We start from the raw sequence: 128,190 nt of genomic DNA, 5'->3' as shown, positions 1-128,190 counted from the left end.
GATGTGATACTGGGCATTGGAAATCAGTTTATTTGACTGATAACCTAGAGCACAGCAGTGGGTTTTGCAACCTCGTCTGCTTGCTCGTTACCGGTGATGTCAACGTGTGCCTTCACCTACACAAATTAGTACCAGTTACACGTGGAATATAAAGTTTGGTTAATACCTTTAACCATAGACTCTTAGATATTACGCTAGTGTAGCGCCATGAGGATCGACCGACTATCAGAGAGAATAACGACAGAAATATGGGTCATACTAGAGGTTTTGATCCAATTTATGGTCGTACTGATGACGATCAGTTTGCTTATGAAAACGGTAATCGTACGATATAACTCATGTTTGATAAGTTACTTACGAGTATTTTCTCATTTATTGATATATAAAATTGTTGTAATTGCTTTGTGTGTCATGGAATGGAAACATTCAGGATAAATAACATTCACATTTATTGCTTTCTGTTTACTTCTAGAAATTTCTAATTAAATATCTGTAAATTAATCTTCGTTCCTAACACCTAATAATGAAGATAGACATTTTTAATTAAAATATTTCCAAATGACATGAATAAAATTTTCATACAAAATAAAATTAATATAAATATACGTAAACTTGTACTTCACTTTAATATCCTGTATAAATTTTACATGTCATTCTTTTAGGAAATTATTTAGTAAATTTCTAATCGGTTTAATAATGGTGATATCTTTCTGCTATCTCTAATCAGGGAAAAGGGCATGTAGAAGGAATTGAATATGAATGTCTGATTTTTGCACCATATGTCAAAATTTAAACCCTTTTCCTTAATAATATACTAGTCATAGAGTTTCTGTTCTCTTAGTTCCGACAGTTTTGGATTACAGGGGTTCATGACCAGCAAAACATCCGGTTTTTCTAATGTATCAAGTAAATGATTTTTTCCAGTAAACAGAATTATTGTTATCTAATTTCTTACATCCTAGTTAGAGGGTTAAGCAATTCATTGTTTGTTTTTCCGTTGATTAAAGTTAAATTAGGGTTTTCACACATTAGAATAATTCCTTATCTGGTAAATTTGTTTCTATTAGACTTTTGCATGTTATCTGCAGATTTAATTAGTATTTACAGTACTAATTATTGTACTCCAACTCCGAAAATATCTTCATTCAGAATATTCACGTGCAAACTTGACTCGTGTACCATATCTTTACTATTTCGTAAACAATGTGCGAATGTGAAACTCTAGATTATTATTATCTCAATAGTACTGTAGAGTTTTAACAAGCTGTATCATAGATACTAACTACAAATTTATCATACCAATTACAAGCATTCCATAAAATTTTTATCTATAAATATAGATAAAAATTCTGTGGAATGCTTTACTACCTATCTATTATTTTCAGTTTAGAGAAATATTTTGTTAGTAAAAAGTACCACCATATGTCTGATAGCACTTATACATGTACCGCTTTCGGTTTGGATCTCGTTCAATATAAAAATTTGTATTTAAGATTATGCATATGTATTTGTATTTATATCTGGTAATTGTCTCTATATTTATATCTATATATTTACAAAAATATATGTATATGTAAATTAATTTATATATGTATGGTTATAGGCTTTCTGAGCTTAGATTTGTATTACTTAGATGGCTGTGTGTTATACATCCAGAGACTTTTATAAATAATATTTAAATTGGCCACTTAGTAATGGTTTTCATTTAAGAATTGTGCACTGTAGGTATATGCTGCAAAACATATTGGCTACTAAATGCATTAGTTGCAGACTGTTTCTCAGCCCCAACCATAATTTCCTTAATGGCAAGCAAATCGCCCACCACTTAGCTGAGAATAGCTATTAGCGGATATAAATACAGTCGTATTTTATCCCCTATTAGAGATCAATATAAGTCGAACCACTTTCATATACAATAATACTCATAACTTCTTGACTATTTTCATCTTACCGTTGACGTTGTAAATATTTGTCGAGTAAATAAAATAGATGGTGATAACACTTCGCTCGTGCTACAAACATTTGATAACATTTTGCTTTCGAAATCGTCGCGGCATTGTGTTTTACGACCGTTAAAATGTACATTACTTTTATATAGAGACTGCCCAGATAAATTTTGTCTATTGAAAAAAAAAAAAGATATAAATGTTGTATTGGAATAATCAGCAGAATGGACAAAATATGCTCTCAATTCGAACATAGGGGTTAAATAAAACAGTAATAACTTAGGTGTTCCTATGGGACATTCATCCAATAAAATAAATATGAACTGGTTCCGGAAGTGTCAGAAGTGCGTAGGAATTAAGTAGGCGAGTGAGCGCAGTTGAGGGTGCGCAGTAACATTTTGTGGACCTATAAAGGGATGGGCATAGGTGCTCGCCCCATTCACAAGTTCCCAGACGCCAACACTACAGCTCCCGTGAAGAAATCGCACCAAACTTTGAGTTTCGATCTTGAGTTAGTGAAGTGTATTTGAACTTTTTACGTGATACCCAATCATCATGAGAGCTTTTCTCTATATAGTTCTGGTCGTGATATCATGCGATGGCATTAGTAGCTTACTTTTGCCGGTAAGTATGAAAATTAATGTTTGAAAAATTTATAATTATATTTATTTTTGTAAGAAAATCATTTCGTACATTTGGGAATAATTAAATTTTTTAACGTATTTAAAAAAGATACACTAAATAAATTGCAATTATTGCATTTCGATTTATTGCTATGTTTATTAATTAATTTCTATTTTAAGTAGCAAGATTTATTTAGTAACAAAACATATAACTTAGATTATACATATAATTATAGATGATATAATATGTCGAATAATACGTGTGTGAGTTGTATATTTACATTACTCAGATCTTTGTTTAATTGTGCCAAAAGGATAATTTGGTATATTTAGATAAAGTAAATATATTAAATTTAGACTGTATCTACGTTTACATAAAGTTATAAAACAACTACTTCAACAACTTGTAGATTCTAAATAAATTGATAATTTGAATGACATTTAGATGGATAGACTTATAGGATTACTTCTTAAATTTAATTCTATATTCATTATGAAATAACTTATTAAATCTAAAATATAATCTGGTAAATTCATATAATCTGGCCACATATCCCGGAAAGGCTTAATTCAACATAAGCAAAAAAATTAATTAGAAGTATCTATAGTTCATTAACATGTCATATATATATAACATGGTAAAATATATTTTATCACTACATAGTATAAAAGAAATTCGCTTCCTGTCTGTCTGTCCCTATGTATGCTTAGATCTTTAAAATTACGCAACGGATTTTGATGCGATTTTTTATTAGACAGAGTGTTTCAATAGGAAGGTTTACATGTATAATATACGCATAATGTTGTAGAGAAACACTGATAATTTTAGAGGTTTCTAATGTGATGTAATGTGCACCCGTGCAGCCGGGGCGGGTCGCTAGTAAAAATATTACCTGTAAATAATAATATTTCAATTATTAATAACAGGGTAGATATTCCTAAGGACTAGAGGGTTATGCCTCCCTGATCAATAAATAATTGTATTATCATATAAAAAATCAAACAGGGCCAAAGTACAATTTCTTAATCGCAGAAACACGGTAAATCAAAAATATTTATGTGGGTGACTTTATACAATTTATCCTATATATATAACATTAAGGTTGTATAACATAAAAGGCATTTGTTACCCACATTTCAGCGAGCATATTTTATGGGATACTCGTAGAGTCATGATTATAATTTTTCTTTGATATTATGACACAGTATCGCTTATTAACATCCACCCGAAATTTTATATCTTTCTGATCTAAAAATGATGATTATGATACGCGGTTATGCAACAGATCATGAATTTACCATAGGGTAAAAGCACACTGTCTATAAATAAAAAAAAAAGACTTCAACTTTTCTTATAGGTACATAAGTAGGTAACTTATAGTATTTTTTTCTTATAAACAGTAATGGAATAATTCTTATTCTTATTCGGTGGGGATTAAAATGATTAAGATGAAGCCAGGTAAACTCAACAACGTAGCGAATTCCCTAGGAATATTTCTTAGGGAACGTCACGTTGTTCACCCGCCTCGATAGTTTCCAACGGAAACTATGTTCATGTATATTACATAAATTACTAACTGAAAACTAAATGAAATGCAAAATTAATAGTACATATTACAAATTAATACACATTGCATTATATATAAAACATAATTGTAAATGACTGACATTGCAATGCAGTAAATTACATAATAGTTAATAGATACTGAGAACGTTAACAAAAATTAAGAATATGGGTGATTTCTAGAGCAATAACCTTAATTGAGAGTGACTAAGGCAAACAAGATAAAACACAAAATTTCATTTCTTGAAAATATAATAGGCAATTCCAAAGTAAATTTGATTCTTTGATGTCAAAATTTGTGATAAACCTTACGTAATTGGTTTTAATCTTTGATTAAAGTATGTAAATTAAGTAATCGATCTTATATGGATATTTTATCTCTTTTTAAGTGTGTATTATTTTATATGGCTGAACGGATTTGGAAAAAAATTTTTTTCAGATATTGTAAGTTATCATAATATGCTCTATATTATACCCGATGCCTACGTGGAAGAAAGAGTTGGCCCATTCTATGTCGTGTGGTGTGGCCGGCATAAAATAGACCACCCCCTCTTTTCCCGTGGGTGTTATAAGAGGCAACTAGGAAACTTTATGGTTAAAGAATGGGTAGCAGCGTCCCTCTTAAAATATCGCTAAAACGTTAAATATGGTGGCTAACTTGCCTGCCAAGTATGGCATCTACTGGTAAACGTTCAGCAGTGGACAGTTAATGGCTGATATAATGATGATGATGATCCTATATTATGTTACAAATTTAGCTAACTTTCTTTATTTTGACTACCTTTTTTGTATATGTTACAGAATATTTCCGTAAAATTTGTACAGATTTCGATGATTTTTTTTGCAATCGATTGCAGAGTTTTACGCCCATTTACTGGATCAGAGTCTTAAATTATTGCATTTGGATTCGACCTGTTTACGAAATTTGCTGTCAATTTACTTTTTAAATTTTAGAATATTTTTTTTTTATTCTCTATGTATGACAGTTTCGATGTTTTAGATACCGTTATTTTAACTATTCTAATGAATTCAGATAATCCTTATAGATGATTTATAAAAATCAGAATTTTTATATGTATGACCATTATTTTTGTTCATCATCATCAAATCATGGCTTATTTCGATATTTTCCTTCATTAGATATTATTTTAATGTTTTACACGATAACTACTCGTTGCAAGAATATTCCTTTAAGAGCCCGTAGGTGTATTTGATAATTAATCCTTAACTTTTGTTATACACTTCAATACGATAAATTTTTCCGAACTGCCATGAACTATGTAAAATAATCTGTAGGTAAATACATAATTTTGTATATAAGTAATGTTTTAATCTGACTGATGGAAACGGGGGAGATTTTTTCGCAATCATATTTCATAAGTTCAGTATTTATTACTTAGGTACAATATATATAAAGTAAACAAAATTTCATATTTATAAAGTTAGTGAGATTATTATTAATTTACTTACACAATAAAAACATTTTATTTTTAATATTGTCAATGAATTAATAAAAATTAGCTTAGAAGAGTAGAATAACTCGTATAGCGTATTTCTCTTTGTCACGTTATCACGAGAAAATTACTGAATAAAAGTTTATTGACACTTTTATAAGTAGGTACGTAATCTAACTTAAATAATCTTGAATATTTTATCAAAGCTGCTCGAACGAATCGTAAGATACAGATTGATTCTTCTATTTTATAAAGTCGCACGAACTGGAAAGTAAAGGTCTTTGTTAATTTCTTTTGGACTTTGTTTGTTGTTTTACCCTAAACTTCCTTATACATTAATAAAGTAAGTAGGATATAAAAAGAGATTTACTGAAAACATCAATAGAATGAATGAAAAAACATACCCAACGCTGGTAAAACCGCAGAAAACAGTCAGTTGCATTCAAAATACTCAGACATGCATTACTATTACTACTATGGTGTCGAAAAAAGAACATACACACATGTTGTCAACACTTATTTCACTGAGTAAAACTCGAAATAAATTCTTATACCAAGCAACCTGGGCAATTAGTAGGATAATATTAGGTAGTAATATGACCGAGACCCGTGTCTAGTAGTGAGTTCTTACTGAATGGAAAACGTGTCAATTTGAAAAGTTGATTATTGTAAAAAAGAAATTATTTTACACAAAATAGTGAAGAACTTTTAACAGATACTACCTACCTACTTTGTTAATGCCTCGCACGTTTTACAGTATCTACGATAGTCTATAAATGTTGTTAGAGCCGTAATTTAATTGTCGTAATGTCTACGGATACTTAAATCAATGAGAGTTTCTTTTTATAGTTCTGACATTTTTTTTATAATTGAGTTGAACAATGAAGTAGTAGACAAACACCCTGATGACTACGAATATAAACTACGTGATATATTGCTGTTTTTAAATGCATATGAAATAAATACAATAAATACACTAGATGCAATAATTCTAATTTTAATGACTTAAAATTAAATCTTCGTGTTTTTTTTTTTTATAATTATTAAGAAGTGTAGAACCGAAGCCAAAAGAAAGAAAAAAAATAGAAATATAGATTATAATAATCATACTAACATGAGGTTGGATTGATTAAATTGATATATGCATACCTACCTAAGCTCTGAGTCAACGGATGACTAAGCAGATTTTCAATTAATGAAATACATACACAATTATGATGATAAATGTTAATTAATAAAGATATTGTAACAATATTATCTATGTTTATACAAACTTTCTTTGGTATAGGCAGAGACAATCGAGTGCCAAAGATCTTCTTAGACAAAGTGCTTCATTCGCTTTCAAAATTTGTCTCATGCATATACACCAAAGGGCCTACCATGAAATATTTTTCGAAATTTTGGGGTCAAATCAAAGCAAAAATTTGATATTAAAATTACATAAGTTAAATGTTAAAATATCGTTCCTTTGGGCTTTTATGGCAGGATTTAGGACTAATGAAATGTTAAGCATTATTGACTTATCCAATTTCCATTTTTGGCGAATTAATTCCTCCTTCAAAAAGACATATCTGAACATTAGAGATTCTCTAGATCTTTCTAGTTACAGTGACAGAATGTTTGCTTGGAGGGTGACATTATTCAAAATTTGTGACCTGTCTAGGAATTGTAAAAAGAGATTTCTCTTTAATATCTTCAGGACAGTTTGCCCGAGTCGTGGTAAATTGTAATTGCAGCCCTAAAAGTTTTTTTTTTTAATTGTAATATACCGTTTGGTTTTCAGTGGATAGAAGTCTTAGATATACTTTTTTTCCTTAGCGGGTAGAAACATTTTAGTAATTTCACAAAGGTAAATAAAAGTTTTCCTAATACCTACCTACATCGATATCAACGTAATTACGTTTTTTTTTTAATTGGATAAATTTTATTTATTGATTTAAAAATAAAATAAGCAAGCTGAAGTGACAGTGGTCTTGTCACATAGCTCGAAGGACCGACAACTGATGGGAAAGAAAGTCTTTCGAGTGGTGATCCCATACTGGTAAACTCAGTGTAGGATGATCCTCATTAGATGGAGTGATGACCTCAAATACATTGTAGGGAGTCAGTAGATACAGGTGGCTTAGGACCGTTCCTTATCGCAGTCTATTGGGGACGCCTATGTCCAGCAGTGGGTGGATCATTGCTGAAATGATGATGCTGGCTTAAAAATAAAAGTGGAACTCTATCCACTCTTATTTTAGCACCACAAAAGAGGATAGTAAGAGTACTGCCTTCTTTCACGGTGCTTTCTTTATTATTCGTATATATAAACAGAGTATAATATACATTTATCTCAAAACAAGATGACAACAAATAAAGTTACCACTGAGGTAATCTGATAATGGACTTCAAAAGTGGCCATACGCATATGACAATAAAAAAATAATGCCTCCCTTACGAGGTTCGCCTCTTTTACTTTGAAGGGGAATTGTTACTTAGAACAGTCTTCGTGTACGATTCGTCTTTTATAGAAGCTTTTATAATATTTACGTATTATTTTACTGAGTATAATAAAATGTTATTCTTCATAAAAAATATGATGGTTGAGTTAGCTTGTGTTTCTAATGCATAGAATTAATATTAATGTTGTATTACCTAAAGTCTATATACTTGTATAGGTTTTAAGGTAGAAGTATAAATAATATGCTACTCGAATTTCGTATAAAGACTGGAAGGCAAGCATATATTCATATACCGTGTAATTCTTATTTAGGTACTCATAGTAAGCAGTATTACCATGTCTCAAGAAAACTTTTGGGCTGTTTTGCTTAAAACCATTGATCATAACGTCTATGAAAGAATAAAAGACCATTATTCAAGTATTTTTAAGTAGAACGCAACTGTTTTTAGAATTTTTCTAACGCCAAAACAGGCATAGTAATGGTCAAGCAATAAGGGATGAAATGTTAAAAAGATACAAGAAATACTTGGTGTTTCATTTACTTGAGTAGGTTATAGAACGAAGTAACTAACAGGCTAAAACTACTTTATGAAATCATAATTTCTACTTTGCCGACAACTGAAAGGTTTATGTGAATATATATGACGTGTGTCAGTGACAAATGTGCGTCATATTCTGGTGTTGACGGTCATAATTAATTTAATGTGATTGCATAAAATTTATTAGAACGTTAAGTATACACGAGAAATACATATTGTAGATATTGTATTATGATATTTATGTATCATCGACATTTAATATATAAGCAATCATCCTTATACTTTTTTTTTATTAAATTAGCATGCATAAATACATTATATATTTAAACGTATAATAAAATCCTTACATTTTCATTTAAGTTTATTTTAACTAATTAGTATAGTTTAAAATTGTTTTAAGAATAACTGTAAGATACTATAATATATAGCGTAATCATAAGTCAGATTACTTGGCATAACGCTCTTAACTTATTTGTTGATTTAGATTCATACTTCAAGTCGTCGAGCTTATCAAACCTGACACTCTATATCATATTGAAAATAAATTAAAGTCTAAATTTAGAGCGTGCCTTAGGGGAACATAATATTCCATATTTATATCTTCTTACGTTTTATATAGCTATATAATAATTTGATGTTTCAAAATCTATAGAAATAAACAAATCGACATGTATAAGATAAATTATATTTGCTGATTTTCAAATAGATTTGGATAATATTTTCTACAAAAAAAAAGTTATTTAGTAAGATTTCGGATTACACATACCCTTTATAAATAATTTATGTAATCTGCCTCAAATCACTTACAAACTAATGCGATGTAAAATACGTAGTATCTGTATTCATTGAAATTTAAAATACAATCGATTTCCCTTGTTTGACATTTTAATAAGTAAAGATAAATATATTCTGTGTCGAAAATATAATATAGATAGGTAGAATAGGTACTAATAATAGAAAATAAGTAATGTCTATATTGGATACTATGTTTTATCACTATATAGCTTGGAAGTTAAAATGACAATGACGATATTTGGATTATCGTTTAGTTGAATCTATTTTTTTCAATTATCATTATTTCTTTAATTATAAACAATTTACATACTTAAAATTAACGTTGTTTTTAATTTAGTTATGCTTAAATGGTAGAACGGATGTAATAATAAGTGTAGATAATTTCCTAGACTCTAATAGAGATATTTGGACAAATCCGCGAGATTAAAACTATTAAAGAACTATTAAAAGAATATTTATTTGTAACTTCTACAATTTAATTATCTAAATACTTGTAAAACAGGTAAAAAATGATTCAAAATCGATAAACTAGTGAAAATATCGCGCAACAAACAAAAAACAGAATCGATTTGAGTTCATCCATTCATCGAATAAAAAATAAAGAATTAATTTGATATATACTAACAAAAAGCCAGTTACATTACAACACAGTATAGAAAATCTTTTTTTAGACTACCGAAAAAATAATTTGTTGCCTTTTAAAATAGGTAAAATTCAATTTCCATCATACGGACCACTTACTTCAAACGATTAACAAGATAAATTCTCGTTTGTCCGTCCAGACCATCGCTTAAATTACATAAAGTATTTTCTATAAAAGAAAGAAGAGAGTCAATTTTGATGAACAAGGGCAAGAGTGTCCATCCAGTATTATGTTTCTTGAAGTGTAAAAATATTGGTATTCTTATATTATCGGAGTAGTTCAAGCTTAAAATAGTTTTGGGTTTAGTATTAATTTTTTGTATAAAGAATCTTGATCAGCTCATTTGAAAAGTAGAAATTATAGGTACAATTTGATACTTTAAAGTTACATGTATCTTGTGAACAAAAATTTAAGCTTAATATTTGATAATTTTACCAATTAAATAATCTAATAATGCCGTCCTTCAAATTTTGTCCTTATTCTGCAATTCGTGGTGATTAATCAAGCATTTGTTTTTAGTAATATAAACATTTTTTTAATGGGTGATGATGGAATAGTAACTCCATCTGCGCTTTCGGTATACGCTGGCGGGGCACCAGTGAGTGATGATAGGTGAGAATGAAAAGACAGGTCAGTTAGCCTATCGTATTGAATACACTTACCAGAGGGAGACTTTGTACAAAAGTCGATTGCTTGGGTACCTCTGTCCCATTCGTGTTTCAACCGTGAAGCAGTTGTGTTTGCATGGCTGTGTTTCGGTTTGAAGGGTGGGATATGGCGTGAATTTACTGGGTACAGAGGAATAACACCTGAGTCCTCAGGAATGGCAACGCATGGGGGGTATCATGGGCGAAACAGTATACTCTGTTATGTCCATGGTACTGCTCATGTCTATAGGCGACGGTTACCACTTTCCATCAGGTGGGCCGTCAGCTTGTTTGCCATTCTAAGTTATATAAAAAAAAAAAAAAAAAAAAAAAAAAAAAAAAAAAAAAAAAAAAAAAAAAAAAAAAATTGGAATTCAGCACGATGGTTTCCAAGGAGGACCACGTGGAGGTCGACCTGTTTGCTAGCAATGGGGTCCTTACTCCCCATTATTAATAATCCTTCCCACCCGTAATATATACATTAGAAGATTGTTCATACTCGTATTTACTCAGTAGATATATAAGTACCTACTTTAAAATTAATGTTCTGTCAACATTATCATCATCATATCAGCCATAAAAAGTCCACTGTTGAACATACGCTCCCTCTTAGGAGGTTTTACGAGTAGTTGCCAAGCTTGACAGGCAGATTGGCAACTATAGTCAGTCCTCAGTGATGTTTTAATAGGGACACTGCTGCCCATCTTTCGACCATTAAATTTCCTTATCGGCATCTTACGACACCCACGAGAAAGAAACGGGTGGCCCATTTTATGCCAGGACTACATGCCTATATCATATAGTTTATAAACCCCTCTTATTTAATTTATTTTATTAAAACTAGATACAAGCTTGCAACAGGAAAGATCTGCATAAATAAAGTATTAAGTATTATTAAGTATGGTAATACCCACTTCAATTAAATAAAAAGGTATATGAAGGAAATATCTACTTTACGTTAAATTTAAAGGGAAAGAGACCGGATAATCGTTCTACCTACGCAATACTCATGAAAAATTATGTCACTACGTAACTTGCTTCTAGTATCTACTATATTTTTTTACATAGAAGCAAAAGATTGTGTGGGATTCTATGAGCATTTACATAACGAAAACAATATTACACTTTTAATCTGGTGATGCGGTTTTATTCAACCATTATAACCTCAATCGATAGACTGATTACACTCGCGTCCTACGAACGAGAAAAAGAAATTAATTATCAAGCATACAGGAACGGCAGTAACAAAATTGAAATAACAGCATAAATAATTACAATTGTGCTATGTGCATGAAGTATATGGATTTATTTTAAACCATTTATTTATTTTGATTGATTTATTTAGAGTATACTCTGTTATGTCTATGGTATTGTGTTGTTATAGGCAACGGTTACCATTTTCCATCAGGTAGATCGTCGGGTTGTGTCGCTTAAAAAAAATAATCTGTGTGGATTTTATATTACTGTTTATAATCTTAAAGGACGTAATTATAATATTACGAGTAAAAAATAATCACTAATTTTAAGTCTTCAAAATGCAGGAAGTTCTAAATTTGTTTGTTTATTTTTTTTTGTTTTGAAATCAAATATTTTGATCGGATTTTTTATTTTTGTAATCGCTAGAGTAATTCTCATATTGGTCATACATTATCTTTTTAATAACTAAATCTGTTGTGCTGAATTGTTTATTTTAATTTCATTGCAAACTAAAATTTACTCGTGAATTCATGACACTGCATTCTAAATAAAAATATTTTTAATGTCAATGAAAAATGTCGTCGTTTGTTTATAGCGTTTATAAAGAATAGGTAAACCAAAGTCCATACATTAATTCCCTTTTGTTTTAATTAAATGAACTCATGATACCCAAAAGCGTGACGATTTAACAATAACGGTTGTCAAGTAAATTATGATGTGGTTTACTTACTATTGTCTTCAAGCTTCAAAGGATATTACACACAGAATCACGTTATTAGACTACCGTTATTTGCAGTTAACAGCAAACTCTGTGAGCATAAACCTGTTTAAATGCCTCGCATTCGAAAATGATTACAAGATATAGTATTCGTTAGTACTTGCTATGTTAATAGGGTAGATTTTTATATCTTATACCTTACTACCCACTTAATGGTAAAACTTTAAGCTTTTCTTGTTTAGTCCCTTTGCCTTTCAATCTATTAGAGAGGAAAAACAAAGAACCTAACGCATAGTTTCTATTTTTGTTGTCTTTTTTATAACATAAAAGAAAAGAATACAAAAACAAACGAACAGTGACATAGATATTATACACCTCATGACTTGCCATTCGTTAGGACTGTGGTGTTGTCGCAGTATCTTGTCTTTTCACTGCAAAATAAAAAACATATTTAATGTAAAAGGTAAACCTTTCAAAGTGAAACGTAACCAAGACAGATCTCTGGCAATTGTTAACCGATTTGATATGTTTTTTTTTAATAAAATAGTTAGTGCTTATGTTAATCCCGCAGGTATTATCCTTAATATATATGTTGATTCCGTGCTAATGTCAGTTAGTTGTTTTGAAAAAAATTTTAATTATTCAATTGATATGTATTTTATTTATGTCTGTCTTGAATATAATTCTGTTTACCTTCCTACTTCTAAATAACATTTTTCCACTGTACCTTCATTTGTTTGGAGTTCACGTACTAAAAGAGAGGATTTGGGTGTAGGTACATTTAAAGTTACTCAGTAGACTACGTTTATCTTGAATTATGGGATATTAGTTTGTCGGGTGCATTCATAAAATTAGAACCCACACAAAGAGATCATAGTGTAAGAGACTCCTTTTAGACGTAAAGCCAATTTGACCCCATTTTCTTATATTTTTAGGTTAGGGTAGGTGAAAATCTTAGATTATAGTGAAAATGTATCAGGAACGAAAATATCTTTAATCATGAGATTTAAGATTGATAGAATTTTTAATTTATACATAATTATTGAACATAATAAATGCAGGTGCCTCAAAACTATTCCGTTTAGTGTATTGATTTACTATAGTAATAATTTATTAATATTAATATTTACTTAACCGAAAGTCTTTTATCTACAGGGCAAAGAACATGACCGCTTAAGGAACCCTGCGCCTCAGCTCTCTTGGTTTTCGAGATATAGACGCCTATCTCGTCCATCTCACCGCGTTATAGATCCTAATGAAGGTAGGTATGTGTTTTGCTTAATACAGCTGATAGAAAAATCACTTGGATTTTTGGATAGAACTCGATAATAATTTTCGTTGATATTTCCTAAACTAACTTTTCTTCCTAGCCTTTTGTGTTTACTTAGGACACGTCGTATCAAATATAGGCAATATTAATAACAATTCGTAACCGTTCGTAATACACATAATATATAGGTTCTTAATTATTCTATATCCAGTCGTTCAGTAATATTTGGACAGAAGCGACGGAAAATCAATAGTTTTGCTACTCAAAGAAATCAAACCCTTGAAACTTATGACCGTGGGTTTAAGATTTTATGTTCTATTCTATACAGATGTTAATGTTCTTATTAGTTTCTAATGAATGGATTTATTTTCAGACTGTTTTCTAGTAACGTCAGAGGAGGGTGAACTGTTTTACAAATCGCCGTCCGATGAGCCAAATGTTTGCGGAATATACATGATAGCTGAACCTGATACCAGGATCCAGGTCACTTTCAACTACCTGGATGTACCCTGTGACAATGGTGGACTTGTGGCAGTAAGTTATTAATTTACTCTATTTTTCATTTCTATAGTTTATAAATTCAGTGCTTAGTTAGTTTAGTGTGTTACTCACTACTTATATTTAAAAAAATGTATAGGTTTATTTCTACATTATCAACAGTAGGTATATTACATTATTATTATTAATGGATAATATTACAAATTCTTATAGGTTTTACTAACTCATTAGTGGAAATAAGTTCTTTTCAATCAGTTCTTAGAATCGTTTTTTGCAGAAATGTAACTGGATCGTTTCATTTTCCGGAAACCCGAATATGATTTAGCTCTACACATTAATCACACAAGCATGATCTTCCAAATACGAGTATATATATAAACTTTCACACATATATTTGCTTGAAAACTACATTTTTTAATTGTCATAATATATTTTTTGTCAGATATTAGTTCTGTGGTTGCCTATCTCAAATTATTACAGAACGTAACTGAACTTTATTAATTCCTATGTTTATCAAATTATATTTGAAATCTTTTTTTAGTAGTAATAAAAAATAGTCCTAAAATTCCGGTAACCACATAAACGGTATTGCATACTCTAAGTATAAGAATCGTCAATCTCGTAGTTTACTCACTTTTAAATGTTCTTGTTTCATAGATGTACGCCAGTTGTCAATAGTTATTTTAGACTTCTTCGTCAAGCAGTACGAGTATATATACGATTTATCTTATTACGATAGATCTCGATATTTTCAGGAAGGTTTCTCCTTCTATTTTTGTATTGTAAGTGAGTATACATGTTTAGTAATAATCCTTTTATCTTAAATTTTTTCTATATTTCAAACTCACAGTAACATGTCCTTTCTCACTTTTACACCGACACTTGCCAAGCAAATTGCTTTCGCACTATGTATTACCTTCGTATCTGTTTACTAGGCGGATTGTTCGTAAGTCTAGTAACCCAACTCTTTTGCATTATGCAAAAGAGTTAGGTTGTGACTGTGTAACAGTTTTATTTTTGTTTATCTAATAATATTATTATCAGATAGACAAAAAGATCTATCTAATAATAATATCATAGGTAACATCTAACTTTATATACTTCTTTAAAACTATTTCTATTGTAGTTATTACTTTTTTTGTCAATAATGCCAAAAAGTAATTTTTATACGTTATACAAACCATTCTCTTTTATAGTTTCTGTTATTCATAGGAGCTATCTAAATAAGGATTATTATTCGACAGATTTATTTTAATATAACTTTGTTGAATTTTATGCTTTACTTGTATATTACGGTAAAGCCTGTCTTTTATAACTACGAGATCTTATATGTACATAATAATCTCTTTAGGATTATCATATACTGTGCCGCGCGACGTCAACTGTAAATTTGTAATAAGGAATCGACATGTTAAGGGGTTATGTTACCTATATCTTGTAATATATTTCAGATAAAACATACCTACGATAGTTTCTAAATATAAAAAAATTTGTATAGAGACAAATAAATTTTTAAATGTATATGTCTCTATAGGACTTATTGTGTATTTGTAGTTCTAAGTAATTATGCTTTATTGTACTTCGTACCTATTTACCTGTAGATTCTGCAGTTCGCTATTAAATTGGCAATTTATACAATGTTATTCATGTATAAATTATTGTAGCAGTGCTATGTCATAACCAGACAATTAACCTTTCTATTTGTCGATCGCAACTAATTAATGTGTTTTTCCTGCTTTTATTTCTCGCGTATATGTACATATACAATAATAAAATTTAGATATAGATGATGTGTGTACTGCAGTAGGATACACATATATATATAGTGTAATAAAAACAAAAGAAGTGAAAACCATAATTTTTTGATTTGTCTGTTTTATCTATCTGTAATTTGTTCCCGAATCACGCAAAGACTACTGCGTCAAATTGAATGTAGTTTTCATAGTTGTATTTCTGAAAGTCGAACTTAAAATCTAATGTTACCTACATAGATTTTATCTTGATTCGCCATCTAATATCCACTCATACGATGTCACAAGTAAAAGCTAGTTCAGTATATATTCACAAGCACGAACATTTTGTTCTATTAAAGGAGACGAAACAACAACTTAATGAGGTAACATGTTCATACATTTTTACTAATTTGTTGTGTCATGTCTGATAAAACTGGAAGAAGAAATAAGTTTAAGATGTTTATTTTTCTCTGGGTTTTATACAGGTACTTTAAGGTTAAACCCTGCACTAGATTAAAAAAAATAACGATTTAAAGTGCTTGTAAACAAGTCTATTTTATTAACAATGATTAGAATTTGAATTTATTAAAAAAATGTATTATTTGCCGAATGGAAAAATTGAAGAAAAATTACGAAAAAGATACACCTAGTGTGCGAATGAGTGAAGATGCCGGTAGTGGCCGCTTTAGATGTTTTAAAAGTGAACCAAGTGAGTTTGTATTAATTGATGAATATAGATACGGTGAAAGATCACAGAATTTGACGTTCCATTATTTTTACCTAATGGGAGATGGTCGTGATGTATGTATATGTGAATACTTATATACTAAGATATATGTTAATAAAATGAAACTAAAAATTCTAGTATCTTTATTAATTCATATAAACTTGTTTTATAACAGTATAGCATAATAAGAAATTATTTACTTATTGCAATCCTATATTAACTGTACATGAAGAGAGTATGGTATTTATATAATTATTAAGAGTATGCATCATTAAAATAAGCATTTTTCCATAACGTTTCTTGCGCCAAAATAATTCCAGTCTTCTTTCTTTTTTTCTCTAACAAAGATTTTCTAGAAGAAATCGCTTTAGTGATAATACTTCATTTTGTACTTTATAATTGTATTTTTTCTGGTATAATAAAAAAATAATAATTAAATAACAATAATAATATTACGGTACTCTGCGCTTCATACAGATTGTGTCTGTTAATCCATTAAGAACATTATGTGTCTAGACATGAAGACAGAATAATCTATTTCATTGCATTTAGTTAATACCAGTAGTACATTTTTCAATTTATTTTAAACTGGGTTAATTATTAAGTATTAGCTTATATCTGCGACAATTTTCGCGTTATCCGGATATATCGATTAAATAAAAAAATAGTAACCAATGTTCCTAGTGTAGTAATTTTATCGATGGTATATAGTACAAATAAGTACATTTAAGAAGTTAAGAGATAATAATTTAACTCATATTCATATTTATAATAAATACCCTACTCATTTATTTTAAATGCCGCGGGGTCCCGGCATAGAATAGGCCACCTCTTCCTTTCCCGTGGTTGTCGTAAGGGGTGACTAATGGAATTTAATAGTCGAGGAATGGGCAGTAGCGTCCCTGTTAAAGCATTACCAAAAGCAAAACTATGGTTGCCAATCCTCTTGCCAAGCATGGTTACTGATAAAATCTCCCTAATAATAAACCGCTATACAAATGGTCCTGTTCCTTATGGCGGCGGACAAATGATGGCTGATATGATGATGATTTATTTTAATAATTTGAACTGGCAATATGTTACATTTATAGGTATTACACAAATGTAAGTGGCCGATATTACGTTACTGCTAATCCAATTGTTTTGCAATATACCTAGATACCAATTAGTTGTTGATGATCGGACAAATTTATCTAGCCAGTTAGAATCCTAATTTATAATATAGTGACAGATAATTACGTTATTAATAAAGTTATTACTTACTACTAAACATTTACTCGACTTGGAAATACCCAAGATTTCCGAGTCGAAAGATTAAGTACTGCACCTTCTGAAGACTAAGTTCTCCTCAGAAAGAATACCTCATCTCTAAAGTGAGATATTGTATAAGAAAATTATTTATACTAAAACGTTTCTTTATTTAAACTTATGATTCATAATTATTGCTTTGATAATTATGCGTATATCGTATTTTACCTATTATAAGAATATGTCATAGTCAACATACTTATTTATGTTGTTAATTTTTATTTTATGTAAAGAAGTAGCCATCTATGTAGAAATAACTGTTTCCCAAAATGTTACTCTGAAAAACGGACAACGACGTTTTCTATTAAACTAAAAGCCAAATTACTAAAAAGGGGCGACCGCAGGTCAGTCTATTACGAAATAAATTTCCTCGTTTTTCTCAAAGTTACGTAAAAAATAGGGAAAAAATAATTTGACATTCGATTTTATTCAATCGCCTTTCAATTGATGGTGGGTAAATAAAGGAAAAATATGAATTAGTATTAGTATTAGCGCTTGAAGATGAGAATTAGTTCTTGGTAAATAAAATTCGATATCCCTGCCTTTATTTTATATTGAACGAAGCGATAATAAAAATTATGTATGCTGTACCAAAGCTATCACTTAACAAATTTGAATATTTGACATCTAACTGGTGAACGGTCGACGTCTATGGTTTTCTAATGTTACAGGTGCAGGTTTCTATTATAATTTTAACTATGCATGTGCTTGAACAATTAAAATGATAATTAGTTATTTCCATTCATAACATTTCACAGATCCTTAATTATTATTATAATACCTCAATTAAAAATTATTTTTAATTATAAAAATTAAAGATTTGTTATAATACTTATAACAATATACGTGTACTATAATATAAACATCTTTGAATAATTTTAAAACTCTCTAAGATTTGGAATAAAAAAATAAGTAATTAATTGTTTATTTCATTTTTGGTAATATATTTATATATTGCCAGTGTAAATGTTTTTCATTTCGTGCATATCAATAATAATCAATGTGAAAAATATCATTTTTTCATGTAAATATGCCCAACAATTAACAAACACAAAATTTACTTTATAGTTATATCATTAAATAAAATATTAAGGATAAAAATATTGTTTGACTTAAATAAAGTTGGTTAATTAAATTTTACAAGATAATGTTCATGTCCAACCAGCGTAGTTAGGTAAGTGCTTATGTACCGAAATGAATTAAAAGCTCTTTGGAAACTTCAGAACAGATACTTCGAATTATTAATAATATAGTACATATTATTTAATTAGTAATACGCTATGTATTGTTGTTATCAATGAAGTAATATGTACATTATTAAATTTAGTGGCGACTTCGTTCACGCGATCTGGATATATTAAATGATTAAAAACCTACACCCTTCTTCAATCAAAATACCATTTACAGGATCGTTTTTTTACTAATTTTCTTGAGAATTCCTTGAGCTGTTAATATACTAAAAACACACTTTCACATTTATATTATTAGTAAAGGTTATTATTATTAGTATTTTTTTTTTATACTAATTATAAATTTACGAATGTTACAATTGTGTGTAAAGTAGACTGTTATTAATATTAGAAAGGAGATTTTATTGTCGAAATATGTAACGTCATATATAATATTATTGTCAGTTGAGTGGAATAGATGCTCTGCAATAGAAACAGAAATAATTAAATAAGGTTTTGAGTATTGCAGGGTGAGGACAGTGAATAGGATTATTATTACACTAGTTTGGGCATGTTGACAAGATGAATAGTAACTGATTATGTAAATAGATTTATGGGAAAAAAGTAGGGCGAGGACAAATTAATCGCGGTCCTTGTCGTTACCGAGTAAATTGGCAATATTCGTAAAGGAATTTAATTTATGGCTGCACGAGACTAGACAGCATGCATACAACTTTTATATACCATGACTTTAAAGCTATGGTTGTATTAGTGTTTAATTATAGAAACAAAAAACATATTTAGTTGAAAGAAGAAAAGAGCGAATTTAGGAAATTACTAAAATTTAATTACTAATATAAAAAACAGTGTTAGTGACATTACTATTTGTCTTATATGATATCTTAGGATCTATTTAAGGTATAAAATCGCAACAAAAACTATAATGATATACGTGAATTTACTGGGTACAGAGGAAAAACACCTGTGTCCTCAGGAATAGCAACGCATGGGGGTATCATGGGCGAAACAGTATATTCTCTGTTATGTCCATGGTACTGCTCATGTCTATAGGCGACGGTTACCACTTTCCATCAGGTGGGCTGTCAGCTTGTTTGCTATTCTAAGTTGTATAAAAAAAAAAAAACACGTTTTTTTTTTATATATATATATACCCAATATGTTTGTGAATGGTATAAAATATACTATATACAATTGTTGTCTGTAACATGTCGATAGATGCAATAAAGTTGTTCGTATTGTATATCCAATAGGTAATAGGTAACAATGTTTAATGTCAACTTCGTATTAAAAACTAAGTAACTTTTTTGTAATAAAACGTACATAAAAATTATAATTTTACTTAGGTAATATCTAGATTATATGTTTGTTTAAGTCTAGATTAATATTGTACGATATTATATACGAGTTGCTAAACCATACATCATCATTATCATTTTCATCATCATATCAATAATTGTCTATCCACTGCTGAACATTGCCAGTAGTTATCACGCTTGGCAGATGGCTTGGCAGCCGCAGTTGCAGTGTCTCTTACTGATATTTTAAAAGGTACTCTGCTGCCCATCCCTCGATCATTGGGTTTCCTTAGTCACCTCTTACGACACCTTCAGGAAAGGAAGGGATGGCCCATTCTGTGCCGGGACCATGGACTGTCTGTAGTTTCTATTGTGTATAAATGTTTGTTTAATGGGCAATGGCCCGTTATTGTCCCTATCATTGTTTTAAAATTCTCCACTTTTTTTTAATGAATGATAATGGAATGGTAACCCCGCCTGCACTATCGGTATATACTGGCGGGGCACCAGTGAGGGATGATAGGTAAGACTGAAAAGTCAGGTTAGTTAGCCCATTGTGATGAATTCAACGATAAATTAGTTACGATGGTTTCCAGGGGGAGCCGCGTGGAGGTCGACCTGATAGAGTATATTGAAAGCAACGGGATCTAACCTCCCCATTACTAAAAATCCCTTTCTCCTTACTATATTATTAATAATCGCTTAGAGTTAACATATACAGTTGATGTTTAAAAAAGCGAGCGCTTAAATATTTATCATAAGTTAAACCTGTGGTTAAAACTAAACGACGGCGATAAAAGATAGGTAATAAATACAAATAATATGTAACATTAAATAGATAGATGTAAATAATGGTTACAACTACATAAATAAATATGAATGGATATAAACTCAATAAATATATGTATAAAAATAAATAATATAAAAGTTGATATGAATAAAATAAGAGTAAACATATTACTGCATATAAAGGGGATTATGTTAAAAAATGAAAACTTACTAACATGTTGCATCAATCCCCAAATAATGAGGCCAATACAACGTGACTACTAATGGGCTTTTATATTTACATTTATCAGCTTTTAACTGCCAGTAGTTGCCATGCTTGGCAAGCCGATAAGAAACCGCAGTGAGGCTTTAGAGATATTTTAAAAGGGACGCTGCTGCCCACCCTTTACCTTCTTAGTCGCCTCTTACGACACCCACGGGAAAGGAATGGGTTACCTGTTCTATATATACATTATAATCTAAGATTTACATGCTTAACCACGATACGTAGCTGTCCTCGATATCGTCGCAGTTTAAAATTGTCTCTATATAATTATATGTATTTTATCTCCATTTGCTCTCCTACTACATCATGCATGACGGTACTCCTGCAATATTCTTATACGCGATGTGCTATGATAAATTATAAAAGCACGTAGAGTCTATAATAATATTGACATAGTACAAAATATAATTGTATTATAATATCAGTTATAGTAAACGTGTACTGTCTGCTTGTTTGATTAAAAATGGTAATCCCCGACATTTCATACAAAACGGCAGATTTATTGCAGTCACTAACTACTATATAATATACCGATGACTTTCATAGACATACAAGTACGTATTAAATGGGGGGACGGGGATTATTAGTAGTGAGATCCAACAGACCCATTACTAGCAATATACCCTAACAGGTCGAGCTCCACGCGGTTCCTCCTGGAAACCATCGTGGTTATTTTTTTATGAATTCATCACGATGTGCTAACTGACCTGCCTTTTCATTCTCACCAATGATCCCTCACTGGTGCCCCGCCAGCGTATCCCGATAGTGCAGGTGGGGTGACCATTCCATTTTCATCCATTAAAAAAAAAGTACGTATTAAATGTGTTATATTCTTTTTTTAAACATTCATATTTGAATCACGTAGAGCGTTAAAGCGAACTCGCGACAAGGGCAGTGAGTAGTAGTAGCATAGTCATGCATCAAACACGGGTAGCGTGGACTGTCTAAGTAGTATTTTTTTTTACAGTGGGTGGACGGATGGGAACTAAATGGCCAAGTGTGGCCGGCGGACTCTTGGGACGACGACAGAGTCGTAGAATCGTGTGACAGACGACCTCAGCGAAAACTGGTGTCGCGACAAAATGCAGCTCTCATACAGTATCGAGTACCGGCTCAAGGGAAGGGTTTTGCAATTACTGTACGGCACCTGCGAAACCCTAGACGTAAGGATACGACACAGAAATTAACATAATAAATTTTGTGTTACAATTACTACCTCTTTGTTTTCAATTTTGTTGTTGCTTGGTAATTGAGAGATTTTAACCATAATAGATTATTATGTCTGTTCTTTGAATGGTAATGTAATTACAATGTGTGTATTTAATCTACGAAAATGTTGTATCAGGCCTAGATAGTCAAATTATTTGATTCAAACCATAAGAATTTATTTTGTTCTATTGAAGTCGTTTGATACTTGGTTAAAGTCTCGTTAAGTTTGACTAAATAAATAACAAGTTTGTTGAAAATTAAGAATATTATAGCTGGTATAATAATAATTTCCCACAATATATAATATATCATTGTAAGAGTCTGCACTTATTCTAGATTAGATATAACCTTTATTTAAGCTATTAAAATAAGTCGTATGACAATCTTTTTTTTTTTTTTTTTTTTTATGCAACTTAGAATGACAAACAAGCTGACGGCCCACCTGATGGAAAGTGGTAACCGTCGCCTATAGACATGAGCAGTACCATGGACATAGCAGACTATACTGTTTCACCCATGATACCCCCATGGGTTGCCATTCCTGAGGACTCAGGTGTTATTCCTCTGTACCCTGTAAATTCACGCCATATCCCACCCTTCAAACCGAAACACAGTCATGCAAACACAACTGCTTCACGGTTGAAACACGAATGGGACAGAGGTACCCAAGCAATCGACTTTTGTACAAAGTCTCCCTCTGGTATATAATCTGAAATATACTTTATATATATAAATGTATTTGGTGATCTATAAATTCTTTTGTTGCTTTCAGCATGCAACGTTATGTTGTTCGGCGCTGAGGGAGTGTACACACTGCGTAACCACGGCGAAACAGGCAACTGTTCAGTTATTGCGGTGTCGCCTACCACAGTAAGAATTTTGGATCTCAATGTGGGACAAGCGCTAAAGAGAGGTAGTCTACTTGATATTGAGACTGGAACTATACACCACGTAAGTATGCATATTAAGCTTTGCTAATTGAAATATAATTATGTTGTATGACGTTGTAACTACGTATTCTATAGTTATGTTTCATATCTGAAGCTAGTGATGCAGAATACAGTCCATTACATAAATTAGAAATGAATATTAAACAATGAAATATAACCGCGTAGAGAAATTTTATATAAAGACTGAGCTAAAATGAAATTCTATTTGTACCTGAAACTCGATCACAATGAAGAGAAACAATAAATACAACCTCGGTTTTGTTTGTATAGTGTACAAAGCGAGGTTTGCCTGATTATGTGGAAATTGGCGGAGCCAGCGGTTTGGACCACACCAAAATGGAGGTGCTCGACAGTGTTTGCGGACTCGACTCTAATGAAGGTATAGTACCTACAAGCAGACAAGGATTTTTATATTAACTTTTATATACAAATACAAGAACACTGCAATTAATTATAGTTTTTAGATATATTATACTCAACTTTTGTTAAAAAAAAAGCAACAGCTGAGTTTCGTGCCCGTTTTTCTCAGCTAAAATTATATTCCGAACTAAGCGTTAGATTCATAACAAAATGACTGTTCAAAGATACTGATAATAAAGTTTACTTAAATAACAATTTAATTTTATTATTATTGTAGTAGATTCACTTTATCCATGAAATTGTTTTGAGAAGAGAAAACTGTTATTTTAGAATTATATTCTATCAGAGATAGATTCTTAAGGGGCTGTCTCCCCTTAAGAAATAATGAAAAATAATACACGTCTTTTAGTATTATATCGAGAAAGAAATTTACTACACAAATAAAATCGCGGTTCACGTACCTTTCAAATTATCAAGTTTTATTTCAACTCATTGCTGAAACACGTGTTGTTTAATTTTATAGAACTATTATTAGGAACCTGAATTTGTTCATTTAAATACAATAAATTACATTTTTTTTTTAACTTTCGGCTACATTTTATTCATACTATAAGAAATTGATTAAATAAGCGGCATTTAAATAAAAAAATATTATGCCATACACTGTTGTCTTCGAGGGTATATAAATGCATTCGAATAACTCGTAGGTAAATGAAAAGATCCGGCTTATACTATTAATTTATTTACACAATAAACAAGAATCTAGCGTTGTTTCTCGTTAGTTAAGCAAACAACCTTACTCAAAGTGAAACTAGCTAAATATTAATAATATTGACTTAACATGGTATACCAGGGGAATTCTCTGAAAGAATATAAAAGTTAACTAGCTATACTAAAGCATTAGTTGCAATTTTATGAGTAGAAATAAAAAGCTTTCAAATAAGTGATTAAAATAGTTTATTTTACTGTCTAGTAGAAAAAACAATAATGTATTTTTTAAAAAACCATGTAAAGATTAAATATCTTATTGTTTGTACATTTATAATGATAGTTAAGAAGAATAAGAATAATATCAAGAATATTAATAATATCAAGAAGATAGAACTTCATTATATTGATTTTATAATATTATTTAAAATATTGTCACTGCTTTTATTATAAAATGATTGGGTGGATTTAAGAATGAATTAAATAATCTTTTAAATGATGCATTTTGATACGGTTCCAGTATAATTTTAATTTTTTTTTAAATTATTTGGGAGTAATTAAACTTTTGTAAAATAGATAATTGATAACTGTAACTAGTCTAGCCATAAATACTGTTACATAAAAGTTTTTATTTTTTTTTTAACTTTTTAATTATTTTGAATTTGGAACACGTTTTATTATTTTAAAAACTTCTTTCGATTTCTCGCCATTACACATATTTTTTCATGTTCATTATCAAATTAAAATACGGCATTCCGTAAAGTTAAAGAATTGAATATTAAAGAGAGAAGGATTGCAGTGATTACTTTGCACAAAGCTATCGGTCATATTCCAGACACTTCAAAAGTTTGGTATCAGCCGGATGTTCGTATATCGTACTATCAACAGATACAACAACACTTCCTCTGTCGAAGATCAAAAAAATCAGGACGGCCGCGTGCTGTTAGAACTACAAAGACTGTTAATGCTATTAAAGCCAGAATTCGTCGAAACCCCATTAGGAAGCAAAAAACCTTATTGCGAGAAATGAAGATTCTCGCTAGGACTCTGTTGCGTTGCGTATTATAAAACAAGACCTAAAGCTCGGTGCTTATCGTCGATATTTAGGACATGCCCTAAATTAATCTTTACAATTAAAGAGAGTGGATCGATCAAAACGCGTTCTGTCACGATATGCAAGTGAAAGCACAGAAATATCCTCTTTACCGATGAAAAAATTTTCACTATTGAAAAACACTAGAAAAAGCAAAATGATAAAATATACGATCTCAATTCTAAAGAAGCTGCTTAAATGGTTGGAAAGGTACAACGTAGTCATCATCCTGCGTTAATGATTGTTTGGTGGAGCGTGTCTTATCAAGGAGTCATGAAACTACATTTTTGTGAAAAAGGAGTGAAAACTTCAGTCAAAATGTATCAAGATAAAGTCTTGGATCGTGTTATGAAACCTCTCAGCAATACACTATTTAAAAATATACCTTGAACTTTCTAGCAGGACTCTGCACCTGGTCACAAGGCACGAACTACCCAAACCTGGCTTAAAACCAACGTTTCGGACTTTATAAGAGCTAAAGACTGGCCCTCATCTAGCCCAGACCCCAACCCTTTAGACTTCAAATTATGGTTAGTTTTAGAGGACATGACCTGCTCTAAACGACACAGCGACATTTAATCTCTTAAAAAATCATTGAAGCAAGCAGTTTTCGCCACTTTCTTTGGAAACAGTGCGTAAACCCAAAGATTTATGGCATTCAGACAGATTAATGTATAAAAGCCAAAGGTGGCCATTTCGAATAGAATATATTTTTATTTTTTGTTAAAACTTTAATTAATATGTGGGTATAAATTTTAATAAAAAAATGCATTTTCATTTGTAACAGAACTTATGGCTGGACTAGGTATAATGAGTATCAATACCGAACCTACGTGAGTAGCTAGTGGTAAGTAAAGTTTTATCCCAATTGACATTTCAATTAAATTACATTAGATCGATTATCGTTGGACTATCTAATGATGATAATTAAAAATACTGACTGATACCTACCGACATTACTGTACTCCGATCTACTCGAGACTGTGGTTAGTGCAACCTAATCGATACGTCGAGCGAGTTAAGTACTTAATTACCGTTAAATAATTCGTGTATTAAAGTTCGCATGAACCACATTTATAATTTTAATTAGACGAGAAAAATAAAAAGCAAGTGTCTTTATTATATATACAAACGACCGGTTTCGAAATATTCTTAGACGTATTTATAAAATAGTAAGTAGAGATAATGTGTCTAAAGAACAAAATAGCGGAACTAAGTGGAAATATTTTAAATAATGACATATTATTTTATAGAACGTATTGATTAATTTCTTATAGTTGCATAAATGATACATACAGACTAGTTTTTTTTTATTGGATGATAATGGAATGGTATGGAATGGTCGCTTGCGCTAATGGTATACGCTGGCGGAGCACTAGTGAAGGATGATACGTGAGAATGAAAAAGCATGGCAGTTAGCCCATTATGATGAATACATCTGGAATTCAGCACGATGGTTTCCAGGGGGAACCACGAGGAGGTCGACCTGACAGGGTATATTGGTAGCCATGAGACTGGTAGTAGTTAGGTACCTATGTAATTAAAATAATGTCAAAAAATGTGTAACTAAACGATCACCAATACCGTTTTATTTTATAATAGAATAATCTGCAATTAAACTGTTTACTTTGAAATTAATCTTATATTTTCAAAGAGTTTATACCTATTTTCTTTGGATGAAAATTTGTCCTTCAGAGTTACTGTAAATTTGTTTTAAAAGTAACATCTGAGAGTCTTTTAACGGAAAACATTTTAACAAAATATCAAACAAACCATTGATGGAACAATCTCAGAGCAGTTAAAGTTATTATCCCCATTTCCAAGTAATATCATAACGATTAACTCCGTAGTATAGCGACAGTGCACACCTCTTTCTGCAATCAATATTTCGTATTTCTGTAGAATTACGTTAAGTACAATAGCTTTAAATTGCTCGTTTTATATGTTAATTAAGGATGTAATTAATCCATATATCAAATGTCACCTCACCAGTCCAAAACACAAGCTACGGCCCACCTGATGGAAAATGGTAAATGTCGCCTATAAAACATGAATATCATAGAATATACTATTTTGCCCATGTTATGTCCCATGCGTTGCTATTCCTGAGCACTCTAGTATTATCACGGTGTAGTCCTGGTATAGAATAGGCCACTCTTTCCTTTCCCGTGGGTGCCGTAAGAGTCGACAAACGTGGCAACTACTGGTCCTCCCCCTCCCCCATGGGGTAGGTATATGTTCAGCAGTGGACAGTTAAAGGCTGATATGATGATGATGATAGTATTACGGTTTAGTACCTTCTAATGTCACTGTCATATCTCTACCTTCAAACCATAACACAGTCATGTAAGCACTGTTGCTTTATGGCAGTGGTGCCGACGAGTACAGATGAGTTTTGTACAAAGACTTCTGATATACTTACTATATAATTTATACCACTATACCCACCGAAGGCGTGCTTCATTATTAAAAGAATAAGTTGAAATAAAGAAGAATATTAAGTCACATCCTCTTTCATGAGAGGAGGACTCATGTCCAACAGTGGGATGTCTAATAAATTGTTAATATATAATTTGTAATACTTCTAGGCCGTCGCCCCGCATTCATCGCATGCGAAGATACAGTTGTGAGATTGATTTCCAATGGTAAATTCTACAATTCCGTCACCTTGGCTTTTTCACCGCTACCTCTTGAGGAATTAGAACACGCTGACTTAATTTGTGGAATGAACGACTTGTAAAATGCTAATCGAAAATAATACTATGGCACAATTTTTGTAATTCATTTTCCTAAATTTTAGTTTACAATTTTTATTATTATATTCTCATCCATTTTAAATTCATTTAAGATACTTGTATTTAAATAAGCTTAATGATTAATACGAAGCAATGAAAACATGATAATGTAAATTACATCAAAAATTCAATTTTAATTGAATGTATTTATTATCTATTAGATTCGTATTCTTCTACAAAAACAATATTTAACAGAATGTAACATGGCCCACTGTAAGGCTGCCAGAGGGTCAATTTCGATTAAAATATTAAGTATAATGCAAAAGCAATAGATAATGCAATATTATTCCTTTTTTTACAAATCTAAAATTTGATTATACGGAATCAGTTTAAAACGTTGAGTTAAAAAATAAATAAAAATAACATATTTTTACATTGTACATGAATGATTATTTAATTTTATGAGGCACTTGTCTAAGGATAAATATTAAATGTATATCATTTAGCAAATATGTAAGTCCTACTCCAAAGGAATAGAAATGTCGGTCAACAGCGTCTGAGGTATGTATTAATTATGAAGGGTTCCGTAGCTATATACGAGGATTATGGATTTCAATTTAAGGGCGAGGTTCTCAATTTTACACTTTTTCTGTATGTATATTTTGTGATATTTCATCCATTTTAAATTTTATGACAAGTGATAAGGTTCACTCCCAAGTTGGCCACATAAAGATTAATTATTGAATTCTTTTTATGGACGAAATTTTTTATATAAAAATTATATAGTTTATTCACTATTATTTCGTAGCGTTTATATGTTTTTTTAATATCCCAGACAATAAGAGCTTTTTTAATAGTCTGGAGACTCCTATCTAAGGAAAGACAAATTATTTATATCCTTTTTAGTATGAAAGTCGAGAGTGTTAGACTGCAGTAGACTCGCAAATGCAATTTCTATTCATTATAACTTTGACTTCCAGGTTATAAAAATCCCTTTGGGAGAGAAGTCCACTCTTTGACTGTTTAAATATAAAACGAAAATCTAAAGCGTATGTGAAAAGTGGATTATTAAAAAATTTATGCAATTAATGTCACCCATCTATTAATTTGTTTTTCGTTAATCGTTGAATTGTAATTGTCCAACTATATAAAACTGGAAATCTAATATTAAATAGACGTAGAAGTAATCAATTGAGATATAAATACTAATTATTAAATTATACAATAAAAATCAGAATTCGATTTCTCATATTTCCTACGGAATCCTACAAAGGCATGAATTTATGATAAACAAATGAGTATTTATAAGTGTGCTAAGTATAACTTTTCCATTTAAGACTTATTGGCCATATATGTTAAGATTTATGTAATGCATTTAGGCAACTAGTTTTTGGAATTGTTAATAACTTTATCTAGTCATATATACAAAGTTAGATGAACGCAATACCAACGCCCTGATGCCATTGTCAATAAATTAACATTGTCTGTTGAATTGTTTTATTTTCACTTTGTGTGATCTGTGGCTTTACTCGCGAGGATTAGGATAAGAAATATTCTGTTGAGTCAGATACACAGGTTTTATTTTAAGTCGTGTAAATTGGACTGTATTGTACGAGTAACTACTTATATTTGTATAACAAATTTAATTCAAATCTTAACAGCAATTTTAATGTTATTGAGTAACAAATGTCCATTTAATATATCATATATATGAGTTAAAATGGCTCCCAATCCGACTTCGACATAATATGCACATCCTCTCCACTCTCTATAATATTCTTAATAATCCCAACTCTCCATCTTATCTCCGCTCCCGGTTTCAAATCCTGCCCCCTCCCACACGTCCCAAGCGTGCTTGCCTGTTCCAGTCCAAAGTTTTAGAACTCCCCTCTTGTAAGACCCATTTTTTTAGAAACTTTCACATTTCGTGCTGCGCAACTGTGGAACAGGCTACCTGCTGACATACGGGATAGTCCTTCCATTACTTCCTTCAAGAGAAGACTGAAATCACATCTTTTAATCAATTGTACATAATAATTCTATGCACTTATACATATGTATATATATTTATCTATTTACTTATTTATTTATATATTTATTCACAATAGTGTTTGCTGTATTTACATTATCTTCACTGGTACCTTTCCTGCACGGGATTACCCAAAGTAAATTATTTATAAGAATATATATATATATATATATATATATATATATATATATATATATATAATATATATATATATATATATATATATATATATATATATATATATATATATATATATTATTGGACTTTCATATTTATATCTACGAGGGTAAGGTGATAAGTTCTCGACCTGACAATGAAAGACTGCGATTTTCAGTAAAAAATATTTTTATTTTTCTACATAATCTCCCTATATCCCTATTCCTTTCCGGAAGTGAGAGTCTGAAAAGTTGTGAAAATATTAATTTACGGCCCTCTCAACTTCTTTATCGGATGTGAACTCAACAACAGTTTTTTTTAAATTTGGGAATAGATAGAAGTCTGAAGGTAGGTTAGGAGAATAGGGGGATGACCGAGTAAATCGTACCCCAAATCCAGCAGTTTTCCCATCGTCAACGCACCTTTGTGTGCAAGTCCATTTTAAAGAAAAATATGCACGACTTTACTGCAAAAATTCGTGTAAATAAATTATTTGAGAGAACAAGTTTCATCTTGTCATACGAACTAATGATACATGCACCTATGAAAGAAAAATATTTATTTGCTGATTAGAACGCCATTTCTGTGACAGGCTGGAAACCTTTCACTTTAAAATTAAAATTTAAAATTTTATAAACTTACTATGTTTGTTGTATCCGACAACTGACAACATTTCAACCTCGTCCATAAGACTTCTTCAGGATTAGTATTTCCATCACGTCACGCCTCGCACTGCGGGCTACAGCTCGCAGAGCCCGCGAAGGAATCGACATCGATAAAAAATTAAAATAAGTTTTAAAAATAATATTTCATAATAATTTAGTATTTAGTAGTTTAATAGCTATTCATTAACCTCTAGATAACGTAAATAATCGTAAAAAAACTTACAAAAGAATCCAAAACATCGCCTAGAGTTAATGAACTTCGCTATCGAATTACAATACATATTTCTTCCACTTAAGAGTATTTATTAATAAATTACATACGTTCTAGTATTTCAAGAAAAATAAAGAAATTAGGCTTTTTAGGCAAAGAGTTTATTTTAATAGATTATATTGAGAAGTAAATGATTAATTAAGATAGTTACTGCTGAATACCTGCTAATTTTATGATTATTAAAGATGCTTTATCGGATGAAATATTCTCTCAAATTGATGAAACTCTGTAATAATATGACCGATTATCTTCTAATGATTATATTCTAGCTGTTGCTATAACATTTTGAGGTACACCTTATCGAAAAGTATTCACACAATATCTAAGCTTTTGCCCTTGTATTTTTAGTAAAATACAGGTAGGTAGCGTTAATTGCAGTTTTCATATAGTTTTTAGTAGATATTAAAATATCACTAGATGGCGCTGTAACATCATTGCACGTTGCTATAAAAGGTTAGGTAAGTATTTATTTAGTTATTTATAAAAATTCGAATTTTTCAAATAAATACCTCATAAAAAAACGTTATTATATAATTTTTTTTAAAAAATACATGTATAGTTGTTTATTCTACGTAAGGAGTTTTCGGGAGTTTTAATTATACTAGACTCAATCCAAAACGTAGTCAACTTTTGTTGCATTTTGTTAATCTCTCTTCTCCTTCTCTTTCTGCCTTCTATACATTACTAAAAAAACATGTAATAAACTATTATTTTTTATAACATTTATAATATCTGAATATATAAAAATTGCATAACCGTTTTGAATAAAAATGTTTAACTTAAGAGAAGATAATTTGAAGTTTTAAACCCAATAATAAAAAACGAATGAATGTTGGATGGCGCTAAACGGCAAAACAAAGTTTGCCAGGTTCTCTTTTTAAATGGGTGACATTTGGAATGGTGACCCCGCCTGCTTAGTGCAGTATACACTGCGGTATACACTGAAGGGGTACTACTAGCCCATTGTGATGAATACACCTGGAATCCACCACGATAGTTTCCAAGGAGGTTATATCCCAGGATTGTTAGCAATGGGACTAGTAGTCCGCAGTACTAACAATCCTGGGGGGAAAAAGATTGTTAGCAATGGAGTTTGATAGCCCCATTGCTAGCAATATGCCCCATCAGGTCAACCTCCACGTGATTCCCCCTGGAAACCATCGTGAACAATTCTCGTTGAATTTGTCACGATGGGCTAACTGACCTGTTTCATCCTCATCTATCATCCTTCACTGGTACCCCGCCGGTGTATACCGATAGCGCGGGTGGGGTTACTATTTCATTATCACCTATAAAAAAATTAAAAATTACTAACAATCCCTTCCCCAATGTTTGCCACGTCAGCTAGTAACATATAATTCTATTGATCAGATTTCACTAAAAGCATTCCATAATATATAAATATTAAACTATAGCATGGGACATAAAAAACTTGTTTCTAAGGCATTTATTTATAGATTAAAGAATAGAATGTTAAAACGAGTATGTATATGAAAAGAAACGGATATAAAATCTGCCAGTACCCCAGCAACAAAACTAATGCAACTCGTCTTTGAATATTTTGTTTTTTGTTCTCCACACTTATTTAAGTCCAAACTCGTAATTTTCGCCCAGTCTGGTTTCAGCTGTAGATGGTGGTTTGGTTCTTATTCATTCAATTAAGAGTACGGTACAGACAAAGAAAATCTTTGAATTTGTAGTAGTTGCTATTCCTTTGTATGCTCTTGAAATATTAAATTAATTAATAAAGACTTATAGACCATTTATATAAAATATATATTTGATCTAAAAACGAAATTATTGATGGATCTATTTCTCTTTGATAACTGACTACTGTTACGGTCTTCAGCTAACAAAAGTTCGATTATGGTTATAGTTATGAACATATCAAAGAAAAGACCGGTTTTAATTAAATTTTATTGAGTAATTTCCTGAATAAAGATAATAATTAAATATGTAAAGCAAAACATTATAACTATTGTCTAACGTATTCAGATAAAAATATTAATTGTTCTCACTACAGTGAAATAAATCTTCGTGCAACTGTACAAACGAATTTACACAATGTCAGAACTCTAATAAACATCTAATTAACTGACATAATACATTCAAATTCTATGAGTTATATGATTAATTATACAATTTTCTAGTTATTTGGAAATTATGAGTATATTTTTTTATAGATAAAGGTCATGCGAGAATTGAACTAAGAAATGAAGAATCGCCTACAATGAAAGCTTTACAACAGCACACAGTTACGTTATATTCACACTGGCCGAACTACACTCCATTACAGTATACCAACCAGACTCCTTGTTGTTCCTATTATATTTATCACAAAACATGTACAACTGTAATAATTCGTACTTACACATTGTCTTATAACTTAATAAACATCGATGAAATAATCGTATGGGCCAAGTGCAAACAATACGCAACAATTTAAAACATTGTTATGCAGATATTGTCAACGTCATTCGCATTTCAGTTGTATTTAGTAGTACAAAATCAATAGTGTACACTCATTATGTATACATACATATATTAAAATTAGCACCTAATTTGTAAAGCAGTACCTACTACAATTGTTTGCGTAATGAATGTAAGCTTCATTACATAATTAACATTGAACATTTACTTTAACTAACAAATAATACCATATCTTCTAATTTACTACACATAAAAGAGACATAAAATATAAGTAGTTTTGAATTCTATCAATGGTTGACTGCTAAATTGTGGTAAGTGTATTTTGACTTATTCAGTACCGTGCATTTGGAAAATCTCTTAATAATACTGTATTTCTTGATTACAATACCGAACTATGAGAAATGTTATATGTTACATAAATTACTAATGGCAATCACATTCAATCTATCAATATTAAATTTATTCTAAGCTACATCTATTGAGTAACTTATAGACAGTTATTTTAGTACGTAACATCTAAATAATTTTATTTTTAGTTTTAAGCATTGGAATTTAATACTTTTTTTTTTTATATTGTATAAAATTAAGTTTGATTCATCATGAAAGCAATTTAGGCCTCAACTGAAATGTAATAGAAAATTTGTCAAGTAAAGAAGATTAGGTATTGTGTATAGGCGTTAAATATATAATTTTTTAGGAATACATTGATAAAGTAAAAAAGACCTAAACTCGACCAGGGGTTAAACAACTACTTTTATATTAATTTGCATACTGATATATGTCACATAATGTGATTATTATATAGTTTTGATCTTATTATTTTAAAAATATTCAGCTTTAAAATTGTACTAACTAATCGGAGATATACCGTTACACTACCGTAGTGTAAGAGGCGATAGATTTGGATTTAAAAAATAACATCATTTTTTACATAGTAATGCAGCGGACAAAAATAACACTGACTTGCTACCTTAAAGTTTACATTCCTTAATTAGATCACTTTACATCTTATATTTATCTAATTAAAGCTATCCCATACAACTTCTCAAATTGTGCTTAATTCGACGAAAAAGCGAATGGTGTACTTGTGTTTTCTTTGACAATAGCCTTTGTCGATAAAGCAACAACTGTTTAATGGGTACACATCCGTTTTTCTGAATTCCATGAACTTGGTAATAAATACGATGCGTTCCGTTTTCTCACTTTATACGTATCTCCACTTCATTATAAGTATTTATTAATACTTCCATTGAAATACGCCTCGTTCTATAGTGTAGGTATTTTTTTAGTGACTATTCGGGGCATGTTTTGACTATGAAACAAATGTGTAAATATTATTTATTCTTGTAATTAAAAAATCAATATTGTTATTTACTGCAAAAATGGCAGTAGATATATTAATTGAATAATTATATGTAAATTAAATTAAGTCAAATAATTGCTTGTACTCTTAGCTATAATTTAGTGATATTTAGTGATATTACTTATCATGTTGTTGGTATAAACAGCTGATATTGAAAACTGGACGCGTACCGCTATATTAAATGTGACAATAAAGAAAGGTACGACACATGTCTACATTGTGCTCAATATTTGTATTCAATAACATCTTTATACACTAAACATTGATCTATTTTATATAACGTGAATTTTCAAATTAACATAAACGTCTACACACTAATGCCGTTTCATACTTCTATGCAAAATATCTGATATTTACTTATAAAGTACGTTTACCATTTCCATCGTGATCCCAATACATTCCAGGACACTTCCAAGGATAGTAATTGACAATCGCATATAAATATTTAACGCTAAGTGTCTCTTTAGTATAAATTTTATTTTAAAGTATAAAACATTCTATTTAGGTAATTCATAAGATACTTTTCACTTAAAGCATTATTAAGCTACAGTTTAGGTAGGGACAAAGGAAAATGCAATCATTTAATTTCAGTATAAATTGAGTTAGATTTACGATTTATTATGATTGTTGTATATAGTATAGTTATAGGATACCTCTTGTAAATAGAAATGCTTGTAAAAGTATTGAGGTCATAGATAAGTATCAAACATCTCCATTTCTATAGTACTCTTCAGCCCTTGCGAAGTAAACTGATCTTTATTTATTTATAGCTAGTAAACAAAATAACTCTGCGACGCGCATGAAAAATAACAAGGCTTTTCATTATTATTAATGCGGGCAGCAGGCTTATTTTATTTTCTAGTAGTATAGTTACATTACATAAATACACATACGTACATTTTACTGTTTAGACTATTTCAAACTCTTGCCGATTGTCACTCTCTCTGGTAGATAGTGACAATACAATAGATATCATTCGGCAGTGTATGTTTTTCTGCATTTAAATCGTGACAAATAGCTCTAAGAAACAATCTATTTATTGAACATTGTGCTCTATACTTGTTTCTTTGTTATACATAAATATTAGGTATAATAGATACGTACACAAATAAGTCTATATAGTGTTTAGTATATTGTGACTATTCATAAGAAGGGATTTATTTACAAAATATAATATTATCTGTTCGAAGTCATAAGAATTTGGAGTTCATAAGATCTTCAAGTGGTACAAATTTATAGCTTCCTAAATAGTAGTAAATATACATAAATATATTGATAAAAATTCGTCTCACAGTATACGCTCGACTTTTATATTTGCTTTATCAATATAAAATTCTAAAATTTTGCTACAATAAAGATATGTAATTTGCTATTTAAGCAGAGGCACATGTTGATATGTAAAGTGATATCCCATGTAGTGTGTGAAAGCATGGCTTCAACAATCAAAGCTGACATATAATTCTCTAAAGTTAATAGATTACACACACATACTAAGGATTTTACCTGTCAATTTCTCGAATATTATAACATGAAACATATAATTATTTTAATACGTCAAACAATCAAATAAACTACTACAGGAACGTCCTAAAATAAACAATTTCCGATAACACAAGTAATATTTTTCTACACTACAAATATATTATATACAATTTCAAATGAACTTTTATAATATTTAAGAAATAATACAAAGTATTGTATGTATATAATAGTTAATTATCCATTACCTTCTTCCAAACAATACCGTAATATTGGATACATTCACATTATTATTACCATACATTACAAATCTTTGTATACGAATACCACGAGTTCACATTTCTCACCAATTATGGTATTACAACCAGTTGACAATCAATAATTCAATTGTTCATATCAAAGTTCAATATCGGAACATGGTTTCTTGTCCTCTTTGTAACTCTAATAAATTCTATTTCCACGAAACACTTTCTATAACTGTAAATAATTTTTACTATAAAATAAATCGCCTAAAACTCCATATAACTACATTGTACTAAGCACATTTTATTTCACTGTCTTTGAAAATATACTTAATAACGTTTGAGCTAGAATATAAATTACAATGTGACAGTCGTAGCTAGAGTCGTAAGCAGCGCTATGGGCAACGTAGTTCCAGCTACACTGCTATAAGGGCCCGTGACTGCGCCATCACATGGGACGTGCTCCAGTTCTGAAAAACATAAATAAATAAATAAATAAATAGGTACTAAAAGATACAACTTGGTTGAGATTGGAAGCAAAACTATTTTAATTGTCATAACTATTATACAGGTACCCACATCAATTGACTTAATCAAATTACCCATTATTTTTATACATAACAGGTACCATTGGAGATTTTACACAGCGCGGTCTAGTTCTAAACTAAGCAGAGCTTGTATTATACATATATATTGTATTATACGTATATACCCGTGCGAGGGCGAAAGCTCAGGACAAGTTACTAGTCGCAAATAAAATACAACTTTAGTAACTGTTACTGTGTACTAAAAATCGAAATTTGAAACATTTAAATGCTTTTTCATGTTGCATTGAAACTTTCAATGTACACTTTTATAGAGATTGATTTACAGTGTATGCAGTGATTTTATGGAATAAATAACGTAACAAAAGTTCCAATTACCTACTGTACAAATTTTTTTTTTTTTACAACTACAGTTACCACCTAATTTTCTTTTTCTCAACAACATTTAAATAGAAAGTTTTTAAATAAAACAATTGAAACATTTCAAATAACTGTTTCTTATTTTTGACAGAGGTAAACATTTAATGTATGAACTTTATAAGGTTTTTGAATTCGGTTGTAATAAATTTTTATCCGAGATATGTTGATTATCAGGATAATTAGTTTGTCTTTCCCTATCAGAAATAGAACGTAATATATAAAATTTTATGACAGCTAGTTGAACCGTTATGACATCAAGAGGTAGAAACAAAATAAGAAACTTATAAATAAAACTTATAAATAAAAATTTATGGGTATATAAATTATGGGTTAAAGTGATAAAAATGAAAGTATAAACCCAATATTAGTAAGGATTTTAAAGTATCGATATGTTATACTTTATTAATTAAGTTACAAACATAAAACTCTTGCAATGGAGTTAAACTATCGGCAGACAGATAGAAATAAATAAATAAATAATAACTGTACTATGGACTCGTCAATTATGAAAATAAAGTGTTAATTGCGAATATTAAAATAGATTTAAATATTTATAAAGTATAAAGACATTCTCGAGAATCTAAAAATTATTATGACGTAAAAAAATGTTCAACCATTAAGCTTGTTCAGGAAATCATTCCAGAAGGCGCAGGCCGAAGCTCTAGGTCCACGAGGGCCGGCAGGGCCGCTAGGACCGTCAGCGGTGTACGTGTAGTAATGAGGCGATGATCTCGAGTACAGAGGCCACTTTTCGTCAGGTTTGTGTGGTTTCCTGTAATTATATAAAATGGAAAATTAATATATGAAATATATGAATTTTAAAAAAATCAGGTTTTTTTTTATCGCAACTTAGAATGGCAAACAAGCTGACGGCCCACCTGATGGAAAGTGGTAACCGTTGCCTATAGACATGAGCAGTACCATGGACATAACAGAGTATACTTTTTCGCCATGATACCTCCCATGCGTTGCCACTCTTGAGGACACAGACGTTATTCCTCTGTACCCTGTAAATTCACGCCATAACTCACCCTCCAACCGAAACACAGTCATGCAAACACAACTGCTTCACGGTAGAAACATGAATGGGACAGAGGTACCCAAGCAATCGACTTTTGTACAAAGTCTCCCTCTGGTGAGCTTCATATCGAGGTTTACGTTAGAAATACAGTTTAGGATATTTAAAAAGTATGAAAAATACTTTTATGATACGTCGAATACATATAATATATATAAATTTATATTTATATAGGTATATTTTATCCTTAGTGTGTATTGTAAAAATTCTTTTATGTAACCATTTATCATCAAACCTGTATGTTTGCATTTTAGCGGAATCAAATTATAGTAGTCACATACATATACAAGCTGGTATTTAATAAAAAAAAGAACACTTATTCACCATTTCTATGATGTTAAAGTATAAGTAGTTTGCAGATATTCAGAACAAAATACAATAAAATAATACCTCTATATATTTATTCTAGAACCTTTCTTCTTATATTTATAACGAAATAAGATCACTTCAGAGAAATTCTTCCTCTCGTCTTGCGTGAAAAGGCGGAATCGATAACTTCATTATCTGCTATTGGGTTCGTTAGGACACCACGCTTGCCTTTAGCAAAGCTTACATAAAGAGGTTTATTTTATGTACCTACTCACGTATGATACAGTAACGGTGGAAATCAAATAAAATATATCGAAAGTAAACATTTCGTGTCTAAAATGACGCTAAGTTACCGTGTGTTTTGTCGTTGTCTCATAGTATAGTTCTTATGTAATCCTGGCATATAGAGATGGGCAATCCACCTGGGTGGGTTTAAAGTCTGGTGGGTAAAAACCGGGTGTTTTGGGTTTATTGGGTTTAAACCCCATAAACACCCAAATTTTTGGGTGTTTATGATTTTGTACTTCATCATCGTCATCTCAGCCGCAAGACGTCCACTATACTGGACATAGACAATATTATTATGCAGCCTACAGAATAAAAAACTTTTAATTTGATTTTGAGTTTATTAAGAAAGAGATGAAAGTAAAATGTAAAACTACAGTCAATCACTGTCAGATTCAGAGTTATTACAAGCGATGAATTGTATAGGTTCGATAGGCTCTATTTCGTCTAAACTGTTATGTTCATTTACTTGCTCAATGAAAGCTTCTAAGGTATTTTCTTCATTAAACTGAATGTCCTCGCATTCAGCTTTATGTTTAAGATTCCAGTTATAACAAATGAATGAAATTTTTTCAGTTCTTTCAGTTGTAAGTCGATTTCTTTTGTTATTATGTATGTAGCCTTGGATACTAAAGGAACGCTCAGTGGCTGCCGAAGTACAGGGAGCTGATAGAATACGAATCGCTACTTTGCTTAACTCAGTGGAACCACAAATACCTTTCCACCATATTAGGGGCTCAATGCTATCTAATGAGCTCCATACAAATCCTCTGGCCCAAAAGTTTTCTTTAGCTTTATAACACGCCAAATCTGCCATTACATTTGACAAACTTAAGTGTTGGCTTAAATTGTAGATAAACTCCATACCCTTAAGTTCTTCCTCTTGAGTAAGTTCGACTCCTAGAGTCCTGGGGTCTAGAATATATGCTGCAAAATGTATTGGCCTCATTGCCATATTGCATCTTGAAGATACTGATGTTAGAATCTGCTGTTTGCTTTCTTCGCTCAATGTCGAAATCTCATTTAATGCAAAACGTATCTTAGCTTGTACATCTCTAAATGTAATGTATGTGCGATGCAAACGATTCTGGTCGCTCTCTAAGTAAAATATGCTTTCAGTGACTGGTTCCAAAATACTTATACATTCCCCTGTCTTCGTCCAGAAATCATCACTTAGAATTAAATCTTTAATATCTCTTGAAATTACCACATCTTCTCTAACTGTTAATATTTGCAAAGCTATCTTATTTGCTTTCAAACTTTTTAACGAAGTAACATGACTTCCCCATCTTGTAGCACAAGGCAATTTTAGTGTTTGTGTAGAATCTTCACCCTGCCTTGATTTTATCAACAAGGAACTTAATCGTTGACTCCTTTTAACAGTTTTTATTATATTTATGGCTTGCATAATAAACACAGTTACTTCTTGTATCTTTACAATATCTTGGCACAACAAGTTAAGGATATGTGCACAGCAACCGAGAGGAACAACATGTGGATATTTGAGTTTTGTTAATTCGAATGCCTTTTGTATATTTCTAGCGTTATCGCCAATAAGTACAAGAAACTTATTTGCTCCATACACTTTCATTACTTTTTCAACTTCTTGGCTAAGGTATTCACTAGTGTGAGGATTACTTTCTGTATTCAAACTTTTAACGTATGCAGGTTGAGGTTTTGATATAAGAAAGTTTATTATTCCTTCATTTCTTAAATTAGACCAGCCATCGCACTGAAGGTGTAAGTAACTACAAGCATTTAGTTCCTCATTTAACTCAAAACGCATTTCTCTATATATTTTATCTAAGTATTTTGTCGCTAAAGCTTTACGTGAAGGTATTTTAAATTTTGGTTGCAATTTTTCGAAAAATTGTATCCATAAAGGATGTTGCACCATCGATAATGGCGTCCCTGTTACAAATATAGCTCTCGCTAATTCTGTTTTTATATGATCATCGGTGTCTTGAAACTCAGCATTTATTGTAGTGTTAGCAGACGACGAGGGGCTTATAAAAGAATCATTTGTCTCTATCTCTGACAGTCCAGACATTTTGGTTTTGGACGAGCTATCTTTTATAAGTTTCATAGAGTCTTTTAATGTTTCTGGAGATTTTGGACAAGTGATAAGATGTTGAAGCATTTTGGCAGCATTACTGAATTTGTAGACCTTATTACAAAGCTTGCAAGAAACAGACTTGTTTGGTAAAGTACGGTAGTGCTCCCATATGCGTAAATCTTTATTCTCCCCATTGAACCTAAAAAAATGAACGATGATTAGTTGGTCTGACGAAAATTCAACAATAGAGTGCCTATTTTTTTACAATGATTATTTCTTGTTATTTACAATAAATTTATTAAAAAAATAATAAAATAAATACAAAAAACCTTTGTAAAATTACATCTCCTCGGAGGATTAAACGCAGACGCTAGTTTATTATCGTATTGTTCTGTATTTTTCTCAGCAACTTCTTTAATTCGATTAGGTACTTACGCATATTATGTTAAAAATAAATATCTAGTACACATCTTAGGCTATCCACCATTATTATCCAATGACGACTCTCAGCTAACTATGCACTATCATCCAAAATAAACGTGTATGGAAAATTTTATCCCAGTCGGTTGAGGATTGAGGATAATTGCATCAACATACGAACATACCTACATACTTTTATTTACATAACGCAAGCTAAATAAAAGCTTGTAATAATACATCTAATTTTAAGTTAAAATTGTTAAGTGATCATGATATAATTGTATCATTCAAAAATCCACTTACCTTTAATTATTTCTTGTTAAGTATAAATATTATTTCAAATCTGCTCCCTTAATATGCACTTTTTTACTGCTTTTCCTACCTAACACGTTACCAGGAAGTCACGTTACTAGAGTCAGAGTAATAGTGAACACGTTTGACAGTGATTGTCGTCGCCTCATATTCAGCGTCGACGAATAGGGGAATCCCCAGTCATAAGGTATTGCATGCGTGGCGGTCTTACTTCAAATCCATAAACAAAGAGATAATTACAGAACTCGATACTAGATGGCGCTGTTTTTGTTTGAAGAAAGTTTGCGGGCTAAAATACATAGAATTTCATCAATGACTTCCACAAAGAACAACATTTCTGTTTTTTCTAAGTCCGTATCTCTTCCGTATATTTCATAAGATATAAGCTTGGGCTACATTGTTATGCAACGTGATTTTGTCGCTGTCTTGCTAGCAGGGTTGACAGATATACGATTTAAATCGTACTCATACTATTATTTGTCTATTTTTTAATGTACGATCGTAAAGATTATGATCGTAATTCGCACAAAAATATACGACTTTTTGGTTACCTGGCAACATTTTTATTATGAAACGAACATGCTCACATCATCAGTCACATGCAACAATTTATTGGGGATTTCCCCTTCACATCTGGCAGTCCTGGACATAACTTGCTAGAATATAGGTAAGTCAGCCACAGTTACTGACGATCGATATTTAAAGGGTATTGTTTTTGTGCTAAATATTTCATAAAAACGTTATTTAATACTTTGTGGATTATTAATTTAGTTGATAATCACTGGAAGTAAAATGGATGCTAATTTGAGAGATCAAGATCTTCGTATAAAACAGTTAATAAAAGAAAATCTACGTAAGTACTCTTTTTATACCTAGGTAGGTAAGGTATAATAAACACAAAAGGTACTTAGATCGTGTGTGTTCGAAGCATTTATTCTAATAAATTTAATTTAAAATTATAGAAAGAAAAAAATGTCTGCCAAGCCGTAGCCGAAGCCGATCTCAAAATATATTTGGCGATAGTGAGACCCAGTGTCCAGATGATTTACCCAGCGTCGTCGAAACAAATAAAAAAAAACGAGGATAAAGTAAAAGAAAATTTACTGAAAGAAGAAACAAACTGTTCTAAATGCTTAATTTATGGAGAAGAGGATAAAAGAAATGAGTATTTCGGACTGTTAGTGGCTCAAGAATTTAAATATATACGGCCATGTGTGCGAACGAGGTGTTATGAAGAAATTTTAAAGTATCTACGGGAAGCAAAAGGCCAACATGTTGATCAACTGCAACATGAAAACACTGAAAATTAATTACTTTCATTTTATTATATATAGATTTTTAAAATTTCCTGAAATATTATTAGTTAACGTTTTATTTAATATTGTAGAATTGATCAATACAATTTATAAAAATAATTTATTGGTATTACTTACATATTTTCAAAAAAATACGTAAAAACCTATTTTTTTGGGTGATTATGGGAGTTTATGGGTGTTTATTGGGTTTTTACCAAAGCACCGGGTTTAAACCCGGTGCTTTGCCCATCTGTACTGGCATAGAATAGGTAACCTTTTTCTTTCTCGTGGGTGTTGTAAGAGTGGGCAAGGGATGGGCAACAGCGTTCCTATTAAAACATCTTCAAAGCTTAAGTGCGGTTGCCAATGCGCCTGCCAACCGTGACAACTGGCAAAATCCCCAAGTGGAAGGAAAAATGAATCAGCAGTGGTTAAAGTCTAATATAATGAAACTTATCGTGCCAAAAACTTACAACTGTAAAGCATAAGGAGACTATACAAAAGCCGTTCTTCACGAGTACCGTTGTCGCACTTGTATTTCAGCTATGTAGCAGCTGCCGTTGCGTGGTTGTATTTGGTGTTTCATTAAAAGTTTCGTGTTTGGTTTAAGTAATATGTAGCATTAAAGAAAATTACAATTTTGATATCTATAACTATTATCTAGACTAGTTGTTTCGACTATTTAGTCGAAAAATATTTTTATCATTTAATATTAGGCACAAGACAGACAGAAAAAAATTGTAGGTACTCTATATAGATAATATTTTCATATACATAAATAGTAACTTGTACAATAAGACTTACCCAGTAAGAGCAAATCTGGTAAATGACTGCATGATATGGGCAGCCAAATCTCGTTCTCTCGTGTGGTACTGCAAGGACATATTCAGTGGATGTCCAAAGACATATTCCATTTCATCTCCATGCATGACACCCATCCATTCACCCCAAAGACTGGTGCTCGTGCGCTAAACAAAGAAAGAAAGAATATTTACTATAAAATAATATATAAAATTAAATAAATAAAGAAATACCAAACTTATGGTTTTACATCATATGAATGAGATAGAAAAAGACAATAACATACGACTTTCCATTCTTTCTCTTACACGTGGTAACGAAAAAATATTTATCAATAGATACGTTTGCTACTTGATTATGAAGGCAAGTTATTAAAAAATAATACATTTTCTACATGCTTACCCTAATAATAAAACTGTTGTGTACACGGAATATCATTTTATATGTATATTGTGTTGACTGTCTACCCGCGAAACCATCACGCAATAATTTCAGTTGTATTTCGATAAAATTTGCCGTAATGACAACTCAGTACTTTGGTTCCCTTTTAAGATACTGTCTAATGCTTGAACATACCTCATTTCTTTGGAAAATATATAACCAAATAGATGATGATTCAGTAAATAACAGAAAATGTAAAGACATATTTTACAAGTTTAAATTTATTGTTGTTCATTTCTATTCACTACCTATTTTACGAAGAGGTATTTAATTTATTACATTAGATATGACAGGTTGAGTCTACTGACATATTGCATGAACGATATTGATGGCACAGTCATTAAAATATAGAACAAAAGCACTTAATGTTTGCGTATGATTTAAAATAATGATTACAATCCATTAAAATTACATTATTTATTCCGTTTACATTATGCTTTTAAATGTGTAGCAGTAGCTATAGTTGTCACCAAAGTACCATTTAGGTAATTATTATAGGTACTCGTAGGTACAAACATTAAAATAACATTTTTATTGGCCTCGGATATAAAAATCAAGGTTATTCCCTACTATTATATATATATATATATATATATATATATATATATATATATATATATATATATATATATATATATATATATATATATATATATAACTAATATAATATAACTAGTAAAAATTAATAGCTTAAAATGGTTAATGTATTTATGATGACTTTTTTGATAAGTTGGCTTAAAGAAAAATATACATATAAGAAAGGAAGTATTCCAGGATACGAGTAAAAATTTCTCTTCTGTTTGTTTGTTTATATAATACAGTATGTACAGTCTATAGAAAAGAATATTAAGAAAATAATAAAAATTTTATACTGATATTCATGCATATAATAAAAAAACATATCGAAATCTGACTCGTAGATGGAGAGTGACCGGTCATAAAATATAATAAATAAAGAAATACCAATATCCCTATCATAAAATATCCGAAATGTATCATTGTAACATTGCACTTCATTCGTTATTTTAATATTTTTGTTTTGATTGGGTCCGAAATTGCGAAAATATTTTCATGGTATATAGGAAGAATTGTCATTGATTCTTGTTGAAATTGTACAACAAAAGTAGGCATACTTTGTTCAATCGAATTTCCTTGATTACAGTACTGCTTCAATCTTTTCTATCCACGACGTAGACTCATTTGTTTATCCAAGGCTATCAGAGCTGAAAGTTCTATTTGATATAGAACCACAAGTTGGCACATTGTCCAAATGGCTTGCGTGGCTATATCGTAAATATCTCGACTTTTGTCAAGGACTCAAAACCGACTGACTTTAATCGTAGGTATTTTAATGCAAAATGAGCCACTATCGTGGCCTTGTATTGATTATTCTATTACAGTAATTGTTAGCTCTATAACCTAGTCTTCAATGTATAAAACTTTTATTGTTTGAAAATATGACCAAAGTTGAAACAAGTCATAAAATATTACAAAAGGTCATTATTTTTTGGTGCTGCAAACGTAGTCAAATTAATAAAAGTTGACATAGAATGCTTATAATTTTATTATGCCTGTGTGTCTATCAGACTATCAATATTACAGAATTTTAATTGTCAGAAACCAGAATTTTACAAAAAATTGTGGTTTCTGACAACAAATACATTTAACAGATAAACAAATTTTGTATAAATAATTTGCATGCTATTAAAAAAAAATATTATGGAGCCCTGTTCATTCAAGACAGACACGATCTTGATAGATTGATTGAAGAAAATTTTAGATTTGATACAGAATACAAATTTTAACCTAGTTTCAATACATACTAATAGTGTTCTATACCAATAAGCACCTACATTTCTCCCCTAATTTTGTGAGGCAGTGAAGTGTTTGTAAGGTGAGGACATACATAGGTAAACAACCTGATTTTCTACGCTCATTCCTTTTCCTTGACTCTGGCTTATTTATCTTCAAACATCTATTGAATTAGGACTGGCTGTTTTTTCGTTTACTAAATTATAATTTATTATTTTTCTATACATATATAAGTATTTTTTTTAGTTAAATATTTTTTGATAGTTATTAAAAATAACACTCCTCTATTTATATACAGGGAGTTTTTAATTTGTCCATCTACATAAAAAAAAATGTTGGAAAGCGCGTTACTTGATAGAAGGAGATGTTTAGCAAATTTTTAGGGTTTCGTAACAAAATGGTGCAAATGAACTCTTATGGCGTGACTTCATTTATCCATTCGTTTATCCTTCTATACGTGCCTCTGTCATAGTTTTAGTTACTAGGAAGTGAAATCATTGATTTTAAGTTTAGAATAGTTTTCGGTATTATGTTTAATACAAAAGGAATAATTGTCAAAAGATCAATCGCAATAAAATAAACATAGGACTGATACGGAAGTGATCACTCCTATTTAATTCTATATAGAAATGATTTTTTTAAAAAAATAATTTATATATACAAATGATTTATTGTCATTATTTGAAACAGAATTCTCCATCTCGAATTTTTATTATCTAAATTTCATCTTACTGGTAAGTGATTGATTCATTACAATGAACTGGCAACATGCTTTTTCACTTAAATCAATATATAATAGATACCTGTTTCAATGCGTGTGCAATTATACATATATACAAAGTTATAACCACCAGAGTAATAATAGCACATTACGCCTAAAGTTTTTAATTAGTATTTTCTCTAGATTTGATTAATAGATTTTATTTTTGAAAGATATATTAGTCATGTTTTAGTTACAGATTTTTTTAAATCTAATTCTTATATATTTTTTTATATTTATAACAGACTTGAGTATATTAAAACTATTATTATTAAAATTAAAAGTATTACATAATATGCAGGATAATACTATATATAATAAAGGTAAAATTAAAACGTTTAGTCGTACTTAAAAATTAAAAACGGCTCTTACTATGCTAGAATGTAAAATATAATAGGTCAAACATTTCGTGAATTCAAAAATGATTAAATCTTTTGAACATCCATAAAAATTTAACAGGTGGACGCTATGATAGAATAGGCCTCGGTTTAATGTTTTCATTTCAATTCGTTTTGGATAATAGAAATCCAATACCTCTACGTATTTCATTATATATTTTATACATCACATTCGTGATCTTATCTAATAGATCTTTTGTCATCCCACGATCTCTATTCATAATACTTCTTAGATCTGTCTTTCGGGCTATATATTATTCATATGTTACACCTATTATAATTTCAATTTAGCCACTCACATCAGTAATTTTACTGTATCTTAGAAACTATCGATTTGTTTTTTTGTCACTAAATGTGACGCCTACAACCTTTTTATTCATTGCTCCTCCAAACACTGCTAATTTTGAAAATATGTCTTTTCGGTTCTATATGTGAGAACCGGTAGGATGCATTGTTGAAAATTTAAAGTTCCTTGCAAGCTATTACTGCCTACTCTATATAAAAGATGAATATCTATTTGAGAATAATTTTAAAAACTTGAGCGTTGTTCATTTAAGTAAGATTTTCGAGTCGGGCGTTAAATTAAAAGTTCATTTGCTCCGTTTAATAATGCATGCGACGCGGGCGAGCCAACTTTATGCGTCGTCAGGTATACCTGTAATATGTATGTACATACTACATGCTCGTAAAAGGTCAGCTCGCATGAAATGTAACATTTAGTATAATTTCATTACAATGCACTGTTTTATGTAATTGTTGTACCTATCTTTATTATTATACTGCATGAATGTCATTTGTACCTACATGTATGTATGTATTAAGTATACAGTATTCCTTCGTATTAATAATAATAATATAATAATATTAAACATTATTAACAAATACAGGGTATTATTAATTTAAATGATTAAATGAATTTGAATCATTTATGCTGACAAAAAAAGATAATATCTATGGAACGCATATAAAAGGCCTAAACGTCTATGCGGCAGTCATAAAATACTCTATATATAATTATACAACTTTGTCAATATAAAAAAAACTTTTCCTACCGTAAAAGATAATGCATAAAAAGTGAAGTTTCAACGTATTTCTCAAGTTTTATGGAGATCGTAATTGAACGAAATTACTATTAAAAAAATTCATATCCAAAATGTAAGTTTTAGTAAGACTACCATAGATTACTATAAAAACATAGTTTAGAAACTTGATAACATTGACCATATTATTAACTTACTAAACTCTGAAATAGAATAGGTTATTTCACAGTATAGGTTAAAATCCCACAATGCTGGCTACACCTGTACATAATACATTTACTCTATTACCTACCTCGTCTCTAGAATTTAAAAATAAACAACTACATTAAATTGTACATTCAAGAGAATCCGTCCCAATAGAACTCTTTACATTAAAGAACTTTCTGTAACATAGCATTTTACAACGTCGACTAAATTCATGCGATAATTACTTTTACTAAAAATTTTGTTATTGCTAATGACCTATATGACACCTATCTTCAACCAATTGGGGCAGACAGAAATGGCCGCCACGTGTTTTGATTCTCAGCGCATCTATTTAATATAAATTATAATTTATATATACGTGACTATCTTTTTATCCGATTACCTAAAAAGATACTATTAAAAAACAAAAGAATTTTAAAAACATAATGATTTCCATGCTAAAACATTTACGCTTTTTGAATGCATTAAATTATTTGAAATTAAAGTGCAAAATTATAAGTTTCTTTTATTTAACTATCATGTGCATAACAAAGGTACACATGGCGAACATAACACATAAAGGTGCTCTCTACATGTACCCACTACATGTACATAATCATGGGGTAAACGGAGATGTACATATATATGATACTTTGTTTCGAAACGAGCAGTTACTAGTTCCACAATGACAAATGGGGGCATCGTCAATCGTCCAAACATTAAAATGGACCCATATAAATGATAAACTCTATGGATTTGAAAACTAATTATTAAACTAAATTAATTTGAAAAATAAAAATAATATTGACAACGTAACCGTGTACGAGTAAGTACACAAAAAAAAGTACGAACAATTTGCGAAGCTTCTACTTTTAAAATTTGCTTAAAAACTATATACTTAGTCTAGATAAAATATCGTTTATTGATTAGTTGAAGAATATATTTTTGTTTAATATTATTGGCATTCTATATTTGTAAAAGCATTTTTTGTAGAAAGTCGTGAAAAAAAAATATATATTGCATGAATCTCAAAACGACATCAAAGCAATTCTGATATTTAAAGATTGCACATTGCTTACTCTATTAGGTTTAAATATTCATATTGATTGCTTCTAAACGTTTACAAGATTAACTAGGAAACTGATTCAATCTCGAGTCACGTTAGCAAGACTTTCATTTTCGCCCTAATCGCACTTTTGGAGGAAACCCAAAAACAGGTCAAGGCTAAACAAATTAAGAACATTAAATAGCAAGTCTAAATTGGATAAATGTATTTAGAACTGATACTACGTTGTAAAACTTGCTGCTTACACAATCCCGTGAATATTATTTACTATCTATATACAATAATATGCCACTCGAACAACTGTAAAGAATAGATGTAATGTATGTTTACGTGAATTAGAGTAATAAGTATTATATATTTTATATTACCCTAGAATCAGATTATATAGACAGAGTGTCTGTATACAAATACTTAGAGAAAAACGGATCACCTTTTTTAATACAATTTTGCGTGATAAATAGTTATGAGTGATTCCTTCATAAGTTCTATATTTATTTTGTATTATAAATTCTGCACTTTTTTAATGCAAAAAAGCTCATTTTATTTATTAAATAATTAAATATAGAACATCATGATACATTGTGTGCGTAAGTATATAGAACATTAAAAAAACCAGTCAACTAATTGTTAAAAAGTTGACCCGTTTTTGAGGTTCGATGCTCTATCTATATAATATAAACCCAAAATATAATTATTTTGATAATAAACTATATTTAACTGAATCAAATCTAAAATATAATGTTTACAAATTATCATTTTTATAATATTAGTAATAAGTATTAATATGACATACATGTCTAGTTATTAATTGTAAATAATCACATACAATATTGCTAGATTAAACATGGTTCACATCCATAGCAATTATCGAATATTCTACTTGAGTGAAATCAATACTAACTTTATGTCTACGACAAAGCTACGTGATAAATTTACATAGATGATAATGTCTACCATTACGTGATAAGGTTGACTCTCTAGTTACTTCACGGGTCGTTAAGGATTCTCATTTATATATGGTTTGTTTAAAATAATTAAATACCATAAAATTGCCAAATTATACAAACCTGTATAGATTAGTAACATTGCCTGTATTTTTACTTTCAAATACATTTATATATTTGAAGTTTATTATTATATTTATACATATATAATTACAACAAATATGTATTTTTATTTTCAAATATACACAATATATTTTGTAAGTAAAAATACTTTTATATAGTAGTTAGTATAGAATAGGTATCCTAAATAGAACAAATCAACTAATGGTTTAATTACTTGTCTTAATTGCTATAATGGTTAGGTATTTTATTCACAAAAGCTAAAAGAATCATTGACATTGTCTTAAGTAATAACGGTTAAGGTAAAAATTATTATATAAATAGACAATAATCCTAATTGTAAACTTAGGATAATTACTAAGAATTAATACTTTAAATCCTGTCATTCCGTTAGATAGGTATAATTGAAGTTCAGGCAGTAACTATGTAAAATATATAATACGATTATTACATTTTCACCAATAAAAGATGTATATGGAGGTATATACATTTAGTTTAGTTTCGTCCACTCGCGAAATAATATACGTATCTAGAAATTGTGGTCTTGTACACTTATCCTCTCTCTTGTTCACAAAGGTATAAACTTAACCTTTGGCCTTTAAATCCTGACCGAAACTACGAGCACTGTCTAAATCCTGGATGGCTTGTCAGTGTTATTACATTAAGAGAAAGTTTAAACACTTTATACGAAAACCCGATGTCCTACATTCAAAAAATATTTAACAAAATACCAATTATTACATATAAAAAAAATATTAAAAATTAAAATATTTCACCTTTTGAGAGAATTTGAAATCTTATCTCTTAACAATCCATGCCGAATGCATTTCCATTTATATTTGAATTAAGAAAGAATACTAACAGATAGCCATTTTTCAACATTCATTGTATAACAGGTCGACCTCCATGCGGTTCCCCATGGAAAATATCGTAGTTAGTTTTTGATAAATTCATCATGGTGGACAAACTGACCTGTTTCATTCTCACCTATCATCTCTCACTGGTGCCCTGTCAGCGTATATCCACAGCGTATACCCATAAAAAAATATGTCCATTGTACGTGTATGTCGCTAAGACTTATGTAAGCATCATCTACCATATTATAAATTAAACTACTGGATTGACAATACAATACACATGTAATATGGTAGACGGCACTGGTCTCATGTTTAATGGCATACGAAATAAGTTGAGAAATAATTATTATATACTTTTTTATGCAATTAGAATGGCAAACAAGCTAATGACCCACCTGATGAAAAGTGATAACGTTCGCCTATAAACATGAACAGTATCATGGACATAACAAAGTATACTGTTTCGCCCATGAGCCACTCAGGCGTTGCCGTTCCTTAGGACTAAGGTGTTATTCCTCTGTACCCTGTAAATTATATACTTATATGTATATACTTACACTGTATTATATACTTATAGGTATATAATATGTATTTATATCTATATAATTAGTAGCTTTGTCGGAATTCAGGATAAGAATTCCAAGGGCTCGAAAGAAATGCCACAGCTTAATTAATTAGTCATGCACCAATTAGTCAGTGCCTAAAATTAATGAATTAAATATTCATTAAGATTCATGACTGTCCATTAATCACGAATTCCTCAATAATACAAAATAACTTCTTAACAAAATAGTGCTTCAATTTTACTTTGCACGAAGTTAATATACTGCGCAAAAATAAATATCAAAATCTATTAAGTATCAGTGAAAATATTACGTATACATGACAAAAAGTGTCACCGAATCTAGAATATCCTCCTTTTTAAAATTGCTTAAAATATGCTTCAATATACTAATTGAATCCCTAAAAAATCGCATAATTTTTCTAAAATCTTTTCTAAAATTATATTCTTTGTCAAAATTTTCACTGAATAATTACACATTGGGGTTTACCTGTTGTTGGAAAAACCAAAAGATAAACCGAAAGCCAGGGTCATTTATTTTATATATCCAATGTCTATAGAAGAAATACAGAGCGATAAACTAGAAGCAGTGTCGGGAGCAAAAATGGAACGGCGACGGGTCGCAACCCAAAATAGCCCGTTGTTAATCTGTGACCTTTGGCTTTGCCAGTCAGGTCTGACCCATGGCTAATTTATTAAAGCAGGCTACAGCCGTTTGTAGTCAGTGGATCACTTTAATTCCTATAATCTATTTTGTACCTACATCAAGTACGACAATGATTTTGTAAGAGTGTACAAATAACTAGACTTCAATTTAGTAAAAAATAAATTACTTATCTTCAAGAGACGGAAGTTAAAAAGCTGTCTATTATTTTTTCATTATCACTCTATTCGAACATACATAATACTTGTACACTTTAATTATGTGGAATTTAAGCTTTGCTATAAGAATAAAAAATTGATTACTATTTTACGTTAAGTTATACTACTAGGTATTCTTATTATAATATTTACAGGTTAAAAAAAAACAATGAAATAAAATTAAATTAAATGGTAAATACCATTTACCTACAATTAGCTGTAATTAATATAACTTAATAAATAAAATTAATAATTAAAACTTAATATAATAAAATACAATATCTTTAACTGATTAATTAGATTTTCTATATATATTAAACAGGATACTGGTTGACTAACTGACCCAGATTCTTTGTATACCTACTGAACATAAGAAAAGAATTTTGAAAATTCAAGCCTCAAGTGGGTAAAAAAGGACTTTAAAATTTATATTCAATTGCGTCAGTTTAAAAGATAAACAAGTGAAATTTTGGATTCAGGCTCTTGGTTCAAAACAAAAATTAATATGTTTATTGGTTTTTGAAAAATTTACATCTACTCGTGAATAGGTGAGATAGGGATGACTGTATAAAAATTCTATTATGATTGAGGCTAAAAGTACAAAAATATATATCATTGGGGTTTGCAACATCATAAGAACAAAGACAAACAACTTCATAAGAACAAAGTTGCGGACAACTATCAATTACAAGATTAAGACAGAAAAGTGATTCTCACAAGAAATCGAATGTCATACGCGAGCGAAGACGCGGGCAATGACTAGCTACTGAAATAAATCCCCAATAATATGTACTGGTAATGCAAATAAAATTTACAGTTTTAAAATTGTTATTAAAATACGAAAATCATATTCCAGTATAATCATTGTATGCCACAATAATATGTGTAATTGAAAAAAATATGCATCACGGTATTTAATATCAACTAATTAAAATATTTTTACAAGTAAATCACGTGGTCTTCTTAAATCCTAGAAATACTGAATTCGGCAACGGTAAATCGAGGAAAATAAATTTGAAATTCAAATCAGTATAAACTCAAACAAATTCAAAGATATTTCAATAATATTTTTTACTTATTTTAACATTATTAGATCTATGTTGAAGAAAACAGAATCTTCCTAATTTCTATTTACGTCTAAATTAAAGTCTATTGAAAAAGAGAATTAAAAAAGCCTACAGAAAAAAGTTACCACAATTGGAACCAAATGCATATTAGTTTTATAAGCCATTTCTGAAACGAGAGAAAGATCTAAATCTGTAGGTAATTTATATGTTGCCGTATTTACTATATTTTTTATGTTAATTCTACAGTAGTATACTTATAGTTTTGTTTAGTTGGTTTGATGCTAATTTTGCTATAATTAAAATAATTATTTTATTTTAATAATATTTTAATACTTAGATACACTTTATTTGTTTATGTGGATTTATTCTTTATGAAACTCAGTCTATTAAATAAATTTATCATATCATAACAAATAAATCCTCAATATTGAAATAGGTATACACATTTCTTAGAAGGACATAAAATTATTAATTCTTCTCTTCCTCGAATTAGGGTAGTGATATGATGATACTGATTATGGAGTCCTTAATACCTATCTCTATATACGATGGCATTATTATCTTAATAATACATTTTTTTTTTGTATTATTATCAAGATCATTATATATTCTTTTATGGTTTGAACCAACCCAAAAGTTTAATACCTACAAATTGATGGCGAGATTCTCTCATGATGATAGCGTGACAATAAACACGAAATTCAACAATACAGTTTATTATTCATTCAGTGGAAAGACAGATAATACTCGGCCACTGGCAGGCTTGTTTTTGTAGCTCGTGGCCCATAAAATGTCTCCGCTGTGGCAGCTCGTCAGTCAAAACGTTTCCCGCCGACAAATCGCCAGCGACGCCGCCCCTGTTAACTTCCTGATTTATTGTCGACCGTTTATCTCATTTTTTTTCATATTGAGATCGACGACTACACTCTTTTTCACATTACCAGAAATTCACCTTTCTACTTTAGAAATGTAGGTAGCTTTTATATGTATAAAGTTTATATCTTTGTCTCTGTTTAACTAGCCCTACCCTACCTCGAGATACTACCTCTGTTTTATATTTTCTATACTAAGCACTACTAATATTATAAAGAGATAAGATTTGATTATTTGTTTGTTTTAATGAATAAAATCAAAAACTACTTAACCGATTTTAAAGTGTCTGTCATTTATAAAAAGCTACATTTTAACTATTAATATATGCTATACATTCAAATTTAAAAAATTGTAGATACTTGTGGGCCAGATCACTAGTCTTATAAAATTCAGAAAACGATATGACAAAAATATTAATATAAGAAACCAAAAATTGGGATAATTATATCAAGTCATTAACATTGTGACAGTATATCCAAATGAATGTCTCTCAAAGCTTTCCGGGTGACATCGATTGATTTATGTTTGAATATTTCATGAAGATATTACTGTTTCAATGTTATATCGTTATTTTTGTGGGTCACTCGAGTCAATAATAATAACAGTAACATCTATCAGAAGAATATATTCATTACAGTAATTAAAAATAAGAGAAAGAAAGCGTTGGCATTACGTGACTCGACAATTTTGTAAAATAACACCTCAGAAGGATACACTAGGAAGTGGAAAAAAAAATCACAGAATACTTACATGACCTAAATAAAGTAATAGAAAATTGTTATACGAGCCAAGAACTTTGTGATAACGTTAGCTGTCCAAATGTCAAGTTATATAAGGAAGTGAAAAATATAGTCTAGAATAATATATATAAATAATAATGTGGTAATATTATTCTTATTATTTAAATTCCTCTTTAACATAATTTTGTCTACATAGACAATCAGATGATTGGATTGATTTTGATGAATTTTACTAATTACTGTAACAGTGTATATGCTATGTGGTATTATAAAACTAAGTGGTATCGTAAAACTAAACGAACTTAATAGTCGAGGAATGGGCAGCAACGTCTTTGTTAAAACATCACCAAAAGTTTAACTGTAGTTGTCAACCCGCCTGCCAAATGTATCAACTACTGGCAAAACCTGCCTTATGGAAGAGGCCGATGTTTAGCAGTGGACATTTAACAGCTGATATGATGATTCATTATTATATAAATTTTATATAGTTTAAATTTAAGGTAGATGCGACAAAACAAAGGAAAGTGGATCTATCATATATGCCAAACGTTTCATATTAATACGCATTGTACGGGAATTGTATATTCAAATCAACGATGTTGATACAGTGAACAGAACAATCCCAAGGGATTTCAATGAAAGACAAACATTATAATCGAGTTCCTGGCACAATATAGCAATATATAATCAAGTGACTATTGTCAAGAATTGAATCACAAAAGAATAAAAATACCCCAAGGATGAAGATTTATACAATAACTGCGTAGAGTTGCAATGAAAAGATGTAACACAATTGAAAAATGCATCTTTGTTTAGATAAATATACGTCAGTATTTTTTGAGTATTTCAAATATTACACAAAAATCATTATAATGAATACTTTATTGACCTTAACTGGATTACATCTGAAATATAAACAATTTATTATTATTGGCTTTATCACGACTTCGATTTTCGTGACCGGGATATGATGATTAATCAAGATAAATAGTAGTCTATGTCCTTTTGCATCCTATATAGTGCATGTATGCCAAATTTACCAACAACACTAAGAGATAACAAATAAAATTACTTTCTAATTTTAGTAAGGATGAAAGTATATGTATCTACATTCAATTAGCTAATACGCCTATTTGGTACAATAAATAAAATCACCATATTGTAGTCTGCCGATGAATACACCAACGAAATTATAACAATAGATGATTACTTTTTTTTAAAATACTAATTTCGGTAAAAAAATTAAAAGTGTGGATTAAAAACAAAGTGATCTAAGAATTCAAAATACTGTTTTCTGACTAAGTATTAAGTGTTGAACTATTAAATTCGGATTTAATACAAAATATTATTATATAATTTTAAAAACTTGCTACTATATACTCACATTTAAAAAAAAAACGATAAAATGTTTTAGGTTAAAATTATAATAAAATACTCTTAAAATTGATCTTTCTAAGTATACGAATTACCTTTGTTTTTAAATGTTTTAATATTTTGACTACATAAACACGTATATTATTGAGAATAGACTATAATCAGATACGACGAATAAAATAAACAGCTTCCGTAGGGGAGTTGTTTTGAGCGTATGTGTTCTCAAAAATGAGTATAAATTACAAAAAGGTTACTTTTTATAATTATATTTAAAAAACAAGGCATATTTGAAAAATCTTAAATTACATATTAATTCAAAATAGTTATGATATAATCGGCTTTACTCACGTAATATCTTCGAGATTACCTGACTAATCCAGATTCAATAAATAATATTTCTTACTCATACGGTATAAATTAGAGAGAAGAAAAGTACTATTTTAAAAATAAATACGTGTGTTTAAATATATTTCATAGGTATATATGTCACAGACACATTTCACAGCCTGCCGTCCTCAAATGGGAATTTCCTTTGAGGCTAGATGCAGCAGCAGGTAAAAAGCGAGTAGCTCGCAGGCTCTCTATAAGGGCCCTCGCCTTTGGTTCGTTAGCCAAATTAACACGTTAAGCAAAAGTTTCATTTCAAGTCCAACTTTTAGAAATACCTTTGAAATATTTTTCCTACCTTTAAATAATTATAATGTTGGTAGGAAAACTCACTGGATTATTGTCATAAAGGATATAATAAGCAATAATATATTTATTTATATATCTATAATATAATGTAATAATAAAAAAAATTGCAAGTAATTTCATTAAAAATAAATTCAAAAATAACGTGTTAATAAAAACAGCATGCAAACTTACATGAGTGAAATAATAGTAATAAACGTCAACTCCTGAGTCAGCAAGTACTTCGGCAAAATAGTTGGCAGGACACACAAAAAAGTAATCGCTGACCACATCAGCGATCATCTTCTGATTCAAATAACCATCAGTGATCTCCTCCCAGTCAGTATACTGGAAGAAATAGAAATCAAATTCATTTTTTACTACCGTTTATTAAAATAGTTTTTTTTTACAGTTAACGCCAATAGGCAAAACTTTAAAGGTTAGGTTAACTTTAAACAAAAGGCAAGTAACTTTAGTAAATAATTAATCCTTTAGTCTACCTTCACCTTTATAACTACTATAAGTAACTCTTACAAGTAGAAGTCACACAATGTACCACAGTTATTCATTATTGACACTTATTCCAAATAGGGATATCCTTTTTAGTAGTTTCTCAAAGAATGATAGTTTCATTTCGTTTCGGTTGATAACAGTTTTGAACCATATGTACTTTTACTGTAGGTTGATATTATTCAACAAGTTAGAATAGTAATATTACTTGTTTTCTTATGATATTATTACACAGAGTGTTTTATTATACGGTTTCTGTAGTCTTATTTTTTGTTTTGATATGAACGAATGTTTTGTTCATTGTCTTATTTTAAATAGTTAAAGTGCTGCTAAGATAAAAAAATATTTATTGGTCTTTAAAGAAGTATCCAATTATACCTAATTATGTTTTTATAGTAAACAATCTGACGATACACCTAACCTGCACCTATGCACATGAGAGTCCCATATACATCACAAAATACACTGTGTTTGCCATGATATTACTTAGTAGTTCCCATATATTATGTGAATATTATTTATAGAGCCCATTACTCTACCGAATGCTACGAAGTTGAAACGGTACCCAAACATTAAAAAATATCATTTTCGATTTATATTGTCATGTCAAAGGACCATCTATCATTTGCCACTTATCTTCACTGTGAAAACATAAAAAAAATCGATATTCCAGTCATGTAAATACTTTCTTAGACTGTACAATCGTTGTTCTCTCTACCTCTACAGTTAGAGAAGGTTCAATTCAAAATGGTCATTATTAACTTTTTATGTATCTTCGGATAGATTAATCATAATTACAAAAATTTATAAACAAAATAAAAATATATATGTATACACCATTTAATTTTTTTATTAAATTTTACCACAAAATATGATTTTCAAACTAAATGTGAATAGATAATACTTACTTGAAATACAATTGCCTCTCTCTTAATTTTAGAGAAATCCTTAAAAATTGTATCGATGATTTCTAAAAACTTTTCTCGTTGTAAGAAACTCGGGCCATCCTTTTCAAAATAGTCGAGAAAATCATACAGCAAGAAATAAGTCCCTGAAAAAAAAAATCAAATGTTATGAATGTTTAAAATTTCTATCTGCTTATATTTAATTTATTATAATATTGTCAGTGATAAAATAAAATTTTCCAAGACGAAAATGTCATTATACATACGTCTGTTGATATACAATATATAATATCAAACATAAGAAAATTTTTAATTATTCTGTACTATCCGCAAAATGCTCTTAAATTTGAAACTGTGGTATAATGCGCATATAAACGAAATATTACCTCTACTTTTGTGTATGCCATAGCTGCTAGACAGTAATTTATACTCGCCAACTTTAAACTATAGCAATAAAGTAAACATATACCTGTTAAAGTCTCAAAACAAGAGTATCTTTAATTTTTAACGATTTTTTGGTTAATTTAGGATTTACATGTATACATAAATACATTGGTATCAAAATAAAAAAGTATTTGATAAGTGTAATGTATGTACAAAAAAGTGTTTAAGTATATTAGTTGTTTAGTTGGCCTATGCTCAGCACTGGACAGATAATGGCTGATATGTTGACAATCTCAGTTAATTAGTATATAGTTAAATACGGTTTTGTTTCTAGATTATAATTCTGCAACTTTTTACTAATTTTTTTGATGAAACTTTGTTTAAATTAAAAATAAAAAAAATACATCCTAGTTAACTGCTCTCAGTTAGCCGCAATCTAGTGAAACCTATGTTATTGTATATAAAAAAGAATAAACTTCCTTAATGGAAGTTTATTCTTTTCTATAAAAGGGTAAAATCTCTAAAACAGAACTATAGATTGTGGTAACCCTTACTAGTAATATTTTTTTTATAGACAACCATTTGCTAACATATATAGAAAGCATAAACTTCCATTTGATATAAATCTTATCAAAATACATGGTGAAGAGAAATTTACTATAATGATACGTACGTATTTTTACCTTCCAATCCTAGATTACAGCTAACTGAGAGTAATGCATTTGGGATGCATTGTATTGTATTATATGAGAGGATCTTAACCCATTCGGACTTAATGAAGCTACTCGTATATGTCCAGTAGTGTTATAAATATATATGTTTATATATATATATATATATATATAGATAATATATATATATATGTATGTATATTTATTTCTTCAGACATCTAAAAGATTTTATAAGTGTTTTACGTATACATGTGAACAGTATTTATATATTTTTATGTAGTTGTGTAGATGTTTATATGCATGTATGCCATCCAAAGGTTGCCTAGAAGAGATCGTCTTAGCGATAAGGTCGCCCATTGTTTTTTCATTGTAATTATTTCTTGTAATTATTTATATTTATAATAAGTCTACTTTTGTAATCTTTTGGGGAAAACAATAAAAAGTATCTATATATCTATCTATCTATATATCTGAGTTTAGATATGACAGGGTGAAATACGAGCACATACATAAAATGTTTTGCTTTAACAAGACCGCTTCCGTATTTCATAACATCTAATAAATTATGTGGCATAGCAAGGAGGCATTTTTACAGGGTCCAACCCTCATCTTCGCCTTGACCTCGTCTACACGTGTTGTGAAATACCTGTGCGTATCTTCCTCAATCTCACAATAATATTATGAACCAACATATATAAATGAAGTTTTTATATGTAACATAGTTAATTGAAGAACTTGCTTCTATATTTGTTTTTGTTCTGCGTTGATCAATCCATCAGTTCATTACTTTGTATATATTATGTATTTCCCGTAGTTACGTCTACATAAATTTGTTATCTTATTCTCGTGGAAATTAACAAATACCGTATCTTAATAATCATTTTTTATATATAAATAATCGGTGTCCAAAATTTCAAATCCCTGAACCGATATGGCATGTTTATATAGTTTTCTTCTAATATAATTATAATTATAGATTGTACACGATAAAAAATATGATAACAAAATTGAGATTGCACTATGAGGACTCAAAAATTTGAATTTATTTATTTTGAATTATCGTGACTTAGATAAAATAATCATTTATGTTTAGTTCAATACTTTTGCGTGTCTTCCATCTCGTTTAGACCCTAATCAGCCTAGGCTACAGTTATCAAAATTAAGTAATCTAAAATAGGCGATATGAGATTAAACAGTAGTCCTCTAGCTCTGCAATGACGTAGATGTAGAAAAATGTGACGTCAAAATTGGCTATTGTTTATTTTTTTGTCCATACTCTTAGTTTTGGTTGTGAGCTTCTTGGAAATGACCTATAAATGACATCCTTACACTGTATCCTTGAGAGATGTATGTATGTAAGTAAACAACGTAGTGTACACAATATATAATTACAAATACATAATTATATGTTATCATCGGTCAAGGATATAAATTCTAACAACAGTTACTGTTAACACCTTGACGTATTTCGGTATCTATTAAAAACTTTATTTCATTCAAGAATTTTAAAAATAAAGAAGGTAGTTTTTGTATGTACTATATCTAGGTAATATTATGAAATTTTATATTATACATTAAATTAAATCAATGGCTCACGTCAATTATCCACAGATAAAGACACCTCAAGTGTCTAATCATTAAATTTATGCATGTCACCGTTAAACTATATATTACTGCAAAAATTATGTACAAAATAGTAAGCCTCATCTGTACTAAACACTTCCGAAAATTCTGTTTTTAATGTTGTTTATATATCTTTTTTCTAAACTTTTCACGATATAAGTTTTAATGTAAGAACTCTGAGTTCAATTTGTGTCTGGAATTTTTAAATAATAGCCTTCACTTGGCGCATGTAACAGCTTCTCTTAAAGATCTTAGACACTCCATTAAATGAGGTCTAGTTTTAATTCCTAGTAGGCAGTATTAAAAATACATAACGATAATTAAGATAATGAATATATTCAACTTTAATCAGAAAGTTTTCTTATTCAATCCTTTTGTTATTTACTTTAGTAGTACAAAAAATTCTAACGATAGTTTGTTGGTGGGAAATATGGTATTATATATTATCACAAATTTTTGTAAAGATAATTTTCAAAATTATGTGATTTTTCAATAAAATTATTAGGTATTCGTTACATAGATTTTCTTATTTCATGAATAGTTTTCCTTGTATTAGTTGCTTTTATTAAACGTTAGATTTAAATGCTATAATTAAATTCTTACTAAACATAATTAGAATAAATATTGTTGAATAAACTAACACTCCCGAAAAATTTTAATTTAAATAGTAAAAATGTAATCTTACTGATCTTACTAAGATAATAAAATTGTAAGTATACAATGTCTATACAGACATTGTATATATATATATATATATATATATTCATTCATACATATCATATGTACCTATATCTATACATATATGTACATATGGAACACATTTATGAAAAAATAAAACATTATTTGTCTACCAAAATAATAAATTTTAGATTTTTTTTCCAAAATAAACTACTGCAACAAACTGAACTCGGTTTTCACAGCTGAATTTCTAAAGGTGTAACCTAAAAATTGGCATATGTTTTATCTTAATACACTGTCAAGTTCATTGGTTTTCTTACACTCGAAAACTACGTCTACGAAGTAGCGAACAAACAGCTAATTATTAAGTAAAGTTTTAAAAAAAGATTAATATTTTTATTATAAAATTTATAATAATCTAATTGTTTTTTTTTTTTTTTTATTGTACATTATCAACGCAGTTTATGTTAATACCACAAACAATGTTAATAATAAATTTATGTTATTAATTAATTTTTATAGTAAAATAAGACAATATAAGTAGTCCGAGTGATATCATGTCAATATGTTCGGCGATACGTAGTTATAAAAAACAATTGACCTACAACGTATAAATTAATCTTCTATCTACTTTTATAAAAAGAAAAAAAAATAAGTTCTTCAGTATTTCCAACGTGACGGTTTTGCTGTTACAGAAGTTCATAAGAGCTAAGAAAACTACATCGTCTAACAGACCAAGTGGGTGTAATTAGCCACAATTGTGGGCATATAAATCACAATCTATATTATAATTATAAAAATTTATAAATATGTTTAAATGCTCAGATATTTGTATGTTTGTTATTTAATCACTCGTAAATAATTGAGCCAGTTTAAATTAAATTTTGTACACGGATAAGTTATATTGTATTTTAACACATAGGAATACTTTATATACTAACGCACGTAGGCACCGTCGCGGGAAACAGTAATAAATTATAATAATAAATCTCGAAAACCACCCGATCTAATTTTTTATTGTGTTTATAAGGATTATTTTTAATCCAATAATAAAAATGGACTGGTAAGACAACTGTCTTGTAAAAATAAATTAAAGGTATTTTTCTTTAAAAAAATGTATACATGGCTATATAAATGTTTTTTTTTTTATCATTCTATACTGACATCGTTGTTAAAAAAACAATAATAAAAAAAATAATTTGTATTCAATCATTAATTTTTAAATTTCTCAGAAAAGTAACGAAGGCTCTAGTTGTTTCTGGAGGGGACAGGGGCGCGTGGCAACAGTACGGCGGGGATTGGACCAACAGGCGAGGGGAAGCGGGGGCGTAAGCTACGTGGGCGAGTCTGTAGTACATGGTAGTACGACTAAAAATCTACGACGTGGTATTATTGTGTCTACATAGATTTGCGCAGGCGTGCACTCCCCGCCGCCGCGCCGCATCGCTACCGCCTGTTGTTGAGGCCTCCTAGACTCAAATGGCCTCGAACTCTACGAGCAATATTGATAAACCATAGGGAAGCTTTTACAAGGATGTTTCAAAACAAATTCTGTGCACATTTCCTGGGCTGTTCTACACTTGCCATTTCAGGCATTTACGTAATAATGTGAATGCATGTTTAAAATGTGTTTGATGTAATATTCACAGATTACATATTTACAAAGTTTTATTTTCAAAGAAATTTCAATTATTTTGCTCACGTAGAACAAATCTATGTTTCTGTTAGCTTTGTTAGAATATTAATTTTTATCGAGGCCTAGATCACATTATGGAATTTTATAATATGCAAAGTAGTTTTTACTACACTTTCAGCTAATCAGTACATAAATTAGTTAAAAGGTTATGTTAGAGATAAAATCTTGTCAACGCCAGGTAATTATTTTAAGTCGTAGAAGTACATAAATTACAAAATCTTTTATAAATAATATTTGTATAATAGCAAAGATTAACTATATAAAAATGCACATATGTACATAGGTTTTTTTATATATCGAATGTAGAAACATTAACTATTTAGAATAGATTTGAGAGATAAAATCTTGTCAAATATAGACGAAAGAGTGCTTTTAAAAAACTCTTTCAATCTATTTTATAAACTGAAATTACTGTCGTGAGCTTTTCTTTCATATTCCGAATTCATTTTTGTGTATAATAATTTAGGTGCAAATTTGTTATATGAATTACATTTACTATCTAATATAAATAATTACCATAGGAAGGTTACAAACAACACGGGACGTGGCGTCACATACATTTTCACGTGTATTTGTTTTAATGTTTACAATACGTTCCTTACTCATTAAATCTGAAATACTAGTAGAATTTATATTATTATTTAGTAATAAAATATTTTACTTATGTAGAATATTTTGTTTGTAAATAAAGTGTATCTAATAGACCTAAATACATATATATTTATATATATTTAGCTATCACACACAGTGCCTCTAATAAAATGCGCTCAAACTTTATATGCGTAATACAAGGGGAAAAGTCGGTGTAAACCATTAGCATTGGGATTTTCAAATAACCTTATATATTAAAAAAAAAAGAACAGTATATCGGTAAGAAAAATCCTTTAAATTTACAAATGGTTCCATTTAATGAAACATACCGAGAATTAAGATTAATTGAATTGATTGATTTATAAATTCTTCTAACGCTTTAGTAAAGACGGCAATTGTATTTGATAGCATTGCTAATATTATCAGAAAGTATCTAATGAATAAACATGAACAAACACTTACCTTCATCCTGATTGCTTCCGAGTAGCACTTCTGTGTTATGGAAATTACCCTCTTTCATTAATGTATCGGGATCTTTCGGCAAAAATACTCCATCAATTGTGGGAGCGGACGGAAACCCTAATATACCAGTATATGAATTCCACTGTTGAACAGAAATCGTTTTAGCATCGACACCACGCATACAGTCCATGACTAAACTTGGATCAGAAGACAATAGACTACTATTACAATTACAATCATCGACTAAAACTTTTCCTATGTCTTGTGCTCTCTCTCCTGTCATCCAACTCCACGGAACATTTAAAGTCCCTGATTGTAATATGCCTCTTTTAAACAAGCCTTTCATTTCTGGTGAAAGCATATGCAAACTGATACTTCCACCACCTGCTGATTCACCGAACAGAGTAATTAGATCGGGATCACCACCAAATGCACGAGCATTATCTTTGATCCATCGTATTGCTAACTGTTGATCCCATAAACCCATGTTTCCCGGTGCTTCTTCGCTTCCAGGTGAAAAATATTTGTTTAAATATAAAAATCCAAATGCACCAACTCTATATTGCATGGAAGCCACTATAACGTCACTAGAAGAAGCCATTATGTCTGCCTTATACAGGTCAAGTGTAGCTGTTCCGCTCATGTAACCTCCGCCGTATATCCATATTAGAATGGGTACTTTTGGCCTTTCTGTTAGAGGCTTCTCTTGGTGATGACGAACTCGTAAATGCTGTGGCACCCAAATATTTAAATATAAACAGTCTTCTGATATATTCGTGTTAGGATTCCACATTTCTTCTCCCTCGAAACCAGGAAAATATTCATATCTTTCTTGATAACAACTGTTAGGCATGGCCGTCGCTTCGAGAACGCCATGCCAGGGTTCGATTGGTACAGGTTTACGGAATCTTAAAGGTCCTAAAGGGGGTTTGGCAAATGGAATTCCAGTAAAGATATGCACCTCACGTCCCATTACCGTTTTGGCGTAGCCTTTGACGAGACCACTCTTAGTCTCAACAATGAGTGGATCATTGTGAAAATTTTTTGGTACTGAACTAGTCGTTGGTGTGGTTTGTGTTGTTGAAGTTGTAGTATCATGATGGTTTGCCCATGATCGGCTCCATGCACAGGACACAAACATACATAACAAGAGTTTGGTGAACACTATTTTTCTACAGCAAATCATTTTGAATGTTTTATTGTCCTTCACTAACGAGATACGTCGAAGAGCAACCGGAAATAATCCGCCAATTTGATTAACTTTTTGTTGAAACACATTTCTACATTAACTCGCAGTCTATTGTCTTATGTACCTGAAACAAATAAATGTTAAATTAATAAATACCACTTAAAATTCTTATAATCGTTTTATAAATCAAGACTAAGGAAAAATCACGTTTAGCAATTTCGTAGGAATAGGTTAAATCATTTACATAGTACTCTTAGTAACTACTCCAGAGTACATATACCTAGGGCATGTAGGCTGAAACCTTTATAAACAACAAAGCCGTTCAAACAGTTGACACTACAGGGCGTCATCCAGTAAATAGTATTATTAGTGATAATTTATTTACAAAGGTACAGGGATATATTTTAATATTATAGTATGAGAACAAAATTTAACTTCTAACACAAATGACATATTGTGACATAATAGTCTCCAGGAGTGACCACGCATGACAGTCATGTATTATTCCTGTGATGTGGTGTTTTTAATGTCTATAATGTGTCGCCGTGTATGGCCCGGCATAGAATGGGTCACCCTTTCCTTTCCCGTGGATGTCGTAAGAGGCGACTAAGAGAGGGCGAGGGATGGGCAGCAGCATCCCTCTTAAAACATCTTTAAAAGCCTAACTACGGTTGCCAACCCGCCTGCCAAGCGTGGCAACTACTGGCAAAACTGATACGGGTTATGGGGAAGGCTTATGTCCAACAGTAGACAGTTAACTGCTGAAATAATAATAATAAATAAAAATAATAAAAATGAATGTTATTACACTGTCATTAGTAATAATAAAAAACAAAATACTAGTTCAAAGTGTTTTACTCTTCTAGCTCCTTAAGACGTGAAGATTGATAGTTTACAGTAGGTCTATTTCACACGAGTAAATTCAGATTACAAAAATCTACTTTCAATAGTCCTGTTGATATCGAATACAAAAGCAAACGATTTATGTAGCAGCCATAGCGGTAATTATGTGTACATTGTTACGGTCAGGTCACGATTTACAAGCATGACAGCGGTAAGCGGCAACGTGCGTCCGTCCGTAGAAAAATTTTGCCTCAAAGGGATTTCAAGACGAAATCAAACAACAGGTTTTAAAATGACTGAAAACGATGATTGTTATGTTACGTTTTTATTAAGAAAGCGATTGTTTCATATCGCCGATCAGTATTTATTAAAAAAATGTTGGCGTGACCTTTATAAATAAATTATTAGGTATATTACGTTTCAATTCTTTGGAAAATTGTTGTTAGAAAAATTATTTAGTAAGCTAAATAGTCGTTTTAACAGTTTTATATTATTTTTTTTAATAATGGAATAAAAATTTAATATGTCACTATTTCTAATAAATAAGCACAACTTCCACGCCTCCTTCATACCTAATAGTGCAAGTCTTTCTCTTTAACTTATAGTATTATAGATGTATTATGAAATATTTATATTTGGATATAATTACTATTATTCAAGATGCTTGGTCAGTACGGTAATAGATAGATACTCTTTATCATTTCTTCCAAACGACAACAATAATGAACTTATTATAGATACGAATGATAACAAGAAATGATCACAGTGAGAAAACAATGGCGGCCTTAATAATAATTAGTAATACTACGATATCATCCTTTTTACGCAGAGACCAGTGTTCAGTAGTAGGTTGTTATAATAATTATGAGACAAATATTTGGTGAAGAATTATGAATCAAATACGTAGCGTTTACTTTTGTCCTTGGCGCGTAGCTGAGGCACATGACAAATTGTCGACGCAGCTCTGTTGACTTGCAGTTATTACGTGTGACCACATAGTACATATTACGTGTTTGGTAGCACATTATGGTAGTTATTATGTCGTAAGAATGAATTAAACATTGTATTTGCAAATGCAAATAGATCTGGAGATTCAAAATACCCAGTTTACGCAGATCATTATACGGCCAAGTTTAATAAGCACCTCACGCAGAGGACGTAGTATTAACGGATTAGTTGAGTTTTATCGACGGTTTATATGAATTGAATAGCATTAAGATTTGTGTGAATCGGGATTTTAATCCTTCGGTTTATACTGGTAAATAATAATTATCTTTAAATGTTACACTTTATTGAAATTATCAAATTATAAATTCTAAGATTTTCATCAAGCCTTTGTATATTACTGAACTAATCGGGTTTATAATTTAAGATTTTATTCTACAAAAAATAAATCGATTCCAATGACAGCATACCTAGTTATTTTTATTTAAAAACTAAACAACTTATGTATTATATTATATTAGCACTACTAATCTGAAAGTCTAAATAAAAACAATTTTCTAAATCACTTTTAAAATGACCTAGTTCTGTCGTAATAAACATAAAAAAAATACAACCGAGTTGACCTCCAACCTCCTCCTTTACTGAAGTTGGTTGAAAATGTAACTCAGATTATGACATCAGTATAAAAAATATACATCTACAACAAAATATAATATATGGTATACGTCTTTTATTATAATGTATTGACTTTTGGGACAAGAAAAAGCATTTTGCAGTCATTGAAAAGACAAATCTTACATTAACTAGTTCTTCGAAATATTTGTTGCTGATGTCTAATATCGGGGTAAATACATATTTTTTCTCAGAATTTTTGTTTGAAGGGTGAGTTATGGAAGCAAACTCAGTTAATGTGATTCAAGATCTTCATATCATAATGTATTAGAAGAATAGATTTCAATTTTTCAGCATTTTTCGCTGGAATAATTTATAATATCCTTAATATTTCGATTTTTATGCAATCTCACACATAATATATTTAAATATACGAGCTGTTTGTAAAAACAGCTAGGACTAAAGTTCAAGTAGACGAACATGAAAAAGAAAAAATCTCTCTGAATGAATATAATATAATTAAATATAGTGTCTCACAACAAACAGACTTCAATTGTTCATTACAAACAGACAACAATACTAGTTAGTTTCATGTAAAACTAAACTAGTGAACCTATTTTGATAAAATTTATATGTGACCAATCTGTAAGTATATCCTTTCAGATAAAATAAGAATTTTCAAAAAATCGGTTTAGAACTGACGGAATTATGAGGTAACAAACAAAAACAAATACAAACCAATGAGGTTTGTTTTTTTTTTGACTACTTCCTTCTGTTGTAAGTCAGTTGAAAAGGAATATTATTATAAAGATACACTTTAATATAAAGTTTTTTATGAAATCAGAGTAAATAATTTTTAAGAAAGCTTAAATATAGATTTTTATTTTTACTATGTAACTTATAATAGCAAACAACCTGATGGTCCACCTGAGCTATCATGGGCGAAACAGTATACTCTATTGTGTCCATGGTACTGCTCATGTCTATAGGCGACGGTTACCACTTTCCGTCAGGTGGGCCGTCAGCTTGTTTGCCATTCTAAGTTGCATAAAAAAACCTGATAGAAAATCTATATACATGAACATCACAAAATGTGATACGTTATTACGATTGAGTACTATGGTGTCATGCCTTCATATCCTGTACGTTCACTACCATATTCCACCCTTTAAACAAGATCATGCAAATATAGCTTGACTTACCGGCAGAGCATGAGTGGGACAAAGGTACTAAAGCAGACGACTTTTGTACAAATTCTCACTCTAAATAAAAATCATTATTATATTTTTTATCCCGTACAACTTCCTACTAGAGATGGGCAATCCACCTGGGTGGGTTTAAAGTCTGGTGGGTAAAAACCGGGTGTTTTGGGTTTATTGGGTTTAAACCCCATAAACACCCAAATTTTTGGGTGTTTATGATTTTGTACTTCATCATCGTCATCTCAGCCGCAAGACGTCCACTATACTGGACATAGACAATATTATTATGCAGCCTACAGAATAAAAAACTTTTAATTTGATTTTGAGTTTATTAAGAAAGAGATGAAAGTAAAATGTAAAACTACAGTCAATCACTGTCAGATTCAGAGTTATTACAAGCGATGAATTGTATAGGTTCGATAGGCTCTATTTCGTCTAAACTGTTATGTTCATTTACTTGCTCAATGAAAGCTTCTAAGGTATTTTCTTCATTAAACTGAATGTCCTCGCATTCAGCTTTATGTTTAAGATTCCAGTTATAACAAATGAATGAAATTTTTTCAGTTCTTTCAGTTGTAAGTCGATTTCTTTTGTTATTATGTATGTAGCCTTGGATACTAAAGGAACGCTCAGTGGCTGCCGAAGTACAGGGAGCTGATAGAATACGAATCGCTACTTTGCTTAACTCAGTGGAACCACAAATACCTTTCCACCATATTAGGGGCTCAATGCTATCTAATGAGCTCCATACAAATCCTCTGGCCCAAAAGTTTTCTTTAGCTTTATAACACGCCAAATCTGCCATTACATTTGACAAACTTAAGTGTTGGCTTAAATTGTAGATAAACTCCATACCCTTAAGTTCTTCCTCTTGAGTAAGTTCGACTCCTAGAGTCCTGGGGTCTAGAATATATGCTGCAAAATGTATTGGCCTCATTGCCATATTGCATCTTGAAGATACTGATGTTAGAATTTGCTGTTTGCTTTCTTCGCTCAATGTCGAAATCTCATTTAATGCAAAACGTATCTTAGCTTGTACATCTCTAAATGTAATGTATGTGCGATGCAAACGATTCTGGTCGCTCTCTAAGTAAAATATGCTTTCAGTGACTGGTTCCAAAATACTTATACATTCCCCTGTCTTCGTCCAGAAATCATCACTTAGAATTAAATCTTTAATATCTCTTGAAATTACCACATCTTCTCTAACTGTTAATATTTGCAAAGCTGTCTTATTTGCTTTCAAACTTTTTAACGAAGTAACATGACTTCCCCATCTTGTAGCACAAGGCAATTTTAGTGTTTGTGTAGAATCTTCACCCTGCCTTGATTTTATCAACAAGGAACTTAATCGTTGACTCCTTTTAACAGTTTTTATTATATTTATGGCTTGCATAATAAACACAGTTACTTCTTGTATGTTTACAATATCTTGGCACAACAAGTTAAGGATATGTGCACAGCAACCGAGAGGAACAACATGTGGATATTTGAGTTTTGTTAATTCGAATGCCTTTTGTATATTTCTAGCGTTATCGCCAATAAGTACAAGAAACTTATTTGCTCCATACACTTTCATTACTTTTTCAACTTCTTGGCTAAGGTATTCACTAGTGTGAGGATTACTTTCTGTATTCAAACTTTTAACGTATGCAGGTTGAGGTTTTGATATAAGAAAGTTTATTATTCCTTCATTTCTTAAATTAGACCAGCCATCGCACTGAAGGTGTAAGTAACTACAAGCATTTAGTTCCTCATTTAACTCAAAACGCATTTCTCTATATATTTTATCTAAGTATTTTGTCGCTAAAGCTTTACGTGAAGGTATTTTAAATTTTGGTTGCAATTTTTCGAAAAATTGTATCCATAAAGGATGTTGCACCATCGATAATGGCGTCCCTGTTACAAATATAGCTCTCGCTAATTCTGTTTTTATATGATCATCGGTGTCTTGAAACTCAGCATTTATTGTAGTGTTAGCAGACGACGAGGGGCTTATAAAAGAATCATTTGTCTCTATCTCTGACAGTCCAGACATTTTGGTTTTGGACGAGCTATCTTTTATAAGTTTCATAGAGTCTTTTAATGTTTCTGGAGATTTTGGACAAGTGATAAGATGTTGAAGCATTTTGGCAGCATTACTGAATTTGTAGACCTTATTACAAAGCTTGCAAGAAACAGACTTGTTTGGTAAAGTACGGTAGTGCTCCCATATGCGTAAATCTTTAGGTCTCCCCATTGAACCTAAAAAAATGAACGATGATTAGTTGGTCTGACGAAAATTCAACAATAGAGTGCCTATTTTTTTACAATGATTATTTCTTGTTATTTACAATAAATTTATTAAAAAAATAATAAAATAAATACAAAAAACCTTTGTAAAATTACATCTCCTCGGAGGATTAAACGCAGACGCTAGTTTATTATCGTATTGTTCTGTATTTTTCTCAGCAACTTCTTTAATTCGATTAGGTACTTACGCATATTATGTTAAAAATAAATATCTAGTACACATCTTAGGCTATCCACCATTATTATCCAATGACGACTCTCAGCTAACTATGCACTATCATCCAAAATAAACGTGTATGGAAAATTTTATCCCAGTCGGTTGAGGATTGAGGATAATTGCATCAACATACGAACATACCTACATACTTTTATTTACATAACGCAAGCTAAATAAAAGCTTGTAATAATACATCTAATTTTAAGTTAAAATTGTTAAGTGATCATGATATAATTGTATCATTCAAAAATCCACTTACCTTTAATTATTTCTTGTTAAGTATAAATATTATTTCAAATCTGCTCCCTTAATATGCACTTTTTTACTGCTTTTCCTACCTAACACGTTACCAGGAAGTCACGTTACCAGAGTCAGAGTAATAGTGAACACGTTTGACAGTGATTGTCGTCGCCTCATATTCAGCGTCGACGAATAGGGGAATCCCCAGTCATAATGTATTGCATGCGTGACGGTCTTACTTCAAATCCATAAACAAAGAGATAATTACAGAACTCGATACTAGATGGCGCTGTTTTTGTTTGAAGAAAGTTTGCGGGCTAAAATACATAGAATTTCATCAATGACTTCCACAAAGAACAACATTTCTGTTTTTTCTAAGTCCGTATCTCTTCCGTATATTTCATAAGATATAAGCTTGGGCTACATTGTTATGCAACGTGATTTTGTCGCTGTCTTGCTAGCAGGGTTGACAGATATACGATTTAAATCGTACTCATACTATTATTTGTCTATTTTTTAATGTACGATCGTAAAGATTATGATCGTAATTCGCACAAAAACATACGACTTTTTGGTTACCTGGCAACATTTTTATTATGAAACGAACATGCTCACATCATCAGTCACATGCAACAATTTATTGGGGATTTCCCCTTCACATCTGGCAGTCCTGCTTGCTAGAATATAGGTAAGTCAGCCACAGTTACTGACGATCGATATTTAAAGGGTATTGTTTTTGTGCTAAATATTTCATAAAAACGTTATTTAATACTTTGTGGATTATTAATTTAGTTGATAATCACTGGAAATAAAATGGATGCTAATTTGAGAGATCAAGATCTTCGTACGAGGTTTGTCCGGAAAGTACGTATAAAAGTTTTTTAAAAATTTTATTTTACAATTATTCAGGTAAATCAATTTTATCCCCTTCAAAGTACTCCCCCTGTGACATAATGCACTTGTGCCAACGCCGTTTCCACTGTGAGAAGGCTCCTTGAAAGTCCTCTGGTTGTAGGTTTCTCAGCTGCCCCGTCGTAGCTTTTTTTATCTCATTTATGTCCCCCAAATGCCGCCCCCGAAGTACCAATTTGGTTTTTGGGAACAAGAAGAAGTCACACGGGGCCAAATCCGGCGAATAGGGGGGGTGTTCGGTCACCGTAATGGAATTTTTACTCAAAAACTCACGGAACGATCTTGGCGCAAATTTTTTTCATTTGAAGTTCGTTTCTTAGAATTTCGTGGACCACGGTTTTGCCCAAATTAAGCTCTTCAGCCACCTGTCTGACCGTTAAACGACGGTCCCCATTAACACAAGTTCGAATTCTTTCCACGTTTTCGTCGGAATGTGAAGTGGAAGGACGTCCTGAACGTGGGTCATCTTGAACGCTTTCTCGGCCCTCTCTGAATCTTTTTAGCCACTTGTGGACGGTTGGTTCCTTCACAGCATCATCCCCATAAACTGTTCTGAGATCGGCAAAAATTTCACGGCCATTCTTGCCGAGTTTCGAGAGAAACTTGATTACGACGCGCTGCTCTTCAACGGAAGCGGGCTCCATGCCGACGGGGTTTCGTTAAGAGGTAACTTCACAGATGGCGTGACAAGCCAGTTCGCACCGCACGGCGGTCAGACCAGAACTGAAGCATTGTTAGGGACATAAGGAAGGGGTCCTGCGCTTACCTGGCCTCCCCACTCCTCTTTCTCGCATTCCAGAACACTTTTATACGAACTTTCCGGACAGACCTCGTATAAAACAGTTAATAAAAGAACATCTACGTAAGTACTCTTTTTATACCTAGGTAGGTAAGGTATAATAAACACAAAAGGTACTTAGATCGCGTGTGTTCGAAGCATTTATTCTAATAAATTTAATTTAAAATTGTAGAAAGAAAAAAATGTCTGCCAAGCCGTAGCCGAAGCCGATCTCCAAATATATTTGGCGATAGTGATACCCAGTGTCCAGATGATTTACCCAGCGTCGTCGCAACAAAGAAAAAAAACGAGGATAAAGTAAAAGAAAATTTACTGAAAGAAGAAACAAACTGTTCTAAATGCTTAATTTATGGAAAAGAGGATAAAAGAAATGAGTATTTCGGACTGTTAGTGGCTCAAGAATTTAAATATATACGGCCATGTGTGCGAACGAGGTGTTATGAAGAAATTTTAAAGTATCTACGGGAAGCAAAAGGCCAACATGTGATCAACTGCAACATGAAAACACTGAAAATTAATTACTTTCATTTTATTATATATAGATTTTTAAAATTTCCTGAAATATTATTAGTTAACGTTTTATTTAATATTGTAGAATTGATCAATACAATTTATAAAAATAATTTATTGGTATTACTTACATATTTTCAAAAAAATACGTAAAAACCTATTTTTTTGGGTGATTATGGGAGTTTATGGGTGTTTATTGGGTTTTTACCAAAGCACCGGGTTTAAACCCGGTGCTTTGCCCATCTGTACTTGCTACTCGTATGTATATTTATCATTTATATTAACTTTTGAAAAATTATAGGTATTGCTGAGAAGAAACATACTATTCGCACAACGCATTTGTAACGTCTTTTATTTTGTATCTCTGATTTATTTCATAAAATAAACGTGTATTTTACCTGATAAGTACATATTTCCTATGAATCTCTTATTACTCGAGGGCTTGTAAGAATATATAGGTAATTCTGGCTTTCATGTGCAAATGTCGAGACAAATTAAAGTAGCGTATTACAACTTAATATTAAATAAAGTTTAGGTCATACCGAACAGATTACCTGAAAATTGTTTCATTTATATTAAAGCGCTGAAATATCAGGGGTTCTGAGTTAAGTTACACACGAGCTTTGTTTGAATTATATCAACCACGATCAGACATTTTGATATTCAACATCTACAGTTCAAATATATGATGTCTTTCCTGCCGAGGTCTAGAAATGGCTATGCTACAGCAATTGTCGTTAGTGTAATATTTTATATATATATATATATATATATATATATATATATATATATATAACATATATTTTTTGTTATTATAACATACATTAATGTTTTTATAGATTAAGGATTCTACAAAGTATTTAATTTAAGATTTAGTATCAATTTAATATATCTAAGTTATATTAGTAAATCTTGACATTTTAAGATCACTTTTTATTATCAATCTTTTTATTTTCTTAAAATTCTAATATGATTTTTTTTAATATACTTGATACCTTAATCACCCTATCCTTCACATTATTATATTATCAATAATATATAATCTAAGCAAACGAGCATTATAACATATTGAGCTCCATTAGCCGAATTTAAAGAGAAAGAGTGTTACTGCCGTGGAAATAGTAAATCAATCACTATCAAAATGTTCGACCGTGAGTGGATTGGTTGGATACGTAATGGCACTATTCAGTAGATTGATATGTACCTAGGGCTGTCGACCCTGTAATTATTTTAAATATCTAAAAGTCGTTAGTGATGTTTATCGTGTTTTAAAACATTTTTTTATTACAAAATAGTCAAACTCACGAACTAACTATAAAGAAAAGTTATATCTGTCACTTGTAAATGTCCTGCGGATATAATATATTTTTTCATATTTGTTATGAATACTGATTCCAAATATTTAATTAATATGTGAAATTTTTAACAGTTTATAAATATCATTATAATCTATAATAATATAAATTAATAGCTAATTGTTGTTGCTAAGTGCTAAAGTCGAGTATAGTTGAACCAAGTCAGCTATTTTTTTTTGTCAAATGTAATACATATAAACACTAAAAAAAACCATTTGCTGTGGCGCCACAGTTCCAAGGCATATCTTTTGACATTTTTAAAAGTATTGGGATCCTTGGTGTCGACGTTTCTAGTGATGTATAGTTCCGTGGCCACCTCAAAGATAAGGTGAAGCTGGCATCCAAAAAACTCGGTGTGCTTGATAGAGCGAATCATTACTTTACGCCGGATCAGCGACTAATGCTCTACAAATCGCAAATCCGGCCCCATATGGAGTACTGCTGTCACTTGTCATAGTGAACGAAAGCACATAAATACCAGCTTGAACTCTTCGACTCGGTGTAACGACGAGCTATGAGAATTGTCGATGATCCCAAACTTACAAGCGGTATTGAATCCTTAGGTGAGATTTTGTCCCACTGCGTGTTTTGCCACTTGAACAACGGATTGTACTCAGAGGAATTGTTCAATATGATGCTCACAGCCACTTTCTATCATCGTACGGCTCGCCATCGACAGGAGTTCATCCTCATATTCTACAGCCTAAATGTTCGCGTACAACGCGGTTTCAAAGATGTTTTCTCCCACGAACACTCAGATTATGGAATGAGCTCCCTTCCGAGGTTTTCCCAAGTGACCACAACATGGGGTTCTTCAAAAGGGGGGTAAAGAGGTTTCTTCAGGGTCGACAACGCGCGCGTAATTCCTCTGGTATTGCAGGTATTCATAGGCTACGGTAACCACTTAGCTAGTTACTAACATTATAAACGATAAAAAGTTGCAAATATATTTAAAACATTTGTTATTATAACATACTTAAACGACTGAACTTTGAACTTTAATAGATAATAGATGAACCTGAAATTCATATCCATAAATTGACTACGGGAATGACATAATTTGACGTCCATATCACAAGGCAATTATTTTTTTATGTATCTAAGGAGCGGTCCCAACGACTTAGACAAATAGTTACAGTACAGGTTATGGATAATTATAGCTAACTATTCACATGTAACATAGATAACTTAGGCATTCCTATATCTTTTTTTTTTTTTTTGCAGAAAGTTTTTTTCATTTTAACAATAAGGTTTTTTTGGACTCTGTTACTACTATAATTATGATAAGTATTTTAGAGTTTAGAGACAAATATGATATGATGAGATTTTAAGAATAATTTTACATTCAGTTGTATACCAACAGGCATATAATATTTTTACAAGTCTTTTAGCAACAAACAATGTAATGAAGATACCAGACAGGCTTCTTTCTAATAAATATTAGTGATTATGAACAGATAATGATTCATCTTTATTACACCTAATTTTTCAAACCTTAATACATTAACTCCATTTTGTAATGAAATCCATACTAATACTAGTACCTTATCGCGGGTTCTGACTTTTTTTTGTAAAATATAGCCTTGTCACTCCCTAATAATATAGCTATCTATAGGTGAAACAATTTTTAAAATCGGATAAGTAGCTTATTAACAATAAAAATTTTTCTCTTTATAATATTAATATATGTGAAAGTGAGTTTGATTGTTTGTTACCTCTTGGTACCTTAACAGTATAACCAATCATTATGAAATTTGGTAAATATGTTAAGTGCTATACAAGATGAAGAAAAAAGCTGGTTTTTATCCCGGTCAATTAAAATATCCCAGTTATGCTTACAAAGTCGTGGATAAAAGGTAGTTAAAATATAATGTGGTAGTACTTTTTTCATTCCCATGAGAGGCAACTAAAGAAAATAAACCATACACTAGTGCATAAGAAAAAAACTAGTAGTTATATCTTACCCTACTTGAGAGATTATGGCGTAAATAGTAAAAATAGCCAAGGAGTGGAATGCTGTTCTTGCTCCAATGCTCTTCTAGCTGGATGCAACTTGGGACTTTTTAAGTCCTTGGTGTTCAATGATATGTTCTTATTATGTTCTAGGTAGCGCGTTTCATTAGGTCATGTTGTCCAAAGCTTTTTATTGTACTTTCAATCAATTGACTAGGCGTGAATGCAAAAAGGAATCGAAATAATGATAGTTGAGTTGCTACTTATGTCATCATTAAAGCATCAATACTGCCCACGCACGTGCATATGGCATTTTTCTAACACCAGTGAATTTATTATTCAACTGTAGGTAAGTCTCGCCTTGACTTTATACAGGCACTTCATAAACTGATGCCACACCTGATTGTTCTTCTGTGTCCATTGAAATTTTGCCGTTTCTTATTTATAAGTATTTCGTGGAATATAATATAAGCAAATAATCTTTTGCAAAAAGAGAATTTTATGTCAGTAAATAAATATTTGCAATAGATTATTTTGGCAAACAGTAATATTTAGAATAATATTACGACGTTGCAAAAATTTTTCATATAATTATTTTCAAATGTAACACTTGTGTTATATTATATCAGGTTTCGCGACTGAAACCGACAACCGATGAAGAAGAGTGGCGACCCCGTACAGACAAACGCAACCTGTTACTGGATGAAGTTACGACGTCAAATGCATTGCAGGGAATCAGTGGATGCAGGTTGCTCAGAACCATTCTTTATGACAGTCTATGGGGGAGGCCTATGTGGACAGATAATTGAGTAAAATAAACTGAGATGATGATATTTGCCTATATATGTAAATCAATGCATAAAGTATTCCATGTGTTAAGTTAAATACTTATCTAAATTAAATGATTGAGTAATAACTCAATCATTTATACAACTTTCATATTTATAAGTAGAATAGGATAGTAGGATTTCCATAACTGTAACATCTGCAAAGAGGTACTTCGTAAGCGACAATTTTTTTATAGTTTTTTAATAAATATCATAACTATCCATACATAAATAAAAAAGACAACTCAAGTAAGCCCAACACGATAAGGTTTCGTCGACATTACGCCGGCCCAAACTATTACGATACGGAAAATGAGTATGAGGCCCGGCATTTAGACCTCTGATTCTTTTATAACAAGTACATACATATATATTTTTTTAAAAACATGACATATTGTTGTAAATTGTTTATTAAACAGTCTTTCTAATATTTAAAATCATCATAATTACTACAATATATAATCTTTAGTAAAGATGCTTGAATATTTAGAAATTAAATAAAATTTGTTAAAGTCTATACCTTAGATCCACTAAATAAATTTTATTTGCAAACAACACGAAGAAGTACCTTGTATTAATAACAAATTGTCCAACAAGAAATATTTCAACCATTTACATAAGGTATAGTGATTGTAACAGCATCTAACAAGAATACGAGGATACACAAATCCCTAGCAATGAATTTTACCCCACATTCAACAGATTGTCGATCGAAGCTTATCATCAATTCACGTTTCAGGTCGCGGTACCCGAGCTCGGTTCAAAGTGTGTGATCATTATTTTCATCGGCCGTTGGGATCGTTCGCGTGGGACACATAACGGTCGCTTCGGCTTTCACACACAGTGACGTCCAATGAAAAAGTATTGGATCGCCTTTGAAGTATAAAGTTGTTCGTTATTGACTGTTGGTATTGACGACTATTGTCACAGGTTGGTGTCACTTCTAAATATACCTCCTACACAAGTTTATCTTGGAAAGAGAATCAAAACTATATAGGTATTTATTTATAAAGTACAGGTACAAAGAGAAATATATAAAGAGCGAACTCGTATACATGCATAAATATTCCTAATTAGAAATGCTATCCTAAAAATAATTTAGTCAATTAAAAAGATTTATTCCTTAAGTGTTATTTATTAAGCTGGACAGTTAGAGTCGAGGTTAGTCAAAAGACTGAATTCTTCATTAACAATATTTTTTTTTTTACATAAAAATAATCTTTGTAGTAAAGAGTATCATATATTTGTAGCAAGAGTAAAATAATCTTTGTAATTAAGAGTATAATAGTTATGTCACCATTTTCTTAAATCTTCAGAATGTTGTAAGTGATGAGGTGATTAAAAATGAATGTTTATTTTCACTTTACGAGAAAGTTTACAAATTTCTGACTAGATAACGAACTCTAATAATTATACTCATGTGTATTTATACATAATATATTTATTTAGACGTATATGTTATGAATTCATGATCAAACTTTATTGATAGAATCCAAATATAATACAGAACGCAAATTTAAAAACGGCTTATAGTTCAAGGCTTCTGCCTAGTTCAAAAGTAGTCGGGAAACATTAATTTTAAATATGTAAGTGAAGCCGATAAAACATTTATGAAATTATGAAAAAATTCGGAGAGAAAGAAGAGAAAAGAAGAAGGTTCTCGATTCGTTTGTATTTTTTTATGTTTGTTAATTCATAACTCCGTCAGTTATGAACTGATTTGAAAAATTATTTTTTAACTAAAATGATATATTTATTAATTTTATCAAAGTGGGTTCAGTAGTTTAGCTTTTAAATCAAAATAACTGGTGATGCCATGATTGAAGTTGGGTTTTTTTGGTGAACGCAATCTTATATATTGTATTTGTTGGTATATATTGTAGATATTTGATTTACCGTATATTCATTCAGTTTTCAGTATATTCATAATACCGCTTTGTTATTATGAATATACTGAAAACAATTTTATAAATACGAGTACGTAATATTAATAAAATTATGTCTCTGGGGGCATTAGGTATATTTATAATAAAATTACTGCAATTTATTTTGTTACAGACATTATTATATTATCATCATTGGATTGTCACATAAATGAAAAAGTCCTATAATTACCTACCAGAATACTTAGTTACGATATTACAAGGCGGTGAATTGCACAACTTGCCCCAAAATGACACGTGGGAAACTCATCCTCTTTCTGCGAAGTAACGACCTTTTCGTGCGTTGAATGTACTTGTAGGTACTAAATAAAAATTGTAGTTATTCTGAAGATTTAATATTTTTTACAAGTAACATTAAATAAGTAACCATTATATATTGTGATATTATATTATACTTTTTAATAGATTTTCGAAATTTTAATTTACAAGTGTCATTAAGAGGTTTTCAAATATCAGTAAAGATATTTAAAATGATGAAATAAAACCATTTGTCTAAAATTAAAAAGTAAATATTATATTGTAAATTGCATATTTCACTGTTTTTCACTACAAAAACATACTGCCCTATATAAAATATTTGTTCTGTGACCCACAATTTATATTATGGGTCAGTAGGCAGCTTTTTCGTGGTTAAACCTTTATACTGTACGCTGCAATATGTAAGATCTGTCTTTTTAAAAATTGTGTTTTTATTTCCATATTTTACTTATATATTTTTAACTACGAATTATGATTGTATACTTGTAACTTATTTTATATATGTATCATTTAAGGTAAACAAATTTACTTATATCTGTCCATGTACCACCATTATAGCAATTTATTAAAGGAAGATGTTAGCTATTACGCTGGCTAGGCGTCAAATACAAAATTAATTTCAATTTTTTTATTCTATTTTTGTATTATCGTTTGTTCCCTAGTCATCACTTCTATACAATATCTTAAGAATAAAAAGTAAAGTGATCCACTATAAAGATACTACGACATTATGCATAACAATCCCATAATTTTACAGTAAAATTACCCCCTAGTAACATTGATAATGATTATGCAAAACTATGTTGACAGTTATGATACAGTATAAATTCTAGTCATGCATAGTGGAGATGAGAATGTATCAGGACGGTGCGAAGTCGGTCGGTTTGTCGGGATCAGCGGCCACGTCTCCAGAGGGCTGTCTCCTCCGTAAATTAACTTAAGGTTACTCTGTATGCAGACTGGCGCGCCTCCTAACGAGGTCCGAGACCCCACGGACTTTTGCTTATATATACAACTTTGTGAAACAGTCTTGTTCCCAACTTTTATTACACTACGTTTGGTACGTTATTTACTCACGCTCTTCGTATAGGTTTTAGTTTAGTGTTTACAGAGAATATGGTAACTAACCAAGAATAAGGAATTTATCCACATATTTATATTAACGCAAAGGTATCATTACTGGACACTGTTTTTTTTTTCATAACAGAAAGATATTAGTCTACTTCTTGTACTAATTACATTGGTGAGGTTTGAACAGTATTTAATTTCGTATTTAGCCCTTTATTGCTTTGGTATAACGTGGTTTCTTTCCTCAATCACCTTTTATGGTGTTTGTAGAAAATAAATATATAATTACCTCTCATTTATATTTATTATTTCTATTTATGTCTTTATCTGGATGATTTTTGATAACATACCAATTGCTATAGATTTATTATATACTACTATACAAAGAGCAACTTGTGTTAATGTTTAAATTCTAGCGATGTTATCTATTCATGAAACTGAAAACTTTCATCACTAGAAATTTCACTAAAGATATATTTTTATTTCCCAGCACTATAACTGATCAATCAATATTTCTGAAATTCACCACATACATATAAATAGTATTTGATACGAAGAAGAAGTTACAAGGCTTTTTATCCTCTTCAAACAATATATCCTGGTTACGCGGATGAAATAAAGTGAGTACGTAAGTTAGGGTATAGCAAAGAAACAAGGGATAAATATTATATTATTAAATAATATACTTATAAAATTGCCTTCATGATCCGTGCTGTCAAATTTTCTACGTTTAGTATCCAATAAAAACTAAAATTCTATTTATTTATTTCTAATTGTTTCAATTAGTAGATTATAAAATTATAATTTAGTACGTTACTTAATATTCATAAAGAATATTCCTATAAAATACTATTTTGTGCTTTAATATTTCAATTTAACTTAATATTCTCTCTCCAACTATATATTATAGTTTTGCTGTAAGTAATTAATGTTTTGTGAAAATAAAATTACTATAGAAGCTGACGTAATTAATAATTTAATAATAGGGGTTTATAAATTACAATAGATTGTATGTTTTCATTTAATTATTAGAAACGTTATGAAACATAATATTTATATTTAATACTGCATTTGTAAGATTAGACGGAGCCACTAGATTATGAAATATCGACCAATGATCACAATGCTAACTTTGATATGTTAGAATTACAAATTATATAATACATTTTAGATACCTCAACAAAAAAAGACTATTATTGTGATGATTGATATGGATGATTTTTACGCAATACGGCGCTAACGAAATTCGCTGTTGAGTAGAGTGCGTATTAGCTCAAACAGTGTCCTGAAGACAATTGCTAGTAAAATGGACTGCCCCATCCTAAAATATTAGGTGGGATAGGTTATCAATGCAAGAGCGTCATGACTGCTCATTTACTAACATAGGTTAAGTAAATTTATAACTAACAAAATGGGCCTTATGTCGTCTGATTAAATAACAATAATTATTATTATTGTGCAAGTTGCAAGTCCAGCCCTTTGTGGAGTACTGTTCACATCTTTCTTTGCCAAAGTACCTGAATACCCGCTTGATCTTCTTGACTCGGTTTAAAGACGGGCTACGAGAATTGTTTACGATCCCAATTGATGACGATGACACGCGGTATCGAACCCTTAAATCTAAGGCGAGACTATTTTCCTTTATGTATTCTTTCGCTTGTATAACGGATTATGTTCTGAGAAATTGTTCAAAACGATGCCCACAGCCACCTGTTATCATTGCATCGCTCGCCATCGACAAGAATTTTAACCTCACACACTAGAACCTAAATGATCGCATATAGTGCGGTTTCAGAAGTGTTTTCTCCTGTGAACGCTTAGGCTGTGGAATGAACTCGCTGATGTGGTTTTTCCCAGAAACTACAGTATAGGATTATTCAAAAAGGGTGTATTAAGGTTTCTTCAGGCTCAGCAATACACGCGTGACATCTTTAATATTACAGGCGTCCATAGTCTACAGTGACCGTTTACCATCAGACGGGGTGTATGCTTGTTTGCCATGTGGTATAAAAATGAAAAAGGAAGACAAGAAATTGACCGATTCAGCGAAAATAAAGTAAAATTTGGTGATGTGTAACAACCAGAAGTAAGTTGTATAGTTGTTCTAGATAAAAACTCATGCAGAATTAAAGGTGAACGTGAGGGCAGAATCAGTTACAAGCGAGGCAAATATATTCGTAATTAGAAAAAAGTAGACCATGAAGAAGTTCAAATCGTTTTTCAAGCGACAAACGACTCCTACGAAGAGAAATTTTCAAAGTACCTAATATACTACTACTATAAAAAAATATAATAGAAAATTATAAATAAATATTATAACAGTAAAATTCAGTTACAGTTTACGAAATAAAATAAAAATATAACCAGTATTAAAAACCCATTGTAGAAAAATAATAATGATAAAGCTAGTAAGAAATAAACGAGATAAACCTACAACATACAATAAATCATATTACGTAAATAAAAGATTTATTTTTTATTATATCGGCCGTTAACTGTTCACTGCTGAATTTAGGCCTCCCTGTTGAGGTATTATATTTTGTCGATAATTGCCACGCTTAGTAGACAGGTTGGCATCCGCAGTTAGCTTTTGGTGATATTTTAAGAGGGACCCTGTTGTCCATACGTCGACCTTTAAGTTCCCTTGGTCACCTCTTGCATCCACGGGAAAGAAAGGGGTGGCCTATTCTATGCCGGGACCACACGACAAAGAAAAATTTGTTATATATAAAAGTCACAAACCCTTCCAGTTTGTAATAATAACAAAATTTATAAACAAATGTTCAGTTGTTATACAATAATTTTCAGTCAAAACCACTTTTGATCAACCTGTTCAGTTAAATGTACTTTTGACTGAACAAATTATGAATTATAAAAAAATCCAATGAAAAGCATTTGCAGAAAAATTGCTTCATATATTGACACTAAATACATGTTCATTCTTTTATTGAGGCCATATCGAATAGATGCAAAAGATCGGTCAAATGAGTATCGAGGTTCGAATACTAAAAGCTTCTTATCCTTACTTTTTCCGACCCCAACATTGCGATATTCCTAAAGTGCCTACATATCTTGAGTATAACAAAAAGGGATAAAATGTTTTATAGTATTGGCATTTTGTAAACATTTCACGTTTTTTAGGAATTATTGTTATATTGCTATAAAGTAAAAAAATATAAGTTAAAAATAGTTAATCTTATTTGTGATTAATGACGAAATATAAAGTAAAAATTATATAAAAACTACATAATAAAAAGCAACCTAAAAGTACCTTCCTTTAATTCGTATAATATAGATAAAAATATAATCCAATATCGTATATTGTGATAATTATTATAATTTGTACAAAAAGTTTTTACTTAGTTTTTAGTATTAAACATTATTTATTTAAATTCATTAGAATTTAAATAAAAATCTTGACATTTAAAAAATAAAAATCCATCTTCCTATTCATAGATATAAAGTGACTACTAGCATGAAGCAGCCCCCATATGTGTAATATAAGAAGGACACTTGTGGCCGCGCAAGCAGTAGGCTGACTCTTTACATTGAAATATAAGATTACACGAGCATACAAAACCATAATATGACCCTTGTACAGCTATTTTATAAAAAATAAAAATCCCCGTTATTGTGGACTTTTGTTATAAGTCAACAATACTAGCGTAATTTGGGTAAAGTTCTGTGAAAATAATTTTATTCCTAAATCATATAATCACATTAACATCGGCAATTTAGAAAAAAGTAAAGAAAAATTATTAAACACTGGTTTTAAATTCACGGATATTGAATTTGTAATATGAACTTATGACGTAATAAAAGAATTAACAACTTTTATACACTTTATGCCACTTATGTATTCATGCTTATGTATGTGATTGATATCAATACTCGAAATTTTTTATTTTCTTCTAGAACACATATCACTATTGTAAATAGACATAAAATGATAAGTAACTGCATTAACACAAGTTGCCAGTTGCCAAAATTTACATAAGTTTTGATACATTCTTATTTCCAATGTACTGTTTGGCTTTTTTTGAAAATCTTAAATAATTCGGGCAAACTACTTTTCTTTATCTGCTTCAACTTTGATAGCTATTTTTTATGATGACTTTAACAATTAATGTCAATCTTATGTCAAGCGTTAGAAAAATGGCAGATAAGGCACAGAAGGTGGCTTAGGGTCGGAAAAGAGACTGAGTGGCGCGGGGGGCGTGAGGCGGCGCGCGCCGCTCGATAAATCGATGTGAGTAACACAATGTTATGCGATGTGACGACCTTGGGCGCTTGCAACTTGCAAGACACTCCCGTTCCATTTCCAAGTTCATTGCCAACATGTCTTAATTATAACATTGACCTGATTTTTTGCAACGCACAATTTATTCTACGCCGAAGAACAGACACAAGCGCCCACGCATGAATGATTCAACAATTGTTCTTGTAAAGGAAGAAAAGATCTCGTACGCTGTGAGTCGACCTTAGTTGCGTAGTGAAGTTCTAGGGAAAGATTATCTTGCAAGCTGCAAACTTACTATACACTTCTGTCACAGAATAAAGAGAACATGCAGAAGGAAAGCTTTTTTGATGTGCCGTTAAATGCGTAATAGCCTTCTTCTTTAATCACAAAGTTAGTCAAAAATTATAGACGTATCAAAAAAAGATCAAGAATTTTAATAAAAATCTTTTTTATAAAATCCACTAATACTTACAGCTTGACATACCAACTACAGCATCTATTTATACTCAATCATGCAGTATTTATAGTAGTAGTTTTGCATGAGTATCTAAGTCTACGTCTACGTTTAAAACTAAATGTGCATCTATGGCCACGTCTATTTATATAATTAAAAAAAAAAAAAACTACTAAATACTCCAGTAAATAAACCAGATGTCAACTGTATACATATAAACGTAGGTAGGTACATCCACTTAGTAAATATGCCATTAGTGATTATTTTACAAGATCTATAGTTTTCATATAATCACGATACTAGTAATATTAAAATCAAATAATATTATATGATTACCTGGTGGAGCCTTTAGAATAATTAAAGAGAAATATATTTTATTATTATTATTACTTTTCTTCCATAATGTATAGTAAATTTGAGAATTTTATTCAAACAGAGCACCGTGTAAACCTAGATTTGTGGCACTGCGTGAGCCAGCGTAAACCAGATTATTCCAACGCAGCATTTGCAGCATGTATATGACGAGTGAGTAGAGCCGTACGTCAAGCATAGTTTACTTGTAGTAGTGTTCTTGTCCCAGAATATTTCTTAGTATCTTATTTTCTGGGTATTTTGTGCTCCTGTATAATTTGTATAATTATTACAAATATGTGAAGTCTTAAATGATTATAACTTGACCTAATTTTAAGGAACATGTAGTAAAGGTAACTTAATTTAAATGGCCAGACGGAAGTACCAAGACATAAATTAATTTAAAATTATTCTCTTAGAGAATAAATGCGACAGATATAAGTTTTAAATAATGTAATAAAATTTTGTATCAAAAATAATTCTTTAGACTAAATATTAAATCGTTAAGAAATTAGCGTTCCAGATAAGATATGAATGAATGAGTATACTTTATTTGCATTATACAATATAGGAAATAAACAAGACAATTAATAAATATAACGATACAATTGTATAAGTAAGTACAGTAAGGCGGTCTTATTGCTGAGAGCAATCTTTTCAAGACAACCTTAGGGTAATGGACTAATTGTTGTACAAGTAGGTATTGTATAATTAAAAAAATTAACAGAATAAAACATTAAGGAAAATAATTATAAGTATTAATATATAAGTATAAATTAAAAAAATCTTGTTAAAAAAGATTTATATATCACCTAGTATATATTATCTTAAACTAAACGAAGTCTATAGTATGGATACTAGATTAGACAGACATATTTTAATACCAATACTCATAAATACAAATATTTGTATTGTACGAGGATCGAACCCGCAACCATTGGAAAGTAGAAATGAACTTTTGATTTGCAAACAAATATAAACGTTTCATGAAATTACTTATTTTTGTTCAAAGTGATATCACTTACGATTAAATCACAAAAAGTAGATTTCGCTAGCAATGACTTAATGTCACACTCACTACCATTTGCTACTGAAAGTCAAATATGAATTATTATTGTTATGATAAGAAAGAGTGAAAAGAGACTTGTGATAAAGTCTCTATTCGGTCAATCGCTACGGCGACTGCTGCGATTTCATTTCACTGCTACCCAAGCGCAACCTATGACTCACGACTAAATTTGATCGCCATGATTATCTGCCAGTTCAATAAAGAGTGATTTGCAGCAGTGTACGAGTTTATGATGCGACGTAGCATGAGGGATGTACCAATGATTTCACATAGCATATGATACTTCACATGTTACATGTGAAATATTCCAAGCCTAGTAATATCTCTGACGGGCAGTCAGAGTGTTTGAGGACTATTACCGATTTAGCAAACGTAACAATTGTCATGTTCCTATTAACTGCGGCGTGCCGTACCGCCACAGTTCCGAATAATTTTGCTAACAGTATTTCTATCACCAGAAATGTTCAATGCTCCTTAACAATTTTATTCACCGCTACAAAAAATATGAAGAAAAAATTATGAAATATTTAATTCATGAATGAATTGCTAATAATTATTCATAACTTTGAAATGTATTTGTTATACTATACATTTCTATATTCAAAACTCTTTAAATTTGTGTATAACAGGAGGCAATACAGAAAGTTTTAGAGCTGAAGCTCACTGTGATATACAGTTAATATAATATTATATTCGTATTAGTGACGATTGTCTATCACGATGATGATCTTTCAGCATTAGTAAACTATCAGTTTGCATGTAATTAATGACTATATCGATACAAGAACAAATTAGTTGACATTATTACCCCTTAAATCAAAGTAATTGAGCCATAAGGGATAATGTAGACTTATGACATTTACGACAAATGGAGTAAATATTTAAAGGCTACGCATCAATGCTGAGAAAGTTCAAGGATATTTATTATCGAAGACTACTAATTATACGGTCAGCGTATAGAAATTAAAAAGGAATACTAAATAGAAAAGTAAATAATAACAGATGTAATGAATAAGAACACAAACTCTATTGCTTTACTTTTTTTTTTAAATTGGTTCGTTAGTGGAAGTAATTTATAGAAAATATAATTACTCGTATAAAACTATTAATAATGACAATAGTATATGAAAATACAATACTTTCCACCTTCTACATGTACTATAATGATCGTCATATGAAAGTATAAAGTAACTTGGAAAGTTTCGTCAAGTTGAGATTAGTTTGATGTACTTTTGAAAGCATAAACAGAACATGTTGGCAAACTTTGAGATACCTACTTAGTTTCGATCTTGTTTCATAAAAAAATTTCGAGGTATTGCTTTTTTCAATAAAACTAACTATATTTCGCGGGATTGTATATACTAATTAGGATAAAATGATCCTATTTATTGATTTAACATAGGCCTTTTTAGCTAATAATTACCAAACGAATACTTTTATCAAATTCTGTTACAAATCTGGAAATATATTTACAAAATTTTTATTTCTTTTTTATATCAGTAAAATAACGGGATAATATAATGTCAAACACAGTGGTTTCTAGTTGTTTTTGTAATACAATGAAATTAAATTAGGTTTTACCCTTATGGATAATATATAATTTAATTTCATTATAAACAGACAATTTGTGTTGTTAAAGTTGCTCCACCTATACAATTATAGTAAATAAAGAACAGAGAAAGTTAATAAATTAGTTTTCCTCTGAGGATTCTGGGAACTAAATGGTTTATCCCCTTCCTTTACCATCCTACCTCATTATCGTTTGAACAAGTAATTAGGTACGTAAGAATGTATGTAATATGATATATTTATTTATATTTTAAATAATCTCAATATATGTATGAAAAAAATGTAGGCTGAACATTTTATTACAGATATAAAATATAATATTATATCTATATTTATAAAGAAAAGAAGATATTAAGAAAAATAGGAATATAACCAAGAGCAAACAAGATAAAATTTATTGATGTATCAGCGGATTTACATAACTTAATTGTGATCAATGAGAGTAAAATCAAAATCACATCGAATAGTGACGAAATATAAGTTACTTAACATTATCATTTGTTCCATTTGATCCCAATTTTAATGCGTCAAAAATTACCCACTATACCTTGATCACAGATAATATAATACTATGCTAGTTTCGGTAATTGCACAAAACCGTCAATATTGTGCTAAATGGAATGAAATATACAAAAAAAACTCTAGAACAAATAGAAATCTCTGTATATAACGTTGAAATATAGGTACAATTAATAAAATTATGTAGCATATGGCTACGTGTTATACGATAATGAAGACAAAGCGGGTAAGCATTTGTGCCGCGTAAACCTTTTCATTCCCACAAAGTGCTCGACGATATTATTACTTTGGTTTTATGTATTAAGAAAGTTCGTACTGTAATAGCCATAAATTTTTTATATATGAATGCTTTTTATATATGAATGTCCATATATATATATATATATATATATATATATATATATATATATATATATATATATATATATATATATATATATATATATATATATATACCAATACTATAAAAGTAAAAGTTTACTTATTTATTATTCCTTGGTGCTTTGTGTCATTAATCAATCAATTTTCATGAACTTTTAAATACGCTTAGTATTTGAAATTTATTTCCTTTTAGAGTGTCATACCAAAAAAGTACAAAGGAATCCTTATGATGCAACTGTCCGTCTATCTATAACAGTGCTGTATCAATAACTAATGCTATCAGATTGAAATTTGGTATGCTATTATTTGTCTTCGTCACGCGAAGGACGTGGATACGGGTATAGCTAGTGTTAAATAATAAAAACGAAACGAAAGGTGTAAGCGTAAGAGTTTATCGAGTGAGTTTTTTTATACCATTTAGCTAGCAAACAAGCATACAGCCCACCTGATGATAAGTGGTTACCGTAGCCTATGAATGCCTGTAATACTAGGGGTATTACGTGTGCTTTGCCAACCCTGAAGAAACCTCTTTACCCTCCTTTTGAAGAACTCCATGCTGTAGCCTCGTGGTAAAACCTCGGCATGGAGCAAAGTAGAAAGAAGCTAGGTGACCGTAATAAACAAAAAATTCTTAATTTTTTTAATAATATTCTATACATGTAAATGGTATCAGTTCTGACATATCATACCCTAAATCTATTATTAAATTCTTATTCACGAAATATAAATTTACAACAGTTTTAACAAAAATCTTCTCATATATCAATTTAGGTCATACTAGGTTTTAGAATAATGATTTCGCTTTAATATTAATAGCCGAAACTTTAATTATAGAAATACAAAATTTCACTTCAGATTGGACTCCAATGAGCTTATTGCTTGTTTGTTTGTTCTTTATTTTTGGTGCCTTAAGTACACAACGTACTACACATATGTAGTCACAAGTAGTAACTAGTTGGTACGAAGAAGGACTTAAAAAAGTGTTATTATGATTTTCCAGACGAAATCGCAAATATAAAATTTAGAACTCAAATGAAATCAATACTACAATTGTTCAATTTGTAGTATTTTTATACAGATTTAATTTTTTATATCTTAAGGGAAGCGAATAAGAAGTCTCGCATCAAAAAGTAGTCATGTCTTTGAACTAATCATACCTACTGCCACCTCGTTATCTCTTTTCTCCGTGTTATCAGCAAAATTATTCCGATATATATACTCGTATTTTAGTGGGAACAATTATCAAACACATTTAAAAATAAAAAACATCATCACAAGACATTCTACAAATGTTTTACTTAATTAGGTATCATCTTGAGGATGCCCATATCACTGGTTATTTGATTAGAAATATTTTGTTAAATTCCGCTACCATTATTATGTGTATCAATACTTGAAGATTGATAAGTATTATTATTAACAAAAGTTCCAAAATCTTCCATACTAGCTATCAATCTCCGACTGCCATTTTGTTGGCGCACATTTTGCTACACGTGTTTCACCTCTAAACGAGGCATCTACAGGAAAATTATTAGATCGCTGTTTGGAGCCTAGTAGTAACCATTTTGTTGTTACATATATTCGGCATCCAACCTGTGAAAACTTTCGCAATTTAGGTGCCGAATAAACAACAAAACACGTGTCGCAAAACGTAATTGTACACGAAACATATTCGGTAAAATCTCGGTGTAATTGAACTTGAAATCTGCTCTTCAGATACGAAATACATAAAAATTCTCTATTTGATGGAGTACCATATTCTTGAGTAATAGGAAACAACTTGGAATAAGAAAAAATGGATTAATGTCAAGTCGCTATAAAGGAAACAGAGTAAGTAGAGTTTTGTTAATTAAATAACAAGTTTGCTAAAACAGGATTACTAAAACCTACTAGTAGAAGCATAGGCTTCTACCGGTAGCTTAATAAAGCTCCATCTTAGTGTAAATTAAAGTAAATACCTTAATTTATATTATTACACTATATTCAATTATGGTGTATTACAATAGATTTATCATTAAATAGATCTAATCTAATAAAAAAGATCAAATGTAATCTAAATAATCATTTAACTTATTTATATTTAGAGACGACTAAGGGATGGCGAAGGATAGGTAACAGCGTCCCTCTTAAAACATCTCTAAAGTCTAACTACGATTGCCAATCCGCCTGCCAAGCATGGCAACTACTGGCAACCCAAGAGGGGGGAAGGGGGCTTATGTTCAGCAGTGGACTAATTACTTGTAATAATTTATATTATCATAAGGAACTAGCAAATCCTAGAAAAATTTATTTATTGAAGATAATATTGCAATAGATATCTTGCCTTTATTAGCGTACATCTCCATGCTACCCCCTAAAGAAGTCAAATTCCTAATGTTGACAATATTCGAGATATCACCACAGTTTAGCTCTTTAACTGTAAAAAATAAGCAAGTTTATTGCCAACATTTATAGATAAAGAAATTATTTAGAAAACAATGCTAAAAACAATATTTTGCTAAATAATCATATATCTTATATAATACATCAAATCAAATTATATCTAATAATATCAACTCGAAGTTATTAATTTGTCACGTAACATGTAAATTTTTAATTATAAACTTATCACAAAATCACTTGAATTGATGTAAGAAGTCTATTTTAATTTAAGATGGGATGGTTTGATTGAAATTGAATTGATTCTCATATAACAAGGGTTTGACAGTAATGATTGTCCTTTATATTAACGGTATAAATTGGAATTGGGAAGCAGTTTACCGCAATTTTCATAGTCCTGTTTCTGAACTCAGTGACTGTACAGAATTAATAAAATTAGTGGCATAAGGAGTAAATGCACGCATATTATGAGTATAATAATATTATTGGCTGTAGTATGCACGAATATGTATATAATACTTAGTTCAATTTTACTTACTTTCCAGATGCAAAGTTTATCTCTCTTAATTTCATCAAAATTTATGCAATAGTTCTTGCATGTTGTATAGTTTAATTATATTATTAAACCTAACCTAATCAATACTAGACTTATTGATATTTTACTCTTTTGTAGAGTACATTTTAAAATATATGGTGTAATTTGCAATATATACTAAGTCTAGTATTGATTAGGTTAGGTTTTCTAAAATTGATATGCATTGATGCACTAGATTCATGAATTATTTATAGTTAAAACCCGATAGCCGTCTACCATTTCCATTAAGGGGTATTTGAATAAAGCTTCACTCTAAACCAGTGCATCCGAACTGTCGATGTCCAAACAATGAGAAATGCTTACTTGTACGTACCTACAAATAGATATCATATACAAATATATCTTTCATATCAGTCTTTCTAACTAAATATAAACTCATAATTTTTCTTGGCAGTAATATCAAAAATAACTTTGATTCATAGATCAGGTCAATAAAAATATAACAAAATGGATATGCATTCAAATTTCACAAGTGTTTAAAAATTTATAAACACTACATTTATTTTATTTTACCATTCTCTTATTTCATACTGATTCAACAATACCCTATTTAATAAAAATCTATCAAATTGTCTAAACTGTAGTTTGCTCCAAAGATCCAGACATATGGTAAGTACAGGTATATATAGACAAGTAAGAAAGTAATACACGTTCTTTTATTACTCTTTCAATGAACATTTTTCCTAAAGAAACATGAGTCAAAAAACACCAAAAATATTTGGGTGTCCCATACTTCCTTAACAATTTATTTTGGTCTTGTAACTTCTATTATAGGGAGGCATCAATTTTTTGTCTATTCTCAACTCCTGTTATTTTAGGACAAATCTTTAGTTATGTTGGTAGAATAATTCCTTAAAAGGATGCTAACGATTTCAATTTCATCCTATACATACACCCGAAAAAGATTACACCTTTTTTGATATTCGACTAAAAATTACCCAGTTATTTTTACGTCTGTTTTATAGATGAGAAACCTTGACAGAAGTGATACCTCGAACCCCAGGTAGGCAGATACCGTGTTACAAATTGGAGTTTACCCTAAATTAATAACTCAACCTTGCGCTAAAATTAGTTTCTTTCTTTATTTATTAAATATCTAACCTTATTACAAAATATTGTTCGGACGAAAGCCCACAAGGCAATAATATGCACGTCATGGAAATAACCTAATTTGCATTTAGATCAGATATTTTAAGCTAAAAATGTCCTTCGATGCCTACCCCGGATGGAAATAGCAACAAGGCCGGTCGACTGGGCGCGAGGTCGCAATGTCATTTATACTTCAGCTTATAATAGCATCTAAGGTATCCCCATAAAGGCTTGGAAGTAATAAAATATGTATTCAGTTAATATAGTGTTGATTTAATTAATTACTTCGACAATTTAACTTTGAAGTCATATCTGTTATATTCCTTTGTTTTTTTTTAATTCATACTATCGACTTGTGCACCAAAAAATTACATTAATTCAAATCAATAGCTTAAATCAAAACTGTAAATGATAACGATCTTATGTGTTAGTCTGCCATCGTTATTCTTAACTATTCTGCCATCAGTATACTAAATTCGTTTAAGAGATTGATTTAAATCATAACCCTGGACCATAATGATAATAATGATAGGATAAAATTACTACACAACTTTCCAAGTAGCGATAAATAAGCAATAATCTCTGTTGGCAATATTAATTTGGTATCGACGGCGCAATATCACTCTCGTTGAATGATCGGCTGGTATGTACTAAATCCATTATTATTGCAAATTTTATATTAGAAACATATATGTTAAGAGAAAACAATCAATTATCATATTAGGCGTTATCTATTTACTGTTGAACATAGACCGCCCCTGTTGGGAGGTTTTGCCAATAGTTGCCACACTTGGCAGGCGCATTGGCAACCGCAGTTAGGCTTTGGTGACGTTTAATGAGAAATGTTACTTCCCACCCTTCGGCCTTAGTCGCCTCTTACGACACCCACAAGAAAGGAAGGGGTGGCCTATTTTATACCGAGACCACACAGCGATCATCAAACTAATACAAATAGGAATATACATGTATTTGTATTATACGACATTAAAATTACCACAGAGAAAATATGATGTTGCCATTAAACCATTACACATAAGTCCCAAAATAAAATATTTTATATGTATATTAATAATTAATGAGAACATTCAGCAGTACCAATCCAAGGACAAACAAAATAAATCAGCTTTTAAGAAAACATCTTCACTATAGTCTGTTAGTTTTATTTACAAACTAGTTTTTTGGTCGCTACTTCGTACGCATAGTTTTCAGAAGTATTACCACTTAATATATTAATTCATGACATAGACCTTATAGATAGCGTATTAAGATAAAATATACACCAAATTTTAAGACAGAACTTCAGCAACATAACGATAAAAATCGCATCCAATTTAATGTAGATTTTTTGCGTGATGCCAGAACAAACAGATACACACAGAGATAGATAAAGTGTCATAACAATTATATATAAACATTTAAGTTTGTGCAATGTTCTAGTAAGACAAGAACAATTTTATATTCAGATATCAAATTTTATATTTTCGAATATTAACACAGCTGCGTCTTCATGGATCTTATTACTAAAACCACTTAACATTGTTTTTAATGTTTCGTACTTTGTATGCTGACACAATCTGACATTAGTGTTAGTAGGCCCTTTTAAAGAACACATGTTTTGCAAAAAAAGTCATTGTTTCCTCTAGATACTTAAGGCATCCTAACTTAAAATGAAGAAAAGAAAATATAAGAGTTTCAAAATCATTCATTATCTATTAAAATTTAAATTACCCTATTATTTGCTAATATGTATTTGAATCCTGGAGATTAAAGATAAAATGCCAGTTTTTCACAAGATGCCTCCGATACCTACAAAATGTAGTGAATAAAATCACAGACCATGTAATACTTTTACGAGTACAAAATTTATGTGACAGGATAATACAATAATATTATATGACATGATATTAATGTTATATAATATCATGTTATAATATCTACACCCTGTGACGGTCTTCTCGCTCCCATTACTGCATTTGCTTTTTTATTTTTTTTTCATTATAAAATCTCGAATACTTCTTTTCTAAACTCTGGCTTAAAATTTGGAAGTAAATGCCTTTTTTTACTCAACCCTAACTTCAAAACTAATATTTAGCTCAGTTTTAACTAATCATATTGAAAAAAATATACTAGGCAAGTTTGGCAAATAACTTTAAAAGTTGGCGCATTTAATAAGGATTATAAAATGGTATGACACTTATTAATTTATTTCTAAAATTGCGAATTCTTTTTTCTTTTCGGATAAAAACCAGTTTTGAAGATTTTATTATGATTCTAATGTATTAAGCTAGGGGGACTTTCCTCAAGGCCGTAATTTTTAAAATTCCACTTAAATTGACACAGACTAGGGTGCGTGAGCGAGACAGATAGTGACGCTATTAAATTATTAAATTAAACATTAATAATTTGGATACTTATATTTATTAAATGCACAACAATTGTTTAATATCAATTATTTGGCTTACACATACATATATTGAAATTGCATTGCCTTCAGCCGCAATGCAAGCTCGACGTCTTAAAAAATCGGATTATCTGACAGATTAATCTTCCGTTCTTAACAATTTTAACTACTTCCGTTAAATTGATTAATGGTTAATTTAATAATCTCATTTAATATCGTCATTATCTGTTTTGCTTTTACTTCCTAAAATGACTTTATCCGTCTTACTTCAACTGGAAGTTTAAAAATTACGACGTTAAGGAAAGCCACGCGTACATTAAAATCATTTTAAAGTTAATTATAGGAGTGAAAATATCGTTACAGAGTGTAGACTTTCTCGACTTTTTTATTAATGTCTATAATTTTTAAAATGCGTAGCTTAGATTATTTTATAATTTTCTGATAACTATTATGACTTAGCCTAGTTACCCAATTCTGGCTTGACGTCGACTTCGTGTATTTATTTTCTAATAATTTAATCGACTTTAATATCTGTAGCCACATAATGATATTGATTATTTTTTTTACATTTTAATTAAATTTAAAAAATAAATCTATAATCGAATTAATTTTAACGCAACGATTGTTATAATCTTTCGTTATAATATCAACCATATTAATATCACGAAATCGAAATTTGATGTAAGCAATTTCCTTTTATACTAACATGAAACTTCCATTAATACCTATAATAGTTTAAATTTAGACAAACCGCGATACATGTATTCAATTGTTTGCTTTCAGTACATAATATTCATGTTATATGAAATTGTATACCTACTGCTTATTCGCTAAATTACATATTATGTAACTAATTTCAAGGATTACGTCTCTCTGATGAATAACTCTCAGAACTATCGGAGTCAGCTACAAAATGTCAACAAAGTATAACAAATTGTAGGTATACTATATAACTGGTCGCGAACAGTAGGTATGGTTTCAGCGAAGTTTCCTTCCGCGAATGCTCAGGTTGTGAAATGAACTCTCTACCAATGTTTTCCCTAGAGACTACATAATGGGGTTCTTCGAAAAGGGCGTATTCAAGGTCAGTAACCCGCACGTGATATCTATGGTATAGCGCTAGTAACAACGACCCTAGAAAACGGTAATCACTTACTATCAAATAGGTTACATGCTTATTTGACACTTCTCTAACATAAAAAATATAGATATCCCAATACTAAAAATCTAAAAGTGAGTTTGTTTCTTCTTGTCACTTGTCGCGGCTTAATGCCTAAACCTATCATTATGAAATTTTGCATAGACTATATTTTGTACTGATTACGCAAAGTCGTGACACTTTATAATTATTGTATCAAAAATCAATACAACCTGTAAACAACGGAACACAAATAATAATACAAAAAATTTCCGTGTAATCTAATCTTTTCATATTCTTTCATAATATGAAAATAATATTCTTGTTTTGATTGAATAGTTATATAACATTCTGAATTTTATTTTTCACTTACTAATAAAATACTCTTGCAAAATAAACAATTAAAATTAATGTCTTCATTTAAGATATGCGTGGGTATAGGTACATTTTTTAATAGAAACAATCTAATCTAATTCAAATTTCTATATTTAATTCCAACAGTAAGATTTGAGTATTGAGTGGGTGCGAAGACAATTTGTAGGTAGTAAAGAATCGAGTGGGTCGTCCTTAACAAAAAATAAAAAAGATAAAAATACTTTTATTGACAACATGACAAATATACAAAAAAAAGAAATTGTAATCCGCCAATAAAAATAGTGACTTAAACTATAATAAAATTAACGAAAGGATATAGAATTTTGAGAAGTATGAAATACTTAGTGAAACTATTAAAATCTTATTTTAATGCAAAAAATATACACCGACAATAATAGACATAAATCTAATTGTAAATATATTGGCTTGAAGATATTTTAATTTGAAATGTGAAATCGTATGACAAGTAAATTTTGATTCAGGATAAGTGGAATTTTGCTACGTAATTAAAAACTTGAGTATTTAAAAAGTTAATATAAGGTTTTGTAACACCAGTGTAAATGAAAATAAAAGAAGTTCAAATTTATTGAACCTACTGGGTATCATACTCAAAAAAAAAAAACAATTAAAGATCTAGTTTCGTTTATTTTATAATAGAAATCATTAAACTATAAATTAGTTTAATTAAATAAATTAAACTAAACTTAAAATATTATTTACCTATTATTTAGAAGTCAAAGTGGTCAAGACATAGGTAGGTACTGCTCATATTTCAATTGCCACGACGCTTGTTATTCTGTATATAAGTAAGAAACGCTGCCTCGGTGTGGTGCATTGTTGGATTACTTATAATTAGTATTAGTATTTAAGAAATTTTATATTAAATTTAATTTATTGTTGTATTGCTGATATTAATAAATTTTAAATTAATTTTAAAAAAGTAAGAAACTATTGCCTTATTTCTGCGGTAAAGCGCAATGCGTACGTCTGAAAAGTAAAATTAGAGTCTCTTCTCAAATGTTATTCGCTAAATATAATTCTATAATTTAAATGGATAATTAAGCCAAAGTATTATGTTACGCAATATCAAAATTTATTCAAATCGATTACAAAGTTAGTTCGAAATAGTTTTTAGATTTTGCAGTAATATCAGATTAAAATAATTATGTTAGTTTCAGAAACAAATATTAGCACTATAAATAATTGTTACTTTGAATTGTACCATAAGAGGGCATAGTAATGACTTAATTACTAGAATGGAATAGACTAGGAATAGAATGTGTCATTTATAAATTTTATCATGCCTGTAAACAAATATCACTGTCTTCGTATTAGCCATAAACTGTTCACTGCTAAACATATGCCTCTCCCATAGACTGCCATAATGAACAGTCCCGAGCCAAAGGACTGGGGTTCATTTCTTTCTGTTATTTTCCTGGTATTGGGGAGCTTTCCCTGTAATTTTCACGCTTGGTAGGCAGGTTAGCAGCCGCAGTTAGGCTTTGGTAATGTTTTAAGGGAGATGCTGTTACTCATCCCTCGAGCATTAAGTTCCCTTAGTTACCTTTTATGACACCCACGGGAAAACAAATGGTGGCCCGTTCTGTACCGAAAACCACACTATAAACAAAAGGTACTACTTTTCATTTAATGATCCATTTGCCAGTTTCCAATATCCAGTGAACAGAATATAAAAAAATTATAAGAATAAAGTTGTAAATTTAAGAGGAGATAGCTGGGCTTAATAAATAAATAAATTCTTAATATTTTTTTTTTTACTTATAAAAATTTTACATATTAATATTACCCGAGAGGCGCTTTATACAAAAGGTACCTCTGTTTGACCTGTATCTTACGTGAACATGCCACAGCAACGGTTACAATTTTCCATCAGGTAAGTCGACAGCTTGTTTGCCGCTACAAGCATTATAAAAAACAAAGACATTCAAATATACCATAAACAAGTTAGACGCATGTATACTCAATGGGGTAAATAAAACAATTCAGGGAAAATGCACTTAAACATTTTCCTTGAAATGTTTTGTTTACCCCTAGCGTCACTGTCTATTTATTATTTCTGACCCGTTGTCGGGACAACATGACATTCGTATCACGATCTCTAAGAACCCCACTCACTGCTTAACTTAATACTATAACTGTCTCATGAAGAAAATGTTTACTGAATACTTAAACAAAATGAACGCAAAGGACTTAAAAAACCGCAGATATTAAAAATTCGTTAAATATATTATTTTTCTATTTTTTTTTAAATATATTAGCTAAAAACCAAATCTTTTTGTAATATGGATAAAATCATATTACGCTGACCCCAAATGATTGGGATAAGGGTAGGAAGATGAAGATGATGATATTAGCTGAATACGTTACTTACGTTATAGCTAACTTGCTTATTTTATAACAAAATTATGAGCTACTACTGCTACTGCTTACGAAATACTACTTACTTATTGTCAAAATTATAGTTACTATCGAGGTTTGATAAGTCAATTGACTGCCAAGTAATACAGAAAAGACTACACGTAGCCAGTACTATTTTCAACCAACTTCAAAAAGATTCGGTTGTTCTCAATTGGTTTGTATTTTTTTATGTTTCTTAGGAGTAATTATAAAGCGACAAAAAAGAGTTTCTCATTAAATATTATGTTACATGATTACGTCATGAAATCTAAACAACTTTTTATAATTATTTTTGCAATCGATTCTGTTTACCTATTACATATTGACTTTGTGACGATCCGTTTGATTCCTTTTTTTTTTCTTACTCCTTGTTGCAAAACATAATATACATGTAAATGATTGATTTAATTGAGTTCAAAATTTAAATATTGACAATGTAAGTTTAGTAAACATCTCATCTTTTATCAACAACTATATGTAGATTGTAGTCACTTTTTTCGTAGAAAAATAAGCTAATCCATAAGTGATTTTAAAAGGACGACAAGCCAGCTAAATTCTATGAAAACCAAAGAGATTACATTATAATTCTCTGAAAACTTACAAGATTAATATTGTAAATTACAATTTCAAATGAAATCAAATTTGTGGAAACAAGTAATTACAACTTATCCAATTACTTACTTCTTTTTACAGAGCAACTATAATTAAGAAGAAAATTTCAACTTAATTCTTTTTTTTATACAAAGCAAACAAGCATACAGCCCTTCTGATGGTAAATTAAAAATTCAACGTAATTTATATGAAAAGGATAATATATTTACAAATATATGAAAAAAAATACTAGAATACCAATTATCAATATTATATAATATATGATCGACTAGAATGTAAGTTCATTGTGCGCTAAACTGAAACATTATTCACGTGAATTCATATACCTTGATATAGTTAAGTATATATCAATAATATTTTTAAAGATTTAAATCCATATTAGCATTTTCATGCGTAATACACAACGATGCATAAATGTACTAAGAAATGTACCTATACATTGTTAACACTGCATAGCAAAATATATATTTTGCTCTGCAAAAAACAACATCTTTCACTGTGACATGTATAAAATTAACATTAAAAATGTATTAAAAGTTAAATATTTTAAGCCATTATTACATATATGTATATTTGATTTGAAATATTTAAATTTGGAACGTCGAATCATGCACCAAAAAACATGAGTTTGCTCCGCAAAGAAAAACATCGTTATAGTCTTGACAAAATGAATATGGAACCAATACTGAACTAAAAAAACCTGTCGATTGCAAAAAGAATTATAAAAATCGGTTCAGAATTAGCGAAGATATCGCGTACCTGCCTAATACCTACATCAATAATGATTGAGTCAGAGGTATACTTAATGTTCCATTACCTATCCATTTCGTGTGAAATTCTAACGTGAAAACACGGAACTGGAATGCTAAATTACAACTTTTTAGGTCACTTCATCGAATCTTGAAACATGAAATTTTGTATAGGTAGAAGCTTAAAGCACTGTACTTTTTTTTACTATAATATAACCTAAGAACATAATATAGAACTCTAAATACGATTACGTATCATTAAACAACACGCTTTTTTTAACTTAAAATTTAAAGAGTATTTGGAGTTTATTTTGATAATTGTGCCTATTATTTTTATTTTTATAGCTAAAAATTTGGAAAAGAAGCTTATCTATTTACATTATAATAAAGTATTGATTATTCGTTATTCTTATAATCCGTATACTTGACACATTATTAAATGTTACATTACACTGGTAAAATATGCCAAGACAACAACATTATGGAATATTGGAATTGTCAGCCAGAATAGCTAATTAAATCAGATCCAAATCCTGTCCCTAGTCTTTTTAATAGTATAATAATATGTCTATTTCTAGAAAATTAAGTAATGTTTAGAAATATATCGAAAATCATCTTATTTTTTACTAATATTACAATTGGGAAAATTTCTTTTTGGTATCTTTTTTTTTATATTGTGAGTGTAACTCGGGTTTCAATGATTAAAAAAAAATGCATACAATTTAATACGAATACACAGATTGGTTATATTTATTCTAAATTATTAAGAGGACATCACCAAGATACAGACAATTTTTAATAAACCTCCATTTACTACCTTCTTATAGAACATACCCGCGCTAATAACAAAAGTCGTTTAACATTGATAAAGCTTTAATATAATATATTAAAAACTTTCCTCAGTCCCTTGCAGAAAGAAAACAAAGTTCAAAATTAGATTGAATATTTCGTAAAGAAAATTTCTTCAACTTAATTTTTGTTCGGTGGGTACTTTTTGTATCGATCCACTGTAGCTCGACATTTATAATTTTTATTTTCAACACGAAATAATGGAAAATTACGGGTTCGAATTTGCTCTTTTGTTAAAAGAAACTTATGGCATTTATTTATATTCGGGCATTTTGCCTTCCTAAACAAGTGACAAACGAAACTGTAAGAATTTATTCTGATTAAATCAAAATAAATAAAAATAATAATGTTAAAAAGACTAAATTAATTTCTCATATATTCTTACAGTTACCGCACACGTAATTTGCATGTATTCGGAACATTTATTATTTCAACGGTTCATCGTTAGAATTACAATACGCGCAGTTGGCACGGAGCGCACGTAATTCCAAAACCTTGTATTTGCAAAGTGAAAATTATCGTTCTCCACTGGGGAACGCTACGTTGTATATCATGGGTCTCGACAACGATCGGACTACGGTTTACGAGGTAATAATAACAGGCACGCGAACCAACAAATTAACGTCAGTTGAAGGATGAAGCTACGACATTTGCCGCCCGTCCACACAATTTCGTCAACCTTTAATCATTCATCTAGTGATATGTTCTAATTAGTGGCTGATAAAAGTACCATCATCATTGTTTCGTTCAGTACTAAAAATGTGCTTTTAATGTGGTTTGTTTTTGGTTTCTCAGATGAACTGTTCTTGGTTCTTATTTTTGGACTTTCATTGGACCATCGTGAATTTAGTCTGACAGCTTTTCGGCCACCTATCACAAAATTCATTTATTAAATATTCGCTTTGTAGATATAGTAGCATTGTTTTCATAAAAAATTAAATAGATATCTTATTATAACATTTGTTTAATATGTATATTAATATTATAAAAAGATAATATTAAATTATTTTAATTAAATTTAATTGATTTAAAGATTTGTTTATTTGTAGTAGAGAAAATAAAAAAATAACTTATTTTAACAATCGAAATTTAAACTAAACATATTACTTTCGAAATTTCTGTTTATCCGTGTGAAACGCATTGCTAATACACAATACTTTAATAACATTTAATACGAGTATATGTTAATAACGTAGTTATCCGGGCAATATATCAAGATGATCTCGTGCAAGTGGTATGGAACATATAAAAAATCCAGTAAATTACATCTAATAAGATGAATCTATATAAGGACGACAGATGCGACGATTTCAAATATCTTATGGTTTATAATAGAAGGGAATTAAAGTGATCATTTAAGTAAATTATAATAATTTACTTGTGTTATCTCGACGTGTTAACAAGGGAGGTCGAGGAAAGAATTCAAATATTCCAATTTAAGAGTGACGTGTCCAAACGTACGAAGTAAAGAGAAAATATAAGAAAAGAAGATGTCAGATCCTACAGAATGGGAGATAATTCGTTCACGCAGGTGAATCCATACCGAACAATTAGAAACAATAATAATAAATCATGTATCGGTTTACAAATGAACGTTTACAAGATTTTGTTAACAAAATTAAGTATGCGAGAAAACAGATGAATATTACCACAAATATAAATTGCTAACAACTTACATAATCCGTAGACACCGAGCGAAATAAAAGGAACATGTCGACAAAGCGAGAATGAAGATCCCTAAAATATATTTTGACTTTACTCGAATATATTTTACATAAAAATTCACTCGACGTAATCGTAATTTTCGTGTAGGATTATTGCTTTGCTGATTCCCATATTTTACTCGTGGTTGTTAGGGTTCTCTGCTTGATAACTTTTAATACCAAAAGCTCTATTATTTTTCTATTTCATTGTTAAGACTATATAGATCGCTTTAATTTTTCTATTTTCTATACGATAACTCATTTCAGATTTAATCAGACATTCAAATAAAACGATTACAACTAACTGAAAGAACATATCGTCATAGTCGTAGAATACTGACGGATTTGACGAATATTACATATAAAGATCCATCAGTATTCTACGACTATGACGATATGTATACAGCATGTATGAGATCATATTTTAATTCCATAGGTCATAATGCTATTACTGGCAACTTGCACAAAATAAGATTGTGGATAATGTATTTTGGAAGAAAAGATGTGGTAACCATATCATGTGATAAGATATGTGGTGGTTACCACAATCGTGAAGTGCCAACGTGAGTGGATAACAGATACAAAATGTTAAAGTTTTATAATAAATTGACGAGGATAAAGTCATATCAGTTAGCTCAGTGGCGAAATAATAGTGTACATGGATGGATACAGCGTTAAGTCGACAGTCTAACAGTATGCGCTAGTACGTGTATATAAAGTAAAAACCCTATTACATAAAATCCCTTCCCTCAAATCCTTTAGAAGGTAGCGTAATATAACTCTGTACGGAACCTTGGGCATATAAGACCGTACTTGTCAGATTTTTATCTTAATTCAGTAGGTAATATATGTCAGTATCACACACAAAAGTCATCGCGCTTAACTTTTACGGCTGCCATCTGTTCTTTTATTCACTAGTATATTTCCGCAAAAAATATGAACTGTTAAATTTAGTCGATTTATTCAATCATATAGAATATTATCATAAATAAAAAACAATAAAATAAAAAGTACGGACTATAAATATCTACTATTTATTAACTAGCTGTAAACCGCTGCTTCTCCAACGTAAATTCAAAGAAAAATATGCTACGTCTATCTTATGTATATATACCGCTTCATCGGTATAGCATATTTCATCCAAATTAATCAAATAATAAACTGTTATTTGTTAGTTAAGTGATAAATACGCTTAGTTAACAACTACTTGTACCTAACCGATGCGCGGAAACGTCTGAAATACTATTTAGAAATAAATAACAGTTCAATATTACTGAATGATTTAAAAACTAAATGTTATTAAGAACTACACACATCTAGACTATACAAAATATTGTACTTCTACGTCATATTTTGCTTTTAAAATTTCTAAATACTTTTTTTTTATTATCGATATCGAAATTTCTGGGAATAATTAATAATAATTTTATTACAAGTTTAACAATTTAGTTGGCTATCAAAGTACATTTTAAATAATTCATTCAGGAGATTAAGTTTTAAAAAAATATACGTTGAGGGTATCTAATTGTACAATTTTATCCATGAATTCAATGCTGTCCACATCAGAAATAGCATTTTTTACTTATACGATATTATAACTATTTTCGTAAGTAATCGTACTAATAGATTTGCCTTTTACGAAATAAATTGAACAAGAGGAGTTACATAATATGCCTTAATGCCTACGATATACATCATTATCCAATATCGGCATAAATGCAAAATATATACGTGCAACAAAACTCATTTTAATAAGGTAAATGCAAAGGTACCGTTTGAAACTTACAAAACAGGAACCTTTGGTACTCCTTGCAACCACAAAGAAACATCTATCTATAATTAGTAATTCAGTGTAAAAATACTTATAAATATGTAGTTCAAAGTTATATATATAGACATTTAAACGACTGAACAGTATTAAATAGAACACAAATAAATTTAGGATTAAGTTTATATGTGTTCTATTCAAAATTGATTAACATCTATGATAATATTTCACATAGAAAAAGTCGTACAATATAGCTACATTCTAACAATTGTAATATTATGCCATCCAGTGATATTCATGTCTATAGGGGGCGATTATCATTTTCCATTAGGCTGGCCGTCAGGTCGTTTGTCATTTCCAGCAATGTAAAAAAGCGAAATGACCGTCAACCTTCGTCATTGAAATCAAGTCATGGTCACTTCGATAGGTATATTTTGGAAATGGGGAAAAAAGTTATATTCGAAATGATTACTATCATTAACTATCCGTCCTTGTAAAACATTGTAAACCATTTTCTAGAAAGTGCTTCTTGAAAAAAAATACTTTTAATCAAATCCTGTATAAAAAAAATAATATTTAATTATCCATTACTAGAAAAAAAATAATAAGGCGTAAAACGTAGATATATTTTTAAAAATAAAAATATGTTCGAGTAGCAAACAAAACAAAATAAAAGATTGGAAGAAAATCGTTTACAGTTTTCATTTGATGTTTATATCTTATAACATAAACAAGCCAGTTCCAGGCACGTTGAAGACTTCCAATTATCGATCTCCATTATTACTTTACTGTAATTATATCTATTGCCAAGAATTTACAGTTTTATTATATTAAAGTATTATCATTTGTTATATAAATATAATCTTATATAATAGGTATGTAGAATCAAGACACAGATGACTTATAGACGCCATTTAATTCATCTGCCAAGACAAATGAAGAAAATAACAAGGCTGCCAACTTTCACGAGAGAGCGCATTCGTTATTTTAGTCTGGAATTACCATAGTACGACAGACATAATATCTACAACAAATATTTACAATTTGCGTATATACAGAAACTTGAAGCTACACTACACTCTAATTTTATTTTCGCATATAAACCAGACATATAGAGATTCATATGAGGAATGGATATTCAAGTGCGAGGACTTTAGATTGAGAAAAGGGAATAGATAGAGTTTAGTATTGTTATTCTGTTTTACTTTAAAAGTCTCGACCTCATGAATTATAATGCCAAAACTTAAAGTATTTTCTATAGTAGCATGACACATGTATATGAAAGTGCTATATAGGTATGAGCCTACGATTGTTTTGTAAAATTCTGTCATTGCATTTTATAAAAAAAATCTAAAACCATATTAATTAACTCCTCGTATTAGCTTACAATTCTGTACATACATACATGTACATGTATATGATACATAGACAATTAGGTAGGCAATAAACAGTTTCCTTTTTCTATATTATGAAGTAAATATTGTGTTTTACGTATATATATAAATCTAAAAATATTTATGCTCTTAACATCGTAAAATGCATTAAAATTATTAGGTTACCAGAGGGAGATTTGTACAAAAGTCGATTGCTTGGGTACCTCTGTCCCATTCGTGTTTTTACCGTGTAGCAGTTGTGTTTGCATGGCTGTGTTTCGGTTTGAAGGGTGGGATATGGCGTGAACTTACTGGGTACAGAGGAATAACACCTGAGTCCTCAGGAATGGCAACGCATGGGGGTATCATGGGCGAAACAGTAATCTCTGTTATGTCCATGGTACTGCTCATGTCTATAGGCGACGGTTACCACTTTCCATCAGGTGGGCCGTCAGTTTGTTTGCTAAGTTGTATAAAAAAAAAGATATTAATGTTCAAAATTTTAAATAACACTATTAGTACCGCTACTAGTACTACTAGTAACACTACTTCTAGTAGACAGTATTTTTTTAAATACAATTATCTTATCTAGACCTTACGGGGCCCTAAAGTGACTTAGATAGATTAACAGATAATCTTTGAGGCATTAATGTCCCGAGTCACGTACATACTAGAAATACAATGGAAGCTTAAATATAAAAAAAAAAAACAAAACTATAAACTATATAATGAAATATCAGAATTAAATAATAATTTTTTTTATATTTACTTAAAACAGAAAATATAAATAACAATAAAATAAACGCTACAGTTACGATTCTAATGAATTTTGAAATTATGGAGAACAATTTTCCAAAATAAATGCATACTCATAACTAACAAAAAAAATACAATCAAATTTCTTATCGCCACCAAAGTTTACGATAAAAAATTAGAAATAACAAACTTTTTCTAGTACTATTAAATGGTACCTTTAAAGCTGTCATCTTAAATGGACACATAACTTACGCAAATCACTATCTGAAAAGAATCAGTCATCATAAAAAGAACTAGGCAACATATAAGTGGAGCGTTCCCTCACGCAAACGCGATTCGAAGCTGTGGAGTGCTCCATAAAACTCATAAATCTCACTTAATTCTGGCCCGAGTCTCGCTCATCGCTACCCCTCGGCCGTGAACTGAATGTATATTTACCTACTTTGCATATAAGATATGACTTCTTTTTCACATTATATTTTTCAAAATATCTCTTAAACTCACAAAAATAATAGCTTAACACTTATAAGATTTTTGTAAAGAATATATTTGCTTCCCATTCGTGGAAGTCAAATATTGCCAGATTTGCAAAATATTTTATTTCAAGTTCTATTATATTATATAGTTCAAGAACCAAGAAATTAATGTTCGTTTTATCGTGATAATAATAAACAGGTACAATTACTAACTAGATCATTTGACACAGCCAGTCTCTCAGTAAATAATCTTAACTCAATGTAACTTCATTATTAGATACATAAAAAACTTTATTTAATAAAAAAAAGAAAACAGTATATTTCAATACATAAAACCAAGCTAAACAGTAGGTAACAAAATAAAGATTCAATGTATGTATGTAATTTTGTAAAAAGGAAGTCAAACCGTATCGCTGTTCAACGCCTATTTGTAAGTCTTATCTAAACTAGTAACTCTGTCTTATGGAGTTGAACCCCCAAAGGCCTGTTACTAAACAAACCCTATCTAAGTAGGTCATACATTAATTGTTGGTGGGCCAAAATAACCCTGAACTCCGAGGTTCGTGGCCCTAATGAACGCAATAAAAATTAATGTGATGGTAGGCATAGTTTAATCTTCAACGACTTCTAATTGCTATCACGCTAGGCAAGTTGCTAATTTGTAATTAGAGAAGATTGAGAATCGCGGTGTTTGATTTGAGAGACTTGTGACACTCCTACTAATATTATAAATGGCAAAGTTTGTAAAGATGTTTGGATTTTGTTCCTCAATCACGGACAAATTTGATGGACGGATTCAAAGGATTTAAACGAAATTTTACGCATAGATGAACAATGTAGGTTGTCACGCAATTTTATATACATAACTCATATAATATAAAAGTAAAATTATTTCAACTAAGTGCTGCACTCTTTTTAATTGTATATTACTTATTATCGATTTAAAAATTATACATAGGGACTGTTTCTTTACTATACTAACGAAACTATGATAAAATATGTTCAATTTAAATTGGAAATACTTTAACATATATTTTATTTATTTTTCTGATGTATATACATATTGCAACTTACGTAATTGTTTATGTGATTATGTAGTGACGTTTTTAGACTAGTAGATAATTAATAAGAATATAAGGATCATCCAAGTAAAGATCTACTTATGATCATCCACTGTTGAATATAGACCTTACCCAATACCTTACATCTTATGCGCTCCTCTACTACCCATATTTAACAGTTTCTAATTGTTTTCTTAATATCGTCAATCTACCTAGAAAAGAGCATCTCACGGTCCAGCAAAATATTCCAGTTCATAGCACTCTAAACTGTAATAAACTCTATATTTATATATGTATATCTACCAGTACTCGTACATTTATTACCGTTAATATTTGTTATTCTGGTTATAAATAATATTATAATGTAATAATATTGTTAACGTAATAAATACAAAGCTTCCATTTTTTCTACTCGATTATAAAAATTCATTAAAGTTTCAATAACGATGATTATTTCTACCGAAGAGGCATCTGAAATTGGTATGACAATAGACAGGATATTATCTAAATTACCGTTATTAAATATCAGGAATAATCCTTTATGAACAATTGGATTACATTGTTATGTTGATTATCTAACTGAATTATATGCGAGTTATTCACAGTTGAGCTGTAAAGACTTACCTGTAATGTTACTAGTTTTATATACCTTTTAGAGTCACGCTGTGGGAAACGGCAATACAACGTAAAGGGATGTCTCTACGCGTCAAATTAACTTATCAACATGGATTTCTTCTAATATCAAAAAGTTCGCTCTTTGCTGTGAATTCCAAATGAAACACTGAATTTTCTGCTGTAAATAGTTACTTACTGGTTATTTATATCAGGGTAAAGATCATACTATTGACGTCGTATTAGATTTAGGTCGAAAATATTAACCTTCAACTCTCGAATTGCGTAAAAACTCAATTTCCTATTAGGTTAATAAAAAAAAATATCCGTATTTGTTATTGTCTATCTTGTACGTAAAAATTAATACACATAGGATTTTTTTATTACAATTAAAATGGCAAATAAACTGACGATTCACAAGATGGGGCTTCCTATAAATATATATAAATTATGAACAAAACACCGCTCGTCTGACCAGGCTTTAATAAAGAATAACATCAATCAAATACGTCTGTTACAATAACAGTACTTTCCGGTACGGGAGATAGTTGGAGTCCTCATTATATCGAGTTCCGCATGGGGTCGGGATTTAGTGCGCACACGCAGCCTACTTCACACGTCCCGTGCATACCTTATGACGTTCTTATTCGTATTTTTATCTGAAGAACAAGGTTCTCAATTCAACTATTCTTTTTTAGGGCTACGTACCAAATAGTTACAACAGAATCCTTATAAAGGAATATACTTTATTTGCCACTTCGTTCGTCCATCCGTCTGTCACAACGTTGTCTCAGTAATTACTAATGATGTTGTTTTGAAATAGTTTTATATATTATTAATCCACATATAATATAATAATAAACAATAAAATAATGGAAAAAATATTTTAAATTTCTTTGCTACAGGGTCCAAAAGGGGGTACTCAAAATTCACAATAAACCTACTGGTCCAAATGGGGTATCATATGAACGGGCTTTTTTTGTACATTTTAAAACAATTTTTTTTAATGGTTAAATTCCGTGATGTTTCCTTACTGATTTGGTCAATACTGAAGTTCATTTTTTTATCCAATATTATTAAATTTTATATTTTCGTATTCATATTACAATGAAATAACAAATATACAATAAAAAAATAAAATTTGCTTAAATAAACAAAACTTAACAATTTTATCCGATAAATAGATTTTACTTTGAAATGATATAATTCAGTCTCACGAGGAGACAAGCTGGTACAAAGAAATATTAGGTAGATTAGTATCTACTTTGATAGTCTATTGAGACAGACATATGTCTTGTAACTGATATTAAAATAAAAATAAATTTAATGTAAAAAAAATCTAAACTTTTGCTTAGGAATTATTCAAACCAAATTCATACAAACTCAACCTAATAACTATATTATTTGCTTTTTTTTATATTATTTAGGCCACAGTCATAATAAAAAAACTTACAGCAACGAAACTAACCACGCTTTCACTTTACTGTACTTATTTAACGGATTTCTGGATATTGCCCACAGATGTTCAATGACTTTAATTCGTCATAAAATAGGGTGTCCTAGCTTGAAAATCTAGCGACTCAGTTATATTTATCAACTTATCTTCAACAAAATTTATGACGATTTTATATAACGTCTGTGTCAATAAACTTTATAGAATATTATTACAAGCTTTTACATGACTAAAACACAAATATTCAGACGCAACTCAAGCTTAAAAGCTTACATACTTCTTTCCCATTTTACGTAGTGGTTTCCGTCATCGCTTAAGTTGGATGTCTACGAAAAGGTCCTTAATAGGATAAAAGCACTCGAACAAAATATGAGGCGGGTACCAACTAAAAGCTACGGCCCTAATAGGGCGTCGTTTGTACAGAACCATTTGCTGTAGTATCGACAGCTGAAATAACTACTACAGATATTATAACCACTATCAATATATTTTTTACAAGCTCATTAACTAGCGTTTTCTCACAGCTTCGCCTGCCAGTTATTGCTATTTCCTATAATAATTTCTGGAAATAAATGTTTGTAATTACTTTTTTATATCTGCTACCTATTGATAATCTGTTATATAGGGGGGATGGGATTGATATTAATGGAGAGGTTTGTCCCTATTGCTATCAATATTCCCTATCAGGTCGACCTCCGCATGGTTCCTCCTGGAAACCATCGTGATAAATTTATCGTTGAATTCATCACGATGGGCTAACTGCCCTGCCTTTTCATCTTCACCAATCATCTCTCACTGGTGCCCTGCCATTGTATGCCAATAGCGCGGGCAGGGTCATCATTTTATTATCACCCATTAAAAAAATCTGTTATATATGGAGGGGGAGGAATTGTTAGTAATACGGTACTACCAGTCCCATTACTAGCAATATACTCTTCAAATAGAATTTCGTCGCCTTTTCATTCTCTGCTATCATCCCTCATTGGTGCCCCGTCAGCGTATACCGTTAGCAAAGGCGGCGCTACCATTCCATTATCATCTTATAAACAAAATGTGTTATATAAATAAATAAATACCTATCTCGTTAACTTACCATCTCACCTACAGTTTTAAATATAGAACTTCTGTTCAGTTTTATGTTTCTTAACTCATCAATTTATGCAGTGACTTGATTATCTATCGCTTTTATCTAGTAGATCAGGTGATGAATAATATTAGATAGACAATCAATGTTATTAATACGTAATTACCATCTATTATCGATATTGTTCATTATTGACAGAATACTAAAAATCTGAATCTCCATCAAGATTGCACCATTAACGAAAATTCGGATTGTTAAATCCACACCAACGTGGGTGCGCCCTGAAAATTTAGTAAATAGTCGGGGGAATAAACTAAATGAAGGAGGCTATCATAATTATGTCACCACTCGAGCACAATAAAATAATTGAAGTAGGTAACATAAATGCCTGTAATGTTCCGTTGTTGTGAATAAAACATTTTTGATTACGAAATAGGTACCAACAATTGAACAGAAACTGTTCATATAGAATCTATACTATAGATTGAGTAGATTATTAAGTACTGGTGTTCATTCGTGTTTGCATCTGCTCGTCTTCGTCTCTTAATTTAAATATATTGAGCAGAAACAAACGTTTAAAATCAGCCTATGTCCTTTTCCGTAACACAATAAGTATATCTTATTTTCGCATATGGGGTCAGCTAAGCCGTTGCACTCCAACCCATAGAGATCTTTTGTGCTTTCCCCTGCCTTATACCATCATTTCATAGATCCTATGTGGTAACTTAACGATATCCCGCGGTTTAAGATATCTGTTGTCCCCTGGCTCTGGATAAGTCGTTCCCAGTAGACTCATACACATACTTGCCAACGAATCGCAGTTGCACATCAAGTGTAATAAGTATATACTAAACATAACGATTGATTGAAAGATTAAGGTGCCAGGGAAGAGGTAAGAAACATATTTTCACATTTATAATATTAGCAAGGATTAAGTCACTTATAACGAATAGAAACACGGTTTTAAGAAGCTATTCTGCTTATGATTCCGAGTACTTGCGTATTGTTGTTTTTATTTTTTCATATTATTACGATTAATTCTTACCAGATACATATATAAGCTCATACCCGCGACTTCGTCTGTGTATCAGGTATATATTCGTTAACCACGAAAAAGTAAATACTTTAATGAACTTTAGTGTTATTTTACGAAATTCTATATCACTAGTTATTTGATAAGAATTATTTTGTTTAATTTCGCAACCATTAGTTTATGTACGATTACCAACACTCGAAGATTTACAAGTATTATTTATTATTATTACCAGAAGTTCTATAACTTTCTGTATAAATCATCAATCTCTGACTGCCATTACGTCCAAACGTGTTTTGCGACACGTTTCCCATTCAAACGAGGCACCTTCAGGCAAACTAAAGCCTCCTGTATTTTCGAGTGTTGACAGTCACACATATGTTAATGGCAACGCAATTAAACAAAATATTTCTAATCAAATAACTATGAAAAAGTAGCCCATCCCACTCTTAGATGTATACTAAATTTAATGACGTTAGGTAACAAATAAACGAACTGAAATAATCTGCTTAAAATTAATACAGAGTACCCATACAAATTCTTGGTCTAAATATGAAAACAATATTTAATTGTGTTCCAAATAACAAACAGGCAGAGGAAAGAAATTATGTATCAACATTATAATTCTAGAAACGCCATTTTTTCAATAAATATATTATCATAAATAACAATATACTATACATATTAAGAAATATAATATTAAAATAATTTATTAAAGAACGCATTTATTGCTGATAAGCCTAAACTTTATGAGCTGATTTCGTGCACACAAATCGGGTCAATAGTATATAAAGAATTACAGTAAATTATAGTTACTATAGATAATATAATTCCATACTAGTATAGGTACAGTTACAATTACTAAATAATATGATAAGTAATATCAATATTTCACATTTCTGTCGATGTCTTTTAATTATTAAATACTTTATCTAAGAAGGTTTATATTTTTTTTCACGTAATTGACTTTATTAATCTCAACACGTTTACAAATATAACAATGTTTGTATGATCAACACTTTTATTTAAAAACAAACAGCAAATTCGGTAAATAATTGATGACTAACGCGTGATATAATTCCTAACATACAAAAACAATCAAATCGAAACAAAACAAAAACAAGCATACAAAAACAAGATAAAAATTACTCCTCTTTCCTAAAATCTATAGAAGAAAATAAAAAAAATATAGGAGTACAAAGCTTCCAGAACCGATTTTCAAATTGACCCAACTAAATTTAAGCCCTAAATCTTGTTACATTGTCTTATCTAATTTATAATATCTTGACTGTTTGTGCTTGTACAAGGACTTATAAGCCGGATTTGATGAGGTACGGTTTTACTTACTACAAACTCTCTAATGAACAAGGTATTGATTAAATCAAACAATATAGAAAGGGAAATGTTTGTATATTTAATGAAGTATACTTAATTGCGTTCTTGAAAACGATTTTGATGAAATTTAATACACAGAAATTAATGCTTGAAGAAGTACTAAAACTTTGTAGAATTGCTTTAATCACAGAACATAAAAAGTATAATGGTTTTAAATTTCTAACTTTTAAGACAAATTATTAAATTTCATTAGTGAATTTAAACTAAATGCGTCATTAACTTCTAATGGGTATTTTTTATAAAACATTACTATCAAAGATAAAATGTATTATACCCTCATTATACAACACAGAATACATTAATTTGGTATTACTTTATGAAAATAATGTAAACTGGAATGATGTACATTTGTTTAATAAAAAATACAACTTTTCGCTATTGTCTCGTCTTATTAGTGAAAATTAAGTGTAACGTAACAAAAAGTATAATAATTCTTTTATCTTAATTTCTGCTACCCTTCCGCTTAAGTTCAAGAGAAAATTTTTCATAGTCTGTTTAATTAGCAGCTTAAAGAGCTTATCTTGCTGTTAATTAAAACTCAAAGCTCAGAGATAATGAAGCATCCCATTTAAACACTTTTGCAGCTGAAAATCGTGACTGAAATAAGTAGAACAAGGAATCTCAACTTCTTCTTTGCTGAACTTTTTGCATGATTGATGAGCAAGTGTTTAGAAAATTCTCCTCAAAAGAAAACTTGCTATAATAACTAAATATATTAATTAACATTGATTTAAGTCATAGATAAAATTAATAAAGTAGGTATTAAATTAATGAATCAGTGTTAATTATTTTAATTATCTAAATATAAAATAATATCTCTGCAATTTTTCTACGATTATTTCAAAGTGCGTATTGTATACTAGCTGTATCGCGTGGCTCCGGCCACATGTACCGATTGTATATAAAATATCCTATGTGCTAAGTTAGAATATAACCTAACCGTATATCAAATTTCATTTAAATCCGTTCAGTAATTTTTGCACAAAAGAGTAAATCTGGACGAGTGACGGTCTTTCACCGTGCATTTTTCAAGGCACTTTCTTCCACGCACAACCACTCTTTGAAATCAACTTCCAGCAGCAGTATTTCCGAACCGATACGACAACATAACCTACAATAAAAGAGCATATTCCTTTTTAAAAGGCCGGCAGCACACCTGCAATGCCGTTAGTGTCATGGGTGATCATAGGCGGCGGTAGTCACTTACCAGGTGAGCCGCATGCTCGTTTTCCCCCTGTGTTGTAAAAAAAAATCCATTTATCTATATTTCAAAATCCATTACAAACTTTCACATTTATTATATTAATATTGTACATATATTAAGTAGACATCAAACACCGCACCGTAGCGGGTAGGCAAGTTGGTTTACTTACATCACTTGTAAGAGTATAATATTATGATTGGAATTGTATTTCTCATTTAAGTAGCATCATAGTTCAATAGCAAAATATTCAAATCGCAATATATAAAATAGTATATTAGTAATATAAAGGTGAATGAGGCGTTCAAATAGAACGGAACAAACGAAACGAGTGTTGATATGCATTTGCACACGAGTCAGCGAACGAGACCCGCATTGAACTGCAAGCGGTTCTAGGGTTGTTCACAAACTTATTATCGATAATTTTTGCCTAAGTATATATAATAACTTTTAATTATTTAAGCCGACCTTAAATATATTATTTCTACCATTGTAAGCAGTAGGTACGTATTACCATTATCAGAAAAAAAAAATTGTGGCTTATAATTATTGAGTATATTAAAAATTTACAATTTTTAGAATTGACAATAAATCACTATATTGGGTAATTGGAACAGCAAATAAACTGGAAAATCATCTGACGAAAAGTGCTAACAGTCAACCATAATTATTTTAAAAAAATATTAACTTACTTTGCCACTCGTAACTGGATTTTTATCATAAGTGGTCACCACTACTACTTTTAAGAATTAAATATTACACACATATTGTGTTATCAATAGTATATATACCAAAGTAGATACCTACATTCATAGTGAACCAAATTATTATAACATTATTATTCGACTTACCTTATAAACAATATGATTAACTATTTATAGATATTTATTTATTTATTTATTACATCCACTGGGTGAGCCTTACAGTCTTCCAATACGCCCACCCAGGAAAGCATGAATACAACAACATATAAAAAAAGGAATATTACATATATATACAACAAGAATAATATAAAAAGACTTAAAAAAAAAACGTCTGAACACAAATACTCTGTGGTCACCCGACGAAACTCCAGCAAGTTGGAGGCAAATACATCCAATTGCGGATACTGGCTCAAAATATCATTGAGTAGTTTCAATGCAAGAGATAGGGGAGCCTGCTTAGCGAACTCTGTTCTTCGCAATGGAACATCGAATAAGTGCCGTCGACGTGCTCGTACGTAGTTACTGGGCGCTCCTATTGATATTGATTCCAGTACAGTTTGGTTACACTTTTCCCCCCGCACTAATTTTACCACATATTCAATTAAATTTAGTTTTCGTCTCACTTCAAGTGTATTATAGCCCACCATACCCAACAAAAACATACTCGGGTATATATGGGGATAAGACACCTTGAAACCATACTGTTTTTGGTACAGCCATTCTACATATTTTTGCCTGTAGCTTATCCAGGGAGTCACAGATTTCGTCCATTTTCAACTTCAAAGGTCGTAAACATCGTGGCACAACTTCTTTCATATCGGATATTGACAATTTCGACATTTTCACAACAAAAAAGAATTTAAAATACGGAGCCTATTTTAAACCGTCCGACTACCGCGGGGGGTGCGGGAGGAAAAAATATTGTGTGTTACATGTACATATATTATTAGTATTATGGTCAAACTTACTAATACACATGTGTAACATTATTTTATTACAAGCAGTCAACATCTAGAAATGTCCACTGTGGAATTAAATTAGAACCGGATACTATTTATACCATTATCTAACTCTAGAAATCAGCACACGTTACAGTAGATACGTTTCATAAAGTCAACAAAATAGTGGCTAACCAGTCCATTAGGAAATTGTCTCTTCGGTTAGCTAAAGAGGTATTGGCATCGATATATATAGGTAAGTACGTACAGAAAGTAATTGTCTTTCCTGATTACATTGATATATCGAATACAATCTAAAAAACTATTATGTACATATTACTGGTTTATCTGTATACTATACTACAACTGTCGAATGAGTTTAATATTCGAGACTTATCTAAGAAGGTCAGTAATTGAATTACAATTGAAACTTGCAATAAAACAAAAGAAATATTACCGGAGCCCTTAATTACCCTATCTTTAAAGGTAATTTATTTTAGATAACTTTTGCCTGAAAGAATCGACTTCGTAGATGAAGCAAAAAAGAAATAAGGAAAGTCATATGACAAAATACCTTGATAATTTAGGTAAGTACATATAAAATAGAAAATACAACTAAACAAATACAATTTTATTACATTTTGCAATTAAATAAATAAAATGTCTACATCTTCAGTACATCAATGAAACTATCATAATTCATGCATCGCATACAAACCCTTACAAAATCATAACTCATGCATAGAACAAAGGAAAACCAATGAAGTGGGTACAACGTCGCAACGCCTACGCGATAACGAACTATTCTAAATCGATTGGTTTCGATAATAGTTCTTCGAGTTCTCGATATATTTGAAATAATTATGAGCAACCCTATAACGCTATACAGCTGTGAGCGGCTGAGCTTGCTCAACATAAGATTTAATTGAATTATTCGAATGAGCCCGTCGCGTCGCTTCCGTTCCAAGCCGTGCAGGAAATGCCAATTGAAAAATATTAATTTCTATTATTTCATTTTATTCTTACTTACGAATTTATATATAAAATTTTTGGTAAATTACTAATTTAAGTCTACGAAATAAATAAGAAAACTGTAATTATAATTATAGCTTATTCTTTAATAAGTAGGTACACTGAAATACTCTTTACTAGCAGGCTGTGTCATTATAAGAAGACTGACTTTTTTAATATTAAATTGTATTTTTTTTATTTCAATTTTAATATACATGTCTATAAAAAATAAAATTGATTCTTTTATTGGAATATCTTATAATATCGTACTGATTTCATGACTAAACATGACATGATTAAATACCACTATGTATTAAATACCATACATACATATATATCTCTCACGCCTATCTCTCATTAGGGTAGGCAGAAACAATGAAACGCCAATTGTTTCGATTCAATCAGGCCTCTTTCGCTTCCTCCATACTTATCAATCTTTTCATACACGCTGTCCTTCCATCAGTCATTAATAACGAGTATTTTTCTTAGATTATAATACTTTTATATGTGCACATTGTAAAAAAGAAAATATTTTTAGTGCTTACTTATGTTATATGTACATATCTGTAAGAAAATTCTATGCAAAATTTCATATTTGTAGACTCAGTAGTTTCTCCTTTTATAGGTATTATATAAAAGGGTAAAATTTGTTTGTTCTGCAAATACAATGGCCTTACGGACGATGCCGACGTCGTTTAGTAAATATAAATTTCTGGAAAATACAAATCTTTTCGTACTCAATATAAGCTACATCCTTTGAAAGTATAAGCCATATGATAAAATAGCTACGTATCTATAGCCTACCAATGATTTATATGAAGTTGAATAACGCTTTGTTCCCGTCTGATTTCAGCCCTCGAGCAGTGGTTTACAAGATAAACCTAGAAGATCAAAAGACGACGGAAACATAGAATGCTTACTTTTAATCATTTTCTTGTAAACAATCTACTAACTTTATTGATTTTGTAAACTAAAATGAGCCAAATTCTATTACCTTGTAACTATGTTTCAATAAAGTCATCGACACAAACAATGAATAAAGTAATCACTGTTAAATGTTAAGGTTCGAAAAGTCTATACATTAACTGGCGTACACTGAAGTGATAGTTCAACTAGTATGAGCACAGATCCCAAAATAAAAGATGCAAGTTCAAAGTTTGCCCGCTTCAAAAATTTTTAATCCCCCATCTATTGTTGGAATAAGATTTTCATATTTTAATAAAAAATTATCTTTACATTTTATTTTGCGAAAATTACTAGTAACTAGATAATTTATAATTTTTATTGTAACATTTTTAGAACAGATATCTCAAATTCAGTAATGAATAAAATATACTGCCAATATAGAAAAAATGGAACAAAAAGGTAAATAGAGAAGCTATTTATTTACCACAATCTAAATCAAAAGGTGCATTTAATCATAATTATACAACTTTATAGTTATTTTCACGTTATAATATGACAACGAATGTTGTGTATATAACAAAGAGGATGACAGTAGAATACAATGAATATGCAAACAATGCACAGAATTTGGTTAACCCTGGCAGAATGTATATGCGAAAATGGATTGCAATAGATACCGAGGGAGACTAAGACTATTATATACAGATAGATAGACTATTATATATAGATATTCAATCTGAGGGTGGAGTTAAGTCTTCAGAGCTGGCATGTATATATGAGACGACTGAAGAAGCGTAGAATGAGGTCTTTTGCATTTGATATTTTCTGCCTACACTACAAAAGACTTAACGTGAAGATGTATAGTAGGTGTCTCTATTTATTACTTGCCGTGGTAGTTGATTTTGACTAACACACTAATAAGGCCACGTCACGGGTACAATTAGTCGATCTCTAAAATTAGAGCTTAGTGGGTTTATAGGGTTACAGTTCAACAACCATCCTGCCATAGTTTTAAATATTTTTCTTTAAACTCTACTTCCAAATGTTGAGAATTTTATATTAAAATGACATTTTAGACCATACGCGCTGTTAAAGCTTTTGGCTATTTATCATTACGCATTTTATGAAATATAGATTAGATAGGCAGAGGTTGTGGTAACGGAAAAAGTAGTCACGTAACCATTAGTGTCGGAAAAGTCCACGGCCTGTTTATGTAGAACCCCATGTACAAATCAGTTGTACCATATTACGGATCAAGTAATACGGGACACAACTGTATATTATCATTACGTCCGCTGACAAATAATAGCATTATGAAAGAAAGTTATAGTAATAATAATGCCAATATAAACTGCCAAAAGATTGATAAGGGTAGGGCAACACAATAAATTATCTGCAAGTACGAATAAGAATTTGTAGGAGTATATTTCCTATATATACAATATACAAAGTTTTATAAAAATTACAATGACCTTCTAAAGCAAAGTTATACAAGGACACAATATAATTATAACATAAAATATAATTATACCATGTGTAGAAATTTTATTATATTTTGTTTTTTTTTATATTAATAATATGTTATATTAATTATCTCTCCGGTGATGGAATACAAAATAAATTAATCTGAGCGTTGACAGTAGACACGCCCTCTTTCATATTGAAAATTAGAATAATAACCATAACGGTAACACTCGATGTTCTATATATATATATATATATATATATATATATATATATATATATATATATATATATATATATATATATATATATATATATATATATATACGTCCCTTTATTTATTTCGTCAGTTTTTTCTTAGGTAAGTCAGAATTCTGTTATTATTAAAGTTATAAAAATTAAAGTTTGTTTTTAGGTTTTTGTTATTTTTTAATCGTTTTTTTTTTAAGTTTTACCTCTAAGTGAGTGTTTTGATTTATATGAAAATGTAGTGATAGTGTACTGTTTTGCTAAAAAAATATATATAATAAATGGTGGCTTGCAATATAACCGAACTTTATCCAGACAAGTTTGCAGGCAACAGCTATAATTCATAAAACCTGAGAAGGAAATGTCATTTTCCGCAAAAAAATCCAATACCACACACGCGCAAAATCATGTCCAAGAGCTAGTATCTTATAAACAATTGTGACAATAATAAATAGCATATTATGCACTCGTATAACGTGATCTTTCGACCAACCATATACATATACTAAATACAATATGGCGGCTCTTTAAATACTTTTTTTTTCTTAAAACAATTAATTTATATGTATTAAAGACACATAATAAAACATAAATATAAATGTACCAAAAATAAATTAAAATGCATTATAAAGGGTTCCATGGGTATTAGAAAGGTACAAAACCAATATTTATTATTGGCTGTTTTTGAATTAATACTTATAAAAAAAAAACAATATTTTTACTTCCCACGGACCGTAGTGACTATTGAAAATGCTTTTGTTTTCAGAGTATAAGTATCTTATTACAATCTTATAACTTTTAAAGGTTGTTCAGTCAAATTATCTGTCGTTGATTTAATCTATAAACTTATTAAATACAATACTATGTAATTAGATACTTAATATTATTCATTGCTATGCATTCACTACTAACTAGATATACAATTAAATACATACAGTGTACAAACACAACAGGTGTCAAATAGACGAATGGTGACCTTGACTGGACTATACAGTTCGCGGGGAGGGGTGTAACCGACACTTAAGTTGGTATGGTTCACACACACTCACTCGCGTATTATACAGTGGGCATTATATTAATTGAAAGTGAGGATACGACGAAACAATCCTACTCCGTCAAGCCCCCAGAGTAGACTGAGCAGGAATGTCGGTCGCCGGTCGGTGGCTCGCGGGGTTGCTAGTTTCTACGAAAACATTTCCACCCTCGTGAGTATCTTATTAAACGCGACTGTAATCACTTATCTCATTGATATAACCTTCATTTCTTTATAACCACATTTTTTAATAAAGAAAAAATCCTTTAATTCTAAGGTCATCAGGTATACACAATACTAATTGTATTTTAAGGGTAATATAATTATCTAAATTATTTAACATTAGCATGTAACTTAGAAAATGACATACCATAAAAAATATAAAACTGAACTGAATAAAATAAATAAAACTGTAAATAAAAATATTAAAATAATAATGTTACCTTATTGACTGAAGTCTTTATATGTCGTATGTGGCCGTAACTAACACAGAATACTTATTTTATCTTTTGTAGATACCCTTGGATAGCTATACAACATCAATAAAAGTTCCCTCTGTAAATGAAAAATTCTTAGTGTGGTATCACTAGATGTGGATGATCACTCTTCCCGACCGGTATCGCGCCCGGGGCACCCCATACGATGACCTTCTACCATGAAACTCACAAACGACAACTCTATCGTATAATTCCATATCCATGGATATATATAGTTACCTTGCATTGAATATTTTACTTGTTTAAGTAGCGACAAACACTAAAGTTATTTTGTGTCACATTAAAATTTTCTGATATTGTTATGAATCCAGTTTCCGTGAAGCTACACCTCGAAGACGATTAAATAATTGCAGATTCGCGGTTACTGTGGGGTTCGTTCGTGAATTTTCGACGAAATTGGGGCATTCAGTGGGAACTTTCTTGATTACATAGAACCTAATGAATAAATAATAGCCGTTTTGTGCAAGGGTTGTTATTGTTGTGTTACCTCGTTTCTAAAATCTATTTTGAAGTAAGTGCTTCAATTAGGTATAGATATGGTTTTAATTTTATAGAAACAAATTTATGTATGTTCTATAAAAAATATATTTAAAATCAAACAATAATATTATAGTTATTTCATGTGGCTTTGCTTATAAAAACCCTTTCGTGTGAAAATTTTGTGGAGTAAGATTTTTAGAAATTTTGTCTTTCTTTCTGTCTGCATGTTTGTTCAAGCATTACGGAAAAAATACTGTACCAAATTGGATGTCATTTTTACAGATGCGTTTCTAAAAATGTAACTTAAAATTGGTGTATATTTTATCTTAATATATCATTTAGTAGTTAGTATATTTAATAGTTTTCTAACTTTGTAAAACACATTTGTGAGACTAACACAAAAAAAACACAGTTTCTTTACGACTTTTTAATAATAGTATATGAATGAATAGATATATCCCAGGATTTCACTTAAATCACTTAAATAATTTCATTTACCTTTTATTCAATGTGTAAAAGATTAACAAACATTCATTCATCCTCACAAATTTTAATTTATAAAAGTAGTGATTGGATTGGGCACCTCCTCCTAAGTATCAGTAATCGTTTAAAAACAAAAAAGACCATTTATTTGAATTAGAAACACCTCTATTTGATGTAAAGTAACTAGTTGATTGTGTGGTGAAAACTTTTTGAAAGGAAGCTTTTAAGCGTAGATCTTGTTGATAATGGAACCTGACCTTCATGCTTCATTATCGACAGACCCTCCTGCTAGCTAACTACTAATCGAGTTCAAACTCGGTGAACCTATAAGGTGGAAATCCCGTCCCTTGCTTGCGAGATTAGCTTTAGACATAATAATACTGCATTGTCATCATTCAAGCAATTCTGATAACGAGAATTGGATCAAAAGTTACTTGCATGATTTAACTCAAATCCAATTATCTGTATTCATTCCAAGTCCCTTGCAAAGTAAGTAGAGAGAACTTAGGTATTATTAGTATCAAAGGTTTTCATCAATTTTTATAATTCATATCATACATTCACTAAGTTGAATCGAGTGGATATTTTTTATATACATATATATCTGTCATGCCTGTCTTCAGGGTAGGCAGAAACAATGGAACGCCAAATAGCTCGATTCGAACAAACCTCTTTCGCTTCTTCCACATTCATCAATCTTTTTATATACGCTCGCCGGTTACGGGTACTTTTAATTTGGCCCTTCTTCGGCACGTTGCCTATTTCGTCGACATACGTTCGTCTAGGGTGGACTCTACCGATATCTCCATTAATTCTTGCTCGATAAATCTCTTTCGTAATTCTTCTTTCATTCATCCTTTCCAAATGGTCAAACCAACGCAACATTTCCTTTTCGATTTTTGTCACTACATCGTCACTCTGTCAACATTTCTCTGGATTATTTTTAAGGGTAGAAATGGAATAGTAGCCCCACCTGGGCTATCAATATGACCTAGTGAGGTATCAGTGACAGATAATAGGTAAGAATCAGGTCAGTTGGCCCATTGATAATTTTCGCAAGAATTAACAATTCGTTTCCCCTAGTGAGGGGAAAGGAATTGTTAATAGATAGTAGGTAAAAGAATTAGAATCTAACAACGGTGACTTGAAGACTTTAGCATAATAAACAAGCCAATGCAGCATTAAGAAAATTTGAAATAAAATCCTATATCAAACCGCTTAATTACCATTTTAATAGTCTTAATCTAATAAGAGGATAGTCTTAGAAGATCTTTTGCAGCAATAGAACAGTAATGACTTGTTAATATTACACATTGAGGCTGTTTCAGATGTAACGAATGTAATCAGGTAACTACTTAAAAATAAAATTTGAAATCACACCAAGTGAAAAATATTTATGTACAATTAGGCCAACCGTGTCGAAATATATTAACGATATGAACTGTTCCCGCAAATTCATCTGTGTAGTCGAAATAAAAAGAAGTCTAAACCATTCTTCATGACAAAATTTTATTTTTCAATCTTAGTAGACACCATTGAATAAGTAAAAATATTCATTTTTACATTTACAGTTTTACGTTTATCACTAGTTTAACGAATTAAATTCATATTATTACATGATATCAATATCACTAAATAGCTTTATAATTTTTTCTAAAATCTCACGATATAAAAAATGAGATCATTTAAATAACGGTTGCCAATAAAAATTACAATAAAATAGCTAAATATTGTTAAATCTTTAAGTTAAGTTTATTTTTTCATACTATAATAATACAGGTAACATGAAGGTAACGGAAATTTGAAACTTCAACTTGCAACAAACCTGCATATGAGGGCCGTCTTGAAGATAGCATACGTGCACAACGAGCCGCTAAGAGAGATGCTAGTGCATGAATATAGTAGGTAATATTTTCCTAAGGAAATGTTAGCCTACATTTTTAATCCCTAAACCATCAGTTCCTATTTTTTTAGATTTTTTTTAAGTAAAATTTCATAGAGTTGTTGAC

At 30.4% G+C, this 128,190-nt stretch overlaps 3 protein-coding genes across 3 annotated transcripts; 1 reads left to right on the top strand and 2 right to left on the bottom strand.

The window, feature by feature from the left end:
* The first annotated feature begins 1,953 nt into the window (after positions 1 to 1,953).
* Positions 1,954 to 30,159, top strand: LOC113515665 (corticotropin-releasing factor-binding protein). The gene is made up of 7 exons (XM_026899924.3): positions 1,954 to 2,570; positions 13,725 to 13,830; positions 14,213 to 14,373; positions 22,612 to 22,807; positions 23,626 to 23,804; positions 24,074 to 24,182; positions 28,553 to 30,159. The coding sequence occupies exons 1-7, from the start codon at positions 2,502 to 2,504 to the stop codon at positions 28,702 to 28,704; spliced, it is 972 nt and encodes a 323-aa protein (XP_026755725.1). The 5' UTR covers positions 1,954 to 2,501; the 3' UTR covers positions 28,705 to 30,159.
* A 3,564-nt stretch (positions 30,160 to 33,723) lies between these two features.
* Positions 33,724 to 124,833, bottom strand: LOC113515535 (acetylcholinesterase). Its single transcript, XM_026899781.3, has 7 exons — positions 124,624 to 124,833; positions 66,149 to 67,461; positions 60,047 to 60,189; positions 58,824 to 58,976; positions 44,859 to 45,022; positions 38,914 to 39,071; positions 33,724 to 37,804 (listed from the first exon to the last, which is right to left on the bottom strand). The coding sequence occupies exons 2-7, from the start codon at positions 67,332 to 67,334 to the stop codon at positions 37,692 to 37,694; spliced, it is 1,917 nt and encodes a 638-aa protein (XP_026755582.1). The 5' UTR covers positions 67,335 to 67,461; positions 124,624 to 124,833; the 3' UTR covers positions 33,724 to 37,691.
* Positions 71,054 to 74,480, bottom strand: LOC128200282 (uncharacterized). The gene is made up of 2 exons (XM_052893248.1): positions 73,708 to 74,480; positions 71,054 to 73,183 (listed from the first exon to the last, which is right to left on the bottom strand). Exon 2 carries the CDS (start codon positions 73,176 to 73,178, stop codon positions 71,307 to 71,309), a length of 1,872 nt encoding a protein of 623 aa, XP_052749208.1. The 5' UTR covers positions 73,179 to 73,183; positions 73,708 to 74,480; the 3' UTR covers positions 71,054 to 71,306.
* Positions 124,834 to 128,190: the final 3,357 nt, after the last annotated feature.

This window comes from Galleria mellonella, unplaced genomic scaffold (genome assembly GCF_026898425.1).
Source record: "Galleria mellonella isolate WM207_F2 unplaced genomic scaffold, CSIRO_AGI_GalMel_v1 utg173, whole genome shotgun sequence".
Taxonomy (NCBI): domain Eukaryota; kingdom Metazoa; phylum Arthropoda; class Insecta; order Lepidoptera; family Pyralidae; genus Galleria; species Galleria mellonella.
The sequence above is the reverse complement of the archived record's forward strand: the minus strand, read 5'-3'. Positions and strand labels throughout refer to the sequence as shown.

Bases quoted from the DNA above. Each gene is read 5' to 3' on its own strand.
- LOC113515665 (XM_026899924.3), top strand. From the start codon at position 2,502: ATGAGAGCTTTTCTCTATATAGTTCTGGTCGTGATATCATGCGATGGC. The intron at 22,808-23,625 runs GTAAGGATACGA...TGTTGCTTTCAG, and splicing joins GCACCTGCGAAACCCTAGAC to CATGCAACGTTATGTTGTTC. The intron at 23,805-24,073 runs GTAAGTATGCAT...TTGTTTGTATAG, and splicing joins AGACTGGAACTATACACCAC to TGTACAAAGCGAGGTTTGCC.
- LOC128200282 (XM_052893248.1), bottom strand. From the start codon at position 73,178: ATGGGGAGACCTAAAGATTTACGCATATGGGAGCACTACCGTACTTTA.
- LOC113515535 (XM_026899781.3), bottom strand. From the start codon at position 67,334: ATGATTTGCTGTAGAAAAATAGTGTTCACCAAACTCTTGTTATGTATG. The intron at 60,190-66,148 runs GTAAGTGTTTGT...TTTTTTTTTCAG, and splicing joins CGGAAGCAATCAGGATGAAG to GGACTTATTTCTTGCTGTAT. The intron at 58,977-60,046 runs GTAAGTATTATC...TATTTCTTCCAG, and splicing joins GAGAGGCAATTGTATTTCAA to TATACTGACTGGGAGGAGAT.